This window comes from Plecotus auritus, assembly GCF_963455305.1.
Source record: "Plecotus auritus genome assembly, chromosome: 4".
NCBI classification, from domain to species: Eukaryota; Metazoa; Chordata; class Mammalia; order Chiroptera; family Vespertilionidae; genus Plecotus; species Plecotus auritus.
This window is the reverse complement of record NC_137775.1, coordinates 26,410,518-26,554,696: the sequence shown is the minus strand read 5'-3', so window position 1 is coordinate 26,554,696 and position 144,179 is coordinate 26,410,518. Positions and strand designations below refer to the sequence as shown.

General features: G+C 41.2%; 2 protein-coding genes across 2 annotated transcripts; both read left to right on the top strand.

Moving 5' to 3' along the window:
• The first annotated feature begins 97,485 nt into the window (after window positions 1-97,485).
• IFNGR1 (interferon gamma receptor 1) lies at window positions 97,486-119,698 on the top strand. Its single transcript, XM_080663409.1, has 7 exons — window positions 97,486-97,933; window positions 108,648-108,762; window positions 110,188-110,351; window positions 112,974-113,143; window positions 115,261-115,450; window positions 117,124-117,251; window positions 118,632-119,698. Exons 1-7 carry the CDS (start codon window positions 97,849-97,851, stop codon window positions 119,202-119,204), a joined length of 1,425 nt encoding a protein of 474 aa, XP_080519535.1. The 5' UTR covers window positions 97,486-97,848; the 3' UTR covers window positions 119,205-119,698.
• A 7,483-nt stretch (window positions 119,699-127,181) lies between these two features.
• Window positions 127,182-143,028, top strand: IL22RA2 (interleukin 22 receptor subunit alpha 2; the record flags this gene model as incomplete). Its single annotated transcript, XM_080663868.1, has 5 exons — window positions 127,182-127,242; window positions 130,472-130,610; window positions 132,947-133,125; window positions 141,718-141,887; window positions 142,885-143,028. The coding sequence occupies 5 exons, from the start codon at window positions 127,182-127,184 to the stop codon at window positions 143,026-143,028; spliced, it is 693 nt and encodes a 230-aa protein (XP_080519994.1).
• Between the last annotated feature and the right edge of the window lie 1,151 nt (window positions 143,029-144,179).

Here is a 144,179-nt window from a genome sequence, read left to right as displayed (position 1 = left end):
TGGTAAGATATGTACACATATAATACCTTAATAAAAAAAAATATTACTTCCAGGTTCAAAAGGGCCTGGTTCTGGTTAACCCTACCAGAACTGTGCATGCAGAGGCCTTGCCTGACCCTGTGAAGGAACATAGGAGAGAGAGAAATGATGGGCTTGAGAGGTGGGTAACTCCAAATTCAAGCCTCTGTTATGTAACCTACCAGGTGGGTGATCTTGAGGATTTCAATAAATCCCTTCTACTTACAACTTCCTTCTCTGTGAAAAAAGCAATAATGATTTCTACCTCATGAGGTGGTCATGAGGCATGAATAAGGTCTTTTAAGTCCAGTGCTCTCCACAGGGACAGGCAATTAATATGAGAGCAATGCATATCATTTCTCACCTCCTGCCAGATTGAGTAATAACCCTTGCTTGGTTGAGTCTTTTTGAGATTGGTTATCTTTGGCCTTCTCATTTCATTGTTGGAAGTACTGAGTACTATATAACTGCATTGCATAGTAGATAATAATGAAAAGCCAGGGCTCAAGTTCAGAGCCCAGCTTTCTCTGATAGTAGGTTACACTATTTTTCATAGTTTTAAGTGTAGAATGGGAAATGTATCCATGAAAAGGGTTGAGGATCTAGCAATAGATCTGGCTCTGATAGAACCAGGAGGGTTTCAGAGATGAAGAATGGACTTGGAGAGAGTAGTTTGAAGAGGAATTTCAAGAAATTCTAGAAGAAAGGAGTGTCTTTACCTCCTGGTTCCAAAATTGAAAACAAAACAAAACAGCTCATCCTCTCCTATGGGCAACAAACCATTCTGACCTGGGAAAAGCTGCCCTTATGGATGTCTTTGCTGAAGGTCAGTGGAAATAAGCCATCTGCTCACTCTATGAATGATGAGCATGGGCCTGAAAATGTTGTTTGCCCTGAGAAACAGACTTGAAGGTGGGGATTAGAAAAGAGGGAACATTCTATGCCAGGCCACCAGGTCCCATGGCATAGAATCTGGGCAGTGCTTTCTCTGTCCAGACGGACACATGTACCCAAGCACATACAGTCAGCTGATAACACGATGGCTAAATGCTGTCATTGTTTGTCCATGTCAACTAACTCCCCCACATCATTTGTGGAGCCTCTTCAATATAGCAGGCACACACATTGCTTATACACAGGGTGGGTGCTGGCAGGGGACTGTGGGGAGGAGATGGATGAGATACCACCTCCAGGGTCTTCATTCTGAGGAGATCTTTAGTCATGATTTCAGTAATTCTCCCTGTTCTAAACCTGTGAAGGGCCCTGCCATTTTAGTTGGTGAATACCCATTTTGACTCCTCCGTGCTCACCTTCTGCCACCTGAAATTAACCTTAGAAAAGGTATTGAACTGGTGGGGACCAAAGGTATGAGTGAGAAGAAATAAAATTGTGTTTAAAATGACTGGTTCCACTCCTCTTGATTCTTGCATTACTCGATGGCAAACAGCAGTAGTTTCTGTTCTGGCCAGAAACGCAATGTGAAGCATCCTTCAACTTTTCCCCTGCGGGGTGGGGGGGAAACAGTCACTAAAACAGCTGAGTAAATTTATGCTAAGTTTCCATTTGAAAGATCCTATGGAAAAATAGTTTAAGTAACTGGCTCATTTTTACTAGGAATAAAAGGACAGATAAATATTATTGCATTATAAAAGTTACAGGAAAACAATGCCGAGCCATATTTGTAAAATGTTAGTTTAGATGCTCTGCATTTTGCAACAGAGTTGCCCACGTGTGGGACTTTCTCCTCCTGGGTGGACTACCATCAACTTATAATTGTACATGATGATGGAGAACAGTAATAGCCACAAATTATTTCTAGTTTGTCTTTCATTATATTTTTGTAATTTTCTGTAAAAGGGATATACTTTCACTTGTCCCTGGGAGTAACGCTAAGCTGCTGTAACAAAAATACAATGATTCTAAAAAGGTAGAAGCTTTCTTCTCTCTCCTAACACTTCTGCAGTGAGTCAGCCAGGGTAGGTTGGACAGTCCTGCTCCCATGTGTGAGAGACCTGGGACCTTCCATGTCACTTCATCATCCTCATGCATGGTTATCATGCTTGAAGCTAGGTCACCACCATGTCTAGAGTCAACCAGTAGGAAGGAAAAGGATGTGGATGAGACAGCCCAATGTCTAGAGCTCCAAGATGGCACACATCACATCCTGTCATGTTCTATCAAGAAGAACGTGGTCACACCTCACTGCAGGGGACTGGGAATGCAGTCTCCAGCTACACAGCTGTATACCCGGGAAAGGAGGAGAAGGGAACTGAGGGACAACCAGCAGTCCGCACCATATTGATATGACAGGAAATCATAATTCAATGTGTATTTAGACAACTTAGGAGGTAGCACAGTAAAGACCTCAAAGAAGCTATTAAACAGCCCAGTTTCCTTATTGCCTCCTAGTGAAGACGTTAAACCCCTCTAAATTTAGAATAAGTAATCAAGTGCTATGTTAAAATAATTCACCATATTGCCATAAAACTTGACTTAAGAACACAACACTTAATAACATCAATATACAGGGTGTGGCAGAAATAGGTTTACAGCGTGACTACGGGAAACAGAGTTTATTGTTGTATTATTATTTATTAATTATTGTATTATTTTCCATATGAACAATTGTAAACCTACTTTTGCCCCACCTTGTATACTAGCATAAGAACTAAGAAGAGTCCTATCTGATCTACCTTAGATCCCACACTGGCACCCTACGGTGGAAAGAGGCACCTAGTTCACTAGTGTGGCACAAGATATAACTTCCTGAAGAAAAGAAAAGGAAATTCTGATAAAAATACTATGCTGTCATTTCCACCTGGCAATAGGCTGGCACTCGGCTGGGGCAGGTGCTAGGCTCACCAGTCTCTGGCATAACCTTCTTTCTTGCACCCATACTGCTCTGGCATGGCCCTTACATACACTGGGTTATATAAGATGTTGCCAATCCACTCGAACCTAGTGTTCAACTTCTAGGCAAGAGACAGTTGTAGGGACATGGGGCAGTTACCCTCCACAGGACTCACCCGTTCACAGGCTTACTTCCTGTGGATTTCTCCTGCATTTAACTTTTCTAACTAATTTTTACTTTTCTTTTAAAATACTTTTTACTATAATCTCTACTAAGAATTGAGTTGTCAAATTAGATAAAAACCTTTCTAGCTTCTCCTAAGTCACCTTTTAACATTTCAGTCTCATTGATTCATTAAAGATAAAATCTGCATGATAAATTCCCATAACATCAGATGACAGACTCTACTTAAGCAAACACACAAAAATGCACTCTTGAGCCAAAAGTAAATCATTTGTGTTTTTAAAGTTTCACTGGCCCTTCTTATCATAAATTACAACCACCCAGAAAGAAAAAAAATCACATAATCATCATGTTCTCATACAATTAGGCAATATACTTAGACAATCACCATGTGTGTTATTAACATAGAACTAGAAATAAGGTTTTCAAGCATAAGTCAAACTTAGCACCATTAGAGGAATCCTATATAATAAAAGCCTAATATGCAAATTATTCGACCAGGAGTTCGACTGCTCGCTATGACGTGCGCTGACCATCAGGGGGCAGCGCGGAACATGGCAGGCATCGGTGATGCGGCACTGGCAGCAGGTGGCAGTGGAGGTGCTCCCAGCCCCAGTGGGCCCCGATGAGAGCAGGACTGCTGCAGGATGATGGAGCAGGTGAGCGGGCAGCACCAGGCCAAGGCGGGGGCAAGCGGGGGCCCAACTGCCCGCTGATTGCCCTGAAGATGGCGACCAGAGGCGGCGGATGGGGGGCAGGGCCGCCACTCGGTTCCCAGGTGCTGAGGGAGCCGGGCAGGGGGCCCCAATCGATGGCCCCACAAGTGGGATGGTGGAGCAGATGAGGGGGTGGTCCCGGGCCACAGCAGGGTGCCAGGCGGGGCTGCGAGGCTGGGGGTGCCAGCTGGGGCTGTGAGCCTGGGGGGGTGCAAGCTGGGGCCGGATCCCCACAGGCCACCCGGAGGGACCCCACCCATGCACGAACTGGCGCACTGGGCCTCTGGTAATTTAAATAATGAATAGTGTGTCGGTGAATAAAGTGCTATGAACTTGAAGAAATCTTCAGAGGCACAGGTGAAATGTTGAGAAGGATGGAAAGAGAACATACATCATTTTAAAACATTTTAAAAGCTTTTACTGTTAGAAAAATTCAAGCAAGTTTTTAAAATCTTAAAAAAATATTGCCCTAGCCAGTTTGGCTCAGTGGATAGAGCGTCGGCCTGTGGACTGAAGGGTCCCAGGTTCGATTCTGGTCAAGGGCATGTACCTTGGTTGTGGGCACATCCCTGGTAGGAGGTGTGCAGGAGGCAGCTGATCAATGTTTCTATCTCATTGATGTTTCTAACTCTCTATCCCTCTCCCTTCCTCTCTGTAAAAAAATCAATAAAATATATTAAAAAATAAAAATAAATTTTAAAAATCTTAAAAAAATTAATTCACTGAAAAAATTGAATTCATGATGAAGCTATGAATAAAAAGAATAGAAATGGAAAATGCAGCCATAAGAATGAATATAAGATAGGAGGGAAACAGTCTGATCTACATACCCCCAAATAGAAGCTTTTTCTTTTCTTTGCTGTCCTTTTATGTAAATAATTTCTTTATTTAATTTTCCTCTGAGTACAGCAACAGACTGGGATGTAACTTAAATCAATCAGCTGGTCAAAAAAGTCGTCTCCCAGGCCAAATCCTTTGAAAATGTACCATATGCGTTAATTCTCCAGAGCTCAGTTCAGAACCCACTGGTTAAAAATTATGTTAGACAGTGTATTGGTTCTCTGCTCTCCCAAGACTGTCAGAATCCATCCCTTGCTCTTATAAATTTGAGCTGGTGTCTGGTTTTGTTTGGAAAGAGAAATCAATAATATAACAAAACACACACGGGGGAGATCCAACAAGGCCATCATTAATGTGCTAAATTATTTCTAATATCTATCTCCCTCCTAACTCCATGACTGCACATGTTTTGCATAGCAGTAAAGCTGTCTTTATCTGCTGAGCTGGAACAGGGGGGCGGCGAACATTTGCATTTGACTTCTGCTGATAAAAATGAAACATTAAAATGCTATTTGGCAAGTTCGCAAAAGCCCAGAAGAGCAAAGCCTTATTCTTTTTTAGATGTAGTTCTTTACAGAGCCTCCTTAAGAGTGCTCAGTAGGGTGTGACCATATTGCTCCCCGTGGCCATCATATGGTTTGCCCACGCAGACGCCGAATTGTTTTGTGGATGTGAAATATTGTATGTTACCCCGAGAGCCGTGGAGCCAGTGGAGCCAGGAACTGTTGTTGAGACTGACAGTTACATTGTGTTCCTGAATAGTGAAACGGCAGAATCAAAAACACAAATGGACCCAGACAGAATGTCCTGACCTTTAAGAAAAAGCCTGATTGGATATGGTGTAAGCTCGCCTTCATCTCCCTCCATAATCCATTACACCTTTCTCAGCCCACTTTCTCAGGGTAGGCGGCTCATGGAAGAGCTTCTCTTAGATTCTTTATGTGAAATTATTTATGGGCCGAAAAAAACCCCAGGAGCACTGCAGTAAGTAGCCACTGTCCCCCCTATAACTTATTCTTAATAGTCATTTTATAGTAACACAGTTACTATAAAAACCAATATTAATGACAAATAGTGCTAGTTTCATTAATCCAATCATATTGGTATTTCTGACTGCACTTAAGTTTTTTTTAAATGCAGACAGATGCCCAGATAAGGGAATAAATGTGTAATTAATGTTTCCGAACAAATGTCATGTAAATGTATTTAAATTCATAAATTACTGTTTGTAATCACTGTTCACCATATTGCCAACTTCAAGTGATCTAAATATAAAGTAGAAAATGCACAAAAGAGTAGAAGTCATTAATTCCTCATTTCTCTCTAGAGATTTTTCTATTGACTAAGATGATAAAATAATGGTTTTCTATATGAAAAAAATTTCATTAATGCTCGACAAGTGTATGATATAATTATGTAAATAAAATATTGTACATATTTTAAGTTTATATTTCAAACTTAATTGTTTTCACTTTATGGATGAGACTATTAATTGTCGCTCTTTAAAAAGACCATGCTGTTCATCTGTAAAGATAATATGTGATATTTATGAAATGCAATGTCCTACACTGTCTGATAGAGCTCTATATGATAAGTTAGGACGAGAGTTTTAGAGAACAGCTGAGATAATTAACATGACAAGGTAATAGTTTCAACTACATGTTTATTTCTACATGTAGAGGTGGGTAATAAAATGAAATTTTGACTGCTAGGAAAAGTTGAATTTCAATACCCAAATAAAATAGTCTAGATTCATGTTTACAGTAAAAAAAAAAAAAAAATAGCAGCTCTTTATTCTTATTAAAAGATAGATTTATTCTTTATATTTTTTTCTAATAATTTTTCCCCTTAGATTAGAACAATCCTGTGGACAGATAGCAGCCTTTTGAGGCTTCTCTCTGTCTCTTCCTCTCTCTTGATCTTTTCCTGATTTCTTGGCTGCCCTTCTGCTAACAAAAATCTCTTCCATACATTAATATATTTGATTTCAAATGTTTCGTATACATATACATTACCACCAGATTTGTATCACAAGATTTAAAATATTTATCAGATTATATTACATTTACTTGTATATTTAACCTACCACAACAGATACAAATACTTAACTTCTCATCATATTTATAACTCTGAACTTTTGCTCTAAAAGTCTGATGATTGCGCTGGTATTTCTTACATCTCTGTTATCCAAGAGGAAAGCATCTTCTAACTCAATTAGCATGCTAAAGAATGGGTTTGGTTTTGTGCTCCATTAAAGTCAACTAAATGGATGCGCTGCATGTCTTTATTTCAAAAATAAAGCTGAACAATTAAATCCCATGTCTCTTTGCTCAGCTTTTGATTCCACACAAAGCTTTCCCACTTGCTGCCTTTGGATGTAATGTTAACAAAGTCAGTTAGCATCAAGCACTGCAGTAACAGGCATGGCAGAAGTCCTTGTTTTTGCTCAATCAGTCTGTGTTCAAACTATCAGTTTGATTTATTTGTCCGCATTGACCCTTATTCACCACTTAATTATCCTCGTATAATGTTTCAAGAGGCTCCTGACACACAGAGAAAGACAATTGCCGATGTCCTGTGAAACAACTGTTGACCTGATGGGCCCAAATGAAGACCATGGGTCGAAGGTTGTTTGCTTTTGGAAGAACCCACTTCTCATGCCTGAGAGCTGTGGCCAGAGCCACTCACTATGGACGCCAAAGGCTGTCGGGTCAAGCTGTTCATCAGGTTCTCAGAGTGTGTGCTGACCGTCAGCACAGGATGTTCACCGGATTTTGCTCTGTCAGTCTCTCCAAATTCCCTGATAGGTTTGGGATAACATTAGAGTTAAAACAACACACACATACACACACACACACACATACACAAACACATCCTGAACTTCAATTTCAGCAATGTCCTTATAAGTATATGGTTACTGTTGTCATTGAAAATATATTTCTCACTTTATGTACAAGCAGGAGGGACTTCAGAATCACAGGTATAAAACGAGAAATTGTATTATGAGCATTGAACTGTTTCATATTGGATTAGTCTCTAAGCTCCTGCTAACAAATCAGATTAATTACTATTTTATTGGAAATCAAATGGATATCTTTTTCTTCTTGCCAGAAATCTCAAAACAGAGTAATAAATTTAACTTGAAATTAAGAAAATTTATTCAGAGCTTTTGAAATCATAGCCACTACAATTTAAATATAAGTAAAATAAGTGGTAGTGAAAACAGACAACAAATATTAAAATTTATAGAAAAAATAAAAAGTATAATTTTATATTTATGAAGAGATTTTCTATAAAATCTGAAATTCTAACAAGTTGAGTCCATATTTCATTTAGCTCCATCAGACTACTAGTATACATAAATGGTCTTTATAACACCATACCAACCTCAGTTTGTCATTTTAACTTTCCACACATTTTTCCCCTTTGTTTGGTATGTTCTCCATCTTATTAAATTTGGTCTCCACAGTTACCAATGTAAACTGACAGCATAATTCTTTTTCATAAATTAAAAATGTTCCTAAATGCTGTCTGAAGCTGATATTAGAAAATCGCAAGGATTCACGATCTGAGATGCCCTACATTTGTTAGCAATTTTTATCCTTTCATAGTCTCGGCCTTTCTTTCTCTGTAATGGGTCTATGATAACAAATGTTACCACCCACACAGAAACAATGTCATAAGAACTGGATAAATTACAGGCAGCATTTTGAAAATGAAAAACACCACATTGGTTAGTGGGATTGTATGGATTTCAGGTGTACAGAAAAAAGAAAAGAAAAACACCAAATATTTCTAAAAGCTACTTGGTGAGACATGCTATGACTTTAACCAGTTCCCTGGGAAGCATTTTTAGAAGCCTCTGTATCCAGTATGAAAACCACCAGAATGTAGTCTGCACACCCTACAACCTAGACCCCTCGCTCCCTTAGCCCGAGGAGGTCTGAAATCCCAGCAGAGATGGTCTGGTGGCCAGTTACCTTCTACCTGATTCAGTACAGAGATGGTGCAGATCAGGAGCCCCTGTGTGTTCAAGAGGTACGCATCTGCGTGGATGTGTGTTGGCAAAGACACATCAGCAACCTGCCACCCTGCACACCCACCCAGCTTTGACTACATGGATCCACTTTTTTAGTTCTTTTCCACATAAAAGGATTCCATGGAGTTTAAAGAGTTGTTTTTCTTTTACATCTCTGGATGTAGAAGCCTTCCAGCTACGGGATGACATACATCTGAGAATAAAATTGTCATTCTTAAAGTGGAAAGAATGCAAAAAGACAAGGTGGAATGGGCAGAAAGAAAACCTCAGGTAGAAAACTTGGCCTCCATCTCATCCTTTGGACCATTCCACCACCCTTCCATGGGACCTGCCATTTGTGCTGAAAACACCATTCCACCTCTTCCTCTGGCCATAGACACAAGGGGCAGAGATCTCCTGAGGGTTCCTGCCCAGGAAGAAGGCCAGTGGGATGGAGAAGATACACACAGCAGAGGATTGCTCCAACATGGAATTCTGCTCAAAGAAAAGCCACAGAGCTTTTCCCTCTGCTCTGGGCTTGGCCTCCAATGCCAAGGAAATTTCATGTTATGTTTCACTAGGAAACCTATATAATAAAGAGGTAATATGCAAATTGACCATCACTCCAACACACAAGATGGTCGCCCCCATGTGGTCAAAGATGGCCAGCCCCATGTGGACACAAGATGGCCACCACAAGATGGCCGGCAGGGGAGAGCAGTTGTGGGCAATCAGGCCAGCAGGGGAGGACAGTTAGGGGTGACCGGGCTGGCAGAGGAGGGCACTTGGGGGTGACCAGGCCTGCAGGGGAGGACAGTTGGAGGGGGGGCCCCGCCCTGCAGGGGAGGGCAGTTGGGGGGGACCAGGCCAGCAGGGGAGGGCAGTTAGGGGTGACCAGGCTGGCAGGGGAGGGCAGTTAGGAGTCCATCAGGTTGGCAGGGGTGTGGTTAGGGGGTGATCAGGCTGTCAGGCAGAAGGGGTTAGGGGCAATCAGGCAGGCAGGTGAGCAGATGGGAGCCAGCAGTCCTGGGTTGTGAGAGGGATGTCTGACTGCCCGTTTAGGCCCGATCCCTTGAGGGGTCCCAGATTGGAGAGGGTGCAGGCTGGGCTGAGGGACACACCTTTCTGTGCACAAATTTCGTGCACCAGGCCTCTAGTGCTCAATATAAAAATCTCCCTGAGAAAAATGCAGCCATCTTAAAATTTTGTGTTTTATCTCACTCTTCTACTCAGACATCCTTTCAACCTGAAAATGTCTTTTTTTAATTTGAAAAAAATAATTTGTTTTCAATTCTTATAGCTAATTATACCTGTTTCTTTCAAAAAGAGATGTGTCATAAACCTACTGCCAATAGCTGAAGGATTCTCTCATAGATCTACTTTGGCATTTGTCTGCTACTAGTTATTAAAAACAGGACATGAATATAAAAGTAACCAATGGGAGAAAGCGTACCCAGGAGCCACAGAAATAGGCACATGTTTTACCAAATATACTTAACTAACTCCCATCAGCATAAACCTCCCAACTAATGGAATTAAGGCTAATATGAACCTTACCAAGAAGATAAGAAGAAATGGGACTCTGACAATAATTCTAAATTTACCAGCATATTGTGGGTTATTATAAATAGGGTTAATACTTGATTAGATTTGTCTTTTGATGGAGTATAACTTCAACAAACTATGCATTGGCCCTCCTCAAGACAGTGGATAAATAATATTTGCTTAAATATATATATTGTCTCTAATACTGAATAAATACAGCACTGAAATAATTGGTGTTCGAATTACTTATGAGCTTTAAATTGCAAAATGTTGCATTAAAATAAAATAGTAAAATTTTCTTTAGTCATGTTGTTTTTCTTTCTGTTAAGAGTCTGAATCCCTTGCATTAAATTATTTGGATTCTGGGAATTTGCAATAAACTCAGCAACCAAAAGTGACCATGTATCACAGAAAATGATGCAGGAAAGATAAAGACATGAGGTTAAAATCATTCTAAATCTGTGTTGCTTAAAGCTTCTATATTTTGTTCCAATTTGTTCCTTTCCCGTAAAACACAGATACTGAATCTGAGAAGATTGCACAAATAATATTCTACAAAGAACAAAGAATAGATTTAATGTATGGTTTAATGGTGTATCAAAAAGCTTATGAGCATTAGAAGTACATTTGATAACGAACTGCACAATACAAGCACCGTGATCTTGCTCATTGAAAATCAACTACTTGTGGAGGAAAAGCATAAAAACCCTAATTTTCTTATTTTACACAAGTCTAATACAAAAAAGCATTTTGAGACCAAGTATTCAGTGGAGTCTCTAATGTTGATCCCAAAGTTCAAGGTGGCATTGTTGTGTCTGATTCTCTGTGTGATGGCAGAGGGGCTTCTGTTTCCCAGAATCTTGTAAGAAAAATCAAGTTGTGTTTTCCGTGGCAACCTCTGTAAGCAAAATTTCAAATACACTTTTAATAAAAATATATGAACATGTAATATTTTCTGATTAGTATAGATAGATGAAAAACGATTGCTGTTGTTTTTATTTGGAAAATTTATGACCACAAAGTCAGTATATATCAAAGAGTTTGGCCAACACACACCAATAAAGCATTCACCTACTGGGTTATGTTAAAACAGGGCAAGATAAAAAGTAAAGTTAGTTCATTTCTTCCCATCACAACAAAAAGGTTGATAAAGAACATACTTGATATCCAGCAGAGCTCCCTGCTGGCTGCAGTTACCTGGGAGTTTGGAGCCTGTGGTTTGAATAATGTTTCCCCTACAATAGGAATGACAGCAGAAGTGTGGAGAGACTGATGGGGCTTCCTGCAGCCTCAGCTTTTCGAGTTCAAACTCATTCTTTATTCTCAAGTAGAAGCTATAACAAATGTGTAAATAAATAGTCACTGATCTTCTGATGTTTCTTTTTTGGTGCTGGGAATGACATAACAGTTCACGCAGCAGAGGTGAGCTAACTGCTTCAGACTACATTCCAGAATTATGTAAGTTTTCAAAAGAATTAGCAAAGAATAGTTTTTCATAATTTCACTTTAAAATAAATGCCTATAAATAAGATTCATGGAGAAATAGGGTTTAGGCAGTTGGGCAAACTAAAGATAATAAAAATAATAAAATCTAGAATATTAATAGACTTCATACACATGCATGAATTCTCATTTTAATGACTATATTTTTGTCTCCTCAATTCTGGAAAACATTTTGTAAAAATAATAAATTTTTAATAAAAGAATTCAAATTTTAATATGAAGTATAATACCTAAACTAGCATTCATATTTTTTAAAAGGAATGTCTCAGTCAGTAACAAAGAGATATCTACTTGGTCCTCAGGTACTTAGCTATTAGTTATCTGTTTTTTAAATATGCATATCAATGAAAAGACTTAGACAATACGTTTTGTAATTGCATATATTATCGTCTAATAGTTTCTAACCATTAAAATAAAAATTACAATATTTAATAATCATTCCAGTTTTTGAAATCTACATATGTTTTTGTGATTTAGCAGCTACGTTTTAAGCAATGCCCAGAGGGAAATACTTTAACTTCTGATAAATTAAAGTTTAAGTTACAGGGAGATGGAGACAAAGAAAATTCTGGCCTGAGTTAGAATGATGAGCTATAGAGCAGTTCTGAGTGACCACCAGAGGGCAGCATCCTCAAGTGGTTGAGGGTGGGGGAGGGGAAAGAGGAGCCTAGGACAGGTGTTTAGCTGCATTCTTTAGAACTCGAAAGCTTCATACTGTTTTTTAATTTTCTCAGTTGAAACCCAGAAGTGTGAGAACAAGGATTTTTGTTCTCCAACTTTAAAAAAAGTGGAAGAAATTCCAAAGCAGAAATAACAACTTATAACACTTAACCATGTGCCCAATACGGTTTTAAGTGCTTTACATATATTAACTCATTTCGTCCTCCTAACAACCCTGTGATGTGCACACTGTTATTACTCCCAATCTTACAAGTAAGGAAACGGAGGCACACGGAGCCTCAGTCACTTGCTCAAACCAAGTGGTGGAGCTGAAATTCAGATTAAAGCTGCTGGTTCAGGGTCCAGGCATATGTTCTCTACTAGAACTGAGACTCCTCAATACACTCTCTTCCACTGAATCATTAGGCCTGTCTGATAGGCTGAAAGCCACATAGTAATTTATTTCTCATCCCATCTTCTTGAATGATACAATTACATTTTCCTCTTATTTTCCATAATAATAACTCATCTGTACTTTTAAAAAATGCATTATTTCCTTGAAATTCACACTATTACAGATATATCTATGATATTAAGACTTGTCAGAGAAACCGGGTAGATGGAAGAAACTTGTGGGGGGGAGGGGAGGGAAATACCTGTGATAGTCTCAACAATAAAGATAAAAAAAAAAAAGACTTGTCAGAGAGAATAATGTCCATTTTAAGTTTTGAATTTTCAGAAGGCAGAAACCTAATTGTGACAAAAATAAAGTCTAGAGCCTCAGCCAGCATTGGGCTTATAAACTGGTAAAACCAATAGCTCAAATAAGGGGAAAATAAAGAATATCTTATAGAAAAGAGAAGTTGAAAATTAACATGAAATAAATCTGAACTGTCAAGTAAACCATTCATTTGACAACTGTAGAGAGGTAGGGGCAGAACTAATGACCCCTTCACAGAGCGGAGCCTTGAAAGATGAGAAGGATGTTCCTCAAAGACAGAGAGATGTGGAAGAACGGGATGTGCTGAGGCTTATGGTCTGCGAAGGAAGGTGCAAGGGGAAGAGCAGCAAACATAAGGGACAGAGGTGTGTAAAGGGCCTGGTATGAAAAATCTTAGTAAAGGACTCAGCCTTCAGTTTGTAAGAAATGGAGAAAGTATAGGTTAAGCCCTAAAGCTGGATAAAAGTGTATATCCAGGGTGCAAGGTAAAGGTCAACCTCTGACATGGTATTACGCATTTGTATGAAAGACTGAATAATGAGTTCCTTTAGGGTCACAGAGGCTGCCGGGTCAGGAAAGCAGGCTAACATTTTATACGCCTTGATGAACTGAAGAAGCAATATTTAAGAAGAAATAAGAGCCAAAACCGGTTTGGCTCAGTGGATAGAGCGTCGGCCTGCGGACTCAAGGGTCCCGGGTTCGATTCCGGTCAAGGGCATGTACCTTGGTTGCGGGCATATCCCCAGTGGGAGGTGTGCAGGAGGCAGCTGATCGATGTCTCTCTCTCATCGATGTTTCTAGCTCTCTATCCCTCTCCCTTCCTCTCTGTAAAATATCAATAAAATATATTTAAAAAAAAAAAAAAAAGAAGAAATAAGAGAAGACAAATGAGGAGAGGAAATGAGTAAGGACACTTAAAGAAGAGCGAACAGAAGCAGTGTCTCGGACCATGCATGCCATGGGATTTAGATAAAGACAGTCTGTTTGCCAGTTACTGTCCAGCCGTCTCAGACCAGCAGCATGATTTTAAGATGGCCCAGTTACCTAAGTCAAACTTTTTTGAACATAGGAATGTTCCCCTCAAGTAATTTGAATGCCTACTGCCTTCTAGGCACTGTGCGAGGTACTGGGTAATCAAAGATGTAAAACAGATGATTTGTGCCGTCAAGAAGTTCACAGTTGGCCTTGGTTAGAGCATCATCCCATACTCCAAAAGGCTGAGGGTTTGATTCCCGGTCAGGGCATATACTTAGGTTGTGGATTCGATCCCAGTTGGGGCATGTATGGGAGGCAACCAATCAGTGTTTCTCTCTCACATCAATGTTTCACTCTCTCTCTCTCAAATCAATTAAAAAAAAAAAACAAAAAAAAACATATTCTCAGATGAGGATTTTTAAAAAGTTCCCAGTTGTTACAGGGACAGAGTAAAGATGACAATACAACAAATCATTGCACTATGACTGAGACAATCTAATGAAGAGCTGTCTATATAGTTATATGATTTAGAGAAATAAACTAGTCAATCAGAAGGATGTTCTTCTTATTATTCTCTGGAACTCTCAGTTCAAGGATGTTCTTCCTTTCCTCTCCTCTTGTAGAAAATCCTATTTATCTCTCAAGATTCATTTCCCTGAAGAAGTCACTAATTCTTCCCTCACCCCAGCTCTTAAAAATCCTGAAGCTACTGGGTATTGTGTGATCCTGTTTGTGAGGTGGATAGTATGGACAATGAATTGGAGAGGAACATAACTGTAGGCAGGTTACTCAGTGTTCGTAACTGTTTGCACTCTCTCTACCTTTGCCACATTCATCAATGGGCATAGTATACTTCCCTGCTCCAATGACTTTGAGCTTGGCCAAGGGACTCACTTTGGCCAAAATAATCTTGAAGGACATGACATAAGCCACCTCCAAGCAGAAGCTTTAAATGAGCATGATATGGCTCTATCCCCCTTGAGCTTGTGCTACTAGTAAATCTCAAATGGGGGCTGCTCTTTCATCTGGTGCCACAATGGGAAGACACATGGAGCCCAACCAAGCTCAGCCAAGCCCAGCCAAGCTCAAGGTCAAATTAAAGTCCTCATATAATGAGAGCAATAATTTTGGGATTGCTTGTTGTCAGAGTAATTGTTGACTAATGAATCAGGTAAAAAGTTGTGATAATTCAGATAAGAAGTGACTGTGGCCTGTGGCATAAATTATAGTGGTGATAATGAGGATAGGGGAGTCAAGGGCTATATAGGAAGTAAAACCCAGAGGACCCTGGTAATTAAATGGAGGTGAAAGTGAAAAAAATAGAGGAGTGAATCATGATATCCAGATATCTGGCTTAGCTACTGGGGAAGGGAAGCAAAGACATATGTTCAAAAATTAAAGGTGTTGGATTCTTAAATGCATGCAAAGAAAATAATGGAGAACAAGTTAACACTAAAAAGTATTTTAATACATGTGCGTGATTGTAATTACTAAAGTGCCTATCATCCATCTCTATTAAGCATCTAACAAGTGGAAATAAGCTTAATTTGCATGAAAAGAGGTTATTACACTCAAGAATGACACTTCTGACTAGAAAGGTTGTTAGATATTAGAATGCATTATCCATGGTATTCAAAGAATTTTCTTTTACAGAATATATTTAGTTACAGATTAGACATGGAATTTTCAAATTAATTATGAAGGAAGATATTTTCTAGGAGTGTGATTTTACACTATTCTTGCCTCTTCTTCAATGACTTTGGCTGGGTTAATTTTATCTCCCTGGGCCTTCCCTTCACCATCTATAAAACAAGGAGATGGAACGAGATGATTTTCAAAACACCTCAAACCTTGGAAATAATAAAACAGACCCTGCCAGTCCCCACAGGGCATAAGGATAAATCCATAGCTTGGGTTATAAACGGTGCTATGGGAAAGATGCTTATATATTATGCCTTTTTATATTCTGACATTGCTATAGAGAGAATATACTCTTTTTTAAACACAGATATACTCCTTTTCTTACAAAAAAAAAAAAAAAAGAAAAGAAAAGAAAAACGAGCTAAGCCCTAGCTGATTTTGCTCAATGGATAGAGTGTCAGCTCTCAAACGGAAGGGTCATGGGTTCAATTCCAGTCAAGGGCAAGTACCTAGGTTGCAGGCTGGATCCCCGACCCTGGTCAGGGTGCATGCAGGAGGCAACCAACCGATGTGTCTCTCTCACATTGATGTTTCTCTCTGTCTCCCCACTCCCTTCCACTCTCTAAAAAAAACAATTAAAACATTAAAAAAAAAACTAGCTAAAATTATTTTTGACATAATTAAAGTGTGCAAAAAATGGTTGAAATGTAATTTCTTGTGACTTTTTCTATAAATATAAATTCCAAATACCTAATGCCTGAATCCTTGCTCCATGTACCAATATAATTAAACTTTACAGCTTGGCCTGAGTTGCTACACTTTGCCTTGGAGGAAATATTTGGTTAAGCAATATCTACATGAGACTTTCAACCTAACTCAGCATAACACATAATATGTAATACTCATAATTCTTGGGTTTGGCAATTGAGCTGCTTTTACAGTTACTTGATTCTTAATAACTGGGTACATTTGATATAATTTAACTTTGTTAAATGAGGTTTTGCTTACAAAAGCTCCTGATATATATATATATATATATATATATATATATATATATATATATATATATATGAGGAGGCCTGGTGCACGAAATTCATACACAGGGGAGGGGGTGTCCCTCAGCCCAGCCTGCACCCTCTCCAATCTGGGACCCCTCGAGGGATGTCCGACTGTCCGGATGCCTGACAGTTGGACATCCCACTCACAATCCAGGACTGCTGGCTCCCAACTGCTCGCCTGCCTGCCTTCCTGATTGCCCCTAATCGCTTCTGCCTGCCAGCCTGTCACCCCCTAACCACTCCCCTGCCAGCCTGATTGATGCCTAACTGCTCCCCTGCCAGCCTGTTTGCCCCTAACTGCCCTCCACTGCAGGCCTGGTCACCCCTAACTGCCCTTCCCTGCAGGCCTGGTTCCCCCTAACTGCTCTCCCCTCCAGGCCTGGTTTCCCCCCCAACTGCCCTACCCTGCAGGCCTGGTCACCCCTAACTGCCCTCCCCTGCAGGCCTGGTCCCCCTCAACTGCCTTTCCCTGCAGGCCTGGTCACCCCCAACTTCCCTCCTCTGCCGGCTTGCTCACCCCTTACTGCACTCCCCTGCAGGCTTGATCGCCCCCAACTGCCCTCCCTTGCTGGCCATCTTGTGGTGGCCATTTTGTGTCCACATGGGGGCAGGATCTTTGACCACATGGGGGCAGTCATCTTGTGTGTTGGAGTGATGGTCAATTTGCATATTACTCTTTTATTAGATAGGATAGAGGCCTGGTGCACAGGTGGGGGCCAGCTGGTTTGCCCTGAAGGGTGTCCTGGATAAGGGTGGTGGTTCCCTTGGGGCGTGAGGCGGCCTGGGTGAGGGGCCTGTGGTGGTTTGCAGGCCGGCCACGCCCCCTGGCTACCCAAGTGGAGGCCCTGGTATCTGGGGTTTATTTATCTTCTACAATTTAAACTATGTAGCCTGGAAGGAGCCAAGCCTTCTGCTTGCTCCATGGCAGCAGCCATTTTTTGGGGGATTTATGTATCTTCTATAATTGGAACTTTGTAGCCTTAAATGGAGGCCTGGGCCGGCCAGGGTGTGTGGAAAGCTTGCCTTCCTCCATCACCGGGGGCAACCCTAGCCTCCTGCTCTTTCCAGCTCCGTGGCTGCCGCCATTTCTGTTTGGGTTTATGTATCTTCTATCATTGAAACTTTGTAGCCTTGAGTGGAGGCCTAGGCCAGCAAGGGCAGGCGGAAAGCTTGGCTTCCTCCATTGCAGGGAAACCCAAGCCTCCCTCCTGCTCTCTGTGGCCATAGCCATCTTGGTTGGGTTTATTTGCATATTTGCTCCTGATTGGCTGGTGGGCGTGGCTTGTGGGTGTAGCAGAGTGATGGTTAATTTGCATATTACTCTTTCATTATATAGGGGATAGATAGATAGATAGATAGATAGATAGATAGATATATTTTTTTTATTTTTAAAGGGTCCTTAGCATTTTTATGTCAGGTGTGGGGTGGAGGTGCTATCCAGGTAGTTCTAAGTTTGATCCAATATAACTGATATCATAGATTACCAATCACTTTACAACATTTATTGGGTAGCAAGTCCTGCAAAGTCTGATACTATATGATGCAGAAGGGAAGGAAATGGGTGTTAGAAAATAACTTATGCCACAACAAACCCAAAGAGGAAGTTAGGTTGCAAAATGAAAAGAAAAAGAAGGTCTCTGATCACAATGTTCTTCATATTCTAAAAATGGATAAGAACATGCTGACTCTTAATCTACCAGCTAAAGATAAAGCAATAGGTAGTCTTCAAATGTAAAGGGAGCTGGATTAAAAAACTTGTAATCGTGAATCCTGAAATAATTACTTACACTATCAACCTAGCATTTTTTATGCACTCTTGGCTAATGAAAAGTTTTACAGAGGATTTCTCCTGGACTCAGAGTTAGTAGGAAACAATCTTTTTGAGCTAAAAATGTCCAGTATGTAATTGTTCACATAGGTACTTAATAAAAATGTATTCAGTAATAGATTATTAGGTTAAAAACCCTCAAGTCTGCAAAGGAAAACTATTATAATTTTACCTATTTGGCTCAACCTATCCAGCATGAAATAATTACAGTAATGACTGTTGTATGTGTGCTAGAAGTTCTAGGCTAGTATTTATTTGCAAGCAAAGTAGCAATTTTTTAGTGAGAGGAGGGAAAAACATGTAATGGTTATTTCAGGTCTTATTCTCTGGATTCTGATATGAATTACTGGTCTTAATTTATGCACCAATCATATAAATGCATAATAGCCCTAGCCAGTTTTTCTCAGCAGTTATAGCATCAGCCCATGGACTGAAGGGTCACTTGTTCAATTCTGGTCAAGGGCACATACCTCAATTGCAGGTTCAATTCTGGTCAAGGACGCATACCTCAGTTGCAGTCAGGGCATGTGAGGGAGGCAACCAATCGATGTGCTGTCTCTCCCCCTCCCTTCCACTCTCTCTGAAAATCAATGGGAAAAATATCCTCTGGTGAGGATTAACAACAACAAAAATACAACACCAAACACTCATGGAGTGTACATGTACCAGGCTCTGTTCTAATCATAATTATGTGTGTGTATATATTCGCAGTTAATTCTCTCAAGGTATGAGGTTGGTACTATTACCCCATCAAACAGATGAGGAAACTATGAAGGGTCTGAGATTTTTGCCCTTTATGCAGGCTAACAATTTAGCTGCCACAGTTTCATGGATGATAGCAAAAGACATGAGACTCTAAGCTAGAGACAAAGGACTCTATGACTCCCAGCACAATAGGCAGCATGAATTTTTCATATTTACGTCAACCCCCTATTCCCCTACATGTTACTGTGGTGCTAAGAGTGAGCCTGGTGCATACTGCACATGGAGTGGGTTTGCATCACAGCCAAAGAATTCCAAGCATAGGAAACCCAACTTTTTAAATGGGCTATAAGAAAACTTGCTTAACCTTGCCCCAGAGAGAGATGTTGTTATACTGTACTGCAAGCAAATCTGCCCTCTCCTCTGTAGACAGATCCTATTACCTTCTTCCAAGGTTGTTTGCGATACAAACATCTTTGGAAAGAGTAGTCCAACCAAAACAAGAGCTGTCAGTGCCTGCTTGCGAGTCACAAGGAACATGAGAGATCCACGGAGAACCATCTTCAATGTGCTTTTACAGCTAGAGCCATGTGCAACTACAGCTATTTGTGTGCAACACGCTGGTATAGCCAGGATCAATTCGCAGACACTGAGTGAAAATTTGAAAATTATTAACTCTAAAAAGGCTGAAGCTTGTCCAATACGCATGTGCTTCCAAGAGGAACTAGATCCACAGGTACCTGTGGCTGCATTACAGACAGAAGGAGCAAGGAGAGACTACCATTTAGCATTTGTGTATCAGGACTTGGTGGTACCTGACTTAATCTTCCTAACACTTTGAGACAGAGATTTTTATTACCTCTGTTTGTCAGATGTGGAAACGGGCACACAGAGCATTTAGTAACATTTCAAATAACAATTAAATGCCATAGCTAAAATGTGAGCCCGGGTGTGCCTAATGCCAGACTAACCTATGGTCCTGACAGGTCCTACTCCCCTCCCCACTGTCTCCTGACAGCACAAATGTATGATGCTCAGCTACCAACATGAGGTGAACTTGATCCAAATACAGCACCCCAGAATCTTTTAATATTCCCCACAATTATAGATTGTAATGTGGGACAGGAAAAGATATTCTCAGTGGAAATTGGCTTGGGCTGAGCAGTAATAGGTAGAGGAAAGAGAAGTGACAAGAGAGATTGGCGTTGTTGGACAGTCCATATGTGTCTTCCACACTCATGTGGAAGGAAGAGCATAGTCTGAGGGACTGATGACACATCATCCAGCTGAGAATCACAACCATCCTAGCTTGGTCATTCTACTGAAGACTAGTTATCTAAAGTCTCTGAGCCACACTTGTGTGGTTGTAAAGTGGAGACCCTTACCATATTACAAAATATAGTCCTTATCTGTTGCTGTTGAAGGGTAACAGAATATGCCACCTCCAAGTATTTCACTTCAGCATAAGGATTATTTTGAGCAGAAGGCAATTAAAAAGAAACAAATGCAATAAAAGCTCTTTGTCTTCTTCCTATTTGCCTAAAAGCAGGATGTGCATTTATAAAGATGACCCCCCTCTCCACTCCCCTCTTTACAGGAAGAGCAGAGTGAATCACTGGAGACAACTCTAGACCTTTACTAGGCACCAGAGGAATCTAGGTAGCAAACCTAACTAACCTGTATTTACCATTGTTTGCCTGTCCCCAATTTTCTACCAGTAAGGGAGAAAATATAAATTTTCTTCTAAATTCTTCTGGCTAATCTAATAATCAAATTGACATAGAGTAACAGGAGGAAAGTACCAAATTTATTATGTATGTACACATAGGGATTCCAAAGACACATTTGGCCGTTAGGATTATATTTCATTCTGGACTAAGCAGAGGTAGGTGTCTGGGACTTCAAAAGGAAAGTAGGCAATTCATAAGTAGATAAGAAGGAGCAAAATTTGATACACAAATTCTTGCCAGGCCACCCAGAAAGAATGGGACACAGAGGGAAGTCTAACAAACAGAAGTTGCTAGATTGTTCCATATGCCACACTCAGTTCATATTATGTTAAAGTGATAGCTCCCTTCTTTTAAGCATGTTTTCCCCATCTAAATTCATTTAGGCAAGTGTGGGGAGAGTCAAAAGTTCTTTCTGAATCTTTTGTTTCTTAAAATAACCAGCTTAAAATCAATATCCCAAAAAGCATATTTAAAGGTGGCAAAACTGTTCTCCCTCAATGAAATTCCACATTCTATTACTTCTGCCTTATTTTATTGGTTAGAGGCAAGCCTGTAGATCCAGCCCACAGTGAAGAGGAGAGGATTCATAAAACGTGAATACCAGGAAGCAAGGATCATTGAGGGTCATCTTGGAAGTCTGCCTAGGCATCTGAGTGAGAATCTGACAAGGTGATATGTTTAAAGGCACTTAGGAGTCTGGTAAGGTTAGGACTGCCATTCAAACATGACATGTCCCCTACAGCTTAAATTTTCATAATGAGAATTAGATATAATTTCATTAATTAATTGCATTAATTTCATCCCATGCCTGTTGGTTAGAATGTAGTTTGATCAGGTTGTTGGCACGGTGTCCCTGAGAAACTAGCTGTCTCGGATCACATAGCTTCTTTGTTTGAGTGGCTAGAACAGGGGTGGGCAAACTTTTTGACTCGAGGGCCACAATGGGTTCTTAAACTGGACCGGAGGGCCGGAACAAAAGCATGGATGGAATGTTTGTGTGAACTAATATAAATTCAAAGTAAACATCATTACATAAAAGGGTATGGTCTTTTTTTTTTATTTCAATAGTTTTATTCATTTCAAACATTTTAACAAGAAGAATGTAAACACTAATTATTATAATTTGAAACTTCAAAAAATGGAGGAATCATAGCACAATAACATACCTTATATTGAAGATGGCAAAGGCAAAATAAAATTGCCTAACAAAGGAAAGGTACAAAAGCCTTTCAAATTAAACTTAAATACAATAAAATAATTTAAAACTAAAACAAATAGAAAAGAACAAAATGTGTAAACAGTAAATTAAACATTTTCTTTAGTGCAACTTCCAAATTATGCCCGGGATGTAGATGTAGATGGCAATGTAGACTGGGTTGAAAGGTTTTTGGTCTTTAAAACATCAACTTGAGTGGGAACAGTGTTGTTGGTCTCCTTTTTAGCTAATGCTCTGATACTGTGCTCTCCAGGGGCGTGTCTCCCTACATCACCACGATAACGTGTCTACGCATTCCCAGGGTGATGTCGGGGACGCGTCCGCGGGCATTACAAGGAGCCTCTGGAAGATTGAGAGGTTCTTCCTTCTACTGAATGGGCGGATGTAAATCCGCCCACTCAGAAGAAGGAGCTGCAGCTGTGTTTCCCGACGTTGCCATGTTAACACTGCTGCTGGTGAAGGAGCGGAGGGGAGAGCAAGAGAACCCTCTGCTTTTTCGGCTCCGTGGGCCGGATAGAACAGCCGAACGGGCCGGATCCGGCCCGCGGGCCGTAGTTTGCCCACGGCTGGGCTAGAAGCTGGTTGAGGCATGGGAACTACACTACAGTTTGCTTTAATCTTGTTGTTTTTGTAAAAAAACAAAGTTATATCAGTTTGGAATTTTACCCCCAAAATGAGAATAAATGATAATGATCTAGAAATTCACTGATTTTTATTCTGGTCTTAAGGTGCTATTCCTATCATTGCCTGTAACATTAGATTATTGTTTTCTAATTTTGATTAACCACTTTATTTTAGTTTGTTATAGCAAAATATGCATCAATAAAACTCTTAAAATAGAATTTTCTGGAGGAAAAATAAATGGACTTCTGAAATTCTCTAGATCCTAACCTCCTTTTGCCCAACCACCCAATTGAAATCAATATTTTATCAAACATTTGTGAATACACAAAGCTTCTTTATGAACCAATGATCACATTATAGCAGGAAATGATTTTGATTTATATGATATGATTTACACAATATGATTTTGATGCTAATGGGTTAGCTTTTTGGGGGGATTCTCTCCCTCTGTAAACCCTGACTTTCTTCAAGGTCCACCTCAAGTCTTATCTCCTCCATGACATCTGCCATTGCTCAAGCCAACACCAAGTTTTTCTACATATGTAAAATTCTACTACACTTATTGTTACTATCTTATAACAAGACTGTTTTATATGATTTCTGTTTCACGGAGTCTTTTTTTTTCCCCCTCTCTAAAAGATGCTTATAGCCCTAGCTGGTTTGGCTCAGTGGATAGAGTGTCAGTCTGCAGACTGAAGGGTCCTGGGTTCGATTCCAGTCCAGGGCACATGCCTGGGTTGTGGGTTCAATCCCCAGTAGGGGGCGTGCAGGAGGCAGCCGATCAATGATTCTGTCTCATCATTGATGTTTCTCTCTCTCCCTCTCCCTTTCTCTCTGAAATCAATAAAAATATATTTAAAAATAATAAAAACAAATAAAAGATGCTTATAAACTCCTTAAAGGCAGTAACTTTATCATTTGTGTGCTTGTTACACCTGCTTCTGGGAGCCCATTATTGACTGATGGAGCAAAAAACTGAAAAGAATTTAGGACTAAATGTAAGAAGTGAGAAATTTCCTCAATTCCACATTCAGCCCACAAAAAACACTTCCCTTTCTAGTGTGGACATGTCAATCTTTGCCCAGACCATATCCAACTTTGAGGACAAGGACTATTTTTTTACTCATCTTAGTCTTGTCTCCCCTTCACTTTGTGTCAACCTCTCCTCACTGTATCATTAAAAAGTCTATCAAAGTGGTTTGCAATAACCTGAGCTGGTCTAGAGTTTATACCAAAGAGCCATTTACTAAGAAATGAATCCTGGTGCTATAAGTGGCAGATCTAACACCAAGAGCACATTCTGGCTTGGCTGTCTGGAGCCTCTGCTTGAGGGCTTTCTTTCTTTGCTAAGCAAAGAAGATCATCCATGATGCCTGGTGGTAGACCAACTTCCTACCATTGCCCCTGACTTCCCCTCCCAACAAAAACAAAAAAAAAACCATAAATATAAGAACAGAAACAAAAGGAGTGTGTTTCCTTTCTCTCAAGGCAGGGAAACTGGAATTCTACCAAATGGGGCCCATCTTGTCTATTCTGTAAACTGGGTAGATTCGGACACTATTAAATACCTTTCAAGAAAACCCTGTCTCAGACTCTCTGGTCAAATGGTTCTATCCTATGACCTGAGGAGCCTGCAAGCCTCCATCCCTGCCTGAGCCAGGAGTGATAGGTCTATGACTAACTGGGAAGGTAAATTAACTTTGTTTACTGGGCAGAATCAATCAATTCTAACACATTTTTATGTTATTTGGCGTTTTGCCAATATTAATTCCATCTGTAATATGTCCTTTCCAAGACTCAAACAATCTGTCTGTTTTATCTCATTTTCTTCTACAATCTGTGGGTTTTCATCTCTATTAGCTGAGTTTCCTGGGAATTGAGGAAGTTGAGAAATTGCATAAGCCAGAACAGTTGGCATAATGGGTCAGGGGACAGAGAATGCAATCCAAAAAACATGTATTGGTATTTTACTTTATGCAAGGTTCTGTGTTAACTGTTTAGACAGAAAGATAAGTAAGATACAAGTTCTACCTTCAAAGAACTCACAGTCTGTGGGAATTACATGCATGTACATGTGTGCGCGTGCACACACACTCACACAGTCAGAGATGCTAGTCAGAGTATGCCAAGTGATTCAATAGAGGGAGAGAGTAAGTGCTGAGAAAAAAAAATTCATTCTGACTGAGAATATTAGACACTTCGTGGGTAAATTAATATTTCAGATACAATCTACAAGTTTCAGTAGGCAAGAAGATGTAGTTGTTACATGGAAGAAAATTTGACCATTGGTAGATTGGTTTAAGATTAAAACATTATTTTGACTTTTCATACCATGAAGTTTCAGTATTAATAATAAAAATATCACTGGGGTATTTCAACTTATATTTGAATATATAGGAATATCAGGAATTCTGTTATATATGCCTTTTCTGTTTGTTCTATTAGTAACCTTTATGTAAAGATTTGAGTTTGGATCAAGAAACGTGTTCACAAACCAGGGGTCACCTTTATTCTTGATTCTAGTGAGTCTCACAGCCATCCAGCCATGGGCAAACTACGGCCCGCGGGCCGGATCCGGCCCGTTGGGCTATTCTATCCGGCCCGCGGAGCCGAAAGAGCGGAGGGTTCTCTTGCTCTCCCCTCCGCTCCTTTACTTTGAATTTATATTAGTTCACACAGACACTCCATCCATGCTTTTGTTCCGGCCCTCCGGTCCAGTTTAAGAACCCATTGTGGCCCTCGAGTCAAAAAGTTTGCCCACCCCTGGTTTAGACTGAGAGACTTTAGCAATTATGTAAGCTAAACTCATCTGACATACAAGTGAATGGTTAGTTAGCAATAGAATTTATACTAGAACCCAAGTCTTCTAATATTTCTCTCAGGTGCCTTCCACAACCGCCCGGAGACTCAGCCCTGTGAAGGCTCTTGGGAGAGAGCGGCCTCTTGCTCCTCTTCTATTTTTGTTTTACATTTTGTTGGAGAGGAGAAGGGAGAGGCAATGATGGGAAATTAATATTATCCGCTGGCCTCACAAACAGGGTCTTTTGCTTAGTAAGGAAGGTCACTCTTCCCAGGTAGCCAGGCGATTTAAGATCACCTGGCAGGTTTTCCTAGGACACCACACTTCCTTTTCTCTTTTGCTTCCCTCTGGGTCCCACAACTGAATTTTCCTCTTACCTTCTCCCATTCCTCCCTCATAGTTCTGGGAATAATTGGGCAGGATTTTGTCTATTTAGTTCGTTTCTGAGCAATGCTTGGCACACAGTAGCTCCAGGCAAAAAAAAAAAAAAAAAAAAAAAAGGCTTAAAATGAGGTAAGAAGGATTCCAAATGGAATGAGGGAGATTTTCTGCAATTTAAAGACAAAACCAGAAAAAGTATGTGATTGTATTATTTTTAGAAGAGAAGATTGGTCTATAATCTTCCTAAAGTTGTTCATATGTTGGTTCATGATGAGTTGGAATTAATGAATCAAGCCAGTACACAATGTGTATTTCACCAAGGAGAAAAGAGTTGGGGCCAAACCCACCTTTGGTCACCCCCACCCAAACCCTGACACAGGCTCCAAAAACACAATAGCCACATCTGACTCCCAGCAGCACCTCCAAGTACTGGGCCACTGGATGCAGAGGACACAAGGATTCATTGCAAATTCAAGTTTGTGTGCATATCTGAGTAACAGACTTAATGAACAGGATTTTCTTTCTTACAGTGAGAAGAGAGCTACTTTTTTACAGTGAGAAGAGATAATGACTTTTTTATATTCAACCTGAGTTTAGCCTCTTCTCAAATGACCAACTCTTCAGTTTCTGAAAATATTTCATCAGTAGTAACATATTGATGATTTAAAGTTTGGCCTGCACTTGATGAGTATTCCAGGATGGCAAAGCTGGTGAAAATTGGTTTATCACACCAATTGCCTATACCTCTGGTGGATAGACAGTACAAGATAAAAAATGATCTGTTTTTTCTTTCCAGATATGTATATGGCAGCAATACTTTTACTGTGGAATGATGATGACAGTCTCCATTTTGAGTGAGCCTGGTGCAATGTTTCACTCAGAATCCCAGCTTGTTTAAAAACAAGTCCAAATTCTTTCCTCTCCATTTAAAGCAGGAAAACCAAACAGCACTGTTTTAACTGCTGTGTTTCAAGATGTTAAAGATTGAATAGAGTTGTAAGATGAGTAGGGAGAAAATCCAAAGACCATACTCATGTGTGCGCGTGCACAAACACAGGTTTTATGAGAGGTGGTGTTTACCCGGGAGCAGTGTTTATAGCTCTGCATAATTTATAGCATTTAAATCTAATGTTATAATGCAAATAAAGTTTTTTCTTCTGGAGTGATGAGCTCATGAATAAACCTGAAAAGGATGTTAGGCTGGAGACAGAGTTGGAAAGAGGAGGCTGAGAATGAATTAGTGTTGCCTTGCTTTCTCCAGCAACTGTCACTGCAACCAGGGGATCAGTTCACCACTCAGCATGAGGGCACAGCTATGTGGGACATGGCGCTGAACAATTCCCGTCCGAGGCAACAGACCAGGAATGCTGCTTAGCCCACCATGCAACAAAAATGTATGAAATTGCATTAGCAGAAAAACAAGATTTCTGGGTCTTACCGCAGAAAGGCTTTCCCCCCTCCCCACTAGATGAATGTTCACCTCTCACTGAGCAACTGTCACCCCCTTTATTTCTACCTGAATGTGGCTTTTACAACTCATAATTAAGGGCAGGGTCTTTATAATTCCATCACGATGGAAGGTCTTTTTAGCGCCTGAATGCAGTTCATTTACAGGATACTTAGGGCTGTTGTTTTCAGGAGTTGATTGGACTACGGTTCATTTGCATGTCCTGAACATGCATTTTCAGTCTACACAAGAACTCCATTTCAAGATTTTTCTAAAACACATTCTGGAAGGCTGGTGTCCATGATCCTCGTGAAACAAGTACTACTTGAGACATGATTTGAACTTGAAAGACACATCACAGCAGAGGAAATAGCCAAAACCCAATCAGACGTTCTCCAAATTAACAAAATATTGTTTCTAAGAAAGAAATTATACAGTATAATAAATTGCAGAAGTCGATTCCTTTTCATTAAAACAAAAATGATCTAAAGGTTCTTCAGGAGTTCAAATTTAGAGTTTCTCACCGGAACTGTGTTTCACAGAAGCAATGGTGGACAATACGCTTTAGCTGTCACCATGGAGTTTGGGGAGAGTGGGGAGACTTAAGGGCTAATTTGTTTAAAATTCATGGCTGATTTTATGGGGAAACATTACCTATTTTATTCACAAGCTGTAAGGTTTCGAAGACTATAGATAGAAACATTAATTTAATGGATCCAAACCTAGCTCTTCAGCATATACCAGAAAGTTATCAAATGATACAAAGTTGCATACAAACACATCTATCAATCTAAACAGATATTGGAGTTTTGTAGACCCTGCTCTTTTAGATTGCTACCCTCTTATGCCAACAGGCTCAGGTCAGGTCAGCCTTCCAGATGGAATTAGCCTTATTTTCCCCACCAAGATTCTCTAAGTTTTCAGTTGATCATTGTTCATATGAACACTAACCAGGCAAGTTAATGAGGCTAACCTAGCACTATCAACCCTTCTCTCCCTCCCTTTCCTTCTCAGTAACTCTCAAGCACCTGAAAACTATCCAATCCATGGATAATTCCACACAAAAGAGCAAACAAACAAAATCTTATAAGATGCATTTAAATGGAATATACAAAAATAAATTTTAAAAAAATTATTTAAAAATTCTTGAGCCTTAGTTAGATTAAAAACATGTTGCTCTAAAAATAATTTACTTGCGTTCTTAATTTATTCACAACTCATTATGAATATAATTAGTTATAAAAGCTTATAATTTAAACCTCTTGAAAATAAATCTTAAGTATAGTGGCATGCATTTAAGTCCATGGTATGAATTTAAATTCCATGGTATGAATTTAAAATCCATGGAAAGAATTTAAATGTGGTTGATGGAGTTTTATTTTTGGTCTTACCCATTGAATTTATTTTAATTAAAATTAGAATTCTATTTACCTACATCATATAGTTGGAGTATTTCTTTGATCTAGTTATTTATATTTTAAGATAAATTTTATCTCACCACATCTCAATATGTTACTATTATTATGTGTATTGTGTTGTATATAAAATATATGTTAATATATATGAGTAGACACTATCCAAAAGGAAAAGCACATAAAATTACCTATTATATCTGATAATAATTGCTAAAACTGTTTAGTGTGAAATGTAGCACCATTATGGTCTTATCTCTGAGATTAACAGTTTTGTGAAGTATCTCCAAACTAAACTCAAATTAATTGGCTCTGTGTCTTTGTGCAAATAAGCACACAGTTTTGAACTATTGAAAGGATGACAAATGCCGTGTATGTGTTTTTTAAATTTTATTTTTAGCCCTAGTAAATTAACACTGATCTCAGTGTCCAAAACCCCAGTGATCAAGAGACTGGAAGTCCCTTCAGATACTTTATCAGATATGTAAAAAGTATATTTTACATCACAGAATATGCAGATATAGAAATATTTACATATTTTATTTTAAGAAAACAACAATGAATTTTCCTGACACTGTTTAAGATATAAAATATGATGAAAATGTGCATGAAAACATTTTACGACAAGAAGTTTAAGGATTAAGCAATCAGAAGGATAAGAATCAAACTGTCATTTTTACATTGTTGAAGCATGCAGAAATCTGAATTCTGAAATTACATTCATGAATCATTCAAATTTATTTTCATATAAATGCACCTAAAAGTAGTTTTATTTGCCATTTTATTAGACATCTCTATCTTACATAGTTTATCAATAAATAATTTACTAATATTTATGAATTATTATTTATGAATCTCTGAATATAGTTCATTCCATTTTCTTTAAGTGCTCAGCAAATTTATTCTTCACTAACCCAATAATCTGCACTTAGGAAAATATTAAGGTATGTTTTTAACTTATGCCACACTAATGGATTTATTAAAGATTTTAGTGTAAACAATGAAACTAATATATTAGATGAAAAGTGTGATGTGTCTTTAAACTGATATGAAGGTACAAGAGGATTTTCTAAGATAAAGGCAATAAAAGAGTAAAGGAAAATGATAAAATAAAATGAAAACTTCTATGCATAAAAAAACAAACAAAGCAATAAGTAAAATAAATATTTTAATTGGGTAATAAAATTTTTTAAATAAATAATAATAAGGCTCTAAAAATCACTAATACTCTAATAAAAAACATGAATAGACAATCCCTGGTTGGAAAAACACTAATTGCTATGAATTTTTTTTTTAATTACCGACCTCATTACTAGAGAAACATACAATAAAGCTACATTAAGATTCTATTTATGATCTGCACAATTGACAAAATATACTTTAAATGTTAATTCTCAATGTTCACTGTAACAGGTACTCACAATACATTATTTGTAAAAATGTAAGTTGATATTAATTTTAGGAAAGCAAACTGACAAGTATCTCAAAAAAATTCATAGTCCTTAAATCAGTAATTCTACTTCTAAAGAAATAGTCATAGATAGGTTCACAAATGTATATGTATAGATGTTTGTTTTAGTGTTATTTATAAATAGAAGCCAGCACACAAAATCACACAGCCCCGCCTACCCGCGTGCGCCTCTGCCGTGCTAGCAGCCTCCTGGTGACCAGTCTTTGGTCGTTATGGCGTCACAACCACTGGGTTTTTATTACATAGATAGTGAAACATTAACAGTAATCAAAAGGTCCAACAGTAGGTAAAATAGCAAAATAAATTATGACACTAATTTATGAATCTGACAGCCATTATAATGATGCTTCCAAAGCATATTTAAAAACTTGGAAATTATTCATGATAAAGTGTTAAATTGAAATTTAATCCAAAACTTATATTTGTATTATTATTAAAATATATAAACATTTAAAAATGGAAATAAACCAAAATACTGCTAAGCTTAAGTATAACTTTTATTTTCTTCTCTGTATTTTCCAAATGGCCTACAATAAAATATATTCCTTTTATAGTTATAAAATTCCTTTAAAATTTTAAAAATATATGACAACTTTACACATTGAATTTATTGGGGTAACAGTCAAGGTAATATAGCTAGATAGATATAACAGATATAGATATAGCTATAAATATGCTATATAAATATAGACATAGCTATAAATATACACAAACACATCTACACTAATAAAAGAGTAAGATGCAAATTGACCGTACCTTCACGACAACCACCAGCCAATCAGGAGTGAGTATGCAAATTAACCCAACAAAGATGGTGGGTTAATTTGCATATGCAGGTGCCAAGTGTCCCGCCCCACCCCAGCTGCTCCTGGCCTCTGGGTAGCATGGAAAGGCAGAAAGGCAACTCCGGCTGGAGCGAAGGCAGTGCTGGCAGCCAGGGGAAGGAAGGCCCATTCTTGCATGAATTTTCGTGCATCGGGCCTCTAGTATATCATAATATCACCAATAAAGTTACATTAAATATGTTTAAATAGCATTCACTCATGTGTTTACATTAATTTTCTGTTATAAGTACATTGCTTCTCCCCCTTATATTACATGAGTTTTCATAAAACTTAACCATAGTTTAATTCCCTAATAACTTCCTCATTATTGTTCATTTTTTCTTGATTTTTAAAAATTAAGATATAATTGACATGTGTATGCGTGTGTGTTTGCTTGGAATTCAAACATTTTGAACATAATATTTATAACTAGAGGCCTTGTGCATGAATTCATGCATGGGTGGCGTCTCTCAACCTGGCCAGTGATCAGGGCCAATCAGGGCCATCTCACCCAGTCCCCGCGGGAGGTTGGCCAGCTGGGGAGGGACCGCGGAAGGGCTCCAGGGCGTGTCCAGCCCCGTCTCACCCAGTCCTGATCGGCCGGACCTCTAGCAGCAAGCTAACCTACCGGTTGAAGTATCTGCCCCCTGATGGGCAATGTGCGTCATTCAGTTGACTGCTCGGTCGGACACTTAGCATTTAGGCTTTTATATATATAGACAGATGGTTCACAAGCAAAAGGTAGAATTTTAAAAACTAAACAACTGCAACACCAGCAGTTTCTCATCCTGCTACACTTGAAGTTTTAATGAAAAATAAAATAAACCAATCTTTTTCTAACATTTTGATTTAAACATGATGTCAAGCTATATTTAAAATTACTTTTATCATCCCTTTTGTCAAAGAGAAAAAAGTGTTTCTTTTTATCTGCAGAATAAATATTAATCATAAGGAGTTAGGTCTGAATGAAGCAGATTATTAAATCAGTAAGTTAATAAATAGTTTAACCTTCATATATAGTTTACCTCAATATAATACTATTTGGAAGAGCCATTACTGCTGAACATTTGAACATTTTCTCCTCAGTAGCTCAAATTTTTAAATATTATTGAGTGACTGAATAATTTAGTGACTTTCAAATTTTGGTGCCATTACTTACCTGATAGGAAATAGTCTCCAAGTGTTGATTTCAGAAGAGAAACTGAATTTTAAACTTAAACCATGAGAATATGATACCTTTGCAAAAATATTAACTCTAGTAGAGTTATGCTTATTGTCTTTGAAATAGAACAGGCTTACTTATTGACTTTTTTGAAAAGTATATTTTACATTTATCTTTTAACAAAAATAAATAACAGATATAAAACTTACTATTATTCTCCTGTTTTTAAGTCTGGGATCTAAGAGACTTAAATGACCAAAAAATAGGTTGCTATGTTGCATTGACATCTGGTGGATTAGAACAGTTATTACAAGGTTGGAGGTAGCTCTCAATTTTTAGTTAGAACTCAGTTAACTTTGAAAACATTTAAAGATCATCTCTAGTCTAATCCAGTAATTTTTCAGCTATGAAAACTAAGGCAAAGAGAAAGAAAATTAGCCAAATACTTCAAAAACTGTGAAAACACATGAAATAAATATAGTATTGGCCATAGTAAATAGAAATTCAATTTAAGAAGCAGAAAACAAATACTAATATAGAATATATATAGTTAAAAAGTATATAGTATTTCCCTGCTTTTGACAGGAATATGGGATTTCAGTACACTGCTCTGTGTACGTTTGGGGAAAAAGTTATAAAAGGAAATGTAAAATTTATGTTAAGTATATAAATATTGTATATTGCTGCTCCTATGATGAAGAACTTTGGTTTTCCAGTTTGCCTGAGTGTGAAGAGAGATGAGAAAGGAAGATAAATGAAGACTAAGATTGTTTTCCCTCTAGTACACATATTCAAGCAGTCCTCTGAGACGATACTTCTTAAGGAGGAAATGGCACTGAGTCGAAGGCTTTTCTTTCTCAAGCTCAGATACTTTGCTTCTCCAAATTAGTTCCTTCTTCAAAGACACTTCAACACAGCATCGCAGAAGAGAACAATCTTGTGTGGGGTTTTGCAGACATCGGCTCGCCCTGTCGGAATTGCTTTTTCTTCTCCCTGGAATGCACATCCCAGATGCCTGTGTTTCGCAGCCCCACTCTTACCCCAACCCTGACTCATTCTTGGAAAGTCCTCCAAAGAGCCTCCCCTGCCAATGGCTGACCGACCTGTGTCCTCAGTTTCCTTGCACCAACAAGGAAACTTAAATGTGTTTGTTTCTTTGCCTAGACTGTAAGCTACTTTCAGGCAGGTAACCAGCCTGTAACCATTTCTTTCCGGTGCCTATTAACTTCTGGCAAATAGTAGGAGCTCAATTAGTGCCTGAGAAATACCTGAGTGCTCTGGTACTATCTCCTGCAGGCCTTGCTTCCACTACCAAAAAAATCCCTGTTATTAATTTCCTTTATTAACATTAAGTTTTGAAAGATTTTAACCAAAAGCCTGTATTTTTGAAGTAAATTAATTCCTTTGACCAATTTTGTTGATGAAAAGTGAATGCAGACTTTCTAAGGCTCCCCAGCCCAGCTCAGGAGTCCCATCTGGAATCTGTCCAGGAAATTCCTAGTGAAGCACAGAGTTATTATCATCTGGCCTAAGGATCAGAATCAGCAAGTCATAGGTAAGTTAATTAATGGGATTCTGGAAAGTGAAATAACTGCATAATTTGCATTATTGTCATTTCTCTTTAAGTTTTTTAAATATCTTCATTGATATATGTCACATACCATAAATTTCAAAAGCATTTTTTTAATTTATCTATATACAGTAGGTCCTCGGGTTACATCGGAGATCTGTTCCTATGGCACGACATAACGCGATTTTCGCTGTAAGTCGGAACCCACCTACATAAGCACCTACGTCACTCACATGGAGCACATACACAGCAGTAATGAAGTGAAACAGTAAAAAAAAATTTAAACGAAAGGTAACAATTCCTGACCTTTACTTGTGGAAAATAAATAATAAAAAACATAAAGCACATATGTACATATGTCGAAAGACGGAACTTTTTTTAAAATAAATAAACTAGAGGCCCAGTGCACAAAATATGTGCACTGGGGGGTGGGGGGGAGGGCGTGTCCCTCAGCCCAGCCTACGCCCTCTCCCAGTCTGGGAGCCCTTGGGGGTTGTCCAACTGACAGCTGGCAGTCGGACATCCTTAGCGCTGCCGTGGAGGCGGGCCAGGCTTGCCAGCCTTGACCCCGGCTCAGGCCTTCTGGCTCAGAGGTGCTCCCCCTGTAGGAGTGCACTGACCACCAGAGGGCAGCTTCTGCATTGAGCGTCTGCCCCCTGGTGGTCAGTGAGGGTCATAGAGTTTGGTCGTTCTGCTGTTCGGTCAATTTGCATAGTAGCCTTTTATTATATAGGAGGATGGGAGATGGCAATGTTTTTCAGACGTAACCCGAGGACTGCCTGTATATAAAAGCCTAAGTGACCAGTATGACTGGTCAACCAGTCACTATGACTGACCACCAGGGCGGCAGACGCTCAACACAGGAGCTGACCCCTGGTAGTCAGTGCACTCCCACAGTTGGAGCGCCACTCAGCTGACCAACCTGTCCCAGCAGCCCACCAGCCCGGAAGCAGCCACTCACTCCCTCAGTAGTCCTGCAGGTCCAATCTCCGAAAAACAGGCCAGGCACTGATGGACCAGCACTGCCAGCACGATCCCGACAGCACCACCGGCTTCCTAGAAGTCAGCCTCTGGTACCGTGGCCACTTCCCCTCCCTAGACACTCCGCAAGGAAGAAACAATATAAAAGCTGCCTCCAGGTGGCTCCTGACAACCGGCGCAAATGTCAGTGGGATGGAGCCAGATCCCGGGCGTCCCACCACCACCTGCCTGGAGAGCTGATTGTGTCCCACACCCCCACATCCACACCCCTGCCTCAGAGTCCCACCCATGCATGGGCATCTAGTAATTACATAAAGTATATGGTTCAATATTTTTAAATAAATTCATAGATTTGTGCAACCACCTTAACAATCTAACTTTAGAACATTTTCATCACCTAAAAAAGACAAACCCTATAGTTATTAACAATCACTCTCCATTCTTCCCCACCTTGGCCCTAAGCACCCACTAATCTATTTTCTGCCTCTATAAATTTGCCTATTCTGGACATTTTATATAAATGAAATCATACAACAAGTGCTCTTTTGTGACTAGCTTCTTTCATTTAGCATAATGTTTTCAAGGTGTACACATGTAGCATATTTAAGAAATCATTCATCAGAGAAAGACAAATTAAAACCACAATGAGATATCACCTTGTACCTGTCAGAATGGCTATCATCAATAATCACAAACAATAAGCTTTGGCAAGGATGTGGAGAAAAGGGAACCCTAGTGCACTGTTGCTGGGAATGTAGATTGGTGCAGCTACTGTGGGAAGTAGTATGGAGTTTTCTCAAAAAATTAAAGATAGAACTGCCTTATGACCCAGCAACTCTACTTCTGGAAATTTATCTAAAAAATCCTGAAACACTAATTCTAAAGAATATATGCACTGCCCTAGCAGGTTTGGCTCAGTGGATAGAGCATCGGCCTGTGGACTGAAGGGTCCTGGGTTCAATTCCAGTCGAGGGCACAAACCCGGGTTGTGGGCTTGGTCCCCAATGTGTGTGTGTAGAGGGGCGGGGTATGCAGGAGGCAGCTGATCAATGATTCTCTCTCATCATTGATGTTTCTGTCTCTCTCTTCCTCTCCCTCTCTGAAATCAATAAAAATACTTTTTAAAAAAGAATATATGGCCCTAACCAGTTTGGCTCAGTGGATAGAGCATCGGCCTGTGGACTGAAGGGTCCTAGGTTCGATTCCGGTCAAGGGCATGTATCTTGGTTGCGGGCACATCCCCAGTGGGGGGTATACAGGAGGCAGCTGATTGATGTTTTTCTCTCATCGATGTTTCTAACTCTCTATGCCTCTCCCTTCCTCTCTGTAAAAATCAATAAAATATATTTTTTAAAAAAGAATATATGCACCACTTCTGCTGGGAGAAAACTGCCCTCTAACTCTTGCCCTGATTCCAGACAAGTTAGTCCCTCCCTGAATATCTCAGGTTCCTTTCAAGCTGCTGCCCCAGTGCTGGAGATTGAGGGAGTAAGTCGAAGTAAGTGTGTGTGCGAGCCCTTTAAAGGGAACTGCCTGGAACTCCAGCAGCCTCTGTGTCACTGAGCCACAATGCCCACTGGCTTTTACACCCAGAAGTGGGGACTTCTCTTCCCAGCACCAGAACCCTGGGCTGGGAGCCCTGGTGTGGGCCTGGGACCCCTTGCTCCTTAAGGAAACCTTCACAGCCAAGATATCTCTCCTGATTTTAAACCACCACACATGGGTGTGGGACCAGCCAATTCCCCAATTCCACCTTGCATCTCTGTCCCACCTACCAGTCTCCATGTGCTTCTTCTTTAATTCCCAAGTTAAAGGACTTCCGTAAAGCTTGATTTCAGGTGGTTCTGAATGATGGTGGTTCTATATTTTAGTTGTAAAATTTGATGTGGTGGTGGGAATGTTTAAGTACATTTACCTATGTCATCATCTTGACCAGAAGCCTGCCCTTGCATTTTTATATGAATTTTTTGTTGTTTTTGTTAACCCTTACCCAAGGATATTTTTTCCACTGATTTTCAGACTGGAAGGGAGGGGGAGAGCTAGAAAGAAACATCGATGTGAGAGAGTCACATCAATTGGTTGCTTCACACACACACCCACAACTAGGGCCTGGATCGAGCCTGCAACTAAGGTATGTGCCCTTGACCAAAATAGAACGTTTAGTCACGGGCCGGCACTCTAACCATTGAGCAAACTGGCTAAGGCTTATATGAACTTTAAAACCCAGGTATTTTGTTCTTCTGGAAATTTGTTACTTATATGTTACTTTTAGTTGTATCTTACAAGTTTTTAATTGTCTTCAGTCATGATTTTCTTTATATACATGTGTATATCCTAATATATATGAAGAGCTAGGTGGCGTCACAACTGAACAGGCAACTGGTCACCATGAAGTGCATGGAGCACCTCTTGGTCCCCCCTCTCCCCCAGCTCCCAAGCCGCTCACCATGAGAGGGGGCTGGTGGCGGGGCGGGACTGGGGACTGTTGAGCCGCAGTGGCGGACTGCTTCATGGGGTGGCCGTGAGCTTAGCGGAGCAGTCACCCAGGTGGCAGTGAGTTTTGCAAAGCAGTCGTGGGGAGGGGGAGTTTCGCAGAGCAGTTGCGGGGTTGGGGGAGCCTCGTGGAGCAGTGGCGGGGCGGGGGGAGTTTCGAGGAGCAGTCGAGGGGCCACGAGCATTGCGGAGCGTCCCAGGGCGGGGAGCTTCACATAGCAATGCAGGGCGGCAGAGGCCATGTGATGGAGGCCAGGCTAGGCCTAGGGACCCTAACTGTGCACGATTTCGTGCGCGCTGAGCCTCTAGCATATCTATAATAATACAAGTGTAATATGCTAATTAGACCGGATGTCCTTTGGGACGCCCTTCCTTCCACACAAAGCCACAGTGGGCGGGGGGCCACAGCAGAGGCCCCTGGCTGCAGCGGCAGTGGGCGGGGGCCGGGGCCAAGGCCCTTACGCGAATTTCTTGCATTGGGCCTCTAGTATATATATATATATATATATATATATATATATATATATATATATATATTTTCCCTCTACCTCTTTTTCTCTAAGATTTAAAAAAAAAAAAATCTCTCATGTAACTAATTAGGGTCTCAGCAGTAGCCATCTTATCATTTAAATTTTTAGTTTAAAACCTGTTAGTTCTAGATAGAAAGTTTTGGGTGGGGGGTCTCTGTGTGTGTGTCTTTTGTTACTGACTCTTCTTACGTTCTCTCTTTACTATTTTATTTAATAACACCTTTACAGAGATATAATTTATCTCTGTACAGAGATGTCCTGTTAAACTGTAAAATGGTTTTAAGTTGATCCACAGAATTATGCAACCATCTAATTTCAGTGTCTAATTTCGGAACATTTTCATAACCACCAAAAGGAAGTCTGTGCCCATTAGTCCTTGACAATTTATTGATAAGCCTCTTTCTTACATCTTCTCTTTTCATTTTAGCATAACAGTCACTTTGCCTTGAACTATTTGCTTATTCCAAACTAAAGAGTATTTAGGTTACTTGTTATGATTCACCTTGTCGCTAGAGAAATCTTAAAATTTTGCAGGGAAGTGGTCAATTATTTACGTAAAAGACTTCGCTGCTCATCATTTAAAACACGTCTTTCCTTTCTTTTAAGGTTACCCAGGCTACATTGCAAAACTATAAAGTAGCATTTAAATTTCATAAAGTGTTTGGGAGGAGGAAAAAAATACGCTTTGACTTCCTGGCCCTGTATTCTTTCTGCCTCTTTTCTTTTTACCTAAGAATTGCATTAATAAATGATTTGCAAAAGTATTGTGAGAAAAATTAGAAAAGAATTTAAGCAAAGTGTATCTGTACTCAGTTCTGTATCAATAATGAATAAACCTCTTGCTCACCGCATTTAAAAACTACCTCAACTGGGCCCTAGAAGTTTCCTGAGTTACGTCAGTGGAAGCCTTGCCAAGAACAAACAAAACAATGAGTTCAAACTTGGAGAGTATCCCACTCTTTAATTATTTTCAAAACCTTTAGAACTTTAAAACTCTTTATCATGTGGAAGCACAGAAGCAAAGCCTCACTTTCTGAAGGTAGGCAGGCCTGGGTTAGAATTCCACCCAGCAGCTTTGTTGTCTTAGACAACACGAGAAAACAGACCTGTAGTCTGTGGACCTCAGCTTCCTCATCTCTATACTTGTAACCTGACGTCTTCCAGACCTCACCCACTGGACAGGCAGGTCAGATCACATTAACAAGGATGACACATACTTCCTTGGTAACTGTGGCCTGCAGCTTACGCAGGATTTAGACTTTCCTGTAAAGTTCATGTGCCCAGGTGTGTCTCACAGGTGTTTACTTGCAAACAAATGAGCTCCACTCACACCATGGAGGGCACTGCCGCTCCTCCACACTGCACTGAGGCTCATATCAGCTCTTGGGCTCCCTGGGGCTCAGAACGGGCCCTGCTGCTGCTTCTCCATTGAATACAGACAGAAGTTGAGGGTCTCCAGGTACTTGATAATATTCTGGAACTTGATTCTCAAAATCTCTACCCTAATCTGAGTTTCTATCTGGCACTAAGGGCAGGAAGTCTATGCAAACCATCTCTAGAGATGTGGGTTCCAGCCCCAGGGTGCATGAGAATCACTTGGTGAGTTGTTGAAAATGCGGCTCCTGATCCCTCCCCCACCCCCCCACCCCCCTTCAGGTCTCTGTGTTGAACTTGTAGTGTTGAAGGTCCACAGGCCACCTGGAAAGCACCTGTCTGGGGTATTGCTGGTTCAGATAGTGTCAGGCTGTCCGATACATCCACATGTTCTCCAAGTCATTTCTGCACCTCCCCTCTTACAGCAAGGTGCTGTCCACAATCCTGGTTAGCCTATGAAGGGTCAGTCTGTAATCAGTAGCCCATGTGGCTCCAGCTCTCAGTTTATTCGCCATGGTAAAAATGTATTCAAGTAGTGAGTAGTCTGAGGTGTAAGTGGACAGGGCCCTCCATTACCATCTTCGTTCTCTTAACTTTTTCTCTTCCTTTATTCCCTAGATATTTCTATTCACTCTACTCATTTCTACTTAAATTTCCCTTTAAATCTGCCTCCTCCTTTCCATTCAAACAGCATTACCTTTTGCCCAGACTATTAAAACCAACTCTAGATTCTTCTCTCTGCCTCCAAGCCCTTCCTCACATTTAAAACCCAACCTCAAGACAGAGTGATCTATCAGAAATGCAAATCTGTCATCCCATTTCTCACCATCTGCTCATTCCCCTCCCCCCCTCCGCCATAGTACTGTATAAAAAACCCTAATATATTAAAATGATAAAACAGGAGCTACTCAGCTGAAGAAGACTCATGAGATGGGTTGGTGGGAAGAGGAGGAACATACCTCCATGCACCCACTTAGCCTTCCGGGATCTCCCCAACCTCTACCACCAGCTCTGGCAGCAGCTCTGTGTAACCATGGAACCACCGGTTTCCATGGAACCACCGGTTTCCATGGAACACAATTTGAGAACCACATCTCTAAAAGATAAATTCATAATTACCTACATGGCAAAAGAGGTCTTCAGTAACCTAACCCCCACCCACCTCTCCAGCTTCATCTCCTCCCATTTATCCCTCAGAGATACCATATGCTTTGTTACTGGGCTGACACTATGGTAGTCACTAGTTACATGCAACTCTTTAAACTTAAATTACTTGAATTAAATCAAATTTAAAATGTAGTCTTGCTGTCAACTAGCCACATCTTAAGTGCTCAAGAGCCACTGTGGCAGTGGCAGCCATGATGGGCATCCCAGATAGAGAACATTTCTGTCACGGCAGAAAGTCCTAAAGATACTAAACTAACAGCAGTTTCCCACACCCCACCACTTTCTCACAGCCTAGAGCCTTTGTACATGCTGTCCTCTCTCTCTGGCATCTTCACCTCTCTGTTTGGTAAATTCCACACATTCCTCAAGATTCTGTCCAAAGAAGCCTCCCCTTAGAGGCCCTCCCTGCACTTTCCAAGTTCCTGTCTGACTCGGGGAAAACTGGAGCACTGTTTCCTCTTGGATCCTTGGCACTCATTCTTTTACTATTGTATTTTTCACATGGTTTTATAATTATTTGCTTGGTTGTATATATTTTATATTAGACTGATATTTTAACTCATCTTTATAACAAAAGCAATACATTATCTATTAAATTCATAAAGTAATTGATAAAGAATGGGAAATAGTCAGATTGTTATATACATTTGGGTGAAAAATGCCAAAGATCATGGGAATGGTGGATGTGGTGAACAGCACAATGCCCACACCCAAAGAGGTCCAATCCTAACGGTCAGAGCCTATACCTTACGTGGCAAAAGGGATGTGGCAGACATTGATAAAGTTAAGGACTTTAAAATAGGGAGATTATTATGGGTTATTTAGGTGGGCCAGTATAATCCTTAAAAGTGGAAGAGGGAGGCAGAAGAGAAGATTCTAATGTGAAAAGGATTCAACCTCCAGCTGCTGGCTTTGAATAGGAGGAAGAAGGTCACAAGCCAAGGAATGTGAGTGGCCTCAAAAGCTGGAAAAGCATAAACAGATTCTCCCCTAAAGCCTCCCAAAAGGAACACAATCTGCTTTCCCGTTTCTTTAATTCACTGAGACCCATTTCGGACTGCTGACCTCCAGAACTGTACAATAATATATATGTGTTGTTTGGAGCTGCTGTGTTTGTAGTAATTTGTTAGAACACCAAAAGAAAACTAATACAGTAGAGTTAGGAAGGGAAGGGTGTTAGTTCAGAAGGAAAATATGCTCAGCTAGGGGACTTCTAAGTGTTGGGCCACTGGGGTCCAGTGAAGGGTGAAGACCCAGTGCAGCAGGGCAGAGACATCATCATAGACCCCAAGGTGGAGAGGATGTGTCCTATGCTTGAACATGGTCCCCAAGGGCTGGTGAGCTTAGTACAGGCAGGAAGACAGATTCTCTTGGCCGGCCCAGTGGTGTCAACACCTAGTCTAGACTTAATCCTCTTTCAGAGAACAGAAAAGGACCAAATACTTTTTAAAAAAATATATTTTATTGATTTTTACAGAGAGGAAGGGAGAGGGATAGAGAGGTAGAAACATCAATGAGAGAGAAACATCGATCAGCTGCCTCCTGCACAACCCCCACTGGGGATGTGCCCGCAACCAAGGTACATGCCCTTGACCGGAATCGAACCTGGCACCCTTGAGTCTGCAGGCCGATGCTCTATCCACTGAGCCAAACCAGTTAGGGCCCAAATACTTTTTTAAAGCCCACAAGTATCTAGCACATTGAATGAATTGAACAAATATTTACAGTGTGACATGTGAAAGACACTGGATAGCTTCACAAGCACAGTGGACATTTTTTGTATATCACAAAGTTGTGTTACTACTATATCTACACATGCAATGGAGATCATTCTGTTCAGAGAAGCTGTAAATATAGACCACCTATTTCCTAGTCAGAGTTTCAATATGAATTGGTTTTCAGTGGTTTGATTTTTTTTAAAGCATTCATCTAACAACTACCTTCTTTTCCAAACCATTCCTTTGGATGCAAAAATGAAAAACTTAGTCACAGTCTAGCAATGAGGCCAGAGCTGTAAAGTGTTAGAGGTGTCCTGACAGAAGTGAGGGCATGATAGTCACCATGGTCACCTCTACCCTGGGAGAAAATTTCCAAAGAGGAGGTGATGATTAAACCATGTCTTAAAGTAGGTGTCTACTAGGTGAAGAAGGTGAGGCAGGGATGGCTCTGGAAGTATAAAGGATATTCCCCTGAGTTACATTGTAGGTGTGGCTGATTCAGGAACCTGCAGCCATCCCACTCTGTAGGGTAAGAGTGCAAGTGAAGGGAGGGAGGGAGGTGAGGAGAGTGCTCTGGAAGGAAAGCCAGAAGTCTGGGAGGGACCCTGCATCCTATCCTGCAATCAAGACCCCATTAAGGGTTTCAAGAAAAGAAGCAACATGATTAAATTTGCAACTTAGAAAAGACACAGTGACAGTCATGCACCCAAGAGAAGGCTAGGTGGTAAGATGAGGCAATTCTGTCAGTGATACTGAAATTCACTGTAGATGAAGAGAAGTCATATGCTAGGGAAGTTAACAAGGTGCACCTAGATGGGGAAAAGCCTCAGAATCTGGTTATCAGGGAGAGCAAGGGAAAGGTTTCTGTCTGAATGACAGGAGGGTGAGGATACCATTGAGACAGGAAAAGCTTGATTGTGAACAGGTTGAGCCACAGGGTGCAGAGCCTCCAATTGGCAGTCAGATAGCCCTGGATTAGAGCTGCTGACTGGGGCGGCACTGATGAATAGAATCACTGAAGCTATACTCAGCATAATAACAGTCACCAGTCATTGCTTCCTCAGTGCTAGGAACGGTGATAAGCCCTTTGTACCCATTACTGAATTTAATCTTTACCACAGTCCTGTGGTATGAATTACTATCACATTTTATAGTGGAAAATCTAAAGCTTAGAGAGGCTAAGTAACTTAATTTACCCAGATCACAATGCTTACAAATGGTAGAGGTGGGATTCAAATATTTTTGAGTGATTACTCATACATTGTGCAATTAAATCACAATGAAAGGATATAAATACCTTGAAAATTCACAAAGTAAAATAAAATAAGTCCTGGAAATACAATGTACAGCATGGTAACTAGAATTAATAATACTGTAGAGTATATTTGCAAGTTGCTTAGATCTTAAAAGTTCTCATCACAAGAAAAACAATTGTAACTATGTGTGATGACAGTTGTTAACTAGACTTATTGTGGTGATCATTTCACAACATATACAATTATTAAATCACTATGTTGTACACATGAAACTAATATAATGTTGTATATCAATTACATCTCAATTTCTAAAAACCTGACTTTGCAACTAATACAAATACCATCTTAGGTAATGGAGAGCAGAGTTTCAAGGCAGATTTTGAGATATATCTTTCATGCCCAGCACAAAATCTTCTTTACTCCCCGTTTTGTGTAACCTCTAGCCGGGCATTGTATTTCTCTTTCTCCCCCCCTGCACAGTATAGTACTTAAGTCAGAGGACCTTTCTCATGGGCCCTTATAGGTAGTCACAGTGCCCATCACAGAGCACCCAATAGGTACTGAATAAATATTTGTTCAGTATCTTCATTCATTCGTTCAACAAATAGATGTTCAAGTGCCTCTATGCAGGGCACTGTGTGAGTCAGCAGGAGTACAACAAGAGGCCAAATATGCACGAACCCTTCCCTCGCGGAACTTCCAGGTTACTACTGGCAGCACAGACATTAATCAAAATATTACAGAAACGGAATAATTACATTTGTGATTTGTCCAAAGGCAAGGTGTGTGGAGCTATGAATGCCTAATAAGGGCATATGCCCAACTGGGGAGGTCCAAGAAGATGTCAGTGAGGAAGTGATACTTTGAGCTGAGATCTGAAGAAGAATGGTGCTTAACCAAATGAGGCACCTGGGAAACCATACCAGGCAGCAGGGACAGGATATGCAAAGGTGCTGAGCCAGAATGGAAAAGGAAAGAAGGAATGATTGATGTCCTGTCCTAGAGCAGTTCGGCCTCCAGGGAAGGCCAAGACCTTGTTCTTCTTCACCCTCCATTACCACATCCCCACTCCTCCACATCATAATCAATATTAGTTGATAAATATCCTTGCATTAAACAGCATCCAAAGTTTTTTTGTTTTGTTTTTTTTTATTGATTAAAGTATTACATATGTGTCCTCAGCCCCCATGGCCCCCCACACCCCCCACTCATGCCCTCAGCCCCCTGGTGTCTGTGTCCATTGGTTATGCTCATATGCATGCATACAAGTCCTTTGGTTGATCTCTTACCCCTCACCCCCTGCCTTTCCTCATAGGTTGCACAGCCTGCTTCTATGACTCTGGTTCCATTTTTGTTCATCAGTTTATGTTGTTCATTATATTCCACAAATGAGTGAGAGCATGTGATACTTATCTTTCCCTGACTGGCTTATTTTTCTTAGCATAATGCTCTCCAGTTCCATCCATGCTATTGCAAATGGTAAGAATTCATTCTTTTTTGCCGCAGCGTAGTATTCCATTGTATAGATGTACCACAGTTTTTAAATCCACTCATCTGCTGATGGGCACTTACATTGTTTCCAAATCTTAGCTGTGGTAAATTGTGCTGCTATGAACATAGGGGTGCATATATCCTTTCTGATTCGTGTTTCTAGTTTCTTGGGATATATTCCTAGAAGTGGGATTACTGGGTCAAATGGGAGTTCCATTTTTAGTTTTTTGAGGAAACTCCATACTGTTCTCCACAGTGGCTGCACCAGTCTACATTCCCACCAGCAGTGCACGAGGGTTCCTTTTTCTCCACATCCTCACCAGCACTTGTCATCTGTTGATTTGTTGATGATAGCCATTCTGACACATGTGAGATGATACCTCATTGTTGTTTTGATTTGCATCTCTTGGATGACTAGCAACTTTGAGCACGTTTTCATATGTCTCTTGGCCTTCCTTATGTCTTCTTCCGAAAAGTGTCTACTTAAGTCTGTTGCCCATTTTTTGATTGGATTGTTTATCTTCCTTTTGTTAAGTTGTATGAGTTCCCTGTAAATGCTGGAGATTAAACCCTTATCGGTGATAACATTGGCAAATATGTTCTCTCATGCAGTGGGCTTTCTTGTTGTTTTGTTGATGGTTTCTTTTGCTTTACAAAAGCTTTTTATTTTGATGTAGTTCAATTTGTTTATTTTCTCTTTAGTTTCCATTGCCCTAGGAGCTGTATCAGTGAAGATACTGCTTCGGCATATGTCTGAGATTTTGCTGCCTGTGGATTCCTCTAGTATTTTTATGGTTTCCCTTCTTATGTATACCTCTACAGGCCTACCTCAAAAAAAAAAAAAAAAAAACACACAAGAAAGAAATGGTAGTAAATCATCTAACTCTATAATTTAAAGAATTAGAAAGAGAGCAACAAGAAAAGCCCAGAGAGAGCAGAAGAAGGAGATAATAATAAGATCAGAGCAGAAATAAATGACATAGAGACCAAAAAAACAATACAAAAGATCAATGAACAAAGAGCTGGTTCTTTGAAAGGATAAACAAGATTGATGAACCTCTAGCCAGGCTCTCCAAGAAGCAAAGAGAGAGGACCCAAATAAACAAAATCAGAAATGAAAGGGGCGAAATAACAACAGACCCCACCGAAATACAAAGGATTGTTAAAAAATACTACGAACAACTCTATTCCAACAAACTGGACAACCTGGAGGAAATGGACATATTCCTAGAAAAATATAACCTTCCAAAACTCAATCAGGAAGAATCTAAAAATCTCAATAGGCTGATAACTATGGAAGAAATTGAAACAGTCATCAAAAAGCTTCCAGCAAACAAAAGCCCGGGGCCAGCTGAAACCAGTTTGGCTCAGTGGATAGAGCATCAACCTGCGGACTGAAAGGTCCCAGTTTCGATTCCAGTCAAGGGCACGTGCCTTGGTTGCAGGCACATCCCCAGTGGGAGGTGTGCAGGAGGCAGCTGATCGATGTTTCTCTCTCATTGATGTTTCTAACTCTCTATCCCTCTCCCTTCCTCTCTGTAAAATATCAATAAAATATATATATTTTTTAAAAAAGCCCTGGGCCAGATGGCTTCACAGGACAGTTTTACCAAACATTCAAGGAAGAACTAAAACCTATCCTCCTCAGGCTATTCCAAAAAATTCAAGAGGAAGGAACACTTCCAAGCTCATTCTATGAAGCCAGCATCACCCTAATACCAAAACTAGATAAAGACAACACAATGAAAGAGAATTACAGGCCAATATCCCTCATGAACATAGAAGCCAAAATCCTCAACAAAATTCTGGCAAATCGGATCCAGCAGTACATCAGAAAGATCATACACCATGACCAAGTAGGATTTATCCTGGGGATGCAAGGATGGTACAATATCCGCAAATCAATAAACATGATACATCAGATAAACAAATTGAGAGATAAAAATCACATAGTCATATCAATTGATGCAGAAAAGATTTTGACAAAATCCAACACCCTTTCTTGATAAAAACCCTCAGCAAAATGGGAATAGAGGGATCATACCTGAACATAATAAAAGCCTTATATGACAAACTGACAGCCAACATCATACTCAATGGGCAAAAACTAAAACCATTTCACCTAAGAAGAGGAATGAGACAGGGATGCGCATTTCACCACTCCTGTTTGACATAGTTCTGGAAGTGCTAGCCATAGCAATTAGACAAGAAGAGGAAATAAAAGGTATCCAAATTGAAAAAGAAGAAGTAAAACTGTCATTATTCACAGATGACATGATACTGTACATAGAAAACCATAAAGACTCCATCAAAAAATTATTAGACTTAATAAATGAATTTGGCAATGTAGCAGTGCCAGGGCCAGCCTGACAGGTTGAACCAGGCTGAGGTAGGGAGGTGGGAATTGAGAAAAGAAAGAAAGACAGGAGAATGGGATCGGGAGGACTACAGGTCATCGAGAGACTGCAGCAAGTTTATTAACTGTGTAATGCCTTTTATACACAAAACACTGAATAGGAGGTCTGTCAAGAGGAATGTATTCTTTGTTCCTCTTAATCTCTAAGGGAGAGACAGAGCAGAAGGACAAATTCCCAGTACAGCAAATCTCAGTAAATAGTTACAGACTTCTTGGTAAGCTATGAAAGGTTGATCTCATTCTACTGATAACCGCCATCCAAACAAGCCTGGGAAAACTGTGTGGGTAGGGGACCCAGCCTTGCTAGTCCCTTCAGGTGCAAGGACCATGTCAGCTTACACCCAGTCTCCAACATAGCAGGATACAAAATTAATGCCAAGAAATCTATTCCATTTCTATACACCAATAGTGAACTTACAGAAAGAGAGACTTAAAAAAAAAAAAATCCCATTTACCATTGCACCAAAAAAATTAAGATACCTAGGAATAAACTTAACTAAGGAGGTAAAAACCTGTACTTGGAAAACTACAAGACACTGAAAAAAGAGATAGAGGAAGATATAAACAGATGGAAGAACATACCGTGTTCATGGATTGGTAGAATCAACATCATTAAAATGTCCATACTACCCAAAGCAATCTGTAGATTCAATGCACTCCCCATTAAAATACCAACGGAATATTTCACAGACCTAGAACAAACTCTCCAAAAATTCATCTGGAATAAAAAAAGACCCCAAATAGCTGTAGCAATCCTGAGAAACAAGAACAAAGTAGGAGGGATCTCATTACCAGATATCAAGCTGTATTACAAAGCCACTTTGCTCAAAACTGCCTGATACTGGCACAAGAACAGACATATAGATCAATGGAATAGAATAGAGAACACAGAAAGTGACCCAAACCACTGTGCTCAATTAATATTTGACAAAGGAGGCAAGAACATACAATGGAGTCAAGACAGTCTCTTCAACAAATGGTGTTGGGAAAATTGGACTGATACATGCAAAAAAAATGAATCTTGACCACCAACTTACACCATACACAAAAAATAAACTCAAAATGGATAAAGGACTTAAACATAAGACAGGAAACCATAAAACATTTCTTAAAAAATTTTTTTTCATTCACTTTTCATGAATTTTCAATTGCAGATTTATATGGAGAAATACAACCTTCCAAGTGGTCCAAGAATCAAAATCAATAGATCTAGGTTCTAGCCTTAGCCAGGTAGCTCAGTTGGTTGGAGTGTCGTTCTGTACACCAAAAAAAAAAAAAAAAAAAAAAAAAAAAAAAAAGTTATGGGTTTGATACCTGGTCAGGGTGCATACGGGAGGCAACCTAGCTCTCTCTCTCTGTCTCTCTCTCTCTCTCATCAATAAAGAAAAACATATCCTTGGGTGACAAAAAAAAAAAAAAAGATCTAAGTTTAAATACTGTGTTATCTTGGTTACTCACTTAACTTCTCTGGGTCTCAATTTCTCGATTTGTAAAATTAGAAGGTTAGGCCACAGGACTGCTGTAGAAGTTCCTCCCTGCTCTAAGTCTTCTACATTTACGTAGGTGCTGATTCTTAAGGCATGAAGAGGCATTGGCATGATATAATAAAAAAAAAAAATAGAGCAAATTATGACATTCTTCACATCTCAATTCTGCTACTTAATAGCTGTGTCACTTTAGGCAAATGACTTAAGCTTTTTGATCCATACTTTCAGAATATAATAATATCTATCCTACAGAGTTATAAGAAAATCACACATAAAGCACCTTCAATTGTTATTACAAATGAAGTATACTCTTAAAACTCTGATGAGTTCCATGACCTCTTTTTAAAGGAAATTGTAAAATAATACATAATAGTCTCAAGAAAGATGAGTCTTTGTCAGAGTTTTTCCAGAGAGTAATAATTTACCCTCCATAGATGTAGGTTTTTGTTATTTGTCCATGTCACTAACTTAGACACACCCAGTTAGGGTAGAAACTTACATTTACTAAGACTTGCCCTTTTGCTGAAAAGAACATTAAGTTGAGAACTTCAGAGTCCTTTTTTCTCATCAAGGGCAAAAGGAGAGAAGAGAATTGCTAGCAATTTGGAATTTATAGCTATAATTTAGTAATTTTTGTTTCAGCTTCCATTTTAAGAGTCATTGTCACTAAGATTTAGGGAACAAAATGTGGGAAGTGAACCCATCAATATGACAGTCTATGAGGATGTTCACCTCAGAGAATTTTGCTATTAGTTTAGCACATTGTTAGAAAAATGAAATGAAATATTTTCCCAGATGTTTTAGTCATGTAGGCCCTGGCCCTAAAAACCCAAGTAAATACAAACCTTCTCTCTTTTTTGAATAATTATAATAGATAAAACTGGATTTTTGAAGACACATTCTTCATTCCACTGCAAAAACATGGATAATTTTTTCAAATTTTTAAATCAAACTATTAAAAGAAAATGTTTCATTTTTTTATTACATTGTTTTTATGGACATTTTCAAAATATCACATTATTTATTCCACTCTCATTTTGTTATAGAACTGAAAGAGTTTGTTCACCCAGTCCTAGTAGAGCCAATAAAATAAGAAAGAAAAAATTTTGAAGAGATAATTGTTGAGAAATTTTTGGAATTGATGGAAAATAACAATTCTAAGATTCAATGAGACCAAGGAACTTCCAGCAAGAATAATAAACGGAAATCTATATCTATAAATAATGTATTTAAACAAAACAACACCAAAAAGTTCCCCCAAAAAGAAAAGGTATTTACTTACAAAGGATCTATAATCTGATTAACAGCTGCCTCAGAACAGGGAGTGGAAGCCAAAAGATTATGATACTTCAGAGTGTTAAGAGGATTATATTCTCAGTGAAATTATGTTTTAAGAACAAGGGTAAAATAGAGGCATTTGCAGACAGACAAAAACTAGAAACATATTAAAGAATCTAGAGATACTAAAGAATCTCTAAGTATGGTCTTCCATAACTAGGAAAATGATCCCAAAAAAAAGATCTCAGATGCAAGATGGAATCATGAATGAAGAAAATGACAAATACATGGCTAACTCTAGAGACTCACTGATTATGTAAAATAATAATGTCAACAATGACTAATTTTTGCAAGTATAAAAATAAGGCAGAACCAAAACACTGGGTAAAAATAGAACTGAAGTTGGAGAAGGGGTAATAAGGTGTGAAGCATTCTAAGATCTTAGTGTTTAGAAGGAAGGTCAAGGTTTGATTCAGTTGAGACTTCTTAAGTTAAACATGAATATTAAAATATCTAGAATAGCTACTAAAAAAATAGAAACAGGCCCAGCCAGCATGGCTCAGTGGTTGAGCATCAACCTATGAACCAGGAGGTCATGGCTTGATTTCCAGTCAGGGCACATGCCCAGATTGCAAGCTCAATCCCCACTGGGGGTGGTCGGGGGAGCTTGCAGGAGGCAGTCGGTCAATGATTCTTTCTCATCATTGAGGTTTCTTTTTCTTTTTTTCATTTAAATTCTTTATGTTTAAAGTATTACATAAGTCTCCTTTTTCCCCCATTGACCACCCCCACCCCCCAGCACATGCCCTCACTCCCCACCCCCTGTCTGTGTCCATTGGTTATGCTCATAAGAATTCCTTCTTTTTGACCACAGTGTAGTATTTCATTGTACAGATGTACCACAGTTTTTTAATCCACTCATCTGCTGATGGGCACTTATGCTGTTTCCAAATCGTAGCTATGGTAAATTGTGCTGCTATGAACATAGGGGTGCATATATCATTTCTGATTGGTGTTTCTGTTTTCTTGGGATCTATTCCTAGAAGTGGAGTAACTGGTTCAAATGGAAGTTCCATTTTTAATTTTTTGAGGACAGTGGCTGCACCAGTCTGCATTCCCACCAGCAGTGCACGAGGGTTCCCTTTTCTCCACATCCTCTCCAGCCCTTGTCGTTTGTTGATTTGTTGATGATAGCCATTCTGACAGTTGTGAGATGGTACCTCATTGTTGTTTTGATTTGCATCTCTTGGATGATTAGTGACTTTGAGCATGCTTTCATATGTCTCTTGGACTTCTGCGTTCTTCCGAAAAGTGTCTATTTAAGTCTTTTGTCCATTTTTTGATTGGATTGTTTATCTTCCTTTTGTTACGTTGTATGAGTTCCCTGTAAATGTTGGAGATTAAACCCTAATTGGTGATAACATTGGCAAATATGTTCTTCTACACAGTGGGCTTTTTTGTTGTTCTGTTGATGGTTTCTTTCGCTGTGCAGAAGCTTTTTATTTGGATGTAGTCCCATTTGTTTATTTTCTCTGTAGTTTCCATTGCCTTAGGAGCTGTATCAGTAAAGATATTGCTACGACATATGTCTGATATTTTGCTGCCTATGGATTCTTCTAGGACTTTTATGGTTTCCCGTCTTACATTTAAGTCCTTTAGCCATTTTGAGTTTGTTTTTGTGTATGGTGTAAGTTGGTTGTCTAGTTTCATTTTTTTGCATGTATCTGTCCAATTTTCCCAACACTACTTATTGAAGAGACTGTCTTGACTCCATTGTATGCTCTTGCCTCCTTTGTCAAATATTAATTGAGCATAATGGCTTGGGTCGATCTCTAGGTTCTCTGTTCTTGTCCATTGGTCTATATGTCTGTTCTTATGCCAGTGCCAGGCAGTTTTGAGAACAGTGGCTTTGTAGTATAGCTTGGTATCTGGTATTGTGATCCCTCCAACTTTGTTCTTTCTTAAGATTGCTCATCATTTATGTTTCTATCTCTCTCTCCCTCTCCCTTCCTCTCTGAAGTCAATAAAAATATCTTAAAAAAATAAAATTAAAATATAGAAATAGGATGTATAATTTCCAAGTTAGCAGAGACAGAAAAATGGAAGGTGGCAGGGGAGACTTTAAGTCAATGCATTTACATAAGTCAAAAAAGGAAATGAAACAATATATGTTTTAATATACATATGTAGTAAAATTAATTTTATTTAATCAAGGAAATGATTAACACAAAGATTAGACTGGTACATACTTCTCTAGAGGATCAGAGGGTGCTCTCTGGGGAGCTGGTTGGGTCTTTAAAGGAAACAGATGGTGCACTCAAATTAATTTGAAGGGAAGTTACTAAGGTGATTACTTACAAAGGTAGGGGCACTGTGTAGAAAAGTAAGTTAATGCAGTGCTACATTGGTCAAAGCTAACTGGAAGTCAGAAGGCAAAGGAGGCTGTAAGTAGAGATCATACAGAGCACAGAACATGGGCAGAATGGAGCAAGGGGGCCAAGGTGAAGGGCAAACCAAAGATATCCACACAGTGGGGCTCATTTCATTCTCCTTTTAAATCAGTAAATTATGTTCTTTATATGAGTTTGTATGCATGATACATTTTACAGCTCAAAAATGGGGAAAAGCACAATAAAAATAATGGGATTTTTTTTTCATCTTAAAAAATTACTTTACAGATGTTTCAAACAGAGAAATGAGGAGCAAGGAAAGTAAGAAACATCAAAATGACTAGTAATAGGCATTATTTTTCCTTTGCTGTTAGCCAACCCCTTTACTTCTATTTTCCCTCATTTGCAGAAAGGACCACTAACTATTTTAAGTTGTCATAATCTCATTTATCAGATCATTTAGCCAAGAAATAAAGCTGATTTTCAAGTTTCTCACAGAAATAACTGGTCCTTTTCAGGAAGGACAGTTTACTGCCTCATAAGTGGTATTCTGGGAATAAGTTAATCCCATTTATTGAGAAAATAACATATAAATTAAAATTAAATAAACAGAAAAAGAGTTTAAACAGAATAAAAGAAGTTCAGTGATCATAGGATAGTGATTTAAAAATTTTTCAACACTCTCTATTATAACACAATTATATACAGAAGCATAATTAAGCAGTAGTAAAAACAAAGATAGTAATAGCAATAACTAAAAATTACTGAGTGCTCCATATACATATTAAGTCATTTAATCATTACTGGAAATCTACAGGGTAGACTCATTAGTATCCTTTTACAGATGAGGACATTGAGCATAAAGAAATCAAATCACTTGACAGTGGAGCTAAGCTTATGTTCTTTACAACTGTGTCCAAGGAGTTGCTTCAGTTGAGGTGTGGTGATGCCTAGCCAGAGCCCCATCCCTGCCTTCTCCCCTAGCAATGGGGCACCCCTGGAGAGAGACTGTGGAATCCCTAGGGCTACACAAAAACATAATTTGAAATCTACCAACTTAGAGAGTGGGAAACACATAAGAATATTTGAAGGCATATTAGATTGAGTATTTCAGTTAATATAAGTTTCCTTAAAACTAATAAAAACTGGGAAATGCCATGGTTTAGATCAGGAGTTCTTACACTGTGTAGTTTATTGAAGACTCTAAAATCAAAGGTGAACTCTTGTGCATACAGGTCATCTAAATGTCCCAGATGTCTTTGCCTGTGAAATCAAATTTCCCTTCAATGTCCAGTCACAAAGGTTTGTGTGTCCATGTCACCCAGAATGCTTGGCTAACCAAAGTCCAGTCTTTTCTAGCTGCCTGGCAAAAGGAACCTGGGAATTTACAGGCAATCCTCCATGTGTCACAGATCATCCTGGTTGTGGCATGCCACTTCAACCAGAATTGTGGCTCTAGAGTGTAGCTCCTGCCTTCTGTAGATCGCCTCTTGCCATTATCTATTTACTAGAGGCCCAGTGCACGAAATTCATGCATGGGGTGGGAGATCCCTCAGCCCAGCCTGCACCTTCTCACAATCCAGGACCGCTGGCTCCTAACGGGTCTCCTGCCTGCCTGCCTGATTGCCCCTAACCGCCTCTGCCTTGGACCCTCTGCTGCAGCTTTGTCCAGAATGACATCTGGAAGGTCGTTCGGCTATCCGGTCTAATTAGCATATTATGCTTTTATCATTATAGATATAAAAGGCTAATATGCAAAGTGTCCCCATGGGAGTTCCACCAGGAGTTCTATTGCTTGCTATGATGTGTGCTGACCACCAGGGGCAGCACGAAATGAAGGAAGGCCCCAGCTGGCAGCTAGAAAGCCCCCATCAGCCCTGATTGCCAGCCAGGCCTAGGAACCCTACCCATGTACAAATTTTGTGCACTGGACCTCTAGTATAAGAATAATTGATTACTGGGATTCTTATCTTAAGGAACTGGGTAGCATAAAACAATGCAAAACATTCTTTAAGGCCACAGACTTTGAAATCAGACAGACCTGGGTTTGAATTCTGTGGTTTGAGTTAGTAGCTGTGGACAAGTTGTTTCAGTTGGATTCGGTTTCCTCATCTATAATGGGAAGATTATTATATCCATTTAGCAAGATTATATTGAGAATGACATTCATTAACACATGCGCCTGAAACATACAGTGTACTCTCTGAATGGTAGGTCTTGCTAGATTATTAATCTTTGCAATGGAGGCATCCAAAATGGTGCAGAGATCTTAATTCCACAGGACCATTTCTTTTAACATCAACATTCAAGAATGCCAAAGACAGCAATAAAGCTACATTAGTAAAGGACGTTTTAATTTTACAGAGTTATACTAATTCAGACAAGATAGTTTAATTTATGGTGACCTAATATGATAAAAGGTTAGAACCGAAATCTTACAAAGGGCAAATGGTTAATATTTTACTTACCATGTTGTCAAATATCAGTTACTTCAGCTGCATTTTTTGCATGCATTAATTAGGTCAACTCCAAACTGAACTTTCTGGTGACTTCATAGAATAAAAATATTCTTTGTTATTTACTGAAACTGGATCCACCGATTTGAGGTACCAGATATGCACATGGCAAACTTTACTCCTTATTTGGAAATTATGGAGTAGTTTTGCTTGCCAAATAAATGGGGACTCATTCCACTCATGCAAGGAGGTGGAAAACAAGGGTAGTGAAAATTCTCTTCTGGAGAACACTTCTCCTTTCTCTTCCTAAAATATCACCAAGAAAGACATGTAAATTTTCTTTAACATGGTGAGAGAGAGCTTTCGCTTCACAATCAAAACTTCTGCATTCAATTTTGCAAAGCTCATTCACAAACAATTGGTGGTATTTTGGTCAAAACTGGGAAATTAAAAATTTTTTGAAATGACATGTTTCCAAACAAGAGGATTGTGTTAAAAGATTTGGCTTACATTGACCTGAAGTAATCTTTTCTTCTCTCCAAACAAATCATAACAGCTGTAGTGATAGGAAACAATGCTGTTGTAGCCTACTCTGATTGCTCATCCAAATTAACATTTATTTAGTGGTTATTCACTACCTGGTTATTATATGTAAAGTCATATTATTTTAAGTGCACTGTACTATATGTTTCTATTTATAATTTTCAACTGTGATTATTCCTCATAATGAACTTGGAAGGTAGGTGAGACAGTTTAGACCCATGTGGCTGCAAACATAGCTTAAGCATCTACTCTCTGTAAGGAATAAAGATGCATAAGGTGTTCTAGTTCCTCACAAGATGAACTAATGTTGATACCATCATTCCACCACAAACTGGGCCCCAAAAGGCCATAGTGAAAACGAGCTGCCTTCCGATCCTTGTCTTTCAGCCCTGCACCGGCTACCCCTGGGAGCTAGGAATTGACAACTCAGGGAGGCAGCTTTTGGGACAGAGCAATGCCGGGCTGAGATCTCAGGAAGTCACCTGAGAGATGAGGTAATGGGAATTGGGAACACAATAAACAGAACCTCACATCCAAACTCTCCACGCTGAGGAAAATCTCCCCGTGCTCATTCCTTAAATGCACTTGGAAGGGCAAAAACTAGGAACTGAGCCCTTGTCCCCTTCCCAGGTGCACACAACCAGCTAAAGGCAAATCAATAACAAGAGGGCTGATGAGCCTGAAGCACTTCTCCCCAGTGGATTGGTACATATATAATTTATATCTTCTTAAGCTAAAGTTTCTTTTTCCCACGTGTAATGTCCTTATTTTGACTCTTAAGATGTTTGTTGTTTTAAATTCTTACTTAACCTAAAATTGCTACTGTTGGATTCATGTTTTCCTGGCATATGTCTTTCCATTTATTCCTTTCAACTTTTCTATATTCTTTTTTTCTACAAAATTTGTGCATTTTGATAAATAAGTTTGAGCCTTTTAAATAGAACGTAATTACTACTGTATTAGGACTTCTTCTGTGATTGTATTTTATATTTTCCATTGACCATACTTTCTGTTTCTTTTTTTTTCCTGTTATATTTTCATTAGGTAGTTCAAACTTTCTTGTCTTAAATTTACACATTTTAAATCTATCCAGTGAGCACATGCATATTTGTGTTTATGTTTATTTTTTCTCTTTCAATTTTCTTGCCCTAGCTGGTTTGGCTCAGTGGAAAGAGCTTAGGCCTGGGAACTGAAGGGTCCTGGATTCAATTCCGGTCAAGGGCATGTACCTCAGTTGCAGGCTCAATCCCTGGCCCTGGTGGGCATGGGCGAAGGCAAACAATCAACGTGTCTCTCATATTGATGTTTCTCTCTGTGTTTCCCCCTCTCCTCCACTCTCTCTAAAAATCAATGGGAAAATATCCTTAAGTGAGGATTAACAACAACAAATTTTTTCTTGTCAAGATCTATTTGTTTTCCTTGAACAGGTCACTCTTATCTCCTCTGGTTCTACTCCCTATATTCTACTTCTTCTCATCACATTGGTTTTACCATAAAGTTAACAGGAAAAAAAAGTAGCAGAATATTTTTGCAGACTTAAGAGAGGAAGGAATAATTTAAATGAGACCCAAATGCTAAAAGTCATAAGGTTTTTTTTAAAAAAAGATAAACTAACTTACATTAAAATTCAGGATTTCTTTCCAATAAAGAATACCACAGACAAGATAAACTTATTGGTGACAGATTGGGAGAAAATATTTGTGATACCTAAAGTCCAAAAGGGATTTGTGTCTAGAATAGAGAAGGAATATATATGAATCAACAAAAGACAGGAAACACAATAGAAGAATGAACAAAGTATAAATGAAATTTATATACAAGAAATACAAAATGCTAACATGCTCAACCTTGCCATAAATTGGAGAAATTAAACAAAATTAAACTTTATGTAAATTGAGATAAACAAAGCATCAGAAAGACAAAAAGGCAATCAAAAAAATGTTAGATTTTAGTAAAAACAGAGGGAAATGAAAATGATTATGCACTTCAGGAAGGACTGTAGTGTTTTTAACAATTTAGAAGAGTACTCCAGTAGTCCTCAGCAGATGAACAGACCATGTAAAGGTAATCCTACTCCTGGGTGTATTCCTAGAGTGGCCTCCACTCAAAGCAGGAAGCTAAAGGCAATACAATTGTATTTTTTACAATGAAGAAATAAAGGATGAATTAAGAACCAGTAATTATGAATGAGGGAAAAGAACATTAATTATACTTAAGTATTTATATTTCTTTAATTCTTGTTCTAATTATATTTTTTAACCATACTGACCAACAATCATGCTCATACTCAAGGCTTTATGATTTCTTAGAAATACATGACAGGAAAAAGGCAGAACTCTTATGTGAATCTGAGCTCTAATGTGATGCCTCCTCATTTAGACCATGAACCAAGGCATAATTGGTTCTGGTACACCATCCTCATTTCAATATACACGTATTCCCAGCACTGAGCTGGTAAATTCTAGCCAACACATAGTGATAGCAATGGTCACAGCCAGTCAGGACAGTCTACAAGCAAAAAGAACTTCCAAGAAACCACCACAGTTCTATGGTTTGTTCCCTCAAATATTTGACTAATGCACACTGTAAGAACAAGAAGTCCCTTATTGCCATCCCCAGCTAGATAGGGAGCTCATTCATTGCCAACTCGCTTCACTTTCAGTGACTTCTAGCAGGAAGGCAGTTTTCACAAGGAGTCCTGTGAGATAAGTTTTTTTTTTTTTTTTAATCATGACCAGAAACCTATGTCCTCAGGATAATGAGTCAATAAAGACTTCTTTAGTGGCTAACAGAACATTTATTTGGAACATTTTTCCAAAATCTAAACCTCATATCTTTTGGAATGAAAAAGTTAAGAAAGTCTGAATAAGAGCACTTGTAGTCTTTCTTTCTCAATAACTATGGCTGATTAAAAAAAAAAAAAAAAAAAGGTTCTCCCTAATAAGTCTATCAAATCCTATCTAATAAAAGAGTAATATGCAAATTGACCATACTTCTGCTACACCCACAAGCCATGCCCACTAGCCAATTAGGAGTGAGTATGCAAATTAACCCAACCAAGATGGCTGGGGCCACAGAGAGAGCAGGAAGCTTGGGTTTCCCTGGCAATGGAGGAAGCCAAGCTTTCTGCCTGCCCTGGCGGCCCCAGGCCTCCGCTCAAGGCTATAAAATTTCAATTATAGAATATAAATAAATCCCAGATACCAGGCCTCCGCTTGGGTCACCAGGAGGCGTGGCTGGCCTGAAAACCACCACAGGCCCCTCACCCAGGCTGCCCCATGCCCCAAGGGAACCCCTACCCTGGTTTGGGACACCCTTCAGGGCAAACCAGCTGGCCGCCACCCGTGCACCAGGCCTCTATCCTATCTAATCCTATCTAATAAAAGAATAATATGCAAATTGACCATCACTCCAACACACAAGATGGCTGCCCCCATGTGGTCAAAGATGACTGCCCCCATGTGGACACAAGATGGCCACCACAAGATGGCCAGCAGGGGAGGGCAGTTGGGAGGGACCAGGCCTGCAAGGGAGGACAGTTGGGGCAATCAAGCCTGCAGGGGAGGGCAGTTAGGGGTGACCAGGCCTGCAGGGGAGGGCAGTTAGGGGCAAACAGGCCTGCAGGGGAGGGCAGTTAGGGGCAAACAGGCTGGCAGGGGAGCAGTTAGGCATCAATCAGGCTAGCAGGGAAGTGGTTAGGGGGTGATCAGGCTGACAGGCAGAAGTGGTTAGGGGCAATCAGGAAGGCAGGCATGCAAGCAGTTGGGAGCCAGGAGTCCTGGATTGTGAGAGGGATGTCTGACTGCCCGTTTAGGCCCGATCCTACTTGGACATCACTTGAGGGGTCCCAGATTAGAGAGGATGCAGACTGGGCTGAGGGACACACACCCCCGTGCACGAATTTTGTGCACCGGGCCTCTAGTAATCTATAATAATAAAAGGGTAATATGCTAATTAGACCAGACATCCTTCTGGACGTCATTCCTGACATCCTTCCAGACGAAGCCGGGACGAAGGGAAGCTGCCTGGGTCCTGGCTGCCTGCTGGCCGCCGGAGAGAAGCGCGGGTCCTGGGTGCTGGAGCAAAGCCGGTGCCAGCAGCCACGGGAAGGAAGGCCTACTCTTGAGTGAATTTTCATGCATCAGGCCTCTAATAGAGAATAAAACCATCCTCCAGTTTTTGATAAATGAGCATCCAGTGTAAGAATTAGAGGTAAAGAGCACAAGAAAAGTGTGTGTTCTGGTGTCTACAATAAGAAAGGACTACTAATCTAAAAGCACTTCTCATTCTATTGTAAACAGGAAGAACAGCTGACAACAATGCAGAAACATGCTAGTTATTCTCAATACCCAGAAATTCCCATTTTAAAACCATGCTTTAGGGTATTCAACTCCTTGTAACAACAGAGAAATTTCTCAAATGGTCAGCACAAATACAGAACATTGTGCAACTTCCCTTCAACCAAACCACAAACAGTCTCAGCATAAACAGTCACGTCCTTAAAATGGAGCAACTTAAAAGAATAGATTCAAAGTTGAGACTATGGAAAAAAGGACAATTTTTTTTTAGAAATGTAGCTTTATGTATTTTCTGGTAGAGTACTTCTTCCCATGAGTTACAGAAATAATGAATAGTAGTTAATTAATGTTTATTATGCACAAAACACTATACTACCTTATGTGGGTTATCTCATATAGTCTTCCAAAAATTCTATGGAAAAGACATTATTATTGTTACTTTATTATTATTATTACCCTTTTTTCACAGGCAAGAAAAATAAGGCTTGAAGAATAGGTTGCATAGTTAATAAATGAACTGACCAAAAATAAAAATCAGATTTGTCTGATTCCAAAATCAGTGCTTCTATTTATTTTCTTTTTTAGCAAATTCTCTTTCCCACTAATTATAGGTATTTTCAAAGAACAGGTCCAAAGCCCTTGCTCTTTCCACTACATATATTCTTTCATTTATTTTAACTGTTGCCTTTAAAAACATTCCTCTCAAATTAGTACCTTAGAATCAGGACACTTCTTACCTGTAAAACTTAGCAGATTGGTGAGGTCTGACTTATCCTGCACCATTCCTCTGTGTTTCCTTAAATTCTAGCTGGGGGTGTCTATTCTAAATGTCTCACTCTCAACTCAACAGGTAATTGTGTAGGTATAGACAAGCATTTTTATTTTTAAATCTTTATTATTGAAAGTATTACATATGTCCTCTTTTTCCCTCCATTGGCCACTTCTAGCCCACACCCACCCCCAGCCCCAGGCCTTCACTACACAATTGTCTATGTCCTTGGGTTATGCATATACTAGTATGCATATAAGTTCTCTGGTTGATCTCATCCCAGCCACCCACCCACCCCTGCCTTCCCTCTGAGATTCAACAGTCTGTTCCATGCTTCTATGCCTCTGGATCTATTTTGTTCATCAACTTATTTTGTTCATTAGATTCCACATATCACTTTACAATAGCTAAGATCTTGAAACAGTTAAAGTCCCCGTTTGTAGATGAGTGGATAAAAAAGCTGTGGTACATTTACACCATGGAATACTATGCAGCAGTAAAAACAGAAGGATCTCTTGCCCTTTGAGACAGCATGGAGGGGACCTGGAAAATATTATGCTAAGTGAAATAAGCCAGTCAGAGATAGACAAGCATTTAATTTTTATTTTATTTTTTGGTCCTCAATTGTTTTTGGTTGTTTTTTTAATCCTAGAATGAACTACATTTAAATGATCCCTAACATCTACCAGGGGTCCTCAAACTACGGCCCACAGGCCACATGCAGCCCGCCGAGGACATTTATCTGGCCCGCCGGGTGCCGCTGCCTGTCCTGCTTAGCAGCCTACTTGTCCTGGGCCCGCAGTGCGCATAGGAATTTGTTCATAGTTTCTTTTTTAAACTATAGTCCGGCCCTCCAACGGTCTGAGGGACAGTGAACTGGCCCCCTGTTTAAAAAGTTTGAGGACCCCTGGACTGTATGGTTCTGTGATTCTATATATAGGACTAAAAATCACATTATTCCCCAAACCTCTCCTTCCGAATTTGCCTCTATGTCTCTGAACGGACATTTGAGCAGAGACCTAAAGGAAAGGAGGAAAGGAGCTGCTCAGATCTCTAGGATGGAGCGAGTCAAGCAGAGCAAACAGAATGTGAGGTTCAGCCTGACTGGCATGTTGAAGAAACTCTCAGAAGCCGTTATAGCTGGAGCCGAGTAAATAAGAGCAAGAGAAGATGAGGTCAGAGAAGGGCCAGCTCATGGACTAGGGTCTGTGCTTAGAGTGGCCATGCACTTTGTTGAATGCTCTGAGGTCGGCACCTCGGAATCATTACAAGTTTTAACAAGGAGCTCAGCATTTCCATTTTGGACCAGGCCTTGCAAATCATGTTTCTGGTCCTGGGTCAGAGCAGTAGCAAGACTTGATTGCTGTGGTGGTTGTAGCCATTGAGCCTTGTAAAGAGTCTCTGAATGATATAAGAAGCCACTGAAGGATTCTAAATGGAAGAATGACAAGTCTGACTGTTTTTCTGTTAAATCGCTGCTTTTAGGGCAGATCTAAGAGGTCTAGGATGAAAACTGGGAGACCCGAAACAATCTAGTTTGGAGATTATAGTGATTCGGCCCATGCTGGTAGCAACAGAGGCAGGGAGAAATGGTCAGATTCTAGGCATATTTTGAAGGTAAAGCCAAAAGCATATGGTGATGGATATGATGTAAATGTCAGAGAAAGAGAAGAAAATGATGATTTTAGGGTTTGGGGCCTGAGCATTGGGAAGAAGAGAGGCAGATTATAGGAGCCTCCAGCCTGGGGTTGTGGAGACCAGGAGTTCGGTTGTGCATATGTTGAGCTTGAGATGCTTATTTATTTATTTACTTTGTTTTAATAGGTGTGTGAGATTATATTTTATTAGAAAGCCTTAGTCCTTGGCCCAATTTAACCAGTGTTGGTATTTTTCAATCTCTCATGCTTCTTTTAAATTAAGAGAGACTGAATTACTTCAGCAAATCAGGTGCTGAGTAGCTAGTTAGATATGCAAGTATGGGATTCAAGTAAAAGGTTCAAGCTAGAGATATAAGTATTCAGAGGTGGAGATGAGGAGGAACCAACAGAGGAGAATATGGAGCAGGCAGTGTTAAGAAGGAGACTCAAGAAGGTGTATCCTCAGGTTAAGAGAAAAAGAAGGGAGTGTCTAGTGTGTCAAGAGACTTATGTCAATATTCCTGATAAGTCAAGTAAAATGTGCTGGAGAATTAATCTACTGGCCATTGGATTTTGCAAGAGGGAGATTTTATAAAATGCTGTTTCACTTTACTATTGAGATCCTCTCCTATCATTTAAATGTAAAACTTCAAGCATATCAACTCCTTACTTACCCTCACACCAATACTTAGATTCTCTTTTTATTATATCCATCATTTCATTTTAAAAAATCATATCCAGCCTTTACCAATAGCACAACCTAATTCAGGCCTCTGTTACCTCAGGACTGGATTGCTGAGTGCCCTGCTAAATGGTCCAGTGGTTTCTAGTCTCCTCACTAACAATCCATCCTGATTAGTCATCCTGGGAGAAAACATTTTTCAGGGATTTCCCAGGCCCTGTGGCTTTCAGCAGAACACACCAATAAGAGGCTTCTCTCACCCACTTCCCCAGACCAGTGCACAAACATGCCGTCCTGATACCCATCTGAACCGCAAAGGTCTGCCTGAACTCCACAGAAAAGAACCGTAATTAGAGCCAGCAGTTAGAATGATTAGGATCTTCTATTTGTGGTGATTTGATGAACTAATTTAGTCTCAATTTAAGAAGCATGGGAGATTGAAAAATACCAACACTGATTAAATTGGGCCAAGGACTAATGCTTTCTAATAAAATATAACCTCACATACCTATTAAAATAGTTAAAGTAAATAAATAAAAAATATTCTTAAAAAAACCGAAACCATCAAGTACTGCACTGGCAAGGACAAGTTGCAGCTGCAACTCTCATTCACTGCTGGTGGGAATGCACTCTGGGAAACAGTTTGACAGTTTCTCCAAAATTTAAATATTTAACATATGACTCAGGAGTCCCACTCCTAGTTATTTTCTCAAAAGACACTAAAACATACGTCCACACACCAAAAAAACAACAACTGTAAGTGAATAGTTACACAATTTTATTCATAACCACCCCAAACTGAAAACAACCCAAAAGGCCATCAAATGGTGAACAGATAAACAAATTGTTGTACATCCATAAAACAGAATCCTACAAAGGAATAAAAAGAATGAAGTCTTGATGCATGCAGCAACCTGGATGAATTTCAAGTGCACATTGCTAAGTGAAAAAAGCCAGACAAACAGTACCAGGTAGGTGCTAAAAATATAGGGTGGGGGGGAACTTTGTAAAGCATATGATTGTCTAACTATTATGCTGTATACCTGAAACCAATACAAAATAAAATGATTGGCAGTGAAACAGCACCGGGTATTAGACCAGTGGAGTCAGACGAAGCCTTGGTTCAGCAACCTCGGTACGTGAGTTCTGGCTAGGAAAGAATTCAGAGTCAAGACTCAAACTATAGAGAAAGTTTATTTAGAAAGTCACAGAGGTAAAAGTGTTACTGTCATTAGCAAGTTATTGATGGGAGAGGAAGCACATGGGGAGACACTGTTGATCATGGTCAGCTGGGAAGCAAAGGCCTGTTTGCTTCACCAGAAAGCTACAGCTTCACACTCCCCCAGGGAATCACTGGTCCATGCCCAGCAGATACTGGGGGGAAAGGAAAGAACAAAGGTGGAGATAATCACATGTGCAATAAAGTCAAAATAGTGCAGGGGAGGTGCTGGACCATAGATACTTGTCGTTCTAACCTGGGAAAAAGATCTTTTGCTAGGGGGATAGATCCCAATGCAAACACGTGAAATCTTGGGGAGTTAACTGGCTATTTTGAAAATGCTCCTGGTTAAAACCCGAGGAGACAAAGCCCTGTCTCTCTCTCTTGCTCGGTGACCCTCACCCACCGGTGCCATCATGCATTCTCTCCTGCCAGGGAGCTCATGGGCAGGTGGGTCTAGTGGCCTCTGGGGCCTGCAGACCACTGAGTCATATGAAGTGGAAACTCTGGACACTGGTTTTATTTTGGCCCTGCTGCAGCCATGATTGGATTTTTTTTCATGGCGGAATGGAGGGAGGTGGGACATTAGAAGCCCAGGGGCAGGGGCGGCCATCACCAATAAACCACCTTGTCACGTGGATTATTGAAATGCCTTTCTCTAGAGCCTGTTTCCCAATGACAACAGAAGAAGTGAACTGTAGAAGAATGGTCTCAGGAACAACTTACAGAGGCAAGAGAAGGGCCCTTGTAGCTTAGGATAAAGAGAGAGGCAAGGAAAAGGAGCCTGGGGGAGGTGAGTGGGGAAAGGCACAAGTGTGCTCTATAGAGAGAGCCGAACACACTGGGTCCTCCCTCTTGAGGCTATTGCTCTGGAGGTCTCAGGGGAGGATCTCAACATAATATTCATCAGCTTTCCAGGTGTGTCCTTTTGAGATAGGCCAGGAAGCCAGGACAAGCAGAGTAGGGAAACTGAGACCAGACAGCTGTACAGCAGTTTGCAGCCATGTAGATAATCACGATGCCAAGCAGTTGCAGCCATCTAGTAAATCTTATCTTCCCTAAACCAGGGACACCTAAGAGTAAATGGTTAGCACTTCTCCCCAACCAGAGGGTAAATAGCTTAAATCACCCTCTTCAGGGAAACAGCAGATATCCAATTGTTGCCATTTGCAGACCATACCCAAGGACAGATGAAATTAAGAGAATAAATCTCATTTTGATACATCAACATAAAGCTGATGAACAGTCAATTGAAATACTCTCCTAAGATCTCCCCTAAACACCCAGCCTTTAAAATTCTTCAAAACAAAGATCCCAGCACGAAGTCTCCTTCCCAGGAGCACATCCATGCCTCTCGCCCTTCTTTCCCCACATGCATGCATCTCCTGAGCTCTAAGGGACCCCACAAAGCTTCAACCAGGGTGGCAGTGGGCAATGGCAGTTCATCCCAGGCAAACACCCGGAGCCTGTCCCCAAGGCTCCCTTTTCTCTGACTTCTTTGTGAGCAGACCAGCCTGGGCTCATTTCCCCAGTTCTTTCTTGTTTCACTGTTCCTAGCTTTAATAAATGTCCTCTAAAATTCACCTGGACTCGTGTTGTAAAATTTTTCCTGCACAAAGTCAAGCTCTCACACACTACCAGCTGGCCCTAGGCAGACCCATCAAGGGCCAAGTCCCCTTTCTGGTAACACTTTCAGAGTTGTGGTCTCTACTGATTGGTGGGCACCAGGGCAGGTAGTCATTAGTCAATGTAGCTGATCCTGAAGTCATTGTTTGGAATTGTTTGCCTGGTTTTGCTGCTTTTCTGGGCCTGGAGCTTAAACACAACTGAGGCCTAGATGTATCTGATGCAGTTAGAACCTCATTGCACTGGGGGCTTAATGCTTAAGGGCTATTCTCTGGCCCCCTTGCATATGACGAGAGGAAAGGTCAGGGGAGGGTCTGAACCATATGACCAGAAATAGAAAGGTCAGGGCATCTAAACTGTCTGACCAGCCACATGCTAGGGGAGGAAAGGTTAGCCTGGAGGTGAGGTCCTTGTTTTCCCAGTTTTGCCCATTGCTAGGCACCGGGGGCTTACCCTGGTGACTTTCTGTACCTGGCCCATTGTCCTTGCTCTGCTCAGGTCTGTCTAAGTGCTTAACACAAACTGTAACTGAAAAACAACAACAAAAGAAAACATTGTCCCATAAATTTATTTTCTCAGTAGAGAATTTAATTCATCCCACTACAACAAGCAACATAGTTAAAAAGAAAAGTTTAGACCTTAATACTAACTAGCCCTCCAGACTTTCACATATAATATTAAATACCCCCCAAAAGCAGTTAAAGACTGGCAAGAAAATGTTTAAGGATCATACATATACTGAAAAGAGTTATGTTATGAATGTGACTCATCTATGTGTGTCTACCTGGGAGAAAGTTCATGGCTCTTTCCTTCCTGGCAAGGAAGTAAGGACGCCTTTCATGACCCTTTTTGCAAATGGGTAAAATGCTGGAGGAGGAGGACAGCCAAACAAAAAAGAAAGGAAAGAGACAAGTAAGGTCACACCTGAGTGTTAGAAAAGGTTTCTTGAAAAACTACCTGGTCAAGGTATGTATCAATACCTATACAGAGTAGTTAATTAAGAATGTGGGGCTAAAAAAAATTAATACTTTTCCTCCCACCTTCTAAGTTCTTTTGTCTGGGCTAATAACCAAATTAATAGAGACAAATTAATAGGAGAAAATCCAATTTTTAATACATGCTCATGAGGAATTCACACAAGCATGAAAATTCTAAGGCAGTGAGGCGACATTGGGTACATATGACATTTTTGGACAAAGGAGAAAGGGGGGAAAGGGGATTAGATTTCAGAAGTGAGAATGGGCAGTTTACAGGTAATTGAGGAAGAGTAGAACATACATGGCAGGAAAATTCTTACTAGGCAACTTAGAAACACTGGGACATGGGGTAGCAGGCTTGGAGTCTTCTTGACCTATGCTAGGATGAATATTCTTAAGGTGATTAAGCCAAGGTTCCCTTCCTAAAACAGGTTTCTCTATCTGAATCTCTTGGGTAGGAAAGGGGTAGGGTCAAAGTTTCTTTCTGAGTCTTTGTTTCTTAATAAAAATATTAACATCAATATCCCAAAAGGCAGCTTCAAGGTGGCAAAACTTTAGTCCTCTTCAAGGACATGGGATAGAATGTAAACTACAGTGTTGGGAAATAAAAATAATTTTTAACAAGCAGTTGTTAAAATTAGTAAGAAATGTGGCCAGTGGGTAATGTACTAGGAAGTATGTGTATCAAAAGGAAGAAGGGAAAATAAAAACTTGAGATCTACTTTCCTTCTTTCTTCTGCGTTCTTGTTTTTTGTTTGTTTCTTTTTAAGCTTTTTATTTATGTTTATTTTTTATTTTTTTTATTGTTTAAAGTATTACATATATCTCCTTTTTTTTCCCATTGACCTTCCCCCAGCCTCCTCACCCCCTGTCGCGGGCCCTCATCCCACCCCACCCCCCACCCACAGTGTCTTGTGTCCATTGGTGTGCTTATATGCATGCATACAAGCCCTTTGGTTGATCTCTTTCCCCTCCTTCCCAACACTCCCCAGCCTTCCCGCTGTAATTCGACAGTCTGTTCGGTGCTTTACTTCCTCTGTATCTATCTTTTTGTTCATCAGGTTATAATGTTCTTTATTTTCCATAAATGAGTGAGATCATGTGGTATTTTTCTTTCATTGCCTGGCTTATTTCATTTAACATAATGCTCTCCAGGTCCATCCATGCTGCTGCAAATGGTAAGAATTCCTTCTTTTTTATAGCAGCATAGTATTCCATTGTGTAGATGTACCGCAGTTTTTTTTATCCACTCATCTGCTGATGGGCATTTAGGCTGTTTCCAAATCTTAGCTATGGTGAATTGTGCTGCTATGAAGATAGGGGTGCATATATCCTTTCTGATTGGTGTTTCTAGTTTCTTGGGATATATTCCTAGAAGTGGGATTACTGGGTCAAATGGGAGTTCCATTTTTAGTTTTTTGAGGAAACTCCATACCATTCTCCACAGTGGCTGCACCAGTCTGCATTCCCACCAGCAGTGCACGAGGGTTCCTTTTTCTCCACATCCTCGCCAGCAGTTTTGCTGATTTGTTGGTGATAGCCATTCTGACAGGTGTAAGATGGTACCGCATTGTCCTTTTGATTTGCATCTCTTGGATAATTAGTGACTTTGAACATGTTTTCATATGTCTCTTGGCCTTCCTTCTGTCTTCTTTCAAAAAGATTCTATTTAGGTCCATTGCCCATTTTTTGGTTGTGTTGTTTATCTTCCTTTTGTTAAGTTGTATAAGTTCCCTGTAGATGTTGGAGATTAAACCTTTATCAGTGATAACATTTGCAAATATTTTCTCCCATACAGTGGGCTTTCTTGTTGTTTTGTTGATGGTTTCTTTTGCTGTGCAAAAGCTTTTTATTTTGATGTAGTCCCACTTGTTTATTTTCTCTTTAGTTTCCATTGTCCTAGAAGTGGTATCGGTGAAGAAATTGCTTTGGCATATGTCTGAGATTTCTCTGCCTGTGGATTCCTCTAGTATTTTTATGGTTTCCCATCTTATGTTTAAGTCCTTTATCCATTTTGAGTTTATTTTTGTGAATGGTGTAAGTTGGTGGTCTAGTTTTATTTTTTTGCATGTATTTGTCCAATTTCCCCAACACCATTTATTGAAGAGACTGTCTTGACTCCATTGTATGTTCTTGCCTCCTTTGTCAAATATTAATTGAGTATAGTGGTTTGGATAGATATCTGGGTTCTCTATTCTATTCCATTGGTCTATATATCTGTTCTTGTGCCAGTACCAGGCTGTTTTGAGAACAGTCGCTTTGTAATACAGCTTGAAATCTGGTATTGAGATCTCACCTACTTTGTTCTTCTTTTTCAGGATTGCTCTGGCTATTCGGGGTCTTTTTTTATTCCAGATGAATTTTCGGAGAGTTCTTTCTACGTCTGTGAAATATGCCATTGGTATTTTAATGGGGAGTGCATTGAATCTATAGATTGCTTTGGGTAGTGTGGACATTTTAATGTTGTTGATTCTACCAATCCATGAACATGGTATGTTCTTCCAGCTGTTCATGTCTTCCTCTATCTCTTTTTTCAGTGTCGTGTAGTTTTCCACGTATAGGTCTTTTACCTCCTTAGTTAAGTTTATTCCTAGGTATCTTAATTTTTTTGGTGCAATGGTAAATGGGATTGCTTTTTTAGTCTCTCTTTCTGTAAGTTCACTATTGGTGTATAGAAATGCCATAGATTTCTTGGCGTTAATTTTGTATCCTGCTACATTGCTGGATTCATTTATTAAGTCTAATAGTTTTTTGATGGAGTCTTTCAGATTTTTTATGTACAATATCATGTCATCTGCAAATAAGGACAGCTTTACTTCTTCTTTTCCAATTTGGATGTCTTTTATTTCTTCTTCTTGTCTAATTGCAATGGCTAATACTTCCAGTACTATGTCGAACAGGAGTGGTGAGAGTGGACATCCCTGTCTTGTTCCTGTTCTTAGGGGAAATGGTTTTAGTTTTTGCCCATTGAGTATGATGTTGGCTGTGGGTTTTTCATATATAGCTTTTATTATGTTGCGGTATGATCCTTCTATTCTCACCTTCTGAGAGTTTTTATCAAGAAAGGGTGTTGGATTTTGTCAAATGCTTTTTCTGCATCAATTGATATGACTATGTGATTTTTATCTCTCAATTTGTTTATGTGATGTATCACATTTATTGATTTGCGGATAGGGTACCATCCTTGCATCCCTGGGATAAATCCTACTTGGTCATGGTGTATGATCTTTCTGATGTACTGCTGGATCCGATTTGCTAGAATTTTGTTAAGGATTTTTGGCATCTATGTTCATGAGGGATATTGGCCTGTAATTCTCTTTCATAGTGTTGTCTTTATCTAGTTTTGGTATTAGGGTGATGCTGGCTTCTTAGAATGAGCTTGGAAGTGTTCCTTCCTCTTGAATTTTTTGAAATAGCCTGAGGAGGATAGGTTTTAGTTCTTCCTTAAATGTTTGGTAAAACTGCCCTGTGAAGCCGTCTGGCCCTGGGCTTTTGTTTGCTGGGAGCTTTTTGATGACTGCTTCAATTTCTTCCATAGTTATTGGCCTATTGAGGTGTTTAGAATCTTCCTGACTGAGTTTTGGAAGGTTGTATTTTTCTAGGAATATGTCCATTTCCTCCAGGTTGTCCTTTGCTTTTTAACATCAGGAAACTTTCATCATTCTCCTCAAAAGTTCCCAGGATAAAATCCTGGCTTCCTCAATCTTGAAACAATGACTAATCTATTTATCACAGTTCACCACTGTCCTCTTCCCACAGTGCAAGGAACCTTTGATAGAAAGTAGACCAGGTTATTTGGCAACTTTTCAAGGTATGCTTTCTTTCAGAGGTCAGATTCAAGGGGATTTTCCTGGAAAAAGACAATAATAGGAAGCCTGCAAAAGTGGAAAGTCCTGGATGCTTGGTCAAGAGCCCAGCCTTCAGAATAAGCCAACTGAGCTGGGACTTTGGTAAGGTCAGTTAATTCATCTACACCTCTGTTACCATTGAAGGGAACCAAAGTTTTGCCACCCTGAAGCTGCCTTTTATGGATTTTGATTGTTTTTTTTTAAAATAAATCTTTATTCAGATTATTACAATTATTTCTCCTTCCCCCCCCCCATAGCTCCCCTCCACCCATTTCCCACCCCACCTTCTGCCCTTACCTACCCCCCACTGTCCTCATCCATAGGTGTATGATTTTTTTCCAGTCTCTTCATGAACCCCCCATACCCCTTTCCCCCTGAGAATTATCAGTCCGCTCCCTTTCTATGCCCCTGATTCTATTATATTCACCAGATTATTCTGTCCCTCAGGTTTTTAATTCACTTGATTTTTAGGTTCACTTGTTGATAGATATGTATTTGTCGTTCATAATTTTTATCTTTCCTTTTTTCTTCTTCCTCTTCTTTAAGAATACCTTTCAGCATTTCATATAATACTGGTTTGGTGGTGATGAACTCCTTTAGCTTTTTCTTGTCTGTGAAACTCTTTATCTGCCCTTCAATTCTGAATGATAGCTTTGCTGGGTAGAGTAATCTTGGTTGTAGGTTCTTGCTATTCATCACATTGAAAATTTCTTGCCACTCCCGTCTGGCCTGCATAGTTTCTGTTGAGAAGTCAGCTGACAGTTGTATGGGTGCTCCCTTGTAGGTAACTAACTGTTTTTCTCTTGCTGCTTTTAATATTCTCTCTTTGTCTTTTGCTCTTGGCATTTTAATTATGATGTGTCTTGGTGTAGTCCTCTTTGGATTCCTTTTGTTTGGGGTTCTGTGGGCTTCCTGGACTTGTAAGTCTATTTCTTTCACCAGGTGGGGGAAGTTTTCAGTCATTATTTCTTCAAATAGGTTTTCAGTATCTTGCTCTCTCTCTTCTTCTGGCACCACCATAATTCTGATGTTGGTACGCTTGAAGTTGTCCCAGAGTCTTCTTACATTATCTTCAACTTTTTGGATTTTTTTTTTTTGCTTTTTGCTTTTTCGGTTGAGTGTTTTTTGTTTCTTTGTATTTCAATTCTTTGACTTGATTTTTGTGTTCCTCTTGTCTGTTTCTGGGTCTCTGTATAATATTTTTTATTTCAGTCAGTGTATGTTTAATTTCTATTTGGTCCTTTTTCATATCTTCGAGGGTCTCGTTATATTTATCGGCCTTTTCTAGGATATTCTTAAAAAGCCTTATAACCGTGGTTTTGAATTCTATATCCAGTCGTTTGTTTTCCTCCATTTCTTTCGTTTGTGATCTGATTCTTTGATGCCGCATTTTCACTGCTTCCCTGAGTTGGTAAGGTAGATTTGTGTGCTAGGTTTCCAATTTGGCCCAGTGGGTCTGCCTCCCCAGTTAACCTGAGGTGGACACTCTTGGTGCACACCTTTGTGGACTGTGTGTACAGCCTTGTTGTAATTAAGTCTTTATTGTTGTTGGTATCACTGGGAAGAATTGACCTCCAGGCCAGTTGGCTGTAAGGATCAGCTGTGTCTATGCTGGGAGAAGTTCGGTGCTGGAGTCAGCCTTATAGGATTAGACTTGCCAAATTGCAATAGCCTCTGTGCTCAGCTTGGATGGGGTGGAGTCTCAGTCTTGGCTTCCCGTCAGCCTTGCCCTTGCGTGCACGTGTGTGCCTTCAGACCTCTGCCTTCCCGGCTCCCGAGTCTCCGCCCGAGAGTCCAGACTCCCCCCACGAGAGCGTGGGTCCCCAGGGGCTCGCCTGGAACTGGGGTTCACTGCAGTCAGAACTGGGGCTCAGTGCCGTCAGGAGCCTCTGACTCCCTTGCACTAGGGAAAGCCTGTGGCAACCTCTGCAGCCTTTGTGCGCACTGGTGCGCGCGCACTTTCAATCCTCCGCCTTCCCTGGCTCCCGAGTCTCCGCCTGAGAGTCCAGACTCCCCCCACAAGAGCGTGGGTCCCCAGGGGCTCGCCTGGAACTGGGGTTCACTGCAGTCAGAACTGGGGCTCACTGCAGTCAGAACTGGGGCTCAGTGCCGTCAGGAGCCTCTGACTCCCTTGCACTAGGGAAAGCCTGTGGCAACCTCTGCAGCCTTTGTGCGCACTGGCGCGCGCGCACTTTCAGTCCTCCGCCTTCCCCGGCTCCCGAGTCTCCACCCGAGAGTCCAGACTCCCCCCACAAGAGCGTGGGTCCCCGGGGCTCGCCCGGAACTGGGGTCCAGTGCAGTCAGAACTGGGGTTCAGTGCGGTCAGGGGCTTCCTTCCCCCTTCCGCCAGAGAAAGTCAGCCAGGCTCTTAGCCGCCCTTCCTCTCTGCGCGCACAAAGACCCTTTGCCGTACCTCCAATTCTCTGTGAGCTTTTCTCTTTCCTTCTAGTTGTAGAATTTTCACTCAGTCAGCTTTCCTGTGGTTCTGGATGGTGTCCGTTCTGTCTTTTAGTTGTAGTTTTGAAATTGTTGTGCGAGGCAGCAGTTTAGGTGCTTACCTATGCCGCCATCTTGGTTTCTCTGGATATTGATTGTTAAGCAGTTTATTAAGAAACAGAAGACTCAGAAAGAAGTTTTGACCCTTTCCCTTGGTACCTCAGAGATTCAGATGGAAAGGCCTACTCCAGGAAGGAGATCTTAGGATGTTAGTTATCGGTGGAAGTGGGATATTCCTTTTCCCACTGAGTGCTGGGGGTGGTGTCCTTACAATATCCAGAGGAAAAGAATTTTCTGACACTCACACAGGAGGACGAGTGATTTTTATTGTTGTGGAATTACAACTCTGTGTTTCCCAAATCCCATTTCCCTTAACCCAGTCCCCGAAGAAGTGTAGCTAGGGATTAAGTAGAGTTAGAAGCAAAGCCAGTGTCCAGAGTTTCTGTTCCATGTTGCAGCTGGGTCCAGTTCAGTATCAGGTTAGTCCATAAGTCCATTGCGTGGGAGGTCCATAGGGCTGTGAGCCATGTAGGCGAATGCAGGTGAGCAAGAGCTAGAGCCACGGAAGCCAGGAGTCAACCAAGAGTGCAACAGGCCAAGAGCATAGAGGGCCAAGAGAGGAAACTCCTTTGTTCAGGCAATCAGATATTCCGAATCTTCCCATGCTTGCAGTGGCCACACCCATTCTGGCCAATGACCTCTGTTTCCAGGTGTGCCTGACAGCAAGCACCTTTGCTAGGCCCTCCAACTTTAGTAAGCATGCATCTATCTCCCCCCTGTTCAGTCCCTTCCCCCCAAGATCTGTAGGGAATGGACTGGTGGCTCCCTGGGGAGTGTTAAGTTGTAGCTTCCTAGGAAAGCTGCCCAAATGACAGGCCTATAATATTTGGCCTTCCCTTTGCTCCTTTATTGTTATTAATAACTAGGTTAATTACTATGGCATCATGTTCACTAGCCTAATTTCACTTAAGTATGATAAATAGTGTGGCTTTAGGCAAAGACCTGTTGATTAGATACCTTCTGGGTTCCATTGTTTCTGAGCTACCTAGCAAGAATTTACCTGCTATGTATCTTCTGCTCTTCCTCAACTACCTGTAAATCATTCTCACTTCTAAAATCTAACATGCCATTCACCCCCTTTTCTCCTTTGCCCAAAATGTCATATATACCCAATGTTGCCCCCACTGTCTTTGGAATTTTCATGTCTTTGTGAATTCCCCATGTGCATGTATTAAAATTTAATTTCTATTGTTAATCTCTGTAATTTGATTGTTAGTCAAGCTAGAAGAACTTAGAAGGTGGGAGAAAATGTATTAATTGTTTTAGTCCCCACACTACACATATAAATGATAATAACCAATAATGGTGCTATCTACAGTTTACAACTGTGGGATTCCAATAATATCATGGCTATTTAAAAGTGCTTCCTAAGCTGTAAAGCAAACAATATGTTCCTATTTCTATTGTTATATCAGTCAGTTAGTATTTAGGGATGGTGTATATGCTCAAGTCAACTGCAATGTGAAAGATTAAAGAAATATTAAATACAGTTACTAGACCATGGCCCCAGTTAAACATCTCCACTTTAGAATCCGGCTGTAAGAGGTGTGGTTCTCCACCTATAGCTGGAGCAGACTCATGGGTAAAAATCAGAAGCCATCCAGTGGTCTCCATGAGGAAGTAGAGTTGTTTGTCACCCCAAAATATTCCTTCTGTGATACTGATTGTTTTTAAGCTGCTCATTTTAAGGAAAGGAACAACTCAGAACTAAACAACAACAAAAAATAAACACACCTTTGAACCTCCCTCCTTACTTGTCTAAAGAAATTCAGATAGAAAACCTGTCAGGGAGGCTAAAGGAAGGAAGCTATCACCTTAGCATCATAAAATGAACTAAGTGTGGCAGACAGGGAAGAATCTAGTAAAGTCTGTTTGCTAGACTCCCTTCTGTGTCCCATTGTCTCTGAGTGGCCCAGAAAGAATTCATTTACCAAATGTTTGCTCCTTCTCATTTAGGTGAATTGCCTCCTTTCCCTTTGAAGTCTGTGCCCCCTAACTCCTCTGCTTAGCCCAGAATGGCATATATGCCTCAAATGCCAGATTTGTTCATAGATCTTACATTTTTAGAGAATCCCTATATGTACATATATAATAAATTTGGTTATTTTCTCCTATTAATCTGTCTTATGTCAATTTGATTAGACCAGACAGAAGAACTTAGAAGGATAGAAGGAAAATTATTGTTCCTCCTCTATAATGGAGTGAGGTGGGAATGAATGTAGTGGCAGATGGCAAGCTGTTGCAGTACCAAAAAGAGCCTGAGACCAACATAGCAACCACAGATATGTAGAGAAGATGGCAGAAATGAAGGACATCATTTTCTAGTCCAGTAGATTTGAAGGAGTTACATGTGTCATTTTACTTTCTCTTAGCCACATCCTATATAATAAAAGAGTAATATGCAAATTAACCCTCACTCCGCTATACCCACAAGCCATGCCCACAAGCCAATCAGGAGCGAATATGCAAATAAACCCAACCAAGATGGCTACAGCCACAGAGAGCAGGAGGGAGGTTTGGGTTTCCCCAGCAATGGAGGAAGCCAAGCTTTCCGCTCACCCTGGCTGGCCCAGGCCTCGCTTAAGGCTACAAAGTTTCACTTATAGAAGATAGATAAATAAATTAAAAAAATGGCTGCCACCACAGAGCAAGCAGAAGGCTTGGCTCCGCTCCAGGCTACAAAGTTTCAATTGTAGAAGATAAATAAACCCCAGATACCAGGGCCTCTGCTTGGGTCGCCAGGGGGCGTGGCCGGCCTGCAAACTACCGCAGGCCCCTCGCCCAGGCTGCCTCATGCCCCAAGGGAACCGCCACCCTGATCCGAGACAACCTTCAGGGCAAACCAGCTGACCCCCACCCATGCACCAGGCCTCTATTCTATCTAATAAAAGAGTAGTATGCAGTTTGACCATCACTCCAACACACAAGATGGCTGCCCCCATGTGGTCAGAGATCCTGCCCCCAGATGGACACAAGATGGTCACCACAAGATGGCCAGCAAGGGAGGGCAGTTGGGAGGGACCAGGCCTGCAAGGGAGGGCAGTTGGGGGTGATCAAGCCTGCAGGGGAGGGTAGTTAGGGGTGACCAAGCCGGCAGAGAAGGGAAGTTGGGGGCGACCAGGCCTGCAGGGAAAGGCAGTTGGGAGGGACCCAGGCCTGCAGGAGAGAGCAGTTGGGGGGGACCAGGCCTGCAGGGGAGGGCAGTTAGGGGCAAACAGGCTGGCAGGGGAGCAGTTAGGCATCAATGAGGCTGGCAGGGGAGTGGTTAGGGGGTGATCAGGCTGGCAGGCAGAAGCGGTTAGGGGCAATCAGGAAGGCAGGCAGGCGAGCAGTTGGGAGCCAGCAGTCCTGGATTGTGAGAGGGATATCCAACTGCCAATTTCGGCCCAATCCCACCAGGATCGGGCTTAAACAGGCAGTCGGACATCCCTCGAGGGGTCCCAGATTGGAGAGGGTGCAGGCTGGGCTGAAGGACACCACCCTCCCCCGTGCACGAATTTCATGCACCAGGCCTCTAGTTAAGTATAAAAAGGTATAAAGAAGCAAGTGAAATTAATTTTGATAGTGCATTTCATTTAACTCATTATTTTCAAAATATAATCATTCAGTATGTAATTAATATAAAAAACAAACATTAGTGATGTGTTTTACTTTTTTTAATACTAAGTCTTCCAGATTCAATGTGTATTTTGCACTCACAGCATATCTCTGTTTGGACAAGCCACATTAAGAGTGTTTCGTGGTCATACGTAGCTAGTGGCAAGTCTAGACTGTAAAAACCTCTTTAGATGTTTTACTCTTTCTCATTTCCTAACCTCCAAATTGGACTGGGTTCACAGGTTTTCACGTTCAAATTTTCATCTTTTAAGAAATAGATTGTATGCCCAGTCCGTTTTTTATTTTAACAGAGAAGAGTCTGTTCACATAAATTTGGACTAAAGCAATGTTTACAGTGAGCGTTCCAGCTAAAAACTACCATTACACTTCAACCAACTCCCCAGCTCCTCTTCACTGCTGACACTTTAACACACACATTTTAAGCTCCACATTTGAAAAACAAATCTTTAAAAGTGATAATGAAGTAATGATTAGAATTTAACACCTTCTAAAAATGAAACTCATCACTATAGCTATTTAAACTTCTAGGCTCTAATTCAAAACCTCCCTCATTTTTTTTCTGACAGAAAATTAGCACAATTTTTGCCAACAGAATATTACTTCTGTCTTTGTGTTCATTTTCCTAAAAGAAATATATAGATAACTTAAAATTTTTTTAAAGATTCTTTAATTGATTTTCTTAGAGAGAGAGGAAGGGAGAAAGAGAGAGAGAAACATCGATGTGAAACATCAATCAGTTGCCTCCCTACCAGGATTGATCCCCAAACCCGGGCACATGCCCTGACCCAGAATCGGACAGACATTTCAGTACACAGGATGATGCCCAACCAACTGAACCACACCGGCCATAGCTAGATAACTTAAATTTAACACAGTCACATCCAATTACCATTTTTATAATGAAATTCTGACTTGTTGAAAATTTTAAGGCAATAAACTCAGACTCTGTTCCCCATGAGGTTGAGCACAGCCAACAGTGCCTTAAGGATTGGGGGTGGGGGTGTTCTTCATCCTCACCCAGTCAGAAATGGGGCCCAGGTCCTGCAAGGCAAGATCAGGACACTATTCACCTCCCTAATTTCTCCTGTCTCAGATTTCCAATTTTTCTGTGGTATCACACCCAGAATGTATGTGAAAACAGTCCTAGACACCAATTGCCTTCTTCCTGAAGCAGATATGCTTTTCGCTGAATATTTTGATTCCAGAGGTCATTGGGGCCAAGTTCAACTGATACCAGTTATAACAATCTGGTTATTCATTAACAGGAAAGGAGTAAAGGGGAGACTATATAATACTAGAGGCCTGGTGCACAAAATTCATACACAGGGGTGTGTCCCTCAGCCCAGCCTGCACCCTCTCCAATCTGGGACCCCTCAAGGGATGTCCAACTGCCCGTTTAGGCCCGATCCCACCAGCAGTCGGACATCCCTCTCACAATCCAGGACTGCTGGCTCCCAACTGCTCGCCTGCCTGCCTTCCTGATTGCCCCTAACCACTTCTGCCTGCCAGCCTGATCACCCCCTAACCACTCCCCTGCCAGCCTGATTGATGCCTAACTGCTCCTCTGCCAGCCTGTTTTCCCCTAACTGCCCTCCCCTGCAGGCCTGGTCACCCCTAACTGCCATCCCCTGCAGGCCTGGTCCCCCCCAACTGCCTTTCCCTGCAGGCCTGGTTGCCCCCAACTTCCCTCCTCTGCTGGCTTGGTCACCCCTAACTGCCCTCCCCTGCAGGCTTGATCGCCCACAACTGCCCTCCCTTGCTGGCCATCTTGTGGTGGCCATCTTGTGTCCACATGGGGGCAGGATCTTTGACCAGCTGGGGGCAGCCATCTTGTGTGTTGGAGTGATGGTCAATCTGCATATTACTCTTTTATTAGATAGGATAGAGGCCTGGTGCATGGGTGGGGGCCAGCTGGTTTGCCCTGAAGGGTGCCTCAGATCAGGGTGGGGGTTCCCTTGGAGTGTGGGGCAGCCTGGGCGAGGGGCCTGCAGTGGTTTGCAGGCCGGCCACGCCCCCTGTCGACCCAAGTGGAGGCCCTGGTATCTGGGGTTTATTTATCTTCTACAATTGAAACTTTGTAGCCTGGAGCAGAGCCAAGCCTTCTGCTTGCTCTGTGGCAGCAGCCATTTCTATTGGAAATTTATGTATCTTCTATAATTGAAACTTTGTAGCCTTAAGCAGAGGCCTGGGCTGGCCAGGGTGTGCAGAAAGCTTAATTTCCTCCATTACCGGGGGCATTCCTAGCCTCCTGCTCTTTCCAGCTCCGTGGCTGCCACCATTTCTGTTTGGATTTATGTATCTTCTATCATTGAAACTTTGTAGCCTTGAGTGGAGGCCCAGGCCGGCAAGGGTAGGCGGAAAGCTTGGCTTCCTCCATTGCCGGGGAAACCCAAGCCTCCCTCCTGCTCTCTGTAGCCGTAGCCATCTTGGTTGGGTTTATTTGCATATTCACTCCTGATTGGCTTGTGGGCATGGCTTGTGGGTATAGCGGAGTGATGGTTAATTTGCATATTACTCTTTTATTAGATAGGATAGGCATATCATTTATGTACTCTGCCAGGAAGTTACAGTTGACATTCTCCAAGTCTGTTCCTCACAGATCAGATCGCTGGGGAAGGGACTGGACAATAGATGCTTGCCCAGTAAGGTCAGGGTGACTTGGGAAGATGCTTACTTGTCAGTCACACCTGAGAACAAGTCAGAGGCCAGAACAGGCATGGCCACTCAAGCATGGGAAGATTTGCTATTTAAGCTCCTGAACAAAGGGAGTTTCCTCTCTTGCTCTTTGGGACTCCTGTTGCAGGGGGCAAGCTCCCTGAATTTGCCCACATGGCTCACCGCCATGTGGGACCCACACTATGGACTGATGGAGTGAATATAGCCTAATGCCACGTTGACTCAGCTGCACCATGGAATGGAAACTCTGGACACTGGTCCTGCTTTTAACTCTACTAAACTCCCAGCTACACCTTTTTCAGGACTGGATTAAGGGACATAGGACTTTGCAACCTGAGAAATATAATTCCACGCCAGTAAAAGCCACTCTTTATTCCATTTGAGTTTTATAAATTTCTTTTCTAAATATATTGGAAGAACCCCACTCCCACTAGTTTGGGAGGAATCTCAGTAACCCAATCCTCCGACAACACAACTTGCAGGTCTTTTCTTACTTTCAGGCTTTTTCTTACTATCCCAGGCCTGCTTTTGGGAACTTGGTTCTGTGTCAGGCCCTACCTCTTTCCTCAGCCTTCTCAGAGACAAGTACTCCCTAACTAAATAGGAAGACTCATGTCAAAACCAACACCTGAGTGAGTGGGAAAAATCTATGAGCCCATGGATTGTATTATCCTGAGAAAGTGCTCAGAATCTATCTTTATATTTAGTATCTATCTTGACCAAAAAAAGAGAGCACCTTTTGCACTTTTGCAGAACAAACAGGATAGTTGTGATGGCTAAGTTTATGTATCAGTTTGGTTGGGTCATGATGCTCAGTTAGTCAAACATTATTCTGGATATTTCTGTGAGGATGTGTTTTGATGAGATTTACATTTAAATTGTCAGACTTTGAGTAAAGCAAATTGACCTGCATAATGTAGATGGGCCTAGGGTGAGGAGTCCTGTCCACTCTACCCAAAACCCGCAACTGCTATGCAGCAGGGTAGGGCTGGGGTAGACATTACAAGAGACAACCGTATGTTCAAAGCAGAGCCTCACACTTTCCTAGGCTTGGTCAGAAAGAGCTAGCATCATAGTCTATTAAATCACCAACTAAATTGTGAAACATTAAACATGATTGTATAAGTAAGTATTCACCATATAACAGAACCAAGAGAGTAGGGGTGAGGGGGAGTGGGGCAGAGAAGTAGGTAGAGGGAGAGAGAGAGATTGGTTTTAAGGAATCGGCTCATGTGATAATAGATTCTGACAAGTCTAAAATCTGCAGACAGCTGGCAGCCTGGAGACCCAAGGAAGAGTCAATATTTCAATTCAAGTCCAAAGGCTCTTTGCTGATAGAATTCCTTCTTGTAGGGGGAAGTCAGTCATTGTTCTATTAAGATTCTCAACTGATTGAATGAGGCACCACTAATGGCCTGGCCCTGCTACTTATCATGGGTCTTTTGGCACCTGTTTAAGGATCCTGAACATTTCATGACAGTCAGCAAGTCCCCAATATCCTGTGACCATCTAACACTTGTTTGTTTCATCACTCTGAGGAGTTGTAGTAAGTGGTTTCACCTAACACCACCCTCCAGAATCTCCACTTCAGCCCCACTAAATAATGAAAGTTAATGGCAGGAATGTCAAAATAGAGTGGGCAAGGGTACAGAGTGTGTTGGGACTGAGGGTCAGAGGAAAGAGAATAAAACTGTGATCAAATGATGCTAAGAAAAGAGAAATTCTGGCTATGACTTCTTAAGCACTTTCTCTGTGCCAGGCACTGCATTATACATACTCACTGAATTCTCACATCTGTCCTATGAGATGAGTCTGACCATTATCCACATTTCACAGATGAGCAAAGTGAGGCACACAGAGGTATAAGAATTTTTCAAAGTCCCAGAGCTATTAAATGATAGGGCTGCCCACTTCTTTAATTAACCCCTGTATTCTCTAGCAAAGAAACTAGGTATGTGCATAATTAGGAAAGGATATCCTTCCTGGGACTCCTCTGGAGACACACTGAGCAATTTTGCATCCCTGAACTCCACATGTTTTTTTTGTGTGTTTTTTTTTTTTCTGTGTTTCCATCATAACCATTCCTTTTCTTTTGATCAATTTTTTAAAAAGATGATAATGTCTCCACTTAGGTCATAATGAACTCATTCCTCCCTCTTTTGGCCTAAGGGACAGTGTTGGCTTCATTGTACCCTGATTTTAATAAGCAAGCTCCTTTATAGATACAGGAAATAGATTGGTGAGGAGTAGGCAAAAATGGGTACAAGGGTCAAAGGTATAAACTTTTAGTTATAAGATAAATAAACCATTGGGGTATAATGTACAGCATGGTCACTATCTATACTAATAAAAGGGTAATATACTAATTAGACTGGATAGACCAGATGTCCTTCCAGACAAAACCACGGTGGCGGGGGCTGAGGCAGAGGCAGTTAGTGGTGATCAGGCAGGCAGGCAGAGTGGTTAGGGGCGATCAGGTCAGCAGGGGAGAGTGGTTAGGGGCAATCAGGCTGGCAGGGGAAGGTGGTTAGACACCATCAGGCAGGCAGGCAGAGGCAGTTAGGGGCGATCAGGCTGGCAGGCAGAGGTGGGTAGGGGCGATCAGGCTGGCAGGGGAAAGCAGTTAGGAGTGATCAGGCCTGCAGGGGAGCAGTTAGGGGCATCAGGCAGGCAGGCAGAGGTGATCAGGCAGGCAGGCAGAGGGGTTAGGGGCGATCAGGCAGGCAGGCAGAGTGGTTAGGGGTGATCAGGCAGTCAGGCAGGTGAGCGGTTAAGAGCCAGAGGTCCCAGATTGTGAGAGGGATGTAAGACTGCCAGCAGTGAGACATCCCCTGAGGGGTCCTGGATTTGAGAGGGTGCAGGCCAGGCTGAGGGACCGCCCCCCCATCCCCGTGCACGAATTTCATGCACCGGGCCTCTAGTCCTATATAATAAAAGGCTAATATGCAAATCGACCAAACGGTGGAAGGACTGGTCGCTATGATGCACACTGATCATCAGGGGGCAGATGCTCAATGCAGGAGCTGCCCCCTGGTAGTCAGTGCGCTCCCACAGGGGAGTGCTGCTCAGCCAGAAGCCTCTGGCTCATGGCTGGCAAGCGCAGCAACAGTGGCAGAAGCCTCTCCCGCCTCCGTGGCAGCACTAAGGAGCAGCGAGCCGAGCGGTAAGAAGCAAGGGGTCCTGGACTGCGAGAGGGCGCAGGCTGGGCTGAGGGACCCTCCGGAGTGCACGAATTTCATGCACTGGGCCTCTAATAGTTAATAATAGTCTATTGCATATTTGAAAATTTCTAAGAGAGTAGACCTTAAAAGTTCTATCAAAAGAAAAAAAATTGTAACTCTGTATGGGAATGGATGTTAAAACTTTATTGTGATGATCATTTCATAATATATACAAATATTGAGTCATTATATTCTACACCTGAAATTAATATAATCTTGTTTGCGACCTTCTGCCAGACTGCTGATGTACTTAAAGCTGACATGAATGACTGAGGAATGGGTGTGGTGGAGGTGCAGAGTTTGTGAGTCTCTAAGTGCAGAAGCTATAAAAGGCAAAAATGGGGGAAATGCAAGCTGATGATGCTGACAGATTTGTTACTTGCAATCACTGAAATCTAAGGCAGTAAGCATTTCTTGTCAAATATATAGTCATTTCGTATTCGTCTACAGAAAAAGACATGCTGTTAACTTTTTTTTACTTCACCACTGTTTGGTGGTTGCTAGGAGCACAAGGTGAGAATAGAAACTGGTTTCAAGAATTTGTTCAAAGATCTCTCCTCTCCTTTTGTAAATAATTTCCCGATTACTCTCCACCCTTTAAAATAGAACTGACCACTCCCTCCTGTGTTCTTACCAAAGCTGGCACAACTTCTGTTGCAAGACAAAGGCATATTTCTATTTTTAGTCCCTCTCATAAATTCATTCAGAGAGGAAATGATAGCTTATTTTCTTTAAATTGCTGTGATAGGGGTGATCTAGCAAATAATAACACACAACTAATGTTTATATACTTACCTATCAGGGGATGGGGTTAAGCACTGCTCATAATTATCTCATTTAACCTTCACAATGATCCCATGTGGTATACATTATTCTATCTCCACTTTACAGGTAATGAAAGGCAGGAACAGAGAAGTTAAGGAACCCCCAAGATTATAATCAGCAGCGCTGGACACATTGAACCCAGGCAGTCCAGTTTCAGAGTATTACAATAATACTGTCTCATAAAATGTCTGATGATGGACTGACTACAGCAAAGACTGTCTTGCTCACTCCTAACCACTAGCTAGGATTCTGTGACAAGATTAAGACACAGATCCACATTATACATTTCCATGTAGGCAAAAATTTTCTCTACATAATTGGGAATAGTGTCTTAGTCTGTTCAGGCTGAACACCACAGAATACCATAGGCTGGGCGGCTTATAAACAACAGAAATTTTATTTCTCACAGTTGTGGAGGCTGGGAAGTCCAAGATCAAGGCACCAGCAGACTTGCTGTCTGGTGAGGGCCCACTTCCTGGTTCATAGCCAGCTGTTTCCTTCTTCTTCTTCTTTTTTTTTTTTTTTTTTTTTTTTTGAGAGAGAGAGTGGAAGGGAGGGTGAGAGACAGAGAGAGAGAAACATTGATGTGAGAGAGACACATCAATTGGTTGCCTCCTACACATACCCCAACCAGGACTGGGGATCTAGCATGCAACCGAGGTATGTGCCCTTGACCAGAATTGAACCCAAGACCCTTCAGTCTGCAGGCTGACACTCTATCCACTAAGCCAAACCAGCTAGGGCCAGCTGTCTTCTTCTCACATGGTGAAGGGACAAGGGAGCTCTCTGGAATCTCTTTTATAAGGGTTTTAATTCCATTCATGAGGGCTCCCACCTCTCAAAGGCCCCATCACCAAATACCATAACATTGGGAGTTAGGATTTAACATATGAATTTTGGGAGACACAGACATTCAGTCTATAGCAAGTAGTAAGAAATTATCCTTTCATTTTGGTTTGATTTCTAGTCTGAAAAAATTATCTTATAAATTCTTTATTCATACAAACTTAATATATTTCAACTCTCTTTTTAGAGGTCTGGATGGTAGCACATATACATTCCTCCATCAAAGTATTAACTATGATAGCTTGCCACCAAGCTATCACTAAAGGTTAACTTTTTTTAAAAAAGCCATTCTCTCAGTCACACACTCATTTATTTGTTCATTCAGTATATTTATTAAGCACCAATTATGTGCTGGTCATTAGAGAGATTGAGCATCTGTTCCAGATGTGAGAGGCAGACTTTAAACAATGTGTAGAATGCCATCTGGGGTGCTCCAGAAAAGTTTAAAGCTAGCACAGGGCAAAGGGCAAAGGGCTTGCCAGGTGTGGGGCAGCAATAAGGGATGTACTCACCTATGACATGTGACAGGAAGGTTAACTTTACTTAAAGGATTATATGAGGTAGTGGTCCCAAACTCAAATGCCTACAGGACCAAGAATCAATTAAGCAGTGTGTGTGGTGATCAAGACAGTGGGCCAATGGTTCAACCTGGGAACTGTGGGCTGTAGAAAAAAACTTTTATTTCTGTACAGTTAAATTTTCTGAGAAAATTTTACTGACACTTGGGATCTAAGCAAAAAGAATAACCATGGAAGTGAATTTATACGTGATTAACTAATAATCCAGAGAGCTTTATCTCCCCAGAGCTGTGTGTTTTGTTTTAATATATTTTTATTGATTTCAGAGAGGAAAAAAAGAGGGAGAGAGAGAAAAACATCAATGATGAGAGCGAATCATTGATTGGCTGCCTTTTGCACCCCCCACATTGGGGATTGAGCCTGAAACCTGGGCATGTGCCCTGACCAGAAATTGAACTGTGACTTCCTGGTTCCTAGGTGGATACTCAACCACTGAGCCACTCAGGCCAGGTTGTGTGTGTTGTTGTTTTTTTATATCAAGGAGCAATGATCCCCACCCCCAACCCATCCCAGAACAATGGAGATATTTCCTGGAATGTCAAGCAGGATACTCTAGTCTTGTCTACCCATGGAGAAATTTCTTTACAACCCAAAGGGCAAGAAGCCAGAATCCTTTTCCTTTCGCATCTGCCTGCAGATTAAAGAACTGTGTACCGAAATGTTGACCAAAGATCAAGATGGAAAGAATCCTTAAGCTGAAGCCTTGTGAACCAGAGCAGTTTCAGGTTCTCAAAGAAGGAGGACTGTGGGTATCTAAAAACCAGCAAGACGGCACTGGGCATCAGTGCAGTGAAGGAAATCACTTAGACGAAGAGGAAGAAGCCCTGAAAGAGGAAGTGTGAGGTACTGAGGACAAATTGACTACTTCTTTACGTTGCTAGTTCTTTTTTTAGCAAGTTTATCTAGACCAGTGTCTTATGATGTTGAGAAGTGTTTTCTAAAAGAACAAGGTAGCTGTCCTTTATGGGACTGACCACACATGGCCTGAAATGATTAGGTGCGCTCTTTTAGTTGCAAGGGACAAAGACACTCAGATTACCTTTAGTGACAAGTGATTCTGGTGAAGATGTGTGGGACAGTCAAAGAGGAAATAGTCCCCAGTGAGCTGGTCCTCAGGGGCCACAGAGAGGGAACATTGTTCTGGTATACAAAGTGCTACCAAGCCTCTGCCTACAGCTGCAGCTCCAAGACCTGGGCCTCTTGTTCTCTCCTCACCAGGGATCTTTGCTTATTATTCTAGTGTTCTACTTTCTGTCCCTGAGCTGGTTGTTTCTTCTCTTTTTATTTTTGCTCCCCTTCCCCCCAGCTATCTTCCCTTCCATTATGGTTTATTTTAGCTCTCTGAAAGAGTCTTTATTTAGGTTGTCCTGGCATTGATTGAGAAAAAAATTTTTTTAATATATTTTATTGATTTCAAGGAGGGAGAGGGAGACAGAAACATCAATGATGAGAATCATTTATCAGCTGCCTTCTGCATGCCTCCCACTGGGGTTCAAGCCTGCAACCTGGGCATGTGCCCTGACTAGGAATTGAACCATGACCTCCTGGTTCATAGTCGCTGCTCAATTACTGAGCTACACCAGCTAGGCAGAGTAAGAAAACTTTCAGCTCAATTAACAGAAAACCAAACTGGCTTTGGCTAATAGGACTTTATTTTTTGTCCTATAATAAGAGTCTAGAGGTAGGTTGTTGCAGATATTGGTTCAACTGCTCAATGCTAATATTAACACCTTGGTTGCAAGATGGCTGCTGCAGATCCAGGCAGCATGTGCCTACATTTAGGGCAGCAAGATTAGAAAAGGGTCAAGGCCAGCACCCTCTCCTGTTGCATCTGTAGCATGAGTATGCACGCACACAGGAAGACTCCTGCTTCTGTCTCATTGACCGGAACTATGTCATATGACTATGCTTAACTGCTGTGACTATTGGGCAAGTGAGTATTGAGCTTTTAGAGCCTCTATAGTAGGAAGGTAGCAAGATAGAAGGACATTGAGAAAGGTTATTAGCAGTCAGCTAATGAAAATGTCTGTCACTGTCACTAACTTGCATGTGGCATCTATCTTAGGTAGTGCTTAGATGTAAGCCATCTACTAGGAGACATTTTGTAAAATATTAAATATTTACTCAATGTTAATGGAATGATAGGCACTTGTCTAGGTGCAGTTGTTCTCTTTGGTAAAGCTTACCACAATTTTAGTAGTTATATATTTGTGAATGATAGTAAGTGCTATGGCAAAAACATAGCTAAGGGACAGTGTGGAGACATGGATAGAGTGAGAGGGCAGGGGAGTATTGGCTATAAATTATAGAATGTTAGCATTTAGTACTAAATGCCACAAACTTGCCTTGCTTTAAAGGGAAACTGGCAGACTTTTCTGCTCTAGAGAAGAGGGGAAGGAATTGCTCAGCGCCAGGAGACAAGTGTCCAGTTTTCACTGCACACCCAGTCTCTATTCTCTTTCAAAGAGTTGGCCTATAAACTTCCTTCCTCTAGGCTGTGCTTAGTGTAAACTTCAAACTTCTGAGCAGCACTTCAGTTTGCACTTGCCCTGGAATCATCTACCTCTCACCCCATATTGGTTCTCTTGGTTTTTAAAAACTCACCAGAGGATAGAGTAGGACTAACATATACTTGGATATTCTTAGGCATTAGTCATTGGATTTTGACCAAGTAAAGGCACTGCCCATTTTACTTCTGTATGGCTATATAAGATCTATATATTGAATTTTTAAGTATATTTTACTGATCATCCTCCTACCTCTCTTACTAGCTTGGGACTCTGTGGGAACCCCTTTCACGTCCCACGTGGTTCAGGGTTTGGGTTCTGGAGAAGACTGCACACAAATGAAAAAAGACTAGAAAAATATTAATCTGGGAAATGGGGGCCAGGCGGAAGCCCACCTCTAGTGGGAGGACTACGCTTTGCTTTGGCCTTGCCATCCCTTTTATTCAGGTTTGGGATACATCCATTGCCCTTAGGCAGATAATTCCAGTAACAGGCAGATTATCTTATCAGTAATGATTTACATGGTTATTTGGTGGGGAAGTTGCTTCAGCTACCATCGTCTCAATTAGATAGGGAGTGGTTGGCTCTGACCTTTCAGAGCTTCAAGGTTGACCAGCCTTCCAGGTTCCTTGTCCACACCTTTCTAATTAGTGAGACAATGATTGATTTCCTGCATGACTCCACTCCCCAACCCCAGCTTTATCTAGGCTAATTCTCCCTTATCTTTCACCTTATAATATGATTGTAGCTGTCTTAAGAAAGAATTTTCTTAAAACTTAGACTGAGCTAAGTCTCTGTTTATGCTCCTATAAATCCATTGCTCTCTTTGATAATGATTACCACAAGTTCAGTACTTATTTGTGTAATAGCTTGATTAATGCTTGGGTTTTTTGTTAGTTTGTTTTTTTAATTGATTTCAGAGAGGAAGGGAGAGGAGAGAGAGATAGAAACATCCATGATGAGAGAGAATCATGGATTAGCTGCCTCCTGCACGCCCCCTACTTAGGATGGAGCCCGCAACCCAGGCATGTGTCCTCGTCTGGAATCGAACCCAGGACCTGTCAGTCCACAGGCCGATGCTTTATTCACTGAGCCAAGCCAGTTAGGGCTGATTAATGCTGGCTTAATCCCTGAGTAGACTGTAAGCGCCATGAGGGCAGTGGCCATATCTGCCTTGCTCAAGTCTATATCTCATTGTGCAGCTCGGCCCAATCCACCTTCAGGAATAGAAGACTTAGCCCAGGGGTGGGCAAACTTTTTGACTCGAGGGCCACAATGGGTTCTTAAACTGGACCGGAGGGCCGGAACAAAAGCATGGATGGAGTGTGTGTGTGAACTAATATAAATTCAAAGTAAACATCATTACATAAAAGGGTACGGTCTTTTTTTTTTATTATTTCAATAGTTTTATTCATTTTAAACATTTTAACAAGAAGAATGTAAACACTAATTATTATAATTTCAAACTTCAAAAAATGGAAGAATCATAGCACAATAACATACCTTATATTGAAGATGGCAAAGGCAAAATAAAATTGCCTAACAAAGGAAAGGTACAAAAGCCTTTCAAATTAAACTTAAATATAATAAAATAATTTAAAACTAAAACAAATAGAGAAGAACAAAATGTGTAAACAGTAAATTAAACATTTTCTTTAGTGCAACTTCCAAATTATGCCCGGGACGTAGATGTAGATGGCAATGTAGACTGGGTTGAAAGGTTTTTGGTCTTTAAAACATCCACTTGAGTGGGAACAGTGTTGTTGGTCTCCTTTTTAGCTAATGCTCTGATACTGTGCTCTCCAGGGGCGTGTCTCCCTACATCACCACGATAACGTGTCTCCGCATTCCCAGGGTGATGTCGGGGGACGTGTCCGCGGGCATTACAAGGAGCCTCTGGAAGATTGAGAGGTTGTTCCTTCTACTGAATGGGCGGATATAAATCCGCCCACTCAGAAGAAGGAGCTGAGGCCGTGTTTGCCGACGTTGCCATGTTAACACTGCTGCTGGTGAAGGAGCAGAGGGGAGAGCAAGAGAACCCTCCGTTCTTTCGACTCCGTGGGCCGCATCCGGCCCGCGGGCCGTAGTTTGCCCACGGCTGACTTAGCCCCATCTGCTCCCTAGTCCTGGCAGAAACCCTCAGCTCTCAGCACTCTTTGGAGAAGCCTCAATTAAAGAAATGGACAGCCCCAAATCACTGGTTTGTATCCAATGTCTAATCAATGCTGGCAGTTGAGGCCCAGCCATTCATACCAACTCAAGACACCTTTAAAAGGCCATCCCAGACCCAAGGGTCTCTGAAGACTTTGTTGCAATGGCATTACAGATCAGCTTCTCCCTCTGCTCACCTCCCTTTCACAGGGATTGATCCTAAGACCATACAAGAGCATGTCTTGCATGCTAATCTTCCCCTCAGATTCTATTTCCTGGGTAACCCAACCTGTGATGGCTACCACAAAAATGTTTACTGAACTGAATATTATTGTTGTGGGGTCGAACCCTGGAGTCAGAATAAGACCACTGGAGGCTGCTGATTGATTCAAAAAAGCAGGCAAGGATTTATTGAGCTGGCCAGGACGGCCGCGAGAGCACCACACGCAGGTGGAGTCCACCCTCACGACCGCGCTGTTTCAGGTGTAGGCAGTCCTTTTAAAGGTCTAAACCACAAAAATTTTCCTTTGTTCTAAACGAGCCCCCAGCCACATCCTGCTGGACGTTGGAATGTGGACCTATCTTGCGAAAGCAGATTGTACAGAAGCAGAATTGAGCAAAGTTAATAATCTCTAAAAGTTATCTGCAGTTTCAACTCCTGGAGCTACTGAGTCAGTGGGAATCAGTCTCCTGTGGTTCTGGTCCACAGGCTCAGGAAATAACCTTTGTGATGTGGGATGGGTTTATGTGCTGAGGTAACTACCCTATTGTTTAAGCAAGTAAGTGTGTGCAGAAGCCAGAACAGCAGGGTTAAAATTCAAACAGCAGTTTTTACCCAAGTATGGTTGCTACCATACTTCATTCCCCACTGGTTTTATGTGTATGAGTCAAATCATGGACTCATCCTTATTAGTTAGGGGATTGTACTGCCCCCTAACTTTAAGTAGTTTGACTGCATTAATTTTTCTAAACTACCTGCTTGGCACAATTAGTTTTCTATTTACTCATCTCACTTCCTTTAAGGGCATTCTCTGTTCTGGTCCTGCTCTCCCGTCCCCTAGCACATCTAGCCTTACTTAGCCCTGGACTTTCTCACTGGCTAGCAAAAATGTTCTTACAGTTACCAAGGCCCCTAGTACCACGGTCCTCATCAGTACTGTCATCACTGAAGTTCAGTTCCCCTCCTGCAGGCGTGGAGTCTCCTCCTGGCCTTTGTGGAGCCCAGGCTAGGGATTTCACTGGTGAGTCTGCTGGTTGCCAGGATCCAGGCCATTTCCTGATGCAGGAGCAGGGAGTGGTGCAGCCAGGTCTGGACGCCGTCTACTTTAACAGCCATGGGCGTGCTCAGGATAACAGTGTAGCGTCCCTTTCAGGTTGGGGTGAGTCCTTGGGCAGTGAACTTCTTTACCCACACCGAGTCCCCAGGCTGGAAGGGATGTACAGGGTCCGCGGTGGGCACTGGCAGTGCGTTTCAAATAAGCTTATGGGTGGCTCTCTGGGTATATTGCAGAGCCTGTAAGGACTTGAGCAAGGAATGGTTATGAATTCCAGCTTTCAGTTTCTCCCTGACCCTGGGAAGGATGCAGGAGAGGTCTACTATACATGATCTCAAAAAAAAAAGGGGGGGGGGACCCCTCCCAGTAGAGGGTACACCTGGCCCATAAGAGGGTGAAGGGCAGGAGGTTGGTCCAGTTTTCACCGGTTCCTAGGACAAATTTAATTAAACTCCTTTTTTAGAGTCCTGCTCATGCCTATCCTGAACTTTGTGGCCGGTATGCACAATGGAGTTTCTAATTTATGCCTAAGGCTTGAGCTATACTTTGAGATCTATAAATGCGGGCCATTATCTGATCCTATGACTACTGGCAGCCTGAATCTAGGTATAATCTCCTGGAGTAATTTCTTGACTACTATAGAGGCAGTTTCTGTCCTAGTGGGGTATGCTTCAACCCAACCCAAGGAGGTGTCTGTGAGAACTGGCAGGTACTTGTACCCTGACGCTGGTGGCTTAATCTCTGTGAAATCCACCTCCTAATGCTCTCCTAGGGAGTTTCCCTGGGGCCCGAATTCCCAGGGGGACCCTCTTACCTTGCTTAGCATTGCACAGACAGTACTTCTAGTGACTATGCTTTTAATTATCTTATCTAAGCTTGGTATATAGTACCTGCCTTGCAGAAGGTCTTGGTGACGCCTAGGTGGGTAACCTAGTGTAACTGGGCAACTAACGTCCTACCTAGAGTCTCTGGGACCAACAGTCTGTCATCTGTAGGGTCCACCAACCATGTGGTCCTTTGATGGCTTGCTTCTGTTCTGCCAATTCCTCCTCTTGTTTGGTGTAGGAGGGGTCTGCCATAGGTCGGGGTCCGGCAGGGTTACTAAGACTTGTAAAGACCCCACTGGTTTTTGGGCGGCTTCCTTGGCAGTTTGGTCTGTGGCTCTATTTCCTCTGGCTTCAGTTGTTTCCCCTTTCTGAGAGAGAACAGGTTTAAAAGAATACAGGCAGGGGAGGATGCAACCGGAGTTGGGTTCCTTTTTGATGTCCTTTGCAGTGCACTATTGCAACTGCCCTTGGGAGCCAGATGGCCTCTAATAAGGCTAAAATCTCTTCCCTATTTTTAATGTCCTTTCCGGCTGAAGTTGGTAACCCTCTTTCCCGGTGGATGGCACTGTGTCCCCATCGAAGGGCCTTGTCTGGTGATGATAGCAGGACATATGTCAGGTCTGGGCGAGCTGTTTGTACTGCGTCTGTTACCTCTATGCAGTCATGAATGGGTTCCTCCGGATCATCATCTGGGAGCAGGCTGGCAGGGTTGATGGCCAGTGTCTTATGGAACCGGATGCAGGGCTGGTCCAGGAGAAGAGCTTGGCACTGGGTGATCTGGTGTTTGACATCCATCTCTCCGGAGCACCTTGAAGGAGGGCCTCCACAGCATGGGGTGTCGTCAGGGTTAGTTCCTGGCCCAGAGTCAGCTTATCTGCCTCCTTTACCAGCAATGCTGTGGCGGCCACTGCCCAGAGGCACGCTGGCCACCCTGCTACCACGGGGTCTAGTCTCTTAGACAGATAGGCAACAAGTCTCTTCCAGGGACCTAGAGTCTGAGTGAGAACCCCTTTGGCAATGCCCCTTACCTTGACGTCTGGCAAGGCTAGGGTAGGTGCTGAGACAAGAGCCTTCTTTAGCTCCTCAAAGGCCCATTGTTCCACTTCGGTCCAGTTCAGCAGCCGAGCTGGAGTGGCGGTGGCTTGCAATTGGACTACCACAGGAGCTTGATGACTTAACAACCCCGGCGGGGGGGTTGTTTTCTGCCCAGACCATGGGATAGAGATGCTGTAACTCCTCCAAGTAGGTGGAGGCTTTATGCTCTTCCCCTAGCACCGCTTTTTCCATTTCCTGCAAGAGATATTCCTCTGAGAGAGAACAGGTTTAAAAGAATACAGGCAGGGGAGGATGCAACCGGAGTTGGGTTCCTTTTTGATGTCCAAGGAAAACAGGCAGTTTGTCAGGTGGCTCCCTGGACTGATGTCTTCTTAGAGGTAACGGGTCCCATCGACTCTGTCAAGACTGAATAGGCTGCCCCAGTGTCCACCAGGAAACTAACAGGTTTGCCCCCCACTTGTAAGGTTACCCTGGGAGCTTAATGGAAAGGAGTCCCAGCCCTGTCAGTCCTCTTCCTCTAAGTTAAAAGATCCTTAGAATCTGAGTCTCCCCTTCTCATCACGTGCCTTCACAAAAACCTCCACAATTTCAAATTAGCCTTCAAACCTTCTTTCTGTGTCCTTCAAAAATGTATAACCATGCCTCAAACCTTCTATTATTTTAAAATATTTAGAAAAGGTAGAGGGAGGAGGGAACAGGCCCAGCATGCGGTTCCCAGGCCTCCAGCCGCTTGAAATTCAAACTGCCACATTCTTCCTAAAGATAAAAGATCTCAGTTTCTGATAAGCCTGAAAAGGGGAGTGGGGGAATTCTAGCTGTTCTCTTTAAGCCCCCTAACAGAACATGGTGAAAAGTGTCCAAGGAGTCTCTGGGGGTTCTTGGGTCTCACTGGGGCGCAGGGGGTCACAAGGGAATTTCCCTCCTCGCCACCGCCTCCAGCTACTCAAAACAACCCCTGGAGGGGATGGACGCCGAGTGGGCAGAGGCAGGGAGTGTGGCACGGGTCCCAGGTGGCGAAGGAGGTGCTACCACTGAGGCGTTTTCATCTGGCAGTCCACTGGCAAAAGTGCTTGCCTCCTGCCAGCGAAGGTGGCATGTGGGGAACCAGTGACCCTTACACCGTAATCAGACTTCCTGACCTCTCTGAAAAGCCCTTCTGCTTGAGTGTGTTTCCATTAAAAAGTACTGATTTTAGAACCAATAACTTGAGAGTTGCCACACACGAAAGGACCAAGTGGGCCACAAAACATTTTCCTTTTCTTCTAAAGGTTTTACAATGTATTGTAATTATTAACCATATTAAACTTAAATGGCCAATTGAGACAAACAGTTCTGAGACCATTCCTCCACCACTGATTAAGACGGGGTGGCGGCAGGTGTCAGAAATAAGATTCATTTAGTTTTTGAGCTTTCTGGGCAGACTTGGTGACTTTGCCAGTTCTGGCTTCCTTCTTATAAATAGTTAACTTTAGAATTGGGTCCCTGCTTAAAACCTCTTCCGACTACAATTGTTACAATTTCATACCTTCAAATTAATAAACATAGACAGAAATGTTATTAGTTAGGTGGGCCACTTCCCCCTCTGACAGAGAGCAAGCAGCCCTGGGAAAAAGGAATCCCAGCGGCCACTCGGGGCGGTTTGCTATGTGTCAGAGCACTCAGCCTTAAATAAACTAAATGTTCTTTCTTTTCTTCTCACAGACTTCCACACTTACATGAACAAATAATTATACCCAGGCAGACAAACGAAATACCAAACAAACATCTGTCCCATAATGAGGGCGGGACCAGGAGGGGCGGCGCAGGGAGACTGAGGGCTCAGGAAGCGAACATCCTGAGGGAGGGGAGGTTGTGCAAACGAAGCCCGCCCGCCGCTTTTTCTGGCTCCGCTGCCACCGCCTCGGGCCAGTGAGCGGACTGGAGTGTGTGAAGGGAAAAAAAGGTTAAAACCACTCCTGGAGTCCGCCAGGGACTGTGAGGGGAAAGCCATCCTGCACTCCGGCGTTGACCTGGGAAAAAGAGTGCTTAGTCGGGAGGGGCAGGTTACACATAGAGGGTTATTTCAGGAGAGGTAAAACCCTGCAAGGAACCTTGATAAAAAGATCAGTAATCCAGTCACACAGTCAAAGGTTAAACAGGAAGGGAAGAACCACTCAATGTCCCCCAAGGGGATTTCAACAACCTGACAAAACCTTGACAAATCAATAGCATTAACATCAGAGCCGTAGTTGTCCACCCGTTTCTTGAAGTCCTGAAAATTTTTCAAAAAACATTGTAGAGGGGAACACGGAGACACAGACGAACCTTGACCCATTTTGACGAAGACCAAAACACGAAACAAATAGTCCCGACACCAACACGACAAAACACAAGACAACCAGTCCGGACACCTGTGCCGGGCCGAGGACACCGTTGGGTCCTCGGGCCAGAGTCTGGAGGTTATGCTGCGTCCAGCCCTCCGACAGACTCTTACCCTTGAGATCTCAACCTAGGCGCCTTCCCTCCTGTGAGACCGGTCTCCCCGTTTTCAATAAATCCTTGCGGCTCCTGTCTCCGGCTAAGGTCCCAGAAAGGAGGGAGAGCCTCCGGCCCCTTTCCGGGGCGTCTCTCTCTCTCTCTCTCTCTCTCTCTCTCTCTCTCTCTCTCTCTCTCTCTCTCTCTCTCTCATCTCGCTGGGGCCTCCAAATGTTGTGGGGTCGAACCCTGGAGTCAGAATAAGACCACCGGAGGCTGCTGATTGATTCAAAAAAGCAGGCAAGGATTTATTGAGCTGGCCAGGATGGCCGCGAGAGCACCACATGCAGGTGGAGTCCACCCTCACGACCGCGCCATTTCATGTGTAGGCAGTCCTTTTAAAGGTCTAAACCACAAAAATTTTCCTTTGTTCTAAACGAGCCCCCAGCCACATCCTGCTGGACGTTGGAATGTGGACCTATCTAAAGCAGATTGTACAGAAGCAGAATTGAGCAAAGTTAATAATCTCTAAAGTTGTCTGCAGTTTCAACTCCTGGAGCTACTGAGTCAGTGGGAATCAATCTCCCCTGGTTCTGGTCCACAGGCACAGGAAATAACCTCTGTGATGTGGGATGGATTTATGTGCTGAGGTAACTACCCTATTGTTTAAGCAAGTAAGTGTGTGCAGAAGCCAGAACAGCAGGGTTAAAATTCAAACAGCAGTTTTTACCCAAGTATGGTTGCTACCATACTTCAATTATGTTCTGTTCTATCCCATAGACTCCTAAACAGCAAAGATCAGTTCTTATTTATCCGTACATCCTTACAGTGACTAGAAGGTCCCTTTCCTATAGTGAGTGCTATGTCCACCCAAAATTCACATGTTGAAATTCTCACTCTCAAAGGTCTGATATAAGGAGGTTGGGCCTTTGAGAGTACAAGGGTAGAACCCTCAGGAATGGGATTAGTGCCCTTATACAACAGGTTCCAGAGAGATTTCCACCTCTTCCATCATGTGAGGTTACAACAAGAAATCTGTTACCCAGAAGAAAGCCCTCAGTGGCCCATAATGGCACCCTCACCTCAAACTTCCCATTTTCAGAACTGTGAGAAGTAAAATTCTGTTTTTCATAAGCCATGCCATAGTAGCCTGAATGTACTAAGATAGTGTCGTCATAAGATAGTGCCATCATTATAGCAGCCTGAATGTACTAAGATAGTGCCGTCATAAGATAGTGCCATCATTATAGCAGCCTGAGTGTACTAAGATAGTGCCATCATAAACACATCAAACAAAATATTCCCCAAAATGCAGACTAGATGGAGCTAAAGCCATCCTATTCAAAGTGTGGCCCCTGAGCCAGTGGCATTGGCATTCCCTGAGTACCTCATTAGAAATATAACATCTCAAGCCCCAACCTGAACCAGACCTACTGAACTTGAATCTGCATTGTAACAAGCCCCCCCCCAAGCCCCACCCCAGGTGATTCACCTGTACATTGAAGTTGGAGAAGTACTGAGCGAAGGGATTTATTCATATAAATAAAATGATCTAGCTAGTAATTCCTCTCAAGTTTGTACACTATTTTCATATGGTTTTCCTCTAAAATTTTGCTTAACTGTAGTGCAATCATGTATTCTTTCGGTTAACAAATATTTATTGAGTGCCAAAGGTTTCAGCCCTATGGAGTTTGAGAAAATAAATAACAATATGCATATTGCAGAGTGTGGGGTAAAGGTGCTAAGTGCCATGAAAATATAGTAGGTCAAGATAAAAAGAAGGGAAGGTGGGCTGAAATTTCAAATTTTTGCAAAAGGCCATGATAAACAGAGACTTGAAACAGGTGAGGTAGTTAGCTTTATGCACACCCCATGTGGCTGGAGTGGGATGGGAGAGATGAGGAGTAACAGCAGATGTGAAAGCGGGTAGATCTCATGATGAGAGGCTATTTAATAAATTGATATTTGATATTTAATTGCTGAAAAAGTAATACAAGCTACTTTCTCTCAAGAACAGTGTATTTCTTGGCCAATCCAAATCGATTAGGGCTGTGGAAGTTTCCATAAAACATCTCACCAGCGAAGCTTCAGATTCCTCAAATACAAATGTTGGGATTAGAGAAGGCACTGAAGGGCTCTTTCTGTTCTAAACTCTCAAGTTCCCAGATGCCTTGACGGGAAGTCTAATAGGAGACAGTGATGTGGCTGGGTTGCGGCCTAGGGCAAAGCTTTCAACCCCAGGATACTGAGAAAATAGGAAGTGGAGTCGTGGGAGGTGGTGCCAAGCATGGAAAGAAAACAACAACAAACAGTAACCTTTGTACCCAAGTTCCTCAGAAACCCCTGCACCCAGGTTGCGACTCCAGACTGTCTTGCCCCTAACGCCTTGATACCTCGAAATCGGCCTCTCCTTTGCCTATTTGTCCCAATTCTGCTTCCCAGCCCTGGATCCACTCCTGGGCGGTCTCCAGCCTCTCAGCTCACGTCCTGGTCCCACCTCTGGCCCCGCCCCGCCGCCTGGCCCCGCCCCGCCCCGCCGCCCCGCCTCCAGGCCTGGGTCTAGTCTCCAGGGTTTAGTCCGACCTCTGGTTCTAATCTCGCACTGACCACTCCCTGGCTCCTAGAGCTCCCGTCCGCGGTGGCGGAAGTGAGGTGAGGCCCGGGCCGCAGGGCCGGCAGGGGACGCCTGCAGCCGCTCGGGGCCGCACCCCGTCAGCCCGCAGCAGCATGGCTCGCCTCCTTCTCCTCGTCCTCATCACGCAGGCCGCGAGCTGGGTGGAGAGGAGCGCCGCGGATCCGAAGCCGTCCTCGGGTACTGTCGGGCGCGGCCGGGTTGCTGCCGGGTGGAGACTGGAGGGAAGGGAGGAGGCCGCCCCGGCCGGGAAGCCGCGCCGGGAGGGGCCTCGCCGCAGTCTCCCGGCGCGGTCGGTTCTCGGACGCTCTGGGGCGTCAGGCGCTACGGGGGCGGCCGTGGGGAAGGCGACTCGGGTTTCTGCGGTTTGCACACTTCAGTTCCCTTTCTCTTACCACCTCCGTTGTTGCCAAATAACAAAGCACGCCTCTCAATTCTTTAGTTCTTCTCATTCATTTTTACATAAGTGGGTTTCCTGGCCAGCATTTGTAAACTGGCCACAGCTCCTGACTTCACACGGTACTCTTAGGGTGGATCCCAAATCCTCAGGATGGGAGCGAAGTTGTTCTTTCGCCATCTGGGAATTGTGCCGTGATTGGCCATCTTGCGTCTCTTTCTGGGTGTGTGTGCTGCCAGACTGGCTAGAGGCAGGTTTCTTCCCTGGGAGCGTTTTACTTCCGCCTGCTTATTGAGATTTCCTTGGAAACGTGCTGAGAAGACGCTTTTCCAGAGCTCGGTGTAATGGCCACTCGGAACTATATATAACATGATCATTTACTAGTAGGTTTATACTTCATCTGCAAGGGGGATAAACTTAAATGACCGGAAACCCCGTTAGTCTTGAGTGTCTCCTTCCTGTCCACAGCCAGCGCTGTCCTGGAAGGGGTCAGGGAGGCCCAGCCTCCATCAGCCTTGGCAAACTCTTGGTCTGAAGCTCTGTACTGTGACTTCCTCCTTGAGCTCCCGTTAGGTGTGCTGCTTTCAATCAGCTCTCCTTAGGCTTGTTCTTTAAAAGTCAAGCAAACAAATACTTAGTCATATTCTTTGGGACCGACATTGTACCAGGTGTTGGGAATACAAAAAATGGGAGTTTCTGTTTTCAAGGATCATGATTATATAGCTAACAGTTATTAAGCGCTAGGCACTGTTGTTAAATTCTCATCACATTTTGATTTCACAGCAACCCTATAAAGTCGGCGCTATAGGTATCTCCATTTATGGATGAGAAATTGAGGCACAGAGAGGTCTGCCCAATTTGTAGAGAGGCTGCTGAAACTCAGTGGGGAACCTGGCAGTTGGGCTCCAGACTCCCAAGTCCTTTTTTTTAAAAAATTTATTAATTTATTGGGCTGACAAAGGTTAATAAAATTATATAGGTTTCAGATGTACAGTTCTACAAAATATCATCTGTATATTATACTAGAGGCCCGTTGCACAAAGATTTGTGCAATAGCCCTTCCTTACCCTGGCTGCCAGCACCGGTTTTCCTCTGACACCCGGGACCCAGGCCTTTGCTGCAGCTGGAGCGAAGAAGCCAAGCCTCTTCAGTCTTCGTGCCTGCCTGCCTATGCAAATTAACCCACCATCTTTGTTGGGTTAATTTGCATACCAACTCCTGATTGGCTGGTGTGTGTTGTGGAGGTATGGTCAGTTTGCATATTTCTCTTTTATTAGTGTAGATTGTGTGTTCATCCCCCCAAGTTATGTCTCCTTCCGTCACCATTTATCCTCTTCTACCTTCCTCCTCCCCTGTTTCCCTTTGGTGATCATCATACTGTTGTCAGTGTGTGTGGTATGTTTGTTGCTATTGCTGCTATTGCTTAATCCCTTCACCTTCTTCACCCAACCCTCCTACCCCCTTCCTCTCTGACAGCTTTGTTAGTTTATTTTGTTCATTAGATTCCACATATACTCTGCAAACTGTCATTACTTGAGCAAGTTAGTCATACACAGAGGAAGCTGTAGTACATTGTAATAAGAGCTTGAACTTACTGCTCAGGCTGCTGGAAAGCAGCATGTGGTTACCTGGCTCTGACCAGGGAGTTAGGAAAGATGAGAAGATGACTCCAGAATTGGAACTGGAGATGCAGAGGTAGTTGTGTGTGCAGAGGAAGACGCGTGAAACAGCATGTTAAATTAGTGGACTATTAAGCATTTTATTTTAAAATATGTGTGTGAGGATACAAGGAGAGATAGGATGAGTGGAGAAGTAGGAACTAATTAATAAAGTGCCTTGGGATGGTCCTGTGTAACAGCAAAGGATAGAGACACAGCTTTGCCTGACTTGGGCAAAAAGAGGAATTGATCAGCTCCAAGCATCTAAGCTAGAGTTAAATAGAAAGGTGGGCCTCAAAAAGCTGGGCCAGTAGGTCAAACTACCAAGACTCTCCATTTCTTAATATTCTCTTAGTGTTAACCACTTTCCCTAGTTGGCAGGAATCATGGATGTCGACAGCTTTGGGGTTTTGACAGTTTGCAGCTTCCTCCAACCTAACAAAATCCCAAGGGAAGGCTTTGATTTACCCAGCTTGGGTCAGGTGCCAGCTCACATGGTGAGTACATCATTTCAGGGGAGGGTAGTAGGGGAGTTCCTAGAAGAGAAATAAAGTTCCTGAAAGAAGTACAGGTAACGAACTAAGAAAATAATCTGCTCACTATATCTTGCTCAAGTCAGTGGGCCACCTTTGATTTAAAAAAAAAAAAATGTTTTTATTGATTTTTAGAGAGACAGGAAGGGAGAGAGAGAGAGAGAGAGGTAGAAACATTGATGAGAGAGAAACATCAACACTGATCAGCTGCTTCTTGCATGCTTCATACCAAGGATCAAGTGCGAAACCCGGGCATGTGCCCTGACCAGGAATGGAACCTGTGACCTCTTGGTGCATGGGTCGATGCTCAACCATTGAGTAACACTAGCCGGGCAGCCATTAGATTATTTTTAGAGGAGAAATGATTTTATGGTGGATTACATATGCCATTTAGAAAAATCATCTTATAAAATAGTTTGGGGGTAGAATTAAAGGAGGGAGGCCAGTTAGGTTGCTGGTAAGTCTGGGAGGAGTTGACAAAAAGTGGCAGTTGAAATGGAGAAGAGAGGACACAGGTGGATGAATACTTAGAAGGCAGAGTCAGCAGGACCTGTGACTGACTGGATGTGGAAGAGAAGAAGAGATGAGTCAGGTTCCTGGCTTAAGCAGAAGATTTAACCAAGTGCCAAGACTCTACCTTCTGAGTACAGGGCCCTCCTGAATATGGAGTCTCTTGTGACTGCAGAATTTGTACATCCTTGGGAGGCCTTGGGAGTAGACTTGCCTGCCCGTCCCCTATAGAAAGATCTGCTGTGGCCTTCTGTATGCCAGTATTTTGTAAGCACAAGTGTCGGTGATACCCCCTTTTTTCAGTGCATTTTAAATACAACTGCCCAGTTTTTTCAGTGCATTTCTCTAGATTTTGTTGTGTTCCCTATGCTTCTAGGATTAGTGTAAAATGCAATCTCTAAGAGTGTAGGAGGAAAACCCACAAAGACAACCGGCTCTGGCTCTTGGTTAGCTTCTCTGACTCTCCAGTGCCTGCCACTTAATACACACTCAGTGTGCTAACTCTTCTTGGTGGCTTTGACCGTTATTAGGAAGTTTATATTAGATGAGGGGACCTGGTAGGAACAGGGAAACAGGCAAGGGATTAGAAAAAGCCAAGAGGTTGGGAATATATTATTGCTGTGGGCTTTTGTTTATATTTCTCAAGTGAATTTATAGGCAAAAAAATCTGTGTGTATCATCTAATAATTATTCATGTTTCACTTTGCAGGCACTTTTACATATAAAAGTAATATATATTTTTAAGTGAATCAGTGCCTGCTAGTGGCTACCTCCTTCCAGTTTGATCTTCCACTCTGGATGTTATCTGAAGAACACACTGTACTTTAGCATAGATGTGGAGCTTTTTAATTAACTTTCTCTACTTTTTCAACCATGCTTCTACTCAGTCTGACTTTAGGATAATGCTCTGGTTGTGTTTAAACTTTTCATTATTTTCTTTGAATTTTGTTTTCATTTATTTCAGAGATTCCAGATACTTAAGATCATGCATTTTAATTATACTTATTGAACAAGTGTTAATAATAATTTTCTTTTTCATTTTATTCTGATTCGTGATTTATATGGATGTTGCAAGTTCCACATTTCAGTTCTACATAAAAGAATATTTAAAGAATTGAAGAGAAAAAATAACCTATTTAAAGAGCTATCTTATAAAATTGGGCTGCACACAGCAAAATTGCTGTTGTTGGATGAACTCGGTCAATAATTAATGCTTCCATTTTAATGAATCAGAATGAGAATTGAGCCAGAATTAAGTGAATTTCTGACAGGAAGGAATCAGTTTAATTGTAATATTCTTATTAAGGGAGTGTCTTTATTTTAGATTATCCTAATGCGTAGTCACCCGAATACATGGTGTCCCAAATGCATGTGTGTCCATGTAGAAGAAATGATTTACTTTAATACATTGTTCAGATTTTGCAGTAGCCATTACTTAGTAGTGGCTAGTATAATTGTGATAGTATAATAAATTGGGCAAAATTACTTGAAGCAGGTGCTTGTGAAATCATCAGAAAATAACCATTTCCAATTCCTATTTATATGTGAGGTTATTTCCCCCTTATTAAACTATATCACAAAAATGACACTTAAGCAAATTTTCTTAAAATCAACAAAACTTCATATATTGTCAAGTCTAGATAATTCTCTAAACCTTTGTTTTGTCATTGGTAAAAATATGTTTAATATTATTACTTCCCTCATAGGATGGTTGTGCTTAACTGAGATAATGCGTAAAAAAGTTGAGCATGTTCCTTGTCCTGTAGAAAATGTTTAATATATGTTAATGATAGTCATTCAATAATGTGCATCATCATTTTAACAATTATAAATATATATTAAATGGTTTTATTGATTTTTTTTTTAGAGAGAGAGGAGGTGAGAGGGATAGAGAGATAGAAACATCCATGAGAGAGAAACATCAACATTGATCAGCTGCCTCCTGCATGCCCCATACTGAGGATCGAGCCCAAAAACTGGGCATGTGCCCTGACCAGGAATTGAACTGGTGACCTATGGTTCATGGGTCAACACTCAACCATTGAGCCACACCAGCCTGACAACAAATATATTAAAAAATAGTAAATTTTTTAGTTATATATGAGAAATTGTGTTGCCTTAAAAAAAAATAAAACTCATGCAGAATAGAAGAAACTTAAAATAGGCTCAGCAGCTAACTTGCTCTTCTACGTTTTTTCCTTCCGTAGACTGAAATGTCCTTTTTTAAATTTTTTCGGTTCCTAAATTATTTCTGAACTCAGAATGACTTAGTCCAGAGGGGAATTAATCTTGAGAAATGACTACAGTCAGTGACTAGGTGGGTCTCTTTTAGTTGGAATTCATTGGCATGCCAAGCAAACCCAATTAGATGAAATTGGGTAAATGGGCAAGAATAAAATCCTATGTTTCAGGTCAGAAAAGTGGATGGGCCCTCATGTGGTGGTGGTTTGAGTGAAAGATCTGGAGGATTTTAGTTAATTACAAGTTTAGTATATGCCACTATTCCATATGTCCATCTCTTTAAAAAAGAGAAGAAAGTATTTCATTCACATCTGTTACATCACTTCTGGGCTCCATGTTTTAAGAGACAGAGTGATAAAACCAGAATACTTTCCCAAAGACAGACAGGAATAAAAAGAGAAGACTTCAGGGATACTAGGGGTCTTTACCCAGCTGAGGAACTATTACATAAAAGGTAAAATAGACTTTACGTATTTTAGGTGTCCTCATTCGAACCCTTAGTTCTGAAACTTCTGCAGATATAAGAAAATAATATAGAGATGTAATGTACAACATGATGACTATAGCTAACACTGCTATATGGTATATTCTAAAATTGCTAAGCCCAGCCAGTGTGGCTCAGTGGTGGAGCATCAAGCCATGAACCAGGAGATGGCAGTTGATTCCTGGTCAGGGCACATGCCTGGGTTTCGGGCTTGATCCCAGTAGGGGGTGTGCAGGAGGCAGCCAATCAGTGATTCTCATCATTGATGTTTCTCTCTCTCCTTATCCCTTCCTCTCTGAAATCAATTAAAAAACATGTGTTTTTTTTTTTAAATTGTCTAAGAGAGTAGATCCCAGAAGTTCTCATCACAAGGAAAAAGACATTTGGTTTCTCTTTTATTTTCCTTCTTGTATCTATTTGGGATGATGAATGTTAATTAAACTCATTGTGGTTATCATTTTGCAGTATAAGTCAAGTTCTGCGGTATACTTTAAACTTGTGTGTCAGTTATATCCCAATAAAACAAAAGAAAAAATAAAAAGAAAATGGTGGAAAGCATTAAGAATAATAGCCATTTTATCCACATCAAAAAACCATTCAGGAGGAAAATTGTGAAAAAATATATTCTAAAAAAGTGCAAAAGTCTTGATTGATATTTTTCACTTTTTTCCATCATTATTTCTCATCATTTCTCAGTTTGCAGTATAAGAAGAAATGCTTGTGAAAATAGCCATGGCCCTGCATCTTCAGTTGGAGATGGTGTTCGATCTTTTATCTGAGAGTTGCTCATTCAGGAAAGGGTATGGAGGCTTTAACATGGAGCATTTGTTTATGAGTGGTGGTGTCACGTGATTTCATATCCACAAAAACAACTCACTTACTGACTCCTGTATTCTCACTTTTTTTTGTTGCTCAGTTTGTCCTTCCCATAGAGAGGTAGGTAAGCAGATTGTGGAATGGTGTCTACAGAGTATGGAGCTCTTTCTGCCACAGATGTTCACGTCTTCTAGACCAGCAGTCGCTAACCTTTCAGACCTCATGGACCACCGGTTGGTGACCACTGTTGTTAAAATTAGTGAAGAACTCCTGTGGCTGTCCCTCTTTGAGTAGAGGCAACAGGTGCTTTTGGCAGTTATGGGATGCAGCACTGTTAGTAGCTAGCCCTTACTTCTGTCCATCCATACAGCAGAAATCAGATGTCTGTGGCTATCTGCTTACCTCTCCACCCTACCTTCCCCAGAAATGAACAGACCCCAGAACTGTACTGGCTGCTGTATTTTGGTCTTTGGTGACAACCTCATTATCCCATCTAGTGGCACTACTTCATGACTTGCTGATGTGATCTTCTTCAGTATTTTCCATCCCCTCCCTTGCTCTTTTTTCATATTCTGTCTCTGCTAGTTTATCACAAGGAAGCACTTGGCTGTAACCAGAACTCTTCCCTCCCCCGCTCCCCCATTGTAATTGAGTGTTAGGAAAATCTGATTCTTCTCTCCTGTGTTTGGTTTGGTTAAATCTTCAGCTGCTAGTTTCTAGAGGAGTTCTGCAAAGAACTCCTCTAAAATATCTAGATTACTCTGGGTAGTGTGTACATATGCACCAAATAACTATGAATCCATATCCGAAAATAACATCAGTTATAGAAACTGTCTATCTGGGCATTTTGAAGAGATGGGGAAATCTGTAAGATTATCTTATTTCATGTGATCTGGTAGGATCTTTCCTTAACCTCTATGCATAATACTCTCTTGCTATATATACATGTTGTTTCATATACATAAGATAAATTTATTATGAATTGAAGTTTGTTGTAAGCCTTAATTATTTCAATCAGAATATGTAACAATTTTAACTTTAGGCTACAAAGTTGAGTTTTAATGAGAAAACTCATGTCTATTATGTGATTTTAGCAGAGGACAAAGGCAGGTATCTAATAACCACATGGTTTCTCTTCTCGTAGCATTAAAACCACAAGTGATATCCTTTTGTGTAAATATTTTAACAGTTTCTCCTTTAATCTACTAGTAATTTCTGTCTGCTGTAATCCATCGAAACCTCTTCCTCCTGCCACCTGTTTTGATTACTCTGAAAGCTATGATTTTAAGACCTTGTCCTAGTCTAACCATGTCCAGGTTTTACTTAAATTATGGGAAACACAGTATGATTCACGTTAAAAACTAACATTACAAAAATAATGTTGTTTGTGGTGTTTTTTTTTTAAATTAGTTTTTTTTATTATTTTTAATGTTTTTATTGATCTTTAGAGAAAGAGAGAGGGAGAGAGAGATAGAAACATCAATATGAGAGGAACATTGATCAGCTGCCTTCTGCAGGCCCCATACTGGGGATGGAGCCCGCAACCCGAGTATGTACCCAGACCGGGAATTGATCCAGCAACCTCGACAATGTTCAAACAACTGATCCACACCAGCTGGGCTTTTTGTGGTTTTATATGATTCAGTAACCTCTTTAATATAAATAGAGTTTATTTGATATTCTAGTATATAGATTGATTTCTATATGCCTTTTCTTTTCAAACCCAGAAATTTTAGATTGAGTATATACAGTTAAAAAGTCATTCCCATTGGGAGTAGTATTTTAGCAGGGGCTTGAAAGGAAGGGAAAAACCTGCCATTATTGGAAACTGCAGGAAGGCAGATCCTGTTATGTAGTGGCAGAAAGCTTAAAGCTTGGCTACACTATGAAAGTGATCCGCATGACCTAACTAAGGAGGTTTCCAAGCAAAGTGTTGAAGGTGCCATGTAGTTTCTTCTTGCTTCTAGAAAATGCAAAACTAGATAGTAATCAAGAGGAAAAGACTGTTAAACAAAAAGAAACCAGGACCTGATGGTTTGAAAATTCTACGCCTCTGGAGAGGCAAAAGATGCTAAAATTAAGAATGGCTTTTGAAGGAAGTTCAGATTCATTATGAGTTTTCTTAGCATCAGGTACCTCTCTTATCTGGTTGCAAAATTATGTTTATATGTGTGATTGTTATTTGGTGTTCACATCGAATTGAACCCAGGGTTGTACCTTTTAGTTCTGCCTCAATCCTAGATTGTAAACTGTTTGAAACTAGTCTGTTTCAGAAAGTTGAAGAATCCTATTAAGGAAGCCTCAGTCTACCCTGCTATGTGCTATAGAGTAGGTGTTTCCTTCAACGGAAAGTAAATATCCTGTGTGTGTGAAATTAACACCTCACTTGACAAATGAGGAAATCTGAAATAACTAGGTAGTAGTACAGTAGGAAAGAACCCAGATTTTTTTTCTTTTGAAATATTTGTATTGATTTCAGAGAGGAAGGGAGAGGGAAAGAGAGATAAAAACATCAATGATGAAAGAGAATCACTGATTGGCTGTCTCCTGCCCACCCTCTTCTAGGGATTGAGCCCGCAACCCAGGCATGTACCCTGACCAGGAATCTAACCGTGCCCTCCTGGTTCATAGGTCCACGCTCAACCACTGAGCCTGTCAGCCAGGCAAACCCAGATTTCTTAATGTCCAACCCAAGGAATATTTTTTTTTAGAGTGGTCTGCTTGATAGAAACCTGAGTGATCATCATTATCATCTGAGGTGCTTTAAAAAGTATACTTATAGCTCTCAGAATTTTTGAAGAGGATGATAAGTTATGTTAGGAAGCCACTGAACCTTGGCCACATTGCCATTCATTTATTTTTAATTGTATGAGTAAATCATGTTTAATAGACTTTTCCATTTGGGATTATATTGCTAATTGTATTTAATACCTTCATGTTTATTCATAAAGAAGAGAAAGAAGGGAGGGGAGACAGGAGGGCGAGAGAGGGGAAAGAACGGAGGGTGTATGTATGTGTGGTGTGTGTTTAATTTTCCAAGGGATGGTGGATGACAACCTTTTATACTGACTAGGGGGGAAATGACTACTTTTAATAACTAGATCGCAGTTTTGGTTATGTCTGATGAGAAGATGTTAAAGTGACATCATGTGGCTCACATCTTATCAACAGAAGTTTTTTTTTTTTTTTAATATATTTTATTGATATTTTACAGAGAGGAAGGGAGAGGGATAGAGAGCTAGAAACATCGATGAGAGAGAAACATCGATCAGCTGCCTCCTGCACACCTCCCACTGAGGATGTGCCCGCAACCAAGGTACATGCCCTTGACCGGAATCGAACCCGGGACCTTCAGTCCGCAGGCCGACGCTCTATCCACTGAGCAAAACCGGTTTCGGCTCAACAGAAGTTTTATGAAATGATTTAAAAGAGCAAAGGCAAGAAGAAATATTGTGTTTGTTTTGTAAAAAACCTTGCACACTACAGAGAGCAAACTGTTGATGAAATTGGAATGGTCAATGGCATCTGTTCTTGTGCTATAGAAAAGGTACTAAAGATGTGTAATAGTGCTGGGTGTAAGGTTGAGAGCCAGGGTGGTGGTATTTAGAGTGAAATTTACCATCTCTGGTGTAGCCAGTTCTTCTCTAGACATTGAATACAATCTGTAGTATATTTAGAAAATTCCATTAAATGAATTGAGGATTATTATTACAACAGGCAGTGCATTTATTTTAAAAACTCCTAAAACATAGGAATTTATTGCTTCTGTTATATATATATATTTTTTTTAAATATATTTTATTGATTTTTTACAGAGAGGAAGGGAGAGAGAGAGAGAGAGAGTTAGAAACATTGATAAGAGAGAAACATTAATCAGCTGCCTCCTGCACACCCCCCACCGGGGATGTGCCCGCAACCAAGGTACATGCCCTTGACCGGAATCGAACCTTGGACCATTGAGTCCACAGGCCGACACTCTATCCACTGAGCCAAACTGGTTAGGGCACTTCTGTTATATTTTTGTTTCCCTTATATCACAATGTTGCTTCAGTAATTTAAAATGAATCAGAACTCTCCTATACATTTTACAATAAAATTATTTTTAGAAATCAAATTTAAATAATTTTATTATTCTGATGAATCATGCTTTTTAAAAAATATATTTTTATATTTGGTTAACATGGCTTCTTATAAGATTTTATAATGTTAATTAATTTCTTACTCTTGCCCATTTTACTTTTTAAATGTCTTACAGTGCCTATACCAACCAATCTTACAATTGAGGCCTATAACTTCAATACTGTCCTATCTTGGAATTACCCAATCATGGCGCAGAAGCCTGTTTTTACTGTACAGGTAAAAATCTATGGGTGAGTGTTACTCTTTTATCCTTTTTACTCTGTTTCGTCTATGTCCTTGCATATTTCATAACTGTGTTCCCTTCCATTATCCTTCCTTCTGTTGTGGCAAAACTTCTGAACTGCTTGTAGACTTCCAGAGTGCTAATGATGCAAATTAGTTCTTATCAGAAAACTTCCTGCTTCTTAGTTCTTCTGTCAGAATTGAAGTAGACAAGTATCACTAACTTCCCAGATTTCACCTTTTCAAAAATTTTTTATTTATTTATGTTATTATTTTTCTTAAATATATTTTTATTAATTTCAGAGAGAAAGGGAGAGGCTGAAAGAGAGATAGAAACATCAAAGATGAGAGAGAATTATTAATTGGCTGCCTCCTGCACACCCCCAGTGGGGGTTGAACCCACAACCCGGCATGCGCCCTGACTGGGAATCAAACCATGATCTCCTGGTTCATAGGCTGACACCCAACCACTGAGCAACACCATCCGGGCTTAATTTATTTTTTAAATCCTCACCTGAGGACATGCTTAGAGAGAGGAAGGGGCTGGGGCTGTGGCGGGGGCGGGGGGGGGGGTAGAGAAACATCAATGTGAGAGAGAAACATTGATCAGATGCCTTCTGCACGTGCCCTGACTGGAGATCGAACCTGCAACCCAGGTTATGTGCCCTGATCTCAAACAGGCAACCTTTTGGTGTATAGGACAATACTCAACCAACTGAGCCAGTCCAGCCAGGCTGACTTCCCAGATTTAAGGCACGATAAATAAATAAAGCTTTCCGTTCTCTATTAAAAATGTCATCTTCCTATAGTGTACATGTATTGTTCAGTAAAAGAAAAATTTCAAAAAACTTTTCTACAAGTGTTAGGAGTCTTTGTAATGGGTTGATTCTGTAAGTGAGTAATGGTTATATTAATGGAAACGAGGTGTTTAAAGACCAGATTTTTAAAAATTGCATGTGGAATATGATTTGTACAGATCTTGTAATTTGAATTGAGCCTCTTTATTATAAAGGAAATTACTTTTGACCAAAGAGTAAGGGCTTCCTTCCTACTTTGTCTAGCTTCTTCATCCTATTATTTTTTCTTTTTTTTTAAAGAACAGTTTATTGATTTTTTTAGAGAGAGAGGAAGGGAGAAGAGAGAAACATCGATGTGACAGCATAACATCAGTTGGCTGCCTCCTGCACGCCTCCTATTGGGAATGGAACCTGCAACCCTGGCATGTGCCCTGACTGGGAATTGAAACAGCAACCTCTTGGTGCACGGAACAATGCCCAGCCAACTGAGCCACACCGGCCAGGGCCATCCTATTCTTATTTAGCTCTTTCTACCAGCTCCGTGCTGTGAATGAAAAGCAAAGCAAAGCCAGAGATGGTTCAGGTTTATATACTAATAAAGTTACCTTTGTGTTTCTTTATTCCTCTTCATTTTAGGGAGGATGAATGGTTTGATGCCTGCAATACCTCTCATCATCAGTGTAACATCTTTTCCATGATTAAGGTTCCAGACGATCCTCTCTGGGCCAGAGTTAAAGCTAGGCTTGGACAAGAAGAATCAGCCTATGCAGAGTCAGAAGGATTTATTTTGTGCCAACACGGTGAGTAGAACAATTTTAAATTTGAGAGTACTTACACGTATCTTCTATATATATATTTGCTTTTATTAGCAGTTGCTAAAAATTATTACAATGCCCAAGAAACATTTGGAGCAATTTAGGGAATTCGTGTCTTCCTCTTCTCCCAAGTCCCATAAAATAGGGCTGAGGTGCCCATCACTTTGCCCCTACTAAACTATTACATTTCCATTCTATTTAAATATGTGGATTAGTGCTGTCCAACTAGACTCTGCACTGCCCTGCCCCTCCCTGTCTTGGTCATTCCTTTATAAGTTACATTTCCTGAGGACTTTGGCAGCTTCGTTATCTTACTTGTCTACCTTAAGTCCTCAAGGTTGTGGGAATTTTAATACCAACTTCATATTTTAAAAAAATACCAGAATTCTGTAATCTCTTTAACCCCAGTTATTTTTAGCTCTTCATGCTTCCAGCATCCTGTTGCCATAGTTTACCTGATCTTTACTATCACTTTAAGCTCCAGAATCTTCAGTGCCAGTTCCTTTTTTGACTAATGTCCTCCCTTGTAGCTCTTACACCCTCACTTCTGGTTAAACAAAGTCTTTAGTCACCTGACTGTTCCCTATGCTTCCAGTCCTTCAGTGCCTTGCCTTCCAGCTTTACTTCCTTACTGTTCAGCTTCATGCTTCATTACCTCAACCACCGCCTCCTTCTGCTCCTACTTTCTGGATTGTGCCTACTTGTTCTCTTCCACAACCCATTCTCTACTTGCCCTTGAAATAGTTTTATTCCCCAGAGATCATGATTCTTTTGTCATCAACAACTATACCCCCTGTATATCAGATTTTTCCCAGAGAGACTTATCAAAGGCATACTTTATGCCAGAAAGTATGGCTGGCCCTGAGGATACATGAATGAGTAAAAATAGACCTGCCTGGCACACAGTAGGTATACAATAAATATGTGAGAAATAGCTAAATGGTTCACCAATGAAGTTCCCAACATCAAAGACACATCATAAATATTTCTGGAATGAATGAATATCTAGTTCTGATTTTCACAATTAAAATTGAATATATTCAGCAGACTTTTCTAGAGCTTTCATGCCAGATATCCATAGTGTGGATAAAAAGAGTTACCGCAAAGGTTTAAAGATAACTAAAACGCCTTTTCTAAATCGTGTTTTTAGAAAACCATTTTTAAAAATATGTTTTTATTGATTTCAGAGAGAGAAAGGGACAGGGAGAGAGAATCATTGATTGGCTGCCTCTTGCACGCCCCCCTAATGGGGATTGAGCCTGAAACCTGAGCATGTGCCCTGACCAGGAATTGAACAGTAACCTCCAGGTTCATGGGTCAACACTCAACCACTGAGCCACACTGGCCAGGTGAAAACAGTTGGGGTTTTTTTGTTTTGTTTTTAATCTACAGTACCAAAGGTAAAGAAAAAATAACTTCTATTATATCAAGGTGTTTTTTTTTTTTTTTACCAGGATTCATTACTACCTATTTTTCTTTAGGACTTGAAATCAATTTAAACTGTTAAAGAGAAGTTTAGATTAGATAAGAATACTTCTTGACTGAGAAGATATAAACATTTCTTTATTAAGTACTTAGAATCTTCTAGATCAGCGGTTCTCAACCTGTGGGTCGCGACCCCTTTGGGAGTCGAACGACCCTTTCACAGGGGTTGCCTAAGACCATCAGAAAACACAGATATTTACGTTACGATTCATAACAGTAGCAAAATTACAGTTATGAAGTAGCAATGAAAATAATTTTATGGTTGGGAGTCACCACAACATGAGGAACTGTATTAAAGGGCCGCAGCATTAGGAAGGTTGAGAACCACTGTCCTAGATCTTTTTGGAATGGTTTAAATGTGGCTCTCCTTTAGAACAGCAAAAAGAGTAGGCTGTTTGATTTTGGTAATTTTATGCAGTCCTATGTAATAAGAGGGTCATATGCAAATAGACTAAACAGCAGAACCGAACAACCAATCAAAGCGTAATATGCTAGTGATATGCTAAGGCTGCTCAACTGCTTACAGCAGAACCGAACAACCAATCAAAGCGTAATATGCTAGTGATATGCTAAGGCTGCTCAACTGCTTGCTATGACGTGCATTGACCACCAGGGGGAAGATGCTCCGACTGGTAGGTTAGCTTGCTGCTGGGGTCCAGCCGATTGGACTGAGTGAGATGGGCCAGACACCCTGGAACCCTCCTATGGTCCCTCCCCTGCCCGATCATGCACCGGTGGGATCCCTCAGCCTGGTCTGTGCCCTCTCGCAATCCAGGACCCCTCGGGGGATGTCAGAGAGCCAGTTTCAGCCCCATCCTGCAGGCCACTCCCATTAGAAGGGCTCCAAATGCAGGACTCATGGCTGGCGAGTGCTGCTGTGGCAGCACAAGCCTCTCCTGATCAGGATTGATTGGGCACAAGCCCAAAGCAGGCACAGTGGGGCTGGGATGATCGGGAGCAGCAGGTAGGAGTTGCAGGCGGCATTGGACTGTGGGTTTCGGCCCAATTCCAGCAGGCCACCCAGAAGGACCCCACCCTGCACGAATTCGTGCACTAGGCCTCTAGTGTACTATAAAGTTCCAGGGCCAACTAATTCTAATTTTTTACCTTCCCCCCACCCAGGGAAAGTTGGACCACCTAAACTGCATATCGGTCACAAGGAAGACCAAATCATTATTAATATATTTCATCCTTTAATTGTTGTAAATGGAGAAGAGCTAGGAGCTATTTATGGAGAAGAAACTTGTTACACATTCGAGTACAAGGTGTATGAGAAAATAAATGGAAGACTGGTATGTGTTTCTAGTCCATCTTTTTCAAAATGGAAAATTTCTGTCACTAACAAGTTTTTCCCTATGTTGTATAAGAAAGTAGAATGCTTGCCCTAGCCGGTTTGGCTCAGAGGTTAGAGTGTCAGCCCATGGACTAAATGGTCTCGGGCTTGATTCTGGTCAAGGGCATGTATCTGGGTTGCAGCCTCGGTCCTGGCCCCAGTCGGGGTGGGTCTGGGAGACAACTAATTGATGAGTCTCTCTCACATCAATGTTTCTCTGTGTGTCTCCCCCTCCCTTCCACTCTTTCTCTAAAAATCAATAGAAAAAAATATCCTCAGATGAGGATTAACAATAACAAAAAATGCTTATGAATATTCAGCCAAGACTTACCGATCCTAGGTTTTGGTAAGAAAAATGAAATACATATATAAATGCTCTTGAGTGGAATTGGTGGCATAGTTAATCACTAGCACTGGCCAGGTGAACAAATTTAAGTTGTTTCTTGGTCTTGTATAACAGAATAGCCCTAATCTAGGATATTAACCTGTATATTTTCATTCCTTCACTGGTATGATGAGAATAAATTTAATCTTTTCTTCCTCATTGGTAGTAATGTAAAATTACACAAAGCTATAATTGGAGTTGTTGTTTATGAGAGAAAAAGCTAACAGTAGTACTGTGGGGATATAATTACATTCTAGCACTGGTGTGCAGATCACAAATTATTCTATTCCATCCATTTGCCACAGTGCTACCATTCCTTTATTTAACAATATTTGTCAAGCATGTGCTCTGTGCCTTCTAGGCACCAGGAGAAAGCAATGAACAGTACAAATAAAACTCAAGTGGTAAGAACTATGGAGAAAAAAGCAGGGAAGAGGGTTGGGCATTGGGGTATGGGTGGTAGTGACTTTCAGTAGGGTGGTCAGAGCAGACCTCACCTGCTGGACGAGCTATTACTACAGACGGGCTGGGTGGCCTGCTGGGATTGGACCGAAACCCACAGTCAAAGGCCACTGGGCACATGAAGGGGAGCAGCAAGGCCACAGAGTATGGAAGCAGATGAGGTTAGAGAGGTCCCTGGGGCCACATCTCTTAGGGCATTAGAGGAATTCGATTCTTTTTTCTAAGTGAGATATTGCACATCTGGAAAAATTTAAACAGAAGAGTGACATCTGATTTAGATTTTAAAACATCACTTTGGTTGCTAGCAGAGTTGTTTCTAGAACCATATTACTTCACTGCTTAAAACTCTTTAACAAATCCCCATCAGCTACAAAATAATACCTAAATTCTCTTTCCTGGCATGGCCTACAAGGCCTTCATGAATTGGCCTCTTACATCCTTTCCAGCACCCCATCTCCCCATTCATTCCAACCTTTTATTCATGCTTTCGTGAACTGCTTGCTGTTCTTAATTCCTGTAACTAATATGCTCTTTCATAGAATGTTCTTCATCTTTCTCCTTTGGCAAATTTATACTCATTCTTCAGTATTCAACTGGCATATCATCTCCCCTTTGAATTATTTTCTGATACAGTAGACTCTTTCCTCTTCTATGGTCTAGTTATTCCTAGTTCCTTATAGATGTCCTCTTGGAGTACTCATTACATTTCTTACATGTCATTCTTATCTCTCTTCTACACCCTACAGTAAGTTATTTGAGGTCAGAACCACTCTCAGGCCCTTGAGTTTTCAGGCCCTAGCATGGGTGATCCACGCTCTTCCACTGGTGGAGTGAATTATAAACTCGCAGATTGCTTCAGTCCCTCCTACATATTATTACCAAGAGATTCTACAGCCTTTGCATAATATCTCTATTATTATTCCTATAAAATGCTTTTATCTCTCACCAGCTAAATTTCTAGCGTTACAGAAATAGGACTAATAAAACATTCCTATTTGTGTTTTTAAATTTCTAATCCCTATAAAGAACATTTTGTTGGCTACATCATGCTCTGTTGAAGTAACAAACTGACGTATTATCTGATATGAACACTCTTTTCAGTCATGTACAACATTCATCATATATATGCTTTTTCCAGGTGTGTGGCCAGTGTAAATATGGTGATTGGTGTTTTTTTGGCAGATTAAAAGGAGCCATGAATTTTCACTGTGTTTTGTTTTCTCATGTAGATCATGGCTAGAATTTTTGAACAGAATGAAGATGATTGTGATGAGACTCAGTGCAACTTTAGTATTCCAGTGCCCTCACTGAGTTTTGAGTGTTGTATTTCAGCAGAAGGAATCTCACATTTAAGGTCCTTTAAAACTGAAATGTCCGAAGAACTTTGTATTACCATTTCTGATAGTAAGAGCATGAAAGGTAAGTTCTTGCCATTTTTTCCTAAATATAAAGAGTGATAACTAACATAGGGTAATGTGAAAAAAGGGAATTTGCAGTTTCAGTAATCCCTGCTCTTTTGAAAATAGTTCTATTCCTCAGAGAAGTTCAAAATTACAAATAAGGCCACTTCTCAGGCCTTAAAAGATATGAAACAATCAGGTTGGAAAGCCATGTGAAAACCTTTTCGTACAGAAGGAAAAATATAAAAACACATAAAGCTGTGATTCCAATACAGCAAGATTATATTCAAGATATGTATTCATGTATGTTCTTTATGAGGACAGTAAGTTTAAAAACTGAATAGCAGGAATACTAATTGATTAAAATTTTGTGACATGTGAACTGCACAAGCACTGGAAATTAATATTAAAAAATAAATATAGATTGACTTAAATGGATTAACATTTTAAAATAATTATTTTTATTTTATCATCTTTCCTGACCAGTGAGGAAAATAAAAAGAGGAAAAACTCATAAAAAGGAGAAAAGAATGCAAATAACCTAGATTTACTTAAAAAAACAAACACAAAAAAAGAAGCCTAAATTATAAACTGGGCTGGTATTATGGCCACACAGTGGCACCACGGTGGCTCATAGCAGCTTTCCTGCTTGCCTGTCCAGTGCTTCTGAGCCCAGAGCTGGTTTCATTATGTACTAGTAGTTCATTTTACCTTTTACTATTGTAATAATTTAGTTGTGTTCACATCCTGTAACAGGTGTGACACAAGCATTCATTTAGTAGTAACTTCCAGAATTAAAGGTAATGAAACGCCCTTGAAAAAAGCCAAATTCCACCACGATATGTAAAGTACTGTTAATTAGGAACAGAGGACTGTGGGAAAAAGTACTGAAGATTGTACTGTGAAAATAAAAAGCGGCATTAGTGAAAAATCATACCAGTGATGATGGATGTATGTGTTCTGAAACAAAAGTCAAGGAGACTTTATTCCTTTGCAACTTTCGTGTGTGTGGGTGTGTGCGCGCGTGCACGCGCGCGCATGCTTGCATGCTTGCATCTGTGTATCTTTATAAGTATTTGCCTGAAATAAATATAAAATGTAACAAAATTCTATGGAGTGGGACTGTATTATTTAAATAATATTTTTTAAATCCTTCTTTTGCCTCTTTAACTGAGAGAAAAGCATAGCTCTGTAAACCTCCTATATTTGGGGCTATAAGGAAATTGTTAGGGAAAAGCTATTTTAGCCATGTTATGTCATGACAAGATAGTCGCAGAAAGTTAAGAATTGTAGAGCTGGGAAGAATATGTTGCTATCTAGGAAGGACATAATTTTTTACTCACCTCTCCTGACTTTGGTGTCAGTGTTTCTTAACACCCTGATCATATTACCTGATGTAATCTATATAAATAATACTTGACCCCTGGCCAGTGTGGCTCAGTTATTTTGAGTACCATCCCATGCATCTAGAGATTGCTGGTTCCGTTCCTGGTCGGGCCCGTGCCCGGGGTTATGGACTCAATCCCCAGTAGGGGGCTTGCAAAAGGCAGCCGATCTATGCTTCTTTTTCACAAGCTCTGTCTCGAATCAATAAAAACATTTTTAAAAAAGAATAGTTCAAAGACTTTATAACTATTTGATTATAGCAGTGTTCCATCTTAAGTCTAATTTGTGGTTTTTCTCTTCTTTCAGATTCTGTTTGGATTCCAGTTGTTGCTGCTGTCCTACTCTTTCTTGTACTTACCCTGATAGTTGTATGTTGGAACTTTAAGAAGATAAATCCATTTAAGAGAGAAAGCATCATGTTACCCAAGTCCTTGGTAACATATTTAAATATACTTCTTTAATTATATACACTAAAGTGTTGATTTGAACCTTTTTGATACTTTCTTAAACTTTTTAAAAAGTAAAATGATGTTCAGCAGCATGTCACCTACCATAAATCACTCAGATCTACCACACATCCAAAACAACATATTTTTCACTACACACCAGGTGCCTTTTTTATGCATGTGGCAAAAGTATAGTTAGACAAGTCTGTTAAGGAGCTTAAAGTCTAATGGGAGAAAAGGGTAAGTATTCAGTGGGTGTACTGTGTGAAAGGTTTAAAAGTAGAAGTTTATATACATGCCAAAGAGGACTTTTTTTTAGAGGCAGTGAAGCCTGAGCAGCCGTCCTGAGGGACAGATGGGAGTTTATCCAGTACTAAGGGACCATATGTGCTAAGGTCCAGCATCAAGAAACCATGGCTTTTGAAAATATAGAAACACTTCACTGTGGTTGGAGTGCAGAAGGAAAGATGGCGAAAAGTGAGACTAAACTAGAAGTTTGACATTTTAATATTTAACATTTAAAATTCTTTATGTGATGAAAACATTTAAAGGATAATAATTACAGCTTTTTGAATCACATATGATAGGAATAACATCTGTGATATGCCAAGGGCACATTTAAATTTGTTATGAATACATTACATTTAAGTAAAGTGGATAAGAACTATGAACAAGTAGTAGGCAATTCACATATTATAGTCCTCATCCTTACTATTAATTAAGCACAAAGCAATCTTACAGTATGCCATTTTATACCCACCAGAGAAGAAAAAATAAACTTGAATATCCAGGAGTAGCAGTAGTAAAACTGGTCATATAGCCCTGGTGGGAAGATAAGCATACAATGAGTACAAAGTGTCGTAGTTCCATAAACATGCCCCACCCTCGAACTTAGTCATTCCATTTTTTTATTTCTAAAGTAAAAAGACATGTAAGAATATTTATTTCAACATGTTCTATCAATAGTAAAAATTGTTAACACTGCTAACATCTACTATTAGAGAAATTATTTAATCATTGGTATAAAGAACTTATATGAGCCAATGAAAATTATAATTATGAAGGAAAATGGTAAAATTATTTTATAAAGTAGCTGGACTCCCATTACAAATTTAACATTCATATGTATGAAAAGTAATGCAAAAAAACAGCATATATTAGTAAGATATTAACTTTTAAAAAATTGTTTCCAATCTTAACATAGTTTATTTGTATTAAAAATAAAGTGCAACCACTAGACTTTATTATACTCTTCTAAATATGCCGTTTAGTGGTATATTTAATTGTCCATTAGCCTTAGACCATTTTTTTGAGGAAGCTCAAGTTTAATAATTTGTTATTTTTAATCATTGATTTCTCTTCACTTAGGTGTCTGTGGTAAAAAATGCCTCTTCAGAGGCAAAATCTGAATCGAAATATGTATCGCCCATCATCTATGAACCAATTGTCCCTGAAAATGAGAAAGTGATCTGGGAAGAGCCGTTGTCTCCAGCAACAATTTCAAGTATGCAGACTGAGGACCATCCAGGAAAAGTAGAACACAGAGATCTTCCTAGTGAAACACAAGTGGGGACCACTGAAGAAAATACTCCTGACATGGCCCCTGGTAGCCCTTTGACCCCAGTAAGGAGCAGGGATTCTGTCCATTCAGGCAGTAACCAGTCTGAACCCTGCATCGTTGCTTTAAACTCTTATCACTCCAGAAATGGTTCTGATAGTGGCCTTGTGGGATCCGACAGCTTCTTATCTGACACAGAATCTCCTCCAAGTAACAAAACTGGAATGAAGACAGGAGAACCAGAGCCCATAACGCTGAGAAACACTACTACCTCCTTTGGTTACGATAAGCCTCATGTGCTAGTGGATCTGCCTGTGGATGAAGGTGGTAAAGAGACCCTGATTGGTTATAGAGGCACAGCAGATTCCAACGAGTTTTCATAATGTGCCAACTCGGAAGGATCTGCTTATCCTGAACAGTTTTTCTGCTTTGATTTCATGAAAAGATCATGATTTCAGAAAAGGTGTCTTTTTTTTACATTAACCAAATGGAATACCTTGGTTTAGGTAACAGTGTAGAGTCTGGCACTGTCACATTTGGTCTGAAAACTGCAAAGACTGAAAAAACAAAATGTATCTCCTTTCTTAGGGGACACAGTTGTTGCACGTGAACTTTTCCATTTACATAGGCTCTGAGTAACAGTGAATACTCCCTATTCACCCTGCTTCCCCAGGGTCCTTTTTTTTTTTTTTTTTTAAGTTTCTGTAAAAAATATTTTTAAATGTTTACTTTGAGAAGAAATCCTGGAAGCTTTTCACAGTTGCATTTAAAATTGAATTCATACCAACAGGATTAATAAAGAGTATGTAAATAGAAACATATAATTTTTATAGAATGCTGCATTTAGAGATTTTTAAATAAAGAATTTCTAAAATTCATTTTTGTATTCATTTATTCAAGCACTTTGGCAGTTAACTAGAATATTTTTTATCCATTTGCTTATTTTTATGACTGCTATAGAATTATTTTCTAATTCATAACTAATCTTTAAAATAGTCTAATCCTTTAAAAACGGTCCTTTTATGCCTATATTTCAGTATTTATCACCCAGTGTGCAGAACACTGTTCCAAGCTGTTTGGGGGTGGGGTGGGGCGGAAGCAGATTGATTTCTAGAGCATGTGGACTGAGGAACCATAAAGATGGTGGTCAAAACCATGGGAATGGGTGAGGGAGCCCTCAGAAGCATCAGGTGTGAAGAGAGAATTCCCAGTGAGAGGCAAACCAAGAATTACTATCTATCTATATTACATGAGGAATTCTTGGGAATATTAAGGGTAGGAATTTTAAGACTCTTAACTGACTAAAATTTTTTAAAATATAATTTACATGAGTAGATTAACAAATTATGAAAAACTTTTTCTTCTCACTTAAAAGTGCAAATTAAAATGAGATTCTATTTTTGTCTTCCTTGACAGCAGCTGCATCATTCCAATCCCTCTTGTCACATGGCATTCTTCCCTGTGTGTCTCTGTGTCCAAATCTCTCTCTGTAAAGACACTAATCAGATTAGGTCACACTAACCCAGGATGACCTGACCTTAATTTGATTAGATCTGCAAAAACACGATTTTCAAATAAGATCACATTCATTGGTACAGGGATTAGGACTTCAACATATCTTTTTAGGGGACACAATTCAATTTCATAATATATTTTCATCTGATAAATTAGTTGCTCTAATAGTATTAAATCATCCCACTTTTCTGGGCTGATTTCAAATGTCACATCATATGCCAAATTCTCAGTACTATATCACACTCATTTAATTATAGTTTTACTGGTGGCCCGGTGCACGGAATTCATGCACATTAAAAGGGGATTAATTAGAGGAAATAATTTACTATTGCTATTTGCCCTTTCTCTATAATAGAAGTGTCGGAGATGAAAGAAAATTAGTAAAATGTATATGAAAACCTTCCTGTCAGAGTCAGATGCACCACGGGACCCAGAGTCAAGTCCCCACCCACCCACATGTGTCTCAAAATCGCGTGAGACCCAGACCCAGCCAGCCCCCCCACCCACCCATTGGGCTAGATCCAGACCTGGCCAGTCCCACCCTTGTCAAGCCCTGCCGGGCAGTGGGTGTAGCCTCAGGTCCCCTGGCCCAGCACCAGGAGGGGGGTGCAGCCTCAGGTCCCCTGTCAAGCCCCGCTGGGCAGGTGGCGCAGCCTGAGTTCCCCTGACCCAGCACTGGTGGTGTACCTTGAGGTCCCCTGTCAAGCCCCGCTGGGTGGGGGGCATGGCCTGAGGTCCCCTGTCAAGCCTAGCCAGGCAGGGGGGAGCAGCCTCAGGTCCCCTGACCCGGTGCTGGGGTGGGGTGTGTGGCCTGAGGTCCCCCGGCCTGGTCCTGGGGTGGGGGGCCCGGCCTGAAGTCCCCTGTCAAGCCCCACCTGGTGGGGGGCACGGCCTGAGTTCCCCTGACCCAGCACTGGGGGTGCACCTTGAGGTCCCCTGTCAAGCCCCGCTGGGTGGGGGGCATGGCCTGAGGTCCCCTGTCAAGCCCAGCCAGGCAGGGGGGTGTAGCCTCAGGTCCCCTGGCCCGGTGCTGGGGCAGGGGGGCACAGCCTGAAGTCTCCCGTCAAGCCCCGCCAGGCCTGAGGTCCCCTGGCCTGGCACTGGGGCAGGGGGAGCAGCCTGAGGTCCCCTAGCCCAGCACCAGGACAGGAAGTGCACCTTGAAGTCCCCCGTCAAGCCCTGCTGGGCGGGGTCATGGTCTCAGGTCCCCTGGCCTGGCGCCAGAATGGGGGGCACAGCCTGAGGTCCCCCAGCCTGATGCCAGGGCGGGGGGCGTGGCCTGAGGTCCCCTGTCAAGCCCACTGGGGCGGCGGAGGGCGTAGCCTCAGGTCCCTGCTGATTGCTCATTAAGGCTCTTTATGGGAACTTGGCCTCAGCTGTGGGTGCAGCCATCTTTGTGACAGAGTGATGGTCAATTAGCATATTCCCTCTTTATTAGATAGGATACTAGGATATACATATATTTTATTGATTTTTTTTTACAGAGAGGAAGGGAGAGGGATAGAGAGTTAGAAACATTGATGAGAGAGAAACATGGATCAGCTGCCTCCTGCTCATAGTTCAAAAATCAATTAAAATTAAACTTGATTGGATTGATCATTGTGCTTATTGCCTGTTTTGACAATGAGGTTCCTTTTTTTTTTAATTCAAGTTCATAAACTATTTTGAAATGCATGACAATTATTACCAGAATGCAGAACTGCTTAAAGGTCATAAGTATTACTCCAAAGAGTTACTGAAGGTCCAGCAGAAAAGAAAGAGGAAATAGTTTCCCAGTTATTGGTGCTATAGGCATATGGTTGTCTATTGGTCAGAGGGGGAGAAGGGTGGTGTTTAAGTTATGATTCATTATAGAATTTTAAAAAGCTATTTACTACTTACCAAATTGCAGAACAAGAGAAAGGGCCTGGAGCAGAAACCTAGTCCACTGACCACTGAACAAACCCCTGATAAAGTAGTCCAGAAGACCAGTTTTATAAACACTTTTCTGAAGGTGAATAAGAAACATGTGGCCTTTCACTACCAAGACCTGGCTGATGAAAATGATGTTGGCTCCATGAGGACTGGCTTTGCCATCTTGCTCATTACTGCATGCCCGGCACAGTGCCTGGCATACAGCACATCCTCAGTAAACATCATCTAAAGGAATACATGGCCGAATCTTCTTTGACATCATTGTATCACTTTATGGAATGAATATTACAAATGAAGAACAATGCATAGTGATTTTATAATAGGTATCAGGCCCTGAGGTCAGCCAGACCTGAATTCACCCCTCACTTTGTCATTACATGGGCTATAGAGCCTGGTCAGTTTCTCTTAGCCTCTCTATATCTCAGTTTATTTATCTGTAATATCAGGATAATAATAACCTCCTGGGCTTGTTGTGAGGATTATCTAAGATAATTGTAGAGGTGTTCTCTCTTTTCCGCGTCAGCACGGAAAAGGAACGGGTCCAATTCTGAGTGGAGGAGCTGGGGATTAAGAAATAAAAGAAAGAAAGAGACCAGATAGAAAGATAGAAACAAAGCTGGGAGCCCACTGATGGAGAGGCAGGGACCCCCGAGCCCAAGCAGCGCATTTATTTTATACCCCCAAATACCAGGAAGTATCACCAAAACTTAGGATCAAAGGAGCTTATTTGCATTCTTGAGTAGGCCCTAGCATTCCTGGTGCTTGCCTGGATTTACATATCAAAGTCCGCTAGGCCCACACCTGGGCTGATATGAAGGCCAAGCTGATAACACTCTCCGCCTTCTTGGGGAGGATGTATCCGAGACCAGTCTCCTCGGACTCAGCTGACAACAGTTTAAAGAAATGCCCATGTGCTTTCCCAGGCGGCCCTCTACAATAATGCATAGAAAGAAATTAACCCAGTGCTCCATAATTATTAGCTTACTATTGACACTAAAATGGCATTAAAAGCACCAAAAGGAGTTTTATAAAATGGCATTTTTATAAACTTCTAAAATATTTTTCTTTTGTTATGAAAATTTTCAAATATAATATTATCCTATATAATAAAGAGGTAACATGCAAATTGACTGTCACTCCAACACACAAGATGGCCGCCCCCATATGGTCAAAGATGACCGCCCCCATGTGTACACAAGATGGCCGCTACAAGATGGCCGCCACAAGATGGCCAGCAAGGGAGAGCAGTTGTGGGCAATCAGGCCAGCAGGGGAGGGCAGTTGAGAGGGACCAGGCCTGCAAGGGAGGGCAGTTGGGGGCGATCAGGCCTGCAGGGGAGGGCAGTTAGGGGTGACGGGGCCAGCAGGGTAGGGCAGTTGGGGGGACCAGGCCTGCAGGGGAGGGCAGTTGGGAGGGACCAGGCCTGCAGGGGAGGGCAGTTGGGGGGAACCAGGCCTACAGGGGAGGGCAGTTGGGGGGGGGACCAGGTCTACAGGGGAGAGCAGTTGGGGGCAACCAGGCCAGCAGGGGAGGGCAGTTAGGGGCGACCAGGCTGTCAAGGGAGGGCAGTTAGGGGCAATTGGGCTGGCAGGGCAGCAGTTAGGCGTCAATCAGGCTGGCAGGGGCGTGGTTAGGGGGTGATCAGGCTGGCAGGCAAAAGCTGTTAGGGGCAACCAGGCAGGCAGGTGAGCAGTTGGGAGCCAGCAGTCCTGGATTGTGAGAGGGATGTCCCCACTGGATCGGGGCCTAAATGGGCAGTCGGACATCCCTCAAGGGGTCCCAGATTGGAGAGGGTGCAGGCTGGGCTGAGGGACACACACACACACACACACACACACACACACACACACCCGTGCACAAATTTCGTGCACTGGGCCTCTAGTGTGTGTGTGTGTGTGTGTGTGTGTGTGTGTGTGTATTATATATATATATATACACACAAATACAGTAGAAAGCATAATGAACTTCCATGTACTCAATACCTAGTTTCAACAGTTATCAGCTCACAGCCCACTTCTCCAACCCCTTGGATTATTTTGAAGCAAATCCCAGACATCATTCATGTTATCTATAATACTTTAATATGCATCTCTAAAAGTAATAACAAAAAGTTATAATGCAAATCCCATATCACACTTAAAAATAATTAGTAATGAACCATTAATTAGATGAATTATTGGCCTGCTGGAAGCCCCAAGGAGAAAAGAGGAAGAGAATAAAGTCTGTCCAAGGCCAAGGCTTAGGCACGTTCTCTCTAGACCCAACACAATGGAGGAATTCAATCTCACTGTCAAGGTGGACTCTTCCTACTAAGGGTTGGGGAGGGGAGAGGGGAAGGGGAGTTGGGAAGGGGGAGGGACGGAGGGGGACAGCTAGGGAATGAGTTTGAAGCCAGCATTTCATGGCTGGACCAAAGAAGAGCAGGGGTCCCCAATTTTCTTTCATGTTTTTACTTCCCAAAGCAAATGTCATTTCACTTGAAACTATTCTGTAAAATTCTTCTGCTTCCAAATTGGTAGAATTTTAGAATTTAATTTTATCTTTTCATCTACTTTGAGGCATTGTTGTCAGTGTTGGTTTTTAATGCAGGTATGATATCACACAGTTAGAGAGCTCACTAAATGCTCACAGAACTGGTTAGGTTTCTGAAATTTAACATAGCACCAAAGTTCACACATTTGAGAGAATTCAGGTTTTAGTATAGTCTATACTTTCCTCTCTTGCCCTCCTAATTTCCCTTTATTTGTTCTACAAAGTCAGTAATCCAGCAGAAACCCCAATTTCATTCTCTGCTGCTCTGCTTTTTAAACTTTGAATTCATATATTTTTCTTTTTTTCTTAACTGGAATTTGGAGCAATTTGATTGCTTCAAAACAAGAGATATCGGTGTTGAAGATATTGAACATCAATAGTATAAATCCAGTTCCGCCAGCGTGGCTCAGTGGATTGAGCATCATCCCACGAACCAAGAGGTCACCAGTTCAATTCCAGGTCAGGGCACATGCCCAGGTTTCAGGCTCTATCCCCAGTAGGGGGTGTGTAGGAGGCAGTCTATCGATGTTTCTCACATCGATGTTTCTATCTCTCCCTGTCTCTCTCTAAAAAATCAATAAAAACATATTTTAAAAAAATAGTGCAAACTCAGATAATCATCCCCCCTTTAAATATCAACATATTTTGCAAAGTCTAGAGTTCAGAGGACAATGTCAGCAAGTGAGTGAAGGTTGATGCTGTGAAGGCTAGAAGACAAGGAGCACCAAGAAGGTGCAAAGGGAACGAACCTAATATGTGATGCAAGTTCCCCTTTTGGAGAGCTAAGTTAGCTTATAAGCAATAGAAATTTAACTTGGAGGAGAAGGAGATAAGGAGTGTAGATTCAAAAGTCTGACAGTTTGGAAGCACTGGAAAACCTGGTGTTGTTACCCCAATCAGTAACAGTGTTATCTTCACACTAGAGGCCCAGTGCATGAATTCGTGCATGAGTGGGGTCTGGCCGGCCCGGCCCAATGAGGCCCATCAGGCTGGGCCAGTGGCGGGGAGGGGACACAGGAGGTTGGCCAGCCAACCCCATCCCCGATTGGGGTGGGGGGGGCGCTGATTGGGACCGGGCCGGCTGGGAGGTGTGGGGTGTGGGAGGTCAGTTGGCCCTGCTCCTGATTGGGGTGGAGGGGGCCGATCGGGGCTGGCCACAGGAAGGGACCACAGGTTGTTGGGGGGATTGATCATAGTGACCAGTCATTCTGGTTGCTTGGCTTTTATATATATATAGATACTACAGTGTCTGCTTTCTCTTAGAAGTTGGCTTTGGGAAGGTAGGGGCTGCAGCCTTGCTTCTGAGAACAATGCTTAGCACATGACAGTGCAGTAAATACACGTTAAATTATTGAATGAATGAAAGAACGAACGAATGAATGAGTACTGCTCAGCGGCCATCACTATTACTTACTAAACAGACCATTTTACCAAGAACTTGAGAGAGACTACATAAAAGGAAAAAGAAAGCCAGAATCTATTTCCTCTTTTAAGCTTCTTTAAAAAAAAAAAAAAAATCTTTGACTTTTTTTGTGCTTTAATGTACAGTTTTAGTGTCTCTAAAAACATGTGATAAAAAATGTTTGGGTAAAAAAGATGACATAATGAACCATGGGCAAGGAACAGATAACCTAGTTCAGTCAAATTTCCAAAAAGATATAACAAAGATCTAACATAGCTCAAAATGATTTCTCCACATTCATCCTTTTAAAGACTCATTCGGTTTGACTTACTCAGAAATCACTCAAAATCCTTATCAGATTCGTGGGAACTGAGGGTGGGAATAGAAAGGAACAGGCATTACTTGAAAACGAGTATGGCAGGGAGTGCTGCAGGGAGGGTGTGGAGGGTACGAGATGTACCAAGAAGTTTACTCAGAGAGCTTCCAATAAGGGAGGAAAAGGAAAAACAATCAGAGCCCTCACCTGCTTTGAACCACTGCCAGGGGCTCTGATAGCTATAACTGCCAAGCACATCACTCAAAATCACTCCCACTATGAGCTTCTTTGCCTCCAGGGCTCAAGTTCCCTTAAGATTTCATGAGTTGCTCCATTCACTCACCTGTGAGCACCTTGCACAATTCCTGCCCTACCCTGTCCTCCAGTCCACCAATCCTCAGTGATTTTTTTTCCCTTTTCACAGTTAATAAAGCCTCAATCCCTACAAAATTGAGCTTCCACATCAAAGTGACTTACAGCAAATGTTTTTTGAAGCAATTCTTTACTTGCATAATTTCCCTAATAAAATGCATTCAAAAGTGAAATTTGTTTTTGCTTCAAGGAACCTCTGTTAAACTCAGAGGAGGATACTCTGCATGAGGATTCTAATTTCCTCTTCTCATCAGAGCTGTGCTCTCATTCAGGGGATCACTGGTTGTCTGACCAGTCACACTCGCAAGCATGACTCCTAAACATTGCCTTCTAGGCTTCCTCATCACTCTCTTCCCAACTGGTGCTGCAGGTAAGTGCTTCATTTCTTTTTAATTGCTCACCGTTTTGTCATCTGAGTGTGCTCAAGGGATTGTTAGAAAAGGCATTGCTGCTTTTCCAGGCTTTGTAAAAATTCCAGCTTTCTTCTGTCTTGAAATATCAGAACAGACGTGGGGTCAGTTTTTATCTGCAACCTGAATAACTAACTCCACGTGGACTTATTGAGTAGTGGGTGCAAAATTCATACAGGACCAACGTACATCCACCTCTGTCTCCTTAGCATTTCTTTTGCCTTCAGGGGATATGACAGCTTAGTGGGTAGAAACAGCCTCCTAAGCCAGACTGTCTGAGTCTGGATTTCAGCTCTGCCATTTACTCTTTAGGAAAACTTGGGCAATTGACTTAACATTCCCGTGCCTCAATGTCTTCATCTGTAGAAAGGGAATTGTACGTATTGTGAGGATTAAATGAATTAATATATGCCAAGGGCTTGGAGCAATGCCTGGCACAGAATAAAGACAGTAAAGAACATGTGTGAATTTGCTCTTGGTATTCACAGAGAACTCTTCTAGAGCAGAGACCATCATCACCCCAACATACCTCTGAGAAAGGCCATTAGAACCCCCCAGTTAACAGATGGGTACCTCTCAATGTGAGTGACTCAAGTAAGTTTCCCGAAACTGTACAGTTGCCCAGTGACTGATTATATAAAAACAGTTCAAGCCTCCATCTCCCAGAAATGTGTGCAATTGTGTAGACTATGACTTTGGTCCTTGGTAACGCCAAGGACTAACTTAGCAAAATATGGCAGGAATTCAGTGCTACCCAAATGATCCTGGCTCTGCATCTTACCAGGTCTGTAACAATGGGCAAGATAGGCAACTTCTTTAAGTCTCAGCTTCCCTACTGTAAAGATAGTAATAAAAATACCTGCTTTATTTGGTGATTTGGGAATAAAATAAGATGTAAAGCTTTGAGCACCATGCCTGATACGTATTTCATGTTCATAGACATTCAGGTTCAATGAACGTCAGCTGGGAGGCGGAGGGGGAGGAGGAGGAGGAGGAACATCTCCAGCCTGTAGTTGTTTTGTTTTCTCCATTAGGTCTTCTCTCCCGAGGCTTTGTACTTGGTTTTCCGTGGTGACAGGCAGGCTCTGGAGTTTGCTGCTGCACAAGTTCCTTCTGGTCAACAAGGCTTAGCTTTTTAGTCTGTGAGAGGAAGATGACAATAGTCCATTTTTCATAGAAAAGCTGGGCAGATTAAATGAGTTAATGCGGATAAAAGCCCTTCAGTGTCTGGTACAGAGTGATTTGCTATTATTTTGATGATTGTCTTACAAAAATTAGAGAAGAAATCCGTAGACAGATAAGGGGCACCGAATCATCTATCTTCATGGTAGCAAATCAACTCCAGGCAAGGGCTTCAGGAATTTGTGCCTGTCATCTCCCAGAAACTCATGGGAGTTTTATGTGCTAAATATGAGTGATTATGTAGCATCTTAGTGAGCAAAATTAATGGTAGCAATAGACTCTTTCCAAGTACACACCACCATTTGATGCACTAAAGGAGGTCAAAAAAATAAAAACACCCCGCCTGCCCCCCAGCCCCGAAATAAGAGTATTAACACTATTTGGGTGGTAAAAATAAACAAACATTAGAAAATAACACATCTTGAATGTTCAGAGCTGAGATTATGGGTTTAGGATTACTTGTTTCCACCTCAATGATATTTGAGCAAAGACTTGAGGTATGTGGAAATCCAGGGAGGAGTATTCCAGCAAAAGGGAAGAACCTTCAGTGGAGACCACACCCACGGATGGAGCAGGAGAAAGAAAATGAAGTCAGGGAAAACAGGGGGTATGCTTCCTGACTCCTCCTTCTGCCCAGCTTCCTAGCCCTTTTCCGAAACCTCGAACCTGCTCAGGAGGTGAAGCTTTACCTCTGTCCATCTTAGGTTTACAGCTAGGACTCTTTAACAAAAAGAAAGATTAACAAGAGAAAAACAGCTTATTAATGCATACAGAGCACATCACAAATGAGAAACCTAAACAAAGAGTGACTCAAAACGGTGGGTTAGAATTCTAGCTTATGTAGCATCTTCAGCAAAAAATAAATAAAAATACATTTGTAGAGACATGGCAGGACAAATGAAAGCAATTTTAGGCTTCCAAGGATGGGAAACTATGGAAAAGTAAATATATGAGAGGAAACTAATGGAGTGAGATTTGTTGGGAGATTCTTCTGGTGCCGTCTCTGGGCAGGTAAGAGTCAGTCCCGGTAAAAGAAGAATTTATATACCGCCTTTAATCAGAAAACAGGAGTGGGGGGCGCTTTTCCTGCCTGTATTGCTTACTTGCCTTCAGCTCAAAATATGCTTTTTATGTCAAAAGAGGCATATTTTTGGGTGACACATTCTGGTTTTCTTCAGACTCTAGAATAAAGAATTGTCAAAGGTCTCTTGCCTCCATGGGACTAAGTACAGGTGAGACTGCATCACCCTGTCACATGACCTGAGGTGGAAAGTACAAGCCATGCCAGGGCAAAACCATCCTTTCCTGCCATGATTGCTGTTGAGAGCCTTCTCAGGGACACCCTTGGCAGGGTCTTGGGCAGTCTCCCTTCATAGCATGGGCCGGTTTATCTGAGCACTGATGCTTGGGTACTTGAAGCCAGGACGCAGGCAGATCAGTGCAGACATTCAGGAGTGGGACAGCAAAGCCGGCCTACCTGGAATATAGGTAGGTCCTCTGGGAGAGTTGGAAGACACTGAGGCAGGACCCAGAGATTGAGCAAAAACCTGAGAAAGGAAGAACTGAGTGCTGGGCTGAGGTCCCAGAGCCAAGATTGATCCAAGGCAAAATGTCCTATCAGAGTAGCCGTCATATTGGGCTCCCAGGAAGGTGGGAGAGTGGCTTTGGCATGGGTCTTTTCTCTCAGTCACTACATTCCATGACCATCAGGGGAAGGGACCAAGGACAGTATTTTTCCACTGCTCTTTACTTCCTGTACGGTTTGGGAATGCGAAGGGAGGATGTCACGTAGGTGTTGAGAGTCTGAAACACAATTGTCCTGAAACCTCAGCATGCATAAAAATCATCACATCGAAGATTCAAAATGTTGATTTCTGGGCTCCACTTCCATCATCTGCACTGACAGCAACTTCCTTAGGGAATTCCAACTCAGGTATTACATTGAAAACTACATTAACAATGGTGCTCATATTAATGTTCAGTGTTTTCCCTTCTCTATTATTTTAGAAACTCATCCAGCCCATGAGTCCCTGAAGCCTCAGAGAGTACATTTTCAGTCCCGGAACTTTTACAACATTTTGCACTGGCAGCCTGGGAGGGCTCCTGCCAGCAGCAGCAGCAGTATCTACTTTGTACAATATAAAATGTAAGTAATTTGAGCTTCCTCCAACAGACAGACATGACCACAAGGCAAACATTTTCTAAAACGCAATGGAATGTAAGAATCTGAGCATTTTTTCAGTTTCAGAGACACTGAGAAAAAGCAGAGGTAAGGGACAGGATTGTCTTCTCTCCCCTGAAGGCCACCTGGTGACACAAAATGCATGATGTGGTGCAAAATGCTGGAGACATATGTCATCCCGTGAAAAACTAGCACCACGACCTTGCAGGCTCAGCCTTTGGCATCACAGCAGTCTGGCACATAGTGGGCGCTCACATAACCATTTGTCAAGTGAGTGTTGGAAACAGCTTGCTTAGCAAACAGCAGACACTTCACTAAGTTGACACTATTAATACTGAAAAAGAAGTTGTGGGACACATGGAGGTCAGTGTGTAAAATATGTCACTTTTTAGAGTGTGTTTACTCTTTAGAAAATGCACTTCAGAAATTAACGACTCCTGTAAGCATGAACACAAATGGGAACGTGCTGCTGCGTGTTCCTCTCGTGTGAGCTTCAAGCTAGTTCTGCGGGATCGTTGCCAAACCTCAGATATGATCAACTCCTTTTCTGAACCAAGGCCTGGAACAGAGGTTCCTGATTTGCAAATGGCAGGTTTTCCCATTCAAGCATTTCCTGGGGTATTTTTGAGGCTCTTTCCTCTCTTACATAGTTTGCAGTGCTGACTGAGCATGAGACAGGAAATATGACCATTTGTTTGGAAGGTTTTTCATCATAAATTTAGAAACCAGGTGTTGCTCTGGACCAAAATAACAATTTTTATCCCATAAATTCATCATGTCTCTCCAGCATCGAGTAGGTCCAAGGTCCAATGTTTCCACTCATCAATCTCTGACTAACTTCAGAAGAGATAGTTCTAGAATTTTAACAGTCTGTAACTACTGCAGCTTTTCTTACATTTAGGTAAAATTTACAAAGCTTTACCATAAAGATTTCTCCATTTCAAAAACAGATGCGTGCATAGCTGGAGATGCTTCCAGCATGTAGGGAGGTGGGAGGAGTGTTCCTTCTTGACCTTCCTCCTTAGGCAGTATAAACAGGTCCAAAGTGGGCCTATTTGTGGTCCAATGCAAAAGGTGGATTAGGAGTTGTTTTATCATGATACTAATGAAGGTTAAACTTTAAGGCAACACAGAAGAATTTTACATTTGTAATTCTTTTCCTTAACGAAGGCTCCCAAACGTGTGTAAAATTCAGACTACCTGGATCCCTTCTTAGGGATATTTCAACAGCACAATGCAGATTTGTATTTTTGAAATCATTCATTTTGGTTCTATCCAGTTCACATGGGTCTATAATTAATATCTGTCCCATTTGGGGTAGGACAGAAAATAAGGTATCACATTAATAGAGAGGCCAGTCATTACAGCTAAATTCAGCGAGCAAAGACAATTTCTCATCAATAAATAACAACTAAAAACATTAAATCGTGCTTAATCTATGTTGTGGTTCTTTTTTTATGGTATCTTCTGATATAGTGAAACTAATACCGTACAGATCACAAAGTAAAGATACCAGCAATATTCCTATGGCTAGAAAGGCATAGATTTCAAGTCCTTCAACAAATACGTTGAAGCCTTTCTCCTGGCCTCTAATTCCTGCTCTGCTCCCACCGTTATCTTATTGCATTTTCTCTGATTTGTGACTGGTAAGGAAGTAAGCATTAATCTTCCCTTTGCTGTTACACCATCCCCTAGTCTCAGGATGAATCAGTGTATCTGTCTCTGCCTCGCTACCTTTTTAACAATTTTTATGGGTACCCTCTCTCTTTTCCAGATCCTCACTTAGCACTCACTACAACCCTCACTCTATTTCCAATAAAGAAATTGATCATATGTGTTGGGTAAGCATCACCTGAGATAAAAAGTAGTAGCAACTTCTCAGAATCAGCCACATTACTCAACAGCAAGCTGATGAGAAGTAAAGAAAACCACAGAGTTGAATCCTCAGAAGCATTAAGGATGTGGAGAGCCAGTTCTCAAAAATAAAAGTTGGTCCATAGACCAGAAGAAAAATTTCACAAAGTTTTTTTTTGTGTGTGTGTGTTTTGTTTTTTTTTTAAAAAAAATCCCTATGCTAGTGATACAGAAGGTGTTGGGCTTGAGTTTATCTTTCATCAAGAGAACACTTTGGTTGACAAAAAGAAATCTTTTTAAGTATACTTAAGAGTAGCCATAAGCTTTCACAGTAGTACTGATATTGGAGGGCAATTTTCAACCAGTCTAAAATATTAATACACTGAGAAAACTGCAGACTCCTTCAACAGAAAGAGACACTCACATTTGTCTTTTCCCTTTTATAGCTATGGACAGATACAATGGAAAAATAAAGAGGACTGTTGGGGTATTCAAGAATTATTTTGTGACCTTACCAATGAAACTTCAGATGTTCAGGAGGCTTATTACGGAAGGGTGAGGACGGCTGTGGCGGGGACCCACTCAGCCTGGACCATGACACGGCGGTTCATTCCCTGGTGGGAAAGTGAGTCCATGGAGTTTCTTTGCATTTGCTTTCCCTGCCCTTGCATAGCCTTTCTAGAGCGTGTCTAGTTGCGAGGCTCTGTGCTTTGCAGAGGTCCACACCATCCTCTCACTTGATCAAACACTCAGAACAACGCCAGAAGATGGCTGTCACTGCCCTCACCTCACAGCCCAGGAAATCAAGGCACAGAGGTTTCAGTAGTTGCCCAGCCTGTATAACCAGATCAGGATTCAAATTCTGCTGCATCTGACTGCAGAGTTGACACTCTGTCCCTCTGCCAGATTGTTACCTCCTAGGTAAAAAAAAAAAAAAAAAGTTTTAGACAGCAGAAAGGAGTTGTACCACCCTAGACCCCTCCTAATAATGGGGGTTAAATTCCTGAAAATACTCATTAGAAGAATTTTCTGTTGAGGAAATTAAGACTTTTGCTACCTCCCCAAAGGGGAGACCAAAACTTCGCTCTTTTATCCATATCTCCATGATGTATATTCTTTTTCTAACTTAATCATAATCTCAGATTATAATTAAAGATGTAAATTATGAAATAAATCATTACCAACAGACCTAATATAAAAGAGTAGACAAAAGGGAAAGAAAAAGGAGTGTTTAATGCATATGTACAAATATATGCATAAAAAAACAAGAAAGAAAATGTGTTACATATTATAGTCCTCATAATTGCAACTAGTCATGAAGCTGTAGTTAATATTTTTAATTTCTTCTCTCATTATTAATTCAATGTTCACCTTCTTTCCAGCCAGCAACTCAGCTCTTCAGTCATGAGGAGTTTGAGTTCTTTTGGTCTTTCTTGTATAAGCTGGACATAATCTTACATTCATTTTTTATCACAGAACAGAGTTCTAGGAGGCACCTCAAGGGATATCAGGCATACTTCTCCCTGACCCCCTGTATCTATAACAATTCTATTTCCTCTTGATAATCAGAACCAGTCATCCCAGTCAACACATGGACCTTATTTTCACCTTGGTTAAATTGCAACAAGAGCTTCAAACAGTTAGGAGGCAGCCTTAACTTTCAAGTATTGGAAACTATTGTTGTTATTAGCCAGAAAAATTAAGGATCAAGTGTATGGGAAACAACCATTTCATGAATCAGTTGCTATGAGAATTGCTTCTCCCACCATCATGTCTTGTATCTTAAACCAGTGAATTCTGTCTATGGGAAAAACAGTGCCATATATTGGTCACAAGATTAGAGCAAATACGAATTCCTAGACAACTTCCCAAGGTGTTGTCTCACAAATTGAGTTTTCAGTTATCCACTTTACTTCCTATAAAGCCCCATTGCTGAGATACAATATATGGTAAGGCTTCACTTCTTCCATATTAATTAGTTCTTCTGTCATAAGCAATGTAGTGTGGGGTACTATGCTCATGCATAAGGCATTCATTATTACATCCATGGTGGGGGATAACCAGGGGGACTGCTGATAACTATAGCTTCTATTCCAATGCCACTTGCCCCCTCCCCATGGAAAGAGATAAAAATATCTACTATATAAAATGAACCATGTACTAGCATTGGTTCATCTTACTGGGAAATTAGACACTCAGCAGTGTCAGTCCAGCCTTGGCAAGAGGAGGTCCATATTGTTGAGTCTATAGCCTCCATCCATTTCCCACAACCATTTTATTCATGAGCCTATCAAGCAAGTATGGGACACTAGGAAATAGGCCTTCACTGCCTCCACCTAGATTTTTTAAGCAGCTTTATTGAGATACAATTCACACCCCTTATAATGTGTACAATTCATTTTTTTGTATATTCACAAATATGTATAACCAACATCCACACTCAATTTTAGAACATTTTCACCACCTCAAAAAGAAATTCCATACACATTGCCTATCACCATCCTATCCCTTTACTTCTCCAGCCTTCTAGCCCTAGGCAACCACTAATCTACTTCTGTCTCTACAAAGTACCCTGTTCTTGGCATTTCAAATGAATGGAATAATATAATATGTGGTCTTTGGTGACTGGCCTCTTTCACTTAGTATAATGTTTTCAAGGTTATTCTTATTGCATCATATTTTAGTACTTCCTGTCTTTTTGTGACAGAATTATATCCTATCTAATAAAAGAGTAATATGCAAATTAACCATCACTCTGCTACACCAACAAGCCACGCCCACCAGCTAATCAGGAGCAAATATGCAAATAAACCCAACCAAGATGGCTACGGCCACAGAGAGCAGGAGGGAGGCTTGGGTTTCTTCAGCAATGGAGGAAGCCAAGCTTTCCGCCTGCCCTTGCCGGCCTAGGCCTCCACTCAATGCTACAAAGTTTCAATTATAGAAGATACATAAATCCCCCCAAAAATGGCTGCCACCTCAGAGCAAGCAGAAGGCTTGGCTCCGCTTCAGGCCACAAAGTTTCAATTGTAGAAGATAAATAAATCCCAGATCCCAGGGCCTCCACTTGGGTCACCAGGGGGCATGGCCGGCCTGCAAATCACCACAGGCCCCTCGCCCAGGCTGCCCCACACCCCAAGGGAACCCCCACCCTGATCCAGGACACCCTTCAGGGCAAACCAGCTGGCCCCCACCCATGTACCAGACCTCTATCCTATCTAATAAAAGAGTAATATGCAGATTGACCATCACTCCAACACACAAGATGGCTGCCCCCATGTGGTCAAAGATCCTGCCCCCATGTGGACACAAGATGGCTACCACAAGATGGCCAGCAAGGGAGGGCAATTGTGGGTGATCAGGCCAGCAGGGGAGGGCAGTTGCAAGGGACCAGGCCTGCAAGGGAGGGCAGTTAGGGGTGACCAAGCTGGCAGAGGAGGGAAGTTGGGGGCAACCAGGCCTGCAGGGAAAGGCAATTGGGAGGGACCCAGGCCTGCAGGGGAGGGCAGTTAGGGGTGACCAGGTCTGCAGGGGAGGGCAGTTGGGGGGGACCCAGGCCTGTAGGGAAGAGCAGTTGGTGGGGACCAGGCCTGCAGGGGAGGGCAGTTAGGGGAAAACAGGCTGGCAGGGGAGAAATTAGGCATCAATCAGGCTGGCAGGGGAGTGGTTAGGGGGTTATCAGGCTGGCAGGCAGAAGCGGTTAGGGGCAATCAGGAAGGCAGGCAGGTGAGCAGTTGGGAGCCAGCAGTCCTGGATTATGAGAGGGATGTCCCACAATTATGACAGGGACATCCCTCGAGGGGTCCCAGATTGGAGAGGGTGCAGGCTGGGCTGAGGGACAACAAAATTCGTGCCCCCCCCCCCCCGCCGCCATGCACAAATTTCATGCACCGGGCCTCTAGTTCTAATATATGGATAGACTATGTTTTGTTTATCCATTTCTCAGCTGATGAACATTTGAGTTGTTTTCACCTTTTGGCCATTATGAATAGTGCTCCTTTAGGAATTCATTTACAAGTTTTCATGTAGACATATGTTTTTATTTCTTGGTGGCACATACCTTAGGAATGGAATTGCTGGGTCACACAGTAACTCTATGTTTAATCATTTGAGGAACTGCCAGACTGTTTTCCAAAGCAGCTGTACCATTTTACATTCCCATCAGCAGGGTATGAGGTTCTGATTTATCCACATTCTCAGAAACACTTACCTGACTTTTTTATTACAAAACATGTGGAGAAATCAAAGCTCAAAAGTTCAAAATTTCATGGGATATTTTGAAAATGCATAGCACAAGTAAGTGTGGTATGTGTTTCATCCAAAATTCATAGTGGTCCAACAAGCCCAGTGAATGTTTCTTAGTAATCAGGGGTGCAAAGTAAAGCAACTTGTCTTTCCCTTGAGAAGAAATGTCTCCCACAAACCGCAGAGGAAATTTAATTACAACATTCTGCTTCTATGTATCTTATGAAAGCATCTACAGTGCCTAGTACTGTAGCCAACCAAATGTAATCAGTATCATGTGATCAATTTAGTGAACCAACAGGATACCCTGTGAAAGGACCAATGACTGTAGATTATTTGTGACAGAGAGCCAGGATGACAATGAAAGCCAGGTGAGCCGGCTGGTATGACCTATTGGTCAGGGCACATGCCCAGGTTGTGGGCTTAATCCACAGCCGGGGGCATGCTGGCGGTAGCCTATCAATGATTCTTCCTCATCACTAATGTTTCTATCTCTCTCTCCCTCTTCCTTCTTCCCTGAAATCAATAAAAATAAAACAGTTTAGTAAAATGAAAGTAAGCCAAGTGAAAGGAAATTTTTCTGATACTTTCTAACTATTGGACAAAGGAAGGAAAAGAGCCATTCTCTAAAGCAGTAACTGTATATTAAAGGCTGTGTTGATTGGCTCCAGAACAGTTACTATAATGAATCACACAATGGTCACCACCTGAGTGCATTTACCATTATCCTTTTTATTATTCAACTAGTGGCCCAATGCACAAAATTTGTGCACATTAAAAGGGAATTAATTAGAGGAAATATTTTAATATTGCTATTTGCCCTTTCTCTATAATAGAAGTGTCAGAGATGAAAGAAAATTAGTAAAATGTATCTGAAAATCTTCTTCCTGTCAGAATCTGGGGTGTGCCACGGGACCCAGAGTCAAGTTCCCACCCACCCGTGCGTGCCTTGAAATCACGCAAGACCCAGACCCAGCCAGCCCCACCTCCATCAAGCCCCATATGATCAGCTGCCTCCTGCACGCCCCTACTGGAGATCAAGCCCACAACCTGGGCATGTGCCCTTAACCGAATCAAACCTGGGACCCTTCAATCTGCAAACCAAAGCTCTATCCACTGAGCCAAACCAGCTAGAGCCAAGGTGTTTTTTTGATGCATGAATCTCTGCTGTTTCCCCTGGGATACAATAGTGCTTTTGATTTTCAATTTTGTTCAAAGGAATTCCTTGGCTTCCATTTGGCCTTTCATCCCATAATAACTTTCATGCCACAGCTCAGAAAACCAAAATGGGCATTGATCCTGTCAGTTGGTATGTATATCTCATTGAATCTGCTTTTATTACCTGACAGCTACAAGAACCCACAGTGCATTCTGAGTCCCCAAGGATTACTATCAACTCAGAATCAGGGTCCATTATTGGCCAAATGGTCTGTACTTAACTTTCTCCAGTTTGCAGTTACCCTCAGGGAAGGATAAAAGAAGATGTATCTTAAAACTTGTAGCATTATTACCTCACTTGCCTAATGATCTAACTGGTGCTATGTCCCATTACAGCCAAACTAATTGGATCATGGCCAAAATGCTAGATGTTTAGAAAAAGGCATATTTAGTTTACTAATTCTTCAACTAGTAGGAGCGGAATGAGAATTAAGCAAACCAATCCATACACATCTTTTCTTGGAATAACTTGAAATTCAAGCCCAATCCACTGCATCAACAGTTCTCTATAAAAGAACAGACTCAGAAACGCCTTGCCATCAAAGAAGAAAAACAATGAAAGGTGTATATATTTACGTTTTGACTCAGTTAGGAATCAAGAATTTCCCAAGTTCAAAAAGGTCTGAGATTCAAATATATTCAACTTTCATGTTTCAGAAAACATCAACTTGGGGTTGTACCAGGTTACAGAGCCAAATACTTAACCCAGAGTTCAAAAGTACTAGTGGTGAAGAAAATAACTAATAAATAGGACTATACTAAAGTTACAAACTTTTATTTATACAAATATACCATTAAAGTGATGAAAATGCAACCTACAGAGAGAAGATATAAACAATGCACATATTTGACAAAGGACTATGTCTAGAATGTAAAAAGAACTCGTATAAATTGATAATAAAAAGACAACAGATTAAAAATGTGCAAGAAGTTTGATTAGACTCTTCACAAAAGATATCCACATATGCAATAAACATATTAAATTCCATTAGTCATCAGGAAACGTAATTTAAAAACAGGAAGAATCAGTGCACACATTTACCAGAATGGCTAAAATTAAAAAAAATTTAAGATAATAAAACTAAAGTGTTAGAGAGAATGTAAAAAACTGGAACTTTCATATACTGCTGAAGGGAATATAAATTGGTATATCCACTGTGAAAACTGGCAATATCTATCACCCAGCAATTCTATTCTTTAGTTATATTCCCAACAAAATGCATATTTCCCCAGTGACATGTACAAGAATGGTCATAGCAACTTTACTCATAATATTAAAAAACTAGAAACAATCTAGCGAATAACACAATAAACTGTGATATTCACACAATTAAATACCACACAGCAACCAAAAGAACTCTCTCTCTCTCTCTCTCTCTCTCTCTCTCTCTCTCTCTCTATATATATATATATATATATATATATATATATATATATATATATATTAGTTTGCTAGGGCTGCCATAGCAAAATACCACAGACTCACAGACTCGGTGGCTTAAACAACAGACATTTATTTTTCCACAATTCTGAAGACTAGAAGTTCAAGATCAAGGTGTCAGAGATTGGTTTCTTCTGATACTTCTCCTTGGCTTATAGATGGCTGTCTTCTTGCTGTGTTCTCACATAGTCATCCCTCTGTGCTTGCACATGTCCACATCCTCTGATAAGGACACCAGTCATTTTGGATTAGGGCCTACCCATACCATCCATGTGATTTCATTTTACCTTAATTTCCTCTTTAAAGTCATGCCATCCCCAACTACAGTCATATTCTGAGGTACTAGAGGTTAGGACTTCAACCAATGAATTTGCGGGTAACATAATTCAGCCCATATTATACACACACATACACACACTGAGTGACCAGATTATTATGATCTCTGAACACGTAATAATCTGGCCACTCAGTGTGTGTGTGTGTGTGTGTGTGTGTATTAGAGGCCCGGTGCATGAATTCATGCATGGGTGGGGTCCGGCCAGCCTGGCCAGGGGGAGGGGACATGGGCGGTTGGCCAGCCTGCCTGCTGGTCGAACTCCTGGTTGAGGAGACAATTTGCATATTAGCCTCTTATTATATAGGATATACACTGAGTGGCCAGGTTATTATGCGTTCAGAGATCATAATAATCTGTATATACACTGAGTGGTCAGATTATTATGACCACCCCATCAGTACTATGTTGGGCCACCTTTTGTCTTCAGTACTGCAGCGATTCTTCTTGGCATTGACTCCATGAGATGTTGAAAGGTGATGCGAGGAATCTGACACCATGCCTGATGAATAGCACTGTCCAGTTCTGTTAGATTTGATGGTTGTAGAACCAGCTGCCTGATGGCTCTTTTAACTTCGTCCCACAAATGCTCAATTGGATTGAGATCTGGTGATTGTGGGGGCCACCTAAGCAAAGTAAAGTCTCCCTCATGTTCTTGAAACCACTCCTGCACAATATGAGCACCGTGGCATGGCGCATTGTCTTGTTGGAAGAAGCCATCTCCATTGGGATACACCATCAACATGATAGGATGAACTTGATCAGCAACGATACTTAGGTATGTTATGCTATTCAGATGTTGTTCCACACGAATTAAAGGGCCCAAATCATGCCAGGAAAATATGCCCCAAACCATAACACTGCCCCCACCAGTTTGAAGGGTTGTACTCATGCATGTGGGGTACATGCTTTCATGCTGTTTCCTCAAAATTCTCACTCTGCCATCAGCATGATTCAACTGGAAACGTGATTCATCGGACAACATGACTTTTTTCCAATGCTCGACTGTCCAATCCTTGTGTTCTTGTGCAAATTGGAGACATTTTATCTTGGTAACTGCAGACAGCAAAGGTGTTCGAACAGGCCTTTGGCTTCCATATCCCATACAATGCAGTGTACTGCTAATTTGCCTACAAATGTCAGGTGGTCATAATAATCTGGCCACTCAGTGTGTGTGTGTGTGTGTGTGTGTGTGTGTGTGTGTGTGTGTGTGTATAATTATGGGCTGAATTATATAATATAAAAAAGTATATATAATATGATTCTAAAAAAGTATATATAATATGATTCTAAAAATTAATGTATATATAAATAGAAGTCAGGACAATAGTGGTTATCTTCTGGGGTTAAATACTTGGAGGGAACATGGAGGTGGTTTTTGAGTGCTAGTAATGTCCTGTTTCTTGATTTGAGTGGTAGCTGACAATTTGTTGAGCCATATCCTCATGATTTATTTTTTGTCTATATCTATTTTATAGGTCAATAAAAAGTAATTTAAAATTACAAAATTCAAACCAAATCAACAAAAAGAACGTATAAACTTTTAAACATGTGCTCACAATAAAAGCACAAGGAAGCAGATGGACAGAAGCAAGTTTGGAAGCAACAAACACTGACCCATTCAGCACTTCAAGTATTATAATATTGAAAGCAGCTAAAATAAGTTAAATGATATAACAAAGGGAATAAAAACATAATCAATAAACAAAACTTTAGACTTAATTTTCCTAAACAATCACTACATGTGGAAATGATTGATAGATGTACTCTTATAGCTGAAACAGCCTATTAGTCTTTGAAAATAAAAAATTATCTTCAAAGCTTTTTCTCAGATATTTATATTTTAGGTATCAGCAGTATCTCTTCATAATGATTTTTACCAGGTCTCTAAATTTAATAATTATTTATTATGCATAATGTAACCATGTGGAATATTACATTTTTTAATGATTTATCAAAATTTCCTATTCTTTCTCCAGCAAAAATAGGTCCTCCAGGCATGAATATAACCCAAGTCAATGGATCCTTGTTGGTGATTCTCCATCCTCCAAAGATACCATATAGAAACCAAAAAGGAAAAAATGTATCAATGGAAAATTACTATGAGCTAGTATACCGAGTCTTCATAATTAACAATTCACTAGAAAAGGTAAGTTCAGATGAATAGGTAAGTCTGGTATTTTTCTCTTTTGTTCATTTGACCCACATTTTAGTCATAAAATATGTCTTCTTTCTTGCTGTTCTATTCCTTTTTATTTTTCCTGAGATTTTTTTTTAGTTCCTTCTCACCTTCACCCTTATTGATGAGGAATTAGTGCTTGGCATTAAATTAAGAATCTGTGTATATGCATGTGTGTTTGCATCTTTTCAGTCACTCAGCTTTTTCTCCACTTGATCTTCCCTGCACATCTAAAGATTGGTATTAACAATATTTAATTCCATTTGACTGCCACAGATACTCATTTTTATGGACTTTCCACATCTTGTTTTTAAGTGGCTTTTGAGCCAGAGCATTATATATTTGTGTCATTTTGCTATGATATTTTAATTCATTGTCAGTGCCTTTATTTGGATTTGGTGGTTAATTGAATATTCCTTTTTTTTTTTTGGGTGGCCATCTAAGACAGGGTTCCTTAAGTTCTAAGGAACAGAACCCATTCAAACTGGTTCAGATAGAAAGTAGGTTAGTGGAGGGGAGGAGTTTAATTAGGAAATAACAAGCAATCTTAGGGACAGCTAGAAGCAAGAGTAAAGTGCTGCTCAGCTTTGTAATGGCTAGGAAGGAGAAATGGAGAAGCAAGTCTTCAAGAACCCTACTCTGCCTCTCTGTGGTCACATGTTGCATGTCTACAGCTGTCTCCAAATCTACTCAGTTCTCCTCATTGCACAGTTCAAATTCTTGACAAAGAGACTGACCACTGGGTCAGTCAATCAGCAGCCCTCATGTAGTACCTACACAGTCACTTGACCTGCCTCTGTATTAGGCTGTGTTTCAGGACTCTGGAAAAGGACACTGTGACCGGGAAGAAACCCCACAGCCCATCTACTACGCTGACCAGGAACAACTTATTAATTGTATCAAAAATAGAGCAAACCAGTGACTTACTGAAAACCATTTATCATCTCTTCTTTTCCCTTGTATATAGGAACAAAAGGTGTATGAAGGAACTCACAGAGTGGTTGAAATTGAAGCTGTAACACCTCACACTGGTTACTGTGTAGTGGCTGAAATATATCAGCCCATGCTAGACAGAAGAAGTCAGAGAAATGAAGAGGGATGTATGAAATGACCTTGACGTGGTGTGGTGTGCTCTGCAACATGGAAATCAAAAACTCTCTGTGAATGGGATGGCTCATGCTTGAAGTATCTCACTGAAAATTATTTTTATTCTTCTTAAAGCAATATCACACTTTTGGGACTTCTTTGTTTTTCCATTATTTCTTCCTTTATATTTCATTTGTAAACTGAATTTATGCAACATATCCACTTCCAACATATTAGAATTTAAAGAAGCATAGAATAAAGGCTCTCTGAAATATAGAGCTTTACTTCTGAATGTAACATCCCTAACAACAATCTCCACTGTTCTGAAAAATGTAAGAACCAAGGAATAGTAGGCATTTAACAAACTGTTGTTAAATTAATTTTTTGACAAATAGCATTATAGACAAGCAATCCTGAAGCAATCTTTTTCACTCTCTATTGAGACAATTTGAGATAGATTTGCCAACTTTTATATGAATGAACATTTTATATGAATAAATATTTTCCCATATATTTCTGTTTTATATAAATACTAGAGGCCTGGTGCATGACATTCATGCACTGGGGGGCGGGGGGGTCCCCTCAGCCTGGCCTGCACCCTTTTGCAGTCTGGGAGCCCTTGGGGGATGTCGGGCAGTCGGACATCCTCAGAGGCTCCCACCACCGCTGCTGCGCTCACCAGCCATCAGCCCGGCTTCTGGCTGAGCAGCAGCCCCCTGTGGGAGCACACTGACCACCAGGGGGCAGCTCCTGCATTGAACATATGCCCCCCTAGTGGTCAGTGCATGTCATAGCAACCAGTCGTTCCGCCATTCAGTCAATTTGGATATTACCCTTTTATTATATAGGATATTTTTGCATACATGTATTTTCTATATAAATTATTTCCACTCAATGAACCAGTTTTTTAATCTATGTAAATAAGAATAGTACTTGCAAAGAACCTCAAGATCTCTGGAGGAATATGTAGATTAAGATTATCCACAATAACATCTAAATACTGAAGGATGTCTACTCAATACAATTTTTCTCATTTAGCACATACTCATATTAAGGTTTTCTTTTCTGTTTTTATTTTGTTTCTTAATGTTGCTTTAGAAGAATTCAACCTTATTCTCAAAATCATGTATAATATATTTCAGCAACAAAATAAAAAAGAAACCTTAACTCCAATTT

Coding starts and splice junctions, on each gene's coding strand:
- IFNGR1 (XM_080663409.1), top strand. CDS start 97,849: ATGGCTCGCCTCCTTCTCCTCGTCCTCATCACGCAGGCCGCGAGCTGG. Junction 115,451..117,123: donor TGATAGTAAGAGCATGAAAG/GTAAGTTCTTGC, acceptor CTCTTCTTTCAG/ATTCTGTTTGGATTCCAGTT. Junction 117,252..118,631: donor TCATGTTACCCAAGTCCTTG/GTAACATATTTA, acceptor CTCTTCACTTAG/GTGTCTGTGGTAAAAAATGC.